Below are 144,179 nucleotides of genomic sequence, written 5' to 3' on the forward strand. Positions count from 1 at the left end.
CATATTGGGATGGCCCCTCATGAACTGACCTATTCCTCCAGGTGAGGTGCCACTGAATCCTCCAAACTTTCGGGGCTGCTTATCCCTTGGTGGAAACTCTCCATTGAGGTTGCGAATAAACTCGATCCTCCAAGCTATATCCACAACCTGAGAAAATAAGTCCACATCTCTGCCTCACGGGCCATAGGTACCTGAATCTCAAGGTGCATACCTACAATGAACCTCTGCACCCTCTCTGCATCTGTGAAGAGTATAATAGCTGCATGGCGAGACATGTTAGTGAATCTCGCCTCATAGTCGGTGATAGACATGTGACCCTGAGGGAGTTGCTGAAATTAACCTCGAAGCTCCTCTCTCTCGGAAGGTGGTATATACTTCTCCAAGAAAAGATGTGTGAACTGATCCCAAGTCAAGGGAAGTGAACCGGTTGGCCTGCTAAGAAGGTAAGCCTATCATCATCTATGGGCCTTGCCCTTAAGCGGAAAAGTAGCGAAGTCCACCCCGTTGGACTCCAATATCCCCATATTTCGGACCCTATCCTTGCACCGGTCAATGAAATCTTGGGGGTCCTCTGACCGCTCACCCCCAAAGGTAGGGGGAGAAGCCTAGTCCATCTGTCCAGCCATTTCTACGGATCATCGATCGCGACTGGTATAGCCTCTGGCATAGCCGCAGCAACAGGTTGGGCTCCGCCCGCATGTAGTGTACGTGGGGTCTCATAAATGGCAGCGGTGTGCCCTGGAGCCTGAGCGGTAGGGGTCTGTGCTCCCCCTCCAGCCTGAGATGTGGCAAGGTCCGTTGGAAATAAACCAGCCTGCGTCATAGAGCCTATGAACCGTAGCATACGGCCCATGACCTCCTGGAATCCCGGCGTAGGCATGAAATATGTTGGGCCTGGCAAAGCTGCAGGCACCTCATCCTGCTCCTAAACAACAGGATCCTCCACTAGATCCACTGGTGGTGCAACATAAGGAACCCTAGGGCACCATCATCCTCTGACTGGAGCTAGAGCCCTCCCCGGCCTCTGCCTCGGCCTCTAGAAATGGGGGCAGCAGCCCCTCGACCGCCTGGTACATCCGTCACGCACGCTCTCACCATTTGTGAGAGATCAATAGAAAGACACTTATTAGAATATCAACTGCACGATAGGAGATGAAGAAAGAGAAGTTTCCTAACACCCTATAGCCTCTCAAAGATAAGCACGGACGTCTCCGCACCGATCCGCAAGACTCAACTAGGCTTGCTCATGACTCGTGAGACCTATATGAACCTAAAGCTCTGATACCAAGCTGTCATAACCCAATTCCTTACTAGGTCGAGACTGCACCTAACACCGCCGTTAGACAAACCGACAAGAGAAACTACTATTTATTTATCCCTTTTCAACATATTGTTTTTATTTTTTTTATTTACACTAAATTTCATGCAACTGTGATACGTCTTTTTAAACAAAATATCAACATCATAAGTACATACTATGCGGTGGTACAAATAACAAGTACAGCAGTACTTAAGTGCTACAAATCCCCAAAACCCGGCGTCACAAGTACATGAGCAATCTAGAGAATATACAAAACTACTAAAATTATAGACCGAAAGTAATAGACAGAAATAGTAAATAAGATGGAAGGAGACTCCAGTGCTGTTGATCGTAGCAAGGAAAGCAGCTCGCCCCTAAGTCTCCGTAGATGATCAGCTACGCACTCGCATGACCACTGGTTGAACCTGTCTCAGTACCTGCACACCAGTGTAGAAGTGTAGCATGAGTACGAAGAACAATACGTACCCAGTAAGTATCTAGTCTAACCTCAAAGAAATAGTGACGAGAGGTCGACTTGACACTTACTAGAGGTCAATAATAATAATGAAAGTGCATAAAGTAGACATGGTGAACAAACAACAGGCATCAATGAGGTAAATAAAAGCAACTACAATAAATATAAAAGGAGTCTGTAACACATTACCAACATCTCAAAACTAGCCGTGAAGACCCTAACTCAATTATATCCAAACTGGAACCCATTTCGATTATTAAACACGAAGTTTCCGAGGCGAATGACCTAATCCCATAATAATAGTGGTACTTAGTACAGTTGAGGCGAACGGCCCCATTCCATAATAATAGTGTTACCATCATACTACCGAGGCAAATGGCCCGATCGCATAAAAGTAGTGTTACCATACTACCAAGGCGAACGGCTTGATCCCATAAGAATAGTGTTACTATACTGCCGAGGCGAAAGTCCTGATCCCATTAGAGTAGAGAAGTTTACCTCGCTCGCAGAAGTACTTGCGACGTGAGAGGACATGGATTTTTCATAGTTATAAAGTATTCCTCAATTTTCCCAAAATAAGAAGGCTAAGTAGATAATTGCAATGCTAAAGTCCTTGGTCTCAGCTTTATTCAATACAGTTAATACGCAAGATAAACACAATAGTACAATTAAAAGCATGATGTAGAACTAAGTCTACCCGGGCATATCATGGAATATAGCTACACACAAACGCTCGTCACCTCGTGCATACGTAGCTCCCCACACAAGTAATACACAACAAGATACATCTAAGGGGATGAGTTCCCTCTTACAAGGTTAGGCAAGAGACATACCTCATTTCCAATCTCACTTCCGGTCCACTAATCCACTCTAAAATCCCCAAGTTGATGTTGAACAATCCGAAATTAGTCAAATATTATATAATTTAATCATTATATACTCAAAAGTTCATAATTTAGCTATTAGAGTGATTACCCAACCCAAATTAGAAAATTCTTAAAAATTTCCCTCGGGCTCACGTCCTCAAATTCCAAAATATTTTCGAAGATAAATATTACCCATAGCCTCACGAACCCAAATATATAATTTTTACTAAATTCCATAACCAATTTTGTGGTCAAATCTCATTTGTACGAAAACCCTAGGTTCTTCTCAAAATCCCATTAATTTCACCATTTTTTCATGTTAAATCTACGTATGATTCGCGTATTTAGCTAAAGATTTGATAGGAATCACTTACCTCTTGATATTGATGAAATCCCTCCACAAAACGCTCTCAAAATCGCCTAAGACCAAGTGGGAATGAGGGAAATAAAGCTAAGTCCCATAATGAAAAGCTCTTGCACCAATCGCAGATGTCGCATTTACGACATCTTGATCGCAAATGCGAAGAAACCATTGCAAATGCGAAGGCTTTCCATATCTGTCATGGTCTCAAATGCGACCAAAAACTTCGCAAATGCGAAAGGGGTGTTGAACGCAAAAGAGAAGGAAATGCTCGCAAATATGAGTCCTTCCTTGCCCAGGCCTTATCGCAATTGCGAAGCCCACCTTGTATTTGCGATACCTAATGCACCAGAAAAAAGACCAAGAAAAACTAAAGTCCTTCCACCCCTTCGAACGCGTCCGAAACTCACCCGAGCCCTCTGTGCTCCAAATCAAATGTCCACACAAATCTAAAAATATTACACAAACTTGCTCGCATAATCGAAACACCGAAATAACATATAAAATCATGAATAGGATGCCAAAATGCATGAATTAAATCATGAAACTCAGAAACTTCTAAAAACGCTTCCGCACGTCCGATTCTTATCAAATCAATTCGTAATGATGCCAAATTTTTCGTGCAAATCATAAATCACCATATGAAACTATTCCTAGGCTCAGAATCCCAAACGGACCTCGATAACATCAAAGTATACTCCAAACAAAACTTAAAGAACTTGGAAAACCTCCAATGCGTCAACTTTTGATATTAAGCGCCGAAACACTCCTGGGACATTTGAACACACGTTCTAGTCCAAAATTACTATACGAACCTATTAGGACCGTCAATCTCGGTTCCGAGGTCATTTACTCAAAACATTGACTCAAGTCAAATTTAACAATTATACGCTACTGTTAAGGAACTAAGTGTTTCGATTTTAATCCGAACCTTTCCAAACCCGAATTAACAATCCCCATGAGTCATAAAATAGTAAAAGTATATACGGAGGGTCGTAATTAAGGTACGGGATCTAGAAAGTAAAATGACTTCGAATCGTTACAAACCATCTCTGCACAATGTCACCTAAATTCCCCACGGTTAGTCTCACTATCATTCCAGATGATGAAATCCATTAGTAACTTTGGGTTGGTTTATGTCTTCCTTTTTAGGCATTTGGATTTCCCCTTCACTATTTGGCTCTCTAGGTTCTCCATCCCTGATAGAGTCCAAAAAGTTGACTGGCCATTACTGGTTTTAGGTTCACAGCTGAGTCTCCTGAGTTTGGCTCTAAGGCTGATCTTAGGCTTACTCCACACATTACCATGCTTCTTGGTCATAGTACGATAAGCATTTCTCCCCCAAGCCCTCTGAACTCTATTGTTTTCTCCTGTTGTAGAAGCATAACTTTGGTCTTTGGCACTCCCAGCCTTGCTATCATTTCCTCTTATTCTATGTTGGTGGCCTCTAGGTGCTCATAGACATTTTCTTACTCTATCCTTGGAGATAGGGTCATTGTCCTCACTGGTGTGGAGACAAGGGGGCTAGGGATCCCCTCCCCTAGGGAGAATAGTAGATAGAAGGGGAGGGTGTGGCTTATCTGCTGCATAAGAAGGCTCAGCTGGTCAGTTGTGATTGTTTGCTGGCTCAGTGAATACTGAGCTTGCATGAGGGTTGCCAACCATAGTTGGTGACCATAGTTCAGCAGGGCATGGTTAAGGCTGATTGTGACCAGTTTGGCCAAGTAGTGTAGATTTTGAATGACCACTGAGATGGGTATTGTCCCTATCGAGAAATTCAAGGGAAAGGCAATATCTTGTAGTGCCATCTCTAACCATGAACTTGGAGTGTGGTCCATGGGGAGTGGGGTAGATGATATCATTATTTGATTTGGATCCTCCCTCTAGTTCTGCATGTTTTTGTTGTTTGTTGGGTTGTTTTGTTTCCCCTCCATTGTTAGTGTCTAGTATGTTAGTGGAGTTTACCTCAATAGTTATGCCTTTTTCCCTTTAAGCAAGGGCCTTCTCCGTTGGGTTTCTGTGCATGAAGATTTCTCATCATTAAAAATCTTTGAGAGGCGACGGCGTCAGTCAAATCAGTAGAAGGGGAGTGACGATGGGACACAGGGTTGGATATAATGTGAGAGGGAGAGTGAGAAAGAGTAATTAAATCCTTATCCCCTTGCACAGTGTTAGTAATATTATTAGACATATCTGGCTTAGCCCCAAAGGTGGACCCCAGAAATTGACTCGTGTCATAGCAGGGGGTATCAGATTTGGGTATTTTTCATACCCGATATGGGTGCGAGTTTCCTCCCTTGTGCCGCGTGAGGGGCGTTAGGTGCGTGAGTGGGGGAACGTGCCCAGTGTGTGTTCTAAACTAGGCACGGGCTGTAAATTGTGCAGTTGGTTTGGGTTGTGCGCTAGAGGCCCAGACAGTTGTATCTTGGGTCCATACCCCTTGCATAGGATGCCCTTCCCTTCATACTCGATTGGTTGTTTATGTTCACCAATTAGTACCATCGTTTGGAGTGGTACCTCGATGGGTACCTGGATCCAGATCCGTGCATACCTGCCTCTTAAGGTAGTAGAGGTGCACGTATCTATTTTCAACAGCCTAACAACCCTTCTCCCCACCCTTTCCAGGATTTCTCTATCATAGAACTTTGTGGGTAATTGGGGAAGTTGGATCGAGATGGCGGTGGCATGTATTTTTGATTCCGCCGAAACAAAGTTTTTTCTCAATTTCTGACGGAGAGGAAGTGTCCCATGACAAATCATGAGCCTCTGTGCAATGCAATCATCAAGTTCTTTTCTTTTTCAAATTTCACCACAAAGAAATCCTAGCCTAGATCTATTAGTGTTAGATGTTCACTGGGATTCCATAAATGTTGTAATTTTAATTTCAATAGGTGATGGGGAATTATTTTCCCAATGATCTTGATGATTAATGAGAAACGTCATGAGTGGTAGAGTCTGTTCTTTTGTTTATGGCTGAGAATGATGGGCCTAGTTGTGTCGTCTGAGATGGATTTGAATGTTGCCTCCGGTTGGTGATACTGGGTATTGTATGTGCTTGACTCTGTCAAGTTCTTGTCAACTATTATCTCCTTAAAGGTGTTAACCTTTTCTTTTGGAGTTGATTTAACTTCCATCGGTGTTGAATTGGTGTCCGGTGGGTCGGGTGTTTTAGTTGGTCCTGTGCGAGGTGTGGGAGTGAGGCCATATAAGGGGAAGGAAATAATTGTAGAGTGAGAATCTCTCTTTAGACAAATCTAACTTGACTACCATGTACAACTAATATCATCATTGTACGATATATACTAATATACTAGAATATTATTGTGCTTCATATGCTATTAAATATTGTCGTTTTATATATATATATATATATATATATATATATATATATATATATATATATATATATATATATATATATATAAAAAATATTGTCGACATATGTATTCCACGTATATATTTATTATCCACTATTATTAACATTAATATACAATCAATATATACATATGGCTGAAAAATTTGTGTTAAAATATAACATTAATATGTGTGTGGTTTTTACTTGATATATTATCTGGTGTAATTATACATGATTTACATTGTGTATGATTATCTATTATAATTTGTGCAAAATTTATTATAATGTATACATGATTTATAAAACATATACTATTGTAATTATGTAGTTATATTTCAGAATTCCGTAGGTATATTATTATATATGTTAAATTCCAGATTTATTAGTTTCATTTATTATTTTTTTGAAAATGGGAACAAGAAGATTATGAAATTTGAGCAATAAGTGCAAGTAATCTTTCGACAGTTGATTAATATTTAATTTTTTTTAAGTATAAAAATGATACATAGTCGGTCTCTTGAAAATATTACCTAGCAAAGAAATAGGAAGCAAACGTTTAAGATTGTTTGTTCCGTGAATCTCGTCAGCTTGATTGTTTTTAGGAATTGAATCGATTGGATTTCCTTGAACATGATTCTCGATCCAGATTTATAGGTTTTTATTAAGAAATATAATTATTTAGTTACCATGTTATGTTAATTACCTACTCTGCTAGGTTTATGTAAAAGTGTTTTAATTATTGCCTAATTATGTTTCTTGTCACTTTTGATTAATAGCCCCTCTAAATAACGTATTTACCAGAATTTCATTGATAACTAAAAAAGTAATTAAAAAATAGAAAAGGAAAGAAAAAATCATATAAAGAAATAGTTTAAGCAGATTGAGCAAAGAATTTTACACAATTTACGTTGTTTAATCAGTTATTATTTTATTTTTTAAGTTATCATATCAAATTCAACAGAAAATTATATGTTATTGTATGCCATCATTCAACTTAATATAATACATTATTTAATTAAAAGAATTACAATGTTAGTATACTAGTCATCACTTGAACGGTCCTTCAAAGTATGCATTCTTAACCAGAGGCACCTATGTATTATATTGAGGGGTCATCGGACCCGTAAATTTCGGCAAAAGTCTTGTATATTTATATGTATATACCTTAAAAATAGTTAAATTAAATTACTTGGCACCCTGAACGCTAAAAGCCTTTAGGAGCAATGATTGAACAAAATATTATGCCCCCGTCGTGTTAAAATCCTAGATCCGCCTCTGCTCTTAGCCGCTATCATCACTAAATTAGAGAGAAGTTATCAAAAATTTGCTTTTAGGACCCAAATGTACTTTTAACTGTTTTCTCTATGATCCGATTATTACCAAAATATTGTACAAGTTTATTAAATATGCTAATTAAGTTCCCATTGAGTAAAATATTGCTGACTTGATCTTTAATAACAACCAATAGAACTGGTAATTCATGGAAAAGTAATTTACCACTGCATCTTCTAGTTTGAGGTAAGTCCTTATGGATAAACAAGTTGCATGAACCTAAATTATGACTTATTAAACAGAGTCAAAGTATATTCCCTGACCTTTTATTAGAAAAGAAAATATTAAATATGAAGAATGAAGGGTATTATAGACCTCTGCATCTTCTAGTTTGAGATCACTCCTTGAAATTAATTTACCACTGCATCTTCTAGTTTGAGGTAAGTCCTTCAAATTGTTATAAAAGTCGATATAAGGTAACTTGGAATTATATAAACCTCCGGACCACCCCCCGACACCAAAACAAAAACAAAAATTAAATAAAAATAAAATAAGATCGTGCTAAATAATGCATGTAATATTACATAATGCATGTTATAACATGATCTATATAAATCTCACATTGACAAGATACGTGAGAAATGTTGGTTATATAAGAAAGTAAATTTAAGACACTAATAACGAGTTTTAAACTCGTAGGAAATTATTGGTCCAAAACAAAGAATATCAATAGCTACCGAATTAGACGGGTACTTATAGAGTCGTTCTATGTTTAACTTGGATGATGGTGTGACAAATAATATATATATATATATATCTGTATGTTAAATCTCGCATTAGGTGGTGCGCAAACTTTGATTGAGTTTAGGCGAATTTCATATCTTTTAAAATAATAGTGAAACAAATCTCAGCGAATACACTAAGTCATCATGGGGATTGTATGTAATATGCTGGGCAAATTTCACATAGAAAAGACACATGCCAGATATTAGCTAGGTACATAATGAAACAAGCTTTTAAACACTAATAATGCATTTTAAATTCGTGTGAGCTCTAAACCAAAACAGAGAATATTGCTATTGGGTTGTTCCATTTCCGTATTTGTGTAATGTATTCTTAGTTTTCGACGTCAGGATTTACTCATTCAATAATATTGGGAGTCGTCGCTATCAAAATAATAGTCATATATATTGTATATATATACATTTCTGTATGTTATATACAAAAATATATAAATTTTATACTTTTGCGGCTATCGAATATAAATAGTTGCGGCTGCGGGCTAAAAGTGATATTTGCCCAATAATATTCTTAGTCAGTAACATTTAACTAAATCTACTTTTCAGAAATAAAGTGGCAAAATCTCTTACTTAATCCAGCCAAAAGAAGACATTACTTCATACTTCATCTTCATCAATCATCTCAAGAATAAAAAACATAACAAAATAGGAAAATACAAATGAAGAAAACAATGGAGAAAATGGGGGATAAAAATTATATACGTAGTAGATATCCCTGAAGTTTGCTTAATTGTGTCTAAACCGAAGCATATCAGTGGTCTATATTTTTTTTTTTAAAAGGTAGAACTTCAAAATACATTTGCGTGCACTAAAATTACCAACTCAATGTCATGCCTTTCGTAGGACCAAAAATGCTGTCACAATATAATCATTATTTTTCCAATATATTACTTTTAGAGGACAGACAATCCTTTCTAACATCCCATATTATTAGAAAAATGAAAATGATATTTACATTTTCCTAGAGCAAGTAGTGAATGACTATAAAAAGATTATTATTAAGTGTGATGACCCGATAGGTTATTTAAATTTTAGTCCTCATTTCAGTGTTTCGAAACCTCGATTATCTCTGTTTATCCTTCCTCGATTTGCATGCGCAATTTGTGCCTTTTTCCGGAGGTTTTTATGTGAAAAATTGATGAAAATGTGAAATTATGCCTTAAAACTCATTTGAGTTGACTTCGGTCAACATTTTGAGCAAACGGACTCGGATCAGTATTTTGACGGTTCCGGTGGGTCCGTATAGTGATTTGGAATGTGGGCGTGTCACGGCCCAATTTTTCCTCCGTTGGGTATCGTGATGGTACCTAGTCTTAGGGACTAGGTAAGCCTAACATTTACTAAATAACAACAATAATTAAATAACATCTAACAATATTTTTTGAAATAAAAATCTCTATAAAATTTACAATTCCCAAAACCGGTAGTACAAGTCATAAGCTCTACGAAGTTTGCTACAATTTACTAAATACAACTGTTTGAAATAAAGTAAACAGTGTGAATACAAATCAGAAGGTGGCTCTGAAGCCTGCGAACGCAGCAGCAGGTTTACCTTGAGTCTCCACAGCAACAATCCGCACAGCTAGCTAATGATCAACTGACTTTGAAAATACCTGGATCTACACAAAAATATACAAAAGTGCAGTATAAGTACACCACGGCAGTATCCAGCAAGTATCAAAACTAACCTCAATGGAGTAGTGACAAGATACAGTCAAGACACCTACTGGACTAAATAACCTGAACAAGTATAAGTATAGGAACAACAGAGTATGATATCTATATAAGGACTACGCGAAATGGCAAATAATACGGTAATTTCAGTAAGAAAGGAAAACAACAACTATCAGCGGAATACCATAATAATGACATAGTAGATGTACGGAAACACGATCCAAATCCGGTGATCACAAATAAATGAAAGGTAAATAACAACTCAACAAAACGACTGCTTTCACACCGGGTTTTAGCCAATAACCTCCACGAGGTACCGAACCTAAGAATATTCACAACTCACGGGTCCCAATTCCTGTAACACTTAGCATCCTGTGCTCTCATTACAACTTATAACCACACTGACGACTCATGTGCCAAATCGAGTCATTCTAACATAGAAGGCAAGTAAACAAGGGTGTACATCTATACTCAACAATATCAAGAAAATCTCTTATCCGATAAGAGTGTTTAACTAGGTGTATGCTTGTGCAAGTGTCCTAACATAGTTCATACCAACTAGTGAGCATAAGGAAAAGAACAGACAGCACGTAGAATGTTTTCTCACAACTTTCACAAGATAAAGCTCACACAGGTAAGTGTACCACTACACAAATATCAACAACAAGAATGCCCCCAGGCCATCATAAATCAATCCCCAGGCCATCACAAATCATCACAAATCAATTCCTCACATAGCCCATCTTGTCTCGCCACGTGTGCAATAGTAAAATAAATGCCCGAATTTTTTCGCCACACGTGCATAATAATGTTCCCACTTTATCTCGCCACATGCGCAACCCACATATATATATCCTGCCTTATCATGCTGCATCTGCAAATATCAATAGTAACAATAGCACGGCAGAAACCTCATGCAACCTGATAACACTGCACGGCAGAAACCCCGTACATCACAATAATAAGCGCACGGCAGAAACCTCGTGCATCACAACAACAACTGGACGGCAGAAACCTCGTGCATCACAACAACAAGTACAACAACAACAATGACAATAAAATAAGGTACGGCAAGTAAATCAACTCAAGAACCTTCGATCGCAAGAAATGATAAAACTAGTTCGCAAGGATTAGCCATAATAAAGAATACTAGGCATAATAAGAACAACTCAACAAGGAATAAAATAATATGTAACATCGATCCCACAATATACGATTCAACAACCAAAAATTAACACGAGTCAAATAATTCCAAATAAGGGCAAGTCCACTAAGGCATAGGATATCTAAGCTTCTTTAAAGTTTGGATAATTACGAAAGAGATACAACCAATTCAAATAAAAGTGGGCAGCGAAAAAATCACCATAACCTCAATTAAGGGTGAACATTTACAAAAAGGGACAACTACAACTTCTAATAAAGATACGCAGTTAGGGATAACATGGCAATGGAAGAGATAACAATTTCAATTAAGGCACATATGAATCAAGTAAACAGTAAAAGTGGATCATGAAGCAATTGATTCTAATTAAGCAGGTAAATATGAAACTAGTAATTAAGGAACGTAATCATAATAAGTACAACTCATATTCAATGAATACAAGGGCCTAAGGACCCTAAAAGGCCAATTTTCCACAAATACGTCTGACCACGTACTCGTCACCTCGCGTACACGGACTACAATTAGCATAGAAGACTCAAATCCTAGGGGTAGTTCCCCCACACGAAGTTAGGCGAGATACTTACCTCAAAGAAGACATATCGATACTCAAGAATGAACTTCTCTGTGAAATGGCCTCCGGACGGCTCAAATCTAATCAAAATAACTTCAAAGCACAAATAAAACTCATAAGAAAATATTATGGATCATAAAGCTTCAATCTTAATCAAAATCTAAAAATCAACCCAATAGTCGACTCCCGGGCCCGTACCTCGGTACCCAACAAATTTCATAAAACTCGAACACTCATTCCAATACGAGTTCGACCATACTAAAATTATCAAATTCTGATACCATTTCGTCCATCAAATCATGATTTTTTTCATTTTAAAAACTTTCTTCAAAAACCACCATTTTCCTCAACTCAAAATACAAATTAAATGATAAAAATAAAAATAAAATCATGGAATATATTAAATTCTAGGTGAAGAATACTTATCCAATCGTTTTGTTTGAAAAACACACAAGGAATCGCTCAAAACCGAGCTCTACAAGTCAAGATATGATAAAAATAGCCTAACACTCTATTTGAAAAATATATTCTGCTGCCCAAGAGTTAAAGCATCGCGAACGCGGAAGATTACTCGCGTTCGCGAAGAAAGAAAAATAAAGGCTGCCCTGATATGCTTCGCGAACGCGGAGAGGAAAATTTGATGGTCCAATGACTGGGCTACGCAAATGCGTGAAGGGGTGCACGAGCACGGAGGAGGGGGTGGCATACCTTCGCGAACGCGGGAAGAGAGACGCGAATGCGAAGAGGAAAAATTCTCCAGTGCCCAGCTCCTATTTTCTATTACGCGGACGTGAGGGAAAAGCTGTGAAGGCGAAGAAGGGGGACACAGAACTCCGCGAACGCGAGAGGAAGGATGCGAATGTGAAGAAGAAACATTTCATCCTCCAAAATAACACTATGCGAATGCAAGGACACGGACACGATCGCGATGAAGGAAACCAGATGACAGATTCAGCAGTTCGAAAATAGAAGAAAATGGCATGTAGCCCATCCAAAACACACCCGAGGCCCCCGGGACCCCGTTTAAACATACCGACAAGTTCTATAACCTAACACGGACTCGCTCGAGGTCTCAAATCACATCAAACAACGTCGAAACTACGAATTGCACCAAGAATCGAACTTATGAACTTTCAAATCTGTCAACTTCTAAAACTCACGCCGAAACCTATTAATCAACCCGGAATGACGTCAAATTTAGCAGGAAAGTCCCAAATAACATAACGGATCTGTTCCAACTCTCGAAATCGCATTCCGACCCCGATATCAAAAAGTCCACTTCCGGTCAAAATCTCAAAAAATTTGACTTTCGCCATTTCAAGCTTAAATCAGCTACAGACCTCAAATTCACCGTCCGAACATGCTCCAAAGTCCAAAATCACCCAACAGAGCTAACGGGACCGCCGGAATTCCATTCCGGAGTCGTTTACTCAAAAGTCAAATTCTTGTCAACTTTTACCGCTTAAGCTTCCAAACTTGAATGCTTCTTCCGATTTGACTCTGAATCATCCGGTAACTGAATTCGACCATGCATGCAAGTCAATACTTATAATACGGAGCTGCTCGGGGCCTTATGCCGCCGAACGGGACTTAAATTCTCAAAATGACTAGTTGGGTCGTTACATCCTTCCCCTCTTAAACAATCGTTCCTCCTCGAACGTGCTAAGAATCACCTCGAAGTCTTCCAATCACTGAAAGCACATATCCAACATACACCCGCGGGTGACCCCATGTCACCACAATCCACATAAGCCTGACGAAAACATCTCAACTATAATTTATGCTTACTACCAACACCGATAAGCCTTAGAGTCAAAATTCTCATCTTTCGTTCATCTCCAAAGGACCTGATTCTAAATCCATACCCGGTATCAATCTCAACCAGCTGTAACAACTCATGCCTACACCTACAAGGTACGACCACCTAATATGACACACCACACATAGGCCCATAATAACATTTTTGATCACAATAGCTGCCCGTAATCAAAACTAGCAGTGGCGATTAGCCTCATATCCGTTAGAGACCCGTTTCAAACCTCCACAACGCTGACAATGATGCAAGAAGCATGAGGACCTCATAACTATACACCGGGATCAACAAGTCACAACTAACACCACCGGGCACACACCCCGCAAGCTAAAACTCAAGAAGCACAGAACAAAAATGACTGAATATGTAAAGAGAAACACATAAGAGAAATATCAAACAAGCCCGACAGGCACAACTCTCTATGAATACCATCCTACAAATCAATTAAAAAGGAAAATTTAAAGTATATGAATAAATCACAAGGATTTCATCCAGATATAGCTTCCACCATGGCACGCAACCCGGCTCAGACATATCAAATCACATGAAATCGCGAGGGTCTCACCCTCAACTCTGAATCACAAGCCGAATACGCATCATACCAATTAAAATCTTCCACTAACTCAATTCTGCCAATAAAATCACAACACTTACTGAACTCTCACCCCGGTAGAGTATCAAATCACAGATCGTAATCAAATTACTCAGGAATCACATCAAACCTTCCATAATAGACAACATGAATTCAATTCTAGTCTCATAAGTTTCAATAATAAATTAAAACAACGATAGACACGGCTATCACTCATAGAATCTCCCAACAGGGGAAAACACATGTACAGAATACTAAGTCATGAACTCAGCCATATGTGAAGCAACAAATAGGGGACTCACCCCGATAAGCAGAACTGAAACAAAATACGAATGGTGTCGCTCTATAACAAATCAAAAGCATACTTGTATAGCATCATCTGGCATACAAGCCTACTATATGAAACACATCAATGGGTCGGGCCTTCCCCTCTTGGGCACCCTCTACTCGCCTGAATACTCCGCTGTGACACACCTGTCCAGAGTCTAGGACAATCTCTCACCTTGTGGCTGGTATCTCCACACTCGAAGCAACCTCTCTGCTGAAGTGGTTGTGGGAACTATGCGGTACGAGTACTCTGAGACCCATGAGCACCTGAAAAACTGTAAGAAGCCTGAAGTGCAAACTAAATTGGCTGACCCACAAAACCTCTACCATGTCGTACCCTGCCTCTAAATTAAGGACCAGTAGATCTCTCTAGTCTACGGGGCCTCCTCGCCTCCCTATCCTCTCTCTCCTGACCTCGCATGTCCTCTCTCTCATGGCCCCTCCTGTCCTCTCTCTCCTGATCCCATATTCCCTCCACTCGGCGAGCGATCCCTACCACCTGCTGAAATGAAACATCCGACTCCAACTCCCTAGCCATGCTAAATCGAATATCATGCCTGAGCCCCTCAATGAATCTACGGACATGCTCTCTAACTGTAGCGACCAAAGCAGGTGCATGTCTAGCCAAATCACTGAATCTAACAGCATACTCTGACACTGACATAGTGCCCTGGCGCAGCTGCTCAAACTCCGCGCGCCATGCATCTCGAAGGGACTGAGGTACAAACTCTCTCAGGAACATCTCTGAGAACAAAACCCATGTAAGTGAAACTGACTCGGCCGGGCTACCCAACTTATATGTCTGCCACCACTGATAAGTCGCTCCCCTGAGCTGGAACGTAGTAAAAGCAACCCTGCTCATCTCCACAATACCCATAGTACGGAGGATGCGGTGACACTCCTCCAGAAAACCCTAGCATCATCTGTAGCCAATCCACTGAAGGTAGGAGGGAGGTACTTCTTGTACCTCTCAAGTCTAAGTTGTTCTTCCTCAGATGTTGCTGCCCTAACCACGGGCTGAACTGGGACCACAAGTTGTGTCACCATGACACCTGGAACCTGACCAACATGAACTCGCTGCTCTGGAGTGTGAGCAGCGGGAGTCTGAGCTCCCCCATCCCCGGTCTGTGAAATAGCTGGTGCAACCAGAATTAACCCCGCCTGAGCCAATGTACCAAACATGCTTAGGAACTATGCTATGGTCTCCTGAAGTCCAGGGGTAATAGCAGGCGCCTCTGTTACCTATCCCCCAACCGGAGCTACTGACGGCTCCTCAACTGCTGCACTGGTAGATGCTCTAGCTGTTGCGCGTGCTCCTCTTCGGCCTCTGCCTCTGCCCCTAGCGACATCTGCTCTGTGGGCAGCGTCATCAGTAACTGCAGCTCACGTCCTCACCACATATGAAAGAGCGGAATGATAACAGCTTCAAACTTTGAGACCAATGAAGTCGCACGATAGGAATGAAAAAAGTGAAACTATCTTAATAGTTTTGTAGCCTCTCGAAGATAAGTACAGATGTCTCTGTACCGATTCGCAAGACTCTACTAAACTCGCTTATGACTCGTAGCACCTATGAACCTAGAGATCTGATACCAACTTGTCACGACCCAATTTTCCCTCCGTTGGGTATTATGATGGCAAACATTAACAATAATTAAATAACATCTAACAATTTTTTTTTAAATGGAAATCTCTATAAAATTTACAATTTGGCATAACAATGAATTCATAATTTCCCTCGTGTGCGCGAAAGGTTGTTTTCTCAATATCATGGGGGTGAACTCTAATTTGATGATACCCAGCCAGTAAGTCCAATTTGGAAAAGAAACAAGCATCGTGTAACTCGTCAAATAGTTCATCAATGATAGGAATTGAAAATCGATCCTTGATAGTGATGGAGTTCAATGCCTGGTAATCAACACAAAAACACCAAGTATTATCCTTCTTGCGAACGAGCAAAACAGGGGATGAGTACGGACTTGAACTTGGCCGAATGATACCTGATTGTAACATTTCAGCAATGAGACGTTCTATTTCTATTTTCTAGAAAAGAGGGTAACGGTATGGCCTCACATTAATGAGTGTCGACCCTGGTAAGATAGGTATTCAGTGGTCTAGAGGGAGGTAGGGATGCGACTTGAGCAAAGATATCAGAATATGAATCAAGAAGGTTATGAAGGTCGGGTGGTAGGTCAGTGGTAGAAGAAGATGTATGCGACACTAGTTGTAATTGGAAGAAACAAGAAATAGAGTTTGTGGATTGGAGCCGGCGAAGTGCCTGCAATTGGACTTGTTTAACAACTGGGCCAGCATTGTCGGTCCAAGTGACTTGTTGACCTTGGGCCTGGAACTCAAAGACCCGAATGACATAGTCAGTAACTGTGCCGCCCAAATTTGCCAGCCAAATTACACCCAAAACAACATCATCACCTGTGAACTTAATGACGAAGAAGTCCTCTGTAAGAGTGTAGTCTTGAATTGTTAAAGACAAGGCCTTGACGTCTCCCAAACATCTCAAGCGACTTCCATTTCCAACCATAACTGAAGATTTGAATGGATCTTCAATTGGGAGCTTAAGAAATTTGGCTATTCTGGGGTGTATGAAATTGTGAGTGCTACCCCCATCCAAAAGGACTTGAACGGTGTTCCCATGTACAGCACCCGTGAAATGCAATGTGGTCGGAATTTGGCCCCTAAATAAAGCCATGTAGCTAATAGATGCGATAGGGTCATCCTCAAGTGGTTGTGATTCTTCTGTTGGGTCAGCAAAAGGATTATCAAGAGGGTCTACTGCAGGGTCAGAATGTCTGATTCGTAGTTCTAGTGTTATTTTGGTATTTTGTTCGTGCGAGCAAGTTCATATGATATTATTATACTTGTGTGAATCTTGGTTTGGATCCACGAGGGTTCGGGTGAGTTTCGGATAGGCTTCATAGTGGTTTTGAATTTAGAAGAATAGATGATGCATTTATGTTTCTAGTGTTATCTGCAGATCTCGCAATTGCGAGGTCTAGCTCGCAAATGCAAGCCTCGCTTTTGTGAACAATGTGTCGCATTTGCGAGCCTGGGATGGGTTGGGGAAAGTTCGCATTCGCGAGACACACTTCGTATTTGCGGACTCAACATATTCGTAATTGCGAAGGTTTTGGTCGCAATTGTGACCATTGTCTACTTGGTGCTTCTTCGCATTTGTGAAGTATAGTTCGCATTTGCGGACTGCTTTGATTCGCATTTGCGATGACAACAGGCTCAGGGACTTCTTTTCATTTGCAAGGGGTTGATCTCTTTTGCGATTACCGCAATTACGAACTATGTATCGCAATTGCGATAACTGCATCTGGGTAAAAGAGGGGGAAAACGGAAATTAGCTCATTTCTTTCAAACCCTCAACTCTAAATACCATAGAGGAGATTTTTCCAAGAGATTTTCTTCCTAAATCCATTGGTAAGTGACTTTAATCTACTTCTTCTCAATTACCCATTACATTTCATAAGATTTCAACATCAAATCTAAAATTTTTATGATAGAAATTAGGGATTTTGGTAGAATTAGGGATTTTTAGAAGTTTCAGATTTAGACCTCGAATTGAGGTCGGATTTCAAAATTAATTACATAATTTGGATCGAGGGTGAATAGATGATTGGGTTTTGGTCTGAAACTCGCATTTTGACAAAACGGGTCTTGGGTTGACTTTTTCAATAATGACCTAAATTAAACCTTTTTCATTTTTAAAAAGTTTCTAAAGCTTATTTTGAAATGTTTGGTCAATAAATTGCTAGATTTGGTTGGTTTGGAGGCTTGTTTGAAAGGCAAGGCCGTGGTTGAACCTTGAGTTGATTACGGAGTAAGGTAAGTGTTGGGTCTAACCTTGATTTGAGGGAATAGGAACCCTTGAGCTATGTTCTATGTGAATTTTTATGAGTAGCGGCATATATGCGAGGTGCGAGTGTGATGACCCGATAGGTTATTTAAATTTTAGTCCTCATTTTAGTGTTTCGAAACCTCGATTATCTCTGTTTATTCTTCCTCGATTTGCATGCGAAATTTGTGTCTTTTTCCGGAGGTTTTTATGTGAAAAATTGACGAAAATGTGAAATTGTGCCTTAAAACTCATTTGAGTTGACTTCGGTCAACATTTTGAGCAAACGGACTCGGATCAGTATTTTGACGGTTCCGGTGGGTCCGTATCGTGATTTGGAACGTGGGCGTGTCACGGCCCAATTTTTCCTCCGTTGGGTATCGTGATGGTACCTAGTCTTAGGGACTAGGTAAGCCTAACATTTACTAAATAACAACAATAATTAAATAACATCTAACAATATTTTTTGAAATGAAAATCTCTATAAAATTTACAATTCCCAAAACCGGTAGTACAAGTCATAAGCTCTACGAAGTTTGCTACAGTTTACTAAATACAACTGTTTGAAATAAAGTAAACAGTGTGAATACAAATCAGAAGGTGGCTCTGAAGCCTGCGAACGCAGCAGCAGGTTTACCTTGAGTCTCCACAGCAACAATCCGCACAGCTAGCTAATGATCAACTGACTTTGAAAATACCTGGATCTACACAAAAATATGCAAAAGTGCAGTATAAGTACACCACGGCAGTACCCAGCAAGTATCAAAACTAATCTCAATGGAGTAGTGACAAGATACAGTCAAGACACCTACTGGACTAAATAACCTGAACAAGTATAAGTATAGGAACAACAGAGTATGATATCTATATAAGGACTACGCGAAATGGCAAATAATACGGTAATTTCAGTAAGAAAGGAAAACAACAACTATCAGCGGAATACCATAATAATGACATAGTAGATGTACGGAAACACGATCTAAATCCGGTGATCACAAATAAATGAAAGGTAAATAACAACTCAACAAAACGACTGCTTTCACACCGGGTTTTAGCCAATAACCTCCACGAGGTACCGAACCTAAGAATATTCACAACTCACGGGTCCCAATTCCTGAACTTTAACACTTAGCATCATGTGCTCTCATTACAACTTATAACAACACTGACGACTCATGTGCCAAATAGAGTCATTCTAACATAGAAGGCAAGTAAACAAGGGTGTACATCTATACTCAACAATATCAAGAAAACCTCTTATCCGATAAGAGTGCTTAACTAGGTGTATGCTTGTGCAAGTGTCCTAACATAGTTCATACCAACTAGTGAGCATAAGGGAAAAGAACAGACAGCACGTAGAATGTTTTCTCACAACTTTCACAAGATAAAGCTCACACAGGTAAGTGTACCACTACACAAATATCAACAACAAGAATGCCCCCAGGCCATCACAAATCAATCCCCAGGCCATCACAAATCATCACAAATCAATTCCTCACATAGCCCATCTTGTCTCGCCACGTGTGCAATAGTAAAATAAATGCCTGAATTGTTTCGCCACACGTGCATAATAATGTTCCCACTTTATCTCGCCACATGCGCAACCCACATATATATATCCTGCCTTATCACGCCGCATCTGCAAATATCAATAGTAACAATAGCACGGCAGAAACCTCATGCAACCTGATAACACTGCACGGCAGAAACCCCGTACATCACAATAATAAGCGCACGGCAGAAACCTCGTGCATCACAACAACAACTGCACGGCAGAAACCTCGTGCATCACAACAACAAGTACAACAACAACAATGACAATAAAATAAGGTACGGCAAGTAAATCAACTCAAGAACCTTCGATCGCAAGAAATGGTAAAACTAGTTCGCAAGGATTAGCCATAATAAAGAATACTAGGCATAATAAGAACAGCTCAACAAGGAAGAAAATAATATGTAACATCGATCCCACAATATACGATTCAACAACCAAAAATTAACACGAGTCAAATAATTCCAAATAAGGGCAAGTCCATTAAGGCATAGGATATCTAAGCTTCTTTAAAGTTTGGATAATTACGAAAGAGACACAACCAATTCAAATAAAAGTGGGCAGCGAAAAAATCACCATAACCTCAATTAAGGGTGAACATTTACAAAAAGGGACAACTACAACTTCTAATAAAGATACGCAGTTAGGGATAACATGGCAATGGAAGAGATAACAATTTCAATTAAGGCACATATGAATCAAGTAAACAGTAAAAGTGGATCATGAAGCAATTGATTCTAATTAAGCAAGTAAATATGAAACTAGTAATTAAGGAACGTAATCATAATAAGTACAACTCATATTCAATGAATACAAGGGCCTAAGGACCCTAAAAGGCCAATTTTCCACAAATACGTCCGACCACGTACTCGTCACCTCGCGTACACGGACTACAATTAGCATAGAAGACTCAAATCCTAGGGGTAGTTCCCCCACACGAAGTTAGGCGAGATACTTACCTCAAAGAAGACATATCGATACTCAAGAATGAACTTCTCTGTGAAATGGCCTCCGGACGGCTCAAATCTAATCAAAATAACTTCAAAGCACAAATAAAACTCATAAGAAAATATTATGGATCATAAAGCTTCAATCTTAATCAAAATCTAAAAATCAACCCAATAGTCGACTCCCGGGCCCGTACCTCGGAACCCAACAAATTTCATAAAACCCGAACACTCATTCCAATACGAGTTCGACCATACTAAAATTATCAAATTCTGATACCATTTCGTCCATCAAATCATGATTTTTTTCATTTTGAAAACTTTCTTCAAAAACCACCATTTTCCTCAACTCAAAATACAAATTAAATGATAAAAATAAAAATAAAATCATGGAATATATTAAATTCTAGGTGAAGAATACTTATCCAATCGTTTTGTTTGAAAAACACACAAGGAATCGCTCAAAACCGAGCTCCACAAGTCAAGATATGATAAAAATAGCCTAACACTCTATTTGAAAAATATATTCTGCTGCCCAAGAGTTAAAGCATCGCGAACGCGGAAGATTACTCGCGTTCGCGAAGAAAGAAAAATAAAGGCTGCCCTGATATGCTTCGCGAACGCGGAGAGGAAAATTTGATGGTCCAATGACTGGGCTACGCAAATGCGTGAAGGGGTGCACGAGCGCGGAGGAGGGGGTGGCATACCTTCGCGAACGCGGGAAGAGAGACGCGAATGCGAAGAGGAAAAATTCTCCAGTGCCCAGCTCCTATTTTCTATTACGCGGACGTGAGGGAAAAGCTGTGAAGGCGAAGAAGGGGGACACAGAACTCCGCGAACGCGAGAGGAAGGATGCGAACGTGAAGAAGAAACATTTCATCCTCCAAAATAACACTACGCGAATGCAAGGACACGGACACGATCGCGATGAAGGAAACCAGATGACAGATTCAGCAGTTCGAAAATAGAAAAAAATGGCATGTAGCCCATCCAAAACACACCCGAGGCCCCCGGGACCCCGTTTAAACATACCGACAAGTTCTATAACCTAACACGGACTCGCTTGAGGTCTCAAATCACATCAAACAACGTTGAAACTACGAATTGCACCAAGAATCGAACTTATGAACTTTCAAATCTGTCAACTTCTAAAACTCACGCCGAAACCTATTAATCAACCCGGAATGACGTCAAATTTAGCAGGAAAGTCCCAAATAACATAACGGATCTGTTCCAACTCTCGGAATCGCATTCCGACCCCGATATCAAAAAGTCCACTTCCGGTCAAAATCTCCAAAAATTTGACTTTCGCCATTTCAAGCTTAAATCAGCTACAGACCTCAAATTCACCGTCCGAACATGCTCCAAAGTCCAAAATCACCCAACAGAGCTAACGGGACCGCCGGAATTCCATTCCGGAGTCGTTTACTCAAAAGTCAAATTTTTGTCAACTTTTACCGCTTAAGCTTCCAAACTTGAATGCTTCTTCCGATTTGACTCTGAATCATCCGGTAACTGAATTCGACCATGCATGCAAGTCAATACTTATAATACGGAGCTGCTCGGGGCCTTATGCCGCCGAACGGGACTTAAATTCTCAAAATGACTAGTTGGGTCGTTACATCCTTCCCCTCTTAAACAATCGTTCCTCCTCGAACGTGCTAAGAATCGCCTCGAAGTCTTCCAATCACTGAAAGCACATATCCAACATACACCCGCGGGTGACCCCATGTAACCACAATCCACATAAGCCTGACGAAAACATCTCAACTATAATTTATGCTTTCTACCAACACCGATAAGCCTTAGAGTCAAAATTCTCATCTTTCGTTCATCTCCAAAGGACCTGATTCTAAATCCATACCCGGTATCAATCTCAACCAGCTGTAACAACTCATGCCTACACCTACAAGGTACGACCACCCAATATGACACACCACACATAGGCCCATAATAACATTTTTGATCACAATAGCTGCCCGTAATCAAAACTAGCACTGGCGATTAGCCTCATATCCGTTAGAGACCCGTTTCAAACCTCCACAACGCTGACAATGATGCAAGAAGCATGAGGACCTCATAACTATACACCCGGATCAACAAGTCACAACTAACACCACCGGGCACACACCCCGCAAGCTAAAACTCAAGAAGCACAGAACAAAAATGACTGAATATGTAAAGAGAAACATATAAGAGAAATATCAAACAAGCCCGACAGGCACAACTCTCTATGAATACCATCCTACAAATCAATTAAAAAGGAAAATTTAAAGTATATGAATAAATCACAAGGATTTCATCCAGATATAGCTTCCACCACGGCACGCAACCCGGCTCAGACATATCAAATCACATGAAATCGCGAGGGTCTCACCCTCAACTCTGAATCACAAGCCGAATATGCATCATACCAATTAAAATCTTCCACTAACTCAATTCTGCCAATAAAATCACAACACTTACTAAACTCTCACCCCGGTAGAGTATCAAATCACAGATCGTAATCAAATTACTCAGGAATCACATCAAACCTTCCATAATAGACAACATGAATTCAATTCTAGTCTCATAAGTTTCAATAATAAATTAAAACAACGATAGACACGGCTATCACTCATAGAATCTCCCAACAGGGGAAAACACATGTACAGAATACTAAGTCATGAACTCAGCCATATGTGGAGCAACAAATAGGGGACTCACCCCGATAAGCAGAACTGAAACAAAATACGAATGGTGTCGCTCTATAACAAATCAAAAGCATACTTGTATAGCATCATCTGGCATACAAGCCTACTATATGAAACACATCAATGGGTCGGGCCTTCCCCTCTTGGGCACCCTCTACTCGCCTGAATACTCCGCTGTGACACACCTGTCCAGAGTCTAGGACAATCTCTCACCTTGTGGCTGGTATCTCCACACTCGAAGCAACCTCTCTACTGAAGTGGTTGTGGGAACTATGCGGTACGAGTACTCTGAGACCCATGAGCACCTGAAAAACTGTAAGAAGCCTGAAGTGCAAACTAAATTGGCTGACCCACAAAACCTCTACCATGTCGTACCCTGCCTCTAAATTAAGGACCAGTAGATCTCTCCAGTCTACGGGGCCTCCTCGCCTCCCTGTCCTCTCTCTCCTGACCTCGCATGTCCTCTCTCTCATGGCCCCTCCTGTCCTCTCTCTCCTGATCCCATATTCCCTCCACTCGGCGAGCGATCCCTACCACCTGCTGAAATGAAACATCCGACTCCAGCTCCCTAGCCATGCTAAATCGAATATCATGCCTGAGCCCCTCAATGAATCTACGGACACGCTCTCTAACTGTAGCGACCAAAGCAGGTGCATGTCTAGCCAAATCACTGAATCTAACAGCATACTCTGACACCGACATAGTGCCCTGGCGCAGCTGCTCAAACTCCGCGCGCCATGCATCTCAAAGGGACTGAGGTACAAACTCTCTCAGGAACATCTCTGAGAACAAAACCCATGTAAGTGAAACTGACTCGGCCGGGCTACCCAACTTATATGTCTGCCACCACTGATAAGTCGCTCCCCTGAGCTGGAACATAGTAAAAGCAACCCTGCTCATCTCCACAATACCCATAGTATGGAGGATGCGGTGACACTCCTCTAGAAAACCCTAGCATCATCTGTAGCCAATCCACTGAAGGTAGGAGGGAGGTACTTCTGGTACCTCTCAAGTCTAAGTTGTTCTTCCTCAGATGTTGCTGCCCTAACCACGGGCTGAACTGGGACCACAAGTTGTTTCACCATGACACCTGGAACCTGACCAGCATGAACTCGCTGCTCTGGAGTGTGAGCAGCGGGAGTCTGAGCTCCCCCCTCCCCGGTCTGTGAAATAGCTGGTGCAACCAGAATCAACCCCGCCTGAGCTAATGTACCAAACATGCTTAGGAACTATGCTATGGTCTCCTGAAGTCCAGGGGTAATAGCAGGCACCTCTGTTACCTATCCCCCAACCGGAGCTACTGACGGCTCCTCAACTGCTGCACTGGTAGATGCTCTAGTTGTTGCGCGTGCTCCTCTTCGGCCTCTGCCTCTGCCCCTAGCGACATCTGCTCTGTGGGCAGCATCATCAGTAACTGCAGCTCGCGTCCTCACCACCTATGAAAGAGCGGAATGATAACAGCTTCAAACTTTGAGACCAATGAAGTCGCACGATAGGAATGAAAAAAGTGAAACTATCTTAATAGTTTTGTAGCCTCTCGAAGATAAGTACAGATGTCTCTGTGCCGATTCGCAAGACTCTACTAAACTCGCTTATGACTCGTAGCACCTATGAACCTAGAGATCTGATACCAACTTGTCACAACCCAATTTTCCCTCTGTTGGGTATTATGATGGAAAACATTAACAATAATTAAATAACATCTAACAATTTTTTTTTAAATAGAAATCTCTATAAAATTTATAATTTCCAAAACCGGTAGTATAAGTCATAAGCTCTACGGAGTTTGCTACAATTTACTAAATACAACTGTTTGAAATAAAGTAAACAGTGTGAATACAAATCAGAAGGTGACTCTGAAGCCTACGAACGCAGCACCAGGTTTACCTTGAGTGTCCACAGCAACAATCCGCACAGCTAGCTAATGATCAACTAACTTTAAAAATACCTGGATCTGGACAAAAATGTGCAGAAGTGCAGTATGAGTATACCACGGCGGTACCCAGAAAGTATCAAGACTAACCTCAATGGAGTAGTGACGAGGTACAATCAAGATACCTACTGGACTAAATAACCTAAACAAGTATAAAAATAGGAACAACAGAGTATGATATCTACATAAGGACTACGCGAAATGGCAAATAATACGGTAATTTCAGTAAGAAAGGAAAACAACAACTATTAGCGGAATACCATAATAATGACACAGTAGATGTATGGAAACACGATCTAAATCCGATGATCACAAATAAATGAAAGGCAAATAACAATTCAACAAAACGACCGCTTTCACATCAGGTTTTAGCCAATAACCTCCACGAGGTACCGAACCTCAGAATATTCACAACTTACATGTCCTAATTCCTAAACCCTAACACTTAGCATCATGTGCTCTCATTACAACTTATAACCGCACTGACGACTCACGTGCCAAATAGAGCCATTCTTACATAGAAGGCAAGTAAACAAGGGTGTACATCTATACTCAACAATATCAAGAAAACCTCTTATCCGATAAGAGTGCTTGTGCAAGTGTCCTAACATAGTTCATACTAACTAGGGAGCATAAGGGAAAAGAATAGACATCACGTTGAATGTTTTCTCACAACTTTCACAAGATAAAGCTCACACAAGTAAGTGTACCACTACACAAATATCAACAACAAGAATGCCCCCAGGCCATCACAAATCATCACAAATCAATTCCTGACATAGCCCACCTTGTCTCGCCACGTGTCTAATAGTAAAATAATTGCCCGACTTATCTCGCCACACGTGCATAATAATGTTCTCACCTTGTCTCGCCACATGCGCAACCCACATATATATATCCCACCTTATCACGCTACATCTGCAAATATCAATAGTAATAATAGCATGACAGAAACCTCGTGCAACCCGATAACACCACACGGCAGAAACCTCATGCATCACAACAACAGCCGCACAGCAGAAACCTCGTGCATCAAACAACAAGTACAACAGCAACAATGACAATAAAACAAAGTATGGCAAGTAAATCAACTCAAGAACCTTCGATCGCAAGAAACGGTAAAACTAGTTCGCAAGGATTAGCCATAATAAAGAATACAAGGCATAATAAGAACAACTCAACACGGAAGAAAATAATATGTTACATCGATCCCACAATATACGGTTCAACAACTAGAAACTAACACGAGTCAAATAATTCCAAATAAGGGGAAGTCCACTAAGGCATAGGATATCTAAGCTTCTTTTAAGTTTGACAATTATGGAAGAGATACAACCAATTCAAATAACAGAAGCGAGAGAATCACCATAACTTCAATTAAGGGTGAACATTTACAAAAAGGGACAACTACAACTTCCAATAAAGATACGCAGTTAGGGAAATGATAAAATGGCAATGGAAGGGATAACAATTTCAATTAAGGCACATATGAATCAAGTAAACAGTAAAAGTGGATCATGAAGCAATTGATTCTAATTAAGCATGTAAAGGTGAAACTAGTAATTAAGGAACATAATCATAACAAGTACAACTCATATTCAATGAATACAAGGGCCTAAGGACCCTAAAAGGCCAATTTCCACAAATAAGTCTGAGAACGTACTCGTCTCCTTGCATACACGGACTACAATTAGCATAGAAGATTCAAATCCTAAGGGGTAGTTCTCCCACACGAAGTTAGGCAAGATACTTACCTCAAAGAAGACAGACTGATACTCAAGAATGAACTTCTCGGGAAATGGCCTCCGGATGGCTCAAATCTAATCAAAATAACTTCAAAGCACAAATAAAACTCATGAGAAACTATTCCGGATCATCAAGCTTCAATCTTTATCAAAATCAAAAAATCAACCCAAAAGTCGACTCCCGGGACAGCCCCTCGGAACCCGACAAATTTTATAAAACCCGAACACCCATTCCAATACGAGTTCGACTATACTAAAATTATCAAATTCCGATACCATTTCGTCCCTCAAATCATGATTTTTTTCGTTTTGAAAACTTTCTTCAAAAACCACCATTTTCCTCAACTCAAAACACAAATTAAATGATAAAAATGAAGATAAAATCATGGAATATATTAAATTCTAGGTGAAGAACACCTACCCAATCGTTTTGCTTGAAAACACCACAATGAATCGGTCAAAACCGAGCTCCACAAGTCAAGATATGATAAAAGTGGCCTAACCCTCGATTTGGAAAATATATTCTGCTGCCCAGGTGTTAAAGCATCGCGAATGCGGAAGACTACTCACGTTCGTAAAGAAGGAAAAATGAAGGCTGCCTGGATATGCTTTGTGTACGCGAAAGATGGCTCGCAAACATGGAAAGGAAAATTTGGTGGTCCAATGACTGGTCTACGCGAACGCGTGAAGGGGTGCGCGAACGCGGAGGAGGGGGTGGCATACCTTCACGAACGTGGGAAGAGATATGCGAACGCGAAGAGGAAAACGTCTCCAGTGCCGAGCTCCTATTTTCAACTACGCGGACGCGAGGGAACAGCTGTGAAGGCGAAGAAGGGGAACGCAGAACTCCGTGAACGCGAGAGGAAGGATGCAAATGCGAATAAGAAACATTTCATCCTCCAAAATAACACTATGCGAACGTGAGGACACAGACGCGATCGCGATGAAGGAAACGAGATAACAGATTCTGCAGTTCGAAAATAGAAGAAAATGACTCGTAGCTCATCCGAAACACACTCGAGACTCTCGGGACCCCGTATAAACATACCAACAAGTTCCATAACCTAACAAGGACTCGCTCGAGGTCTCAAATCATATTAGACAACGTCAAAACTACGAATCGCATAAAGAATCGAACTTATAAACTTTCAAATCTTCCAACTTCTAAAACTCGTGCTGAAACCTATCAAATCAACCTGGAATGATGTCAAATTTTGGAGGCAAGTCCCAAATAACATAACGGAGCTGTTCCAACTCTCTGAATCGTATTCCGACCCCAATATCAAAAAGTCCACTTCCGGTCAAAATCCTCGAAAATTTGACTTTCGCCATTTCAAGCCTAAATCAGCTACAGACCTCAAATTCACTGTCCGGACACACTCCTAAGTCCAAAATCATCCAACAGAGCTAACGGAACTGCCGGAGTTCCCTTTTGAAGTCGTTTACTTAAAAGGTAAATTCCGGTCAACTCTTACCGCTTAAACTTCCAAAACTTAAATCCTTCTTCTGATTTGACTTCGAATCATCGGGTAACTGAATTTGACCATACACGCAAGTTAATACTCATAATACGGAGCTTCTCAGGGCCTTATTCCGCCGAACGGGACTTAAATTCTCAAAATGACCGGCCGGGTCGTTACTGAGCGTATACACGGAATCGAATTCGAAAGTCCCTAACTTGATTTATCATATTTTGTTGAAAAAAAAGTTTAAAGGTTTAAAACAATTCTAAGTTTGACCGTAGTTTGACTTTATTTCTACCGGATCTGGATTTTAGTTTCGGAACTTGGTATAAGTTCATTACAGTATTTATTGACTTGTCTGCAAAATTTGGTACAAAATAGAGTTCATTTGACGTGATTCGGATGTCCGATTGAGAAGTTGCATGTTCTTAAGTTTCATTGAAAATTTTATTCGTTTTTGTGTCTGATTCGTAGTTCTAGTGTTATTTTGGTATTTTGTTTGTGCGAGCAAGTTCGTATGATATTATTATACTTGTGTGAATTTTGGTTTGGATCCACGAGGGTTCGGGTGAGTTTCGGATAGGCTTCATAGTAGTTTTGAATTTAGAAGAATAGATGATGCATTTATGTTTCTAGTGTTATCTGCAGATCTCGCAATTGCGAGGTCTAGCTTGCAAATGCAAGCCTCGCTTTTGTGAACAATGTGTCGCATTTGCGAGCCTGGGATGGGTTGGGGAAAGTTCGCATTCGCGAGACACACTTCGCATTTGCGGACTCAACATATTCGTAATTGCGAAGGTTTTGGTCGCAATTGTGACCATTGTCTACTTGGTGCTTCTTCGCATTTGTGAAGTATAGTTCGCATTTGCGGACTGCTTTGATTCGCATTTGCGATGACAACAGGCTCAGGGACTTCTTTGCATTTGCAAGGGGTTTATCTCTTTTGCGATTACCACAATTACGAACTATGTATCGCAATTGCGATAACTGCATCTGGGTAAAAGAGGGGGAAAACGGAAATTAGCTCATTTCTTTCAAACCCTCAACTCTAAATACCATAGAGGAGATTTTTCCAAGAGATTTTCTTCCTAAATCCATTGGTAAGTGACTTTAATCTACTTCTTCTCAATTACCCATTACATTTCATAAGATTTCAACATCAAATCTAAAATTTTTATGATAGAAATTAGGGATTTTGGTAGAATTAGGGATTTTTAGAAGTTTCAGATTTAGACCTCGAATTGAGGTCGGATTTCAAAATTAATTACATAATCTGAATTGAGGGTGAATAGATGATTGGGTTTTGGTCTGAAACTCGCATTTTGACAAAACGGGTCTTGGGTTGACTTTTTCAATAATGACCTAAATTAAACCTTTTTCATTTTTGAAAAGTTTCTAAAGCTTATTTTGAAATGTTTGGTCAATAAATTGCTAGATTTGGTTGGTTTGGAGGCTTGTTTGAAAGGCAAGGCCGTGGTTGAACCTTGAGTTGATTACGGAGTAAGGTAAGTGTTGGGTCTAACCTTGATTTGAGGGAATAGGAACCCTTGAGCTATGTTCTATGTGAATTTTTATGAGTAGCGGCATATATGCGAGGTGCGAGTGTCTATACGCTGTTAATTACTTGTTGCCATTTTTACCCGTATTTTATTAATTATAGCATTCCATGTCTTGATTGTTACTTGCCTTAACTGTTTTCTATGCCTTAACTTGCTACTTGTCATTTATTATTCTCGCATTATAAATGTTAATTCCTTCCATGATTCTATGCTTAATTAATGCTTGCCTTAATTGTCTTTCTTGTACCCTTTAACTATCAGATATTTGACTTGCCTTGTTGCTCAGTATTAATCGTAGCCTTTCATGATTTGGTATGAGATTCCTTCTTGATTTGTAGCTTTCATATTCATTAATCGTAGAGATTTTTGTGATTCGCGTTGTTAAATTGATTACACTTATTGATTTATTTATGGATCGAGTTGCATGCTGCAACAGGTGGAATAAGGAAAGATTTATATTTATACAGTGGGATCAGGTTGCGCGCCGCAATAGGTGAAATGAGGGTGGATTGATATGGTGAAATAAGGAAGAATTGTGATATTGACTCTGATTATATGGTGGGATCGGGTTGCGCGCCGTAATATATATCTACTTATTATTATTGATATTTATATGGTAGAATAAGGGAGAATCGAGTTGTACGATGGGATCGGGTTGTGCGCCATAACAGTTTATGTATTTTACATTCCTTGTTGTATTGTGTTGGCTTTGGTGCTTTGGTACGTATGATGACCCGAAAGGTCATTTTGAATTTAATATTCATTTTTGTGTTTTGAGACCTCGAATAGTATTATTTAGCATTTCTCGACTTACGTGCGCAGTCCGTATATTTTTCCTAAAAGTTTTTATGTGAAAAATTGAAAAACAAAAAATGAGAAATGGTGCCTTAAAACACACTTAAGTTGACTTCGGTTAATATTTTAAGCAAATTGACCTGGATCAATATTTTGACTGTCCCGGTGGGTCCGTATCGTAATTTGGGACTTGGGCGTATGCCCGAAAATTAATTTGGAGGTCGCTAGCTTGAGTTATAACCATTTATTGAAAATTAGAAGTTTAAAAGCTTAAAGATTTCAAAGTTTGACCACAAATTCACTTTTATTGATATCGGGCTCGGATTTCAATTTCGGAAGTTGGAATAGCTCTGTTATGTCATTTAGGACTTCCAAGCAAAAATTCAGGCCATTCCGAACTGTTTTGATGTGTTTTGGCGCGAGTTTTAGAATTAAAATTTTCATAAATTCATTAAGTTCGAATCGAGGTGTGAATTGTAGTTTTGAGGTTGTTTGGTGTGATTTGAGGCCTCGACTAAGTTCGTATGATGTTTTAGGACTTGTTGGGGTATTTGGTTGAGGTCCCGGGGGCCTCGGGTGAGTTTCGGATGGTTAACGGACCAAAATTTGGACTTAAGGAAAATCTGGAATTTTGGCCTTTTGGTGCAATCGCATCTGCAGATTTTTGACCGCAGGTGCGAGCTCGCAAAAGCGAGATGAGCATCACAGAAGCATCCTGGCGAGGGGCTGGGCAGTATGCACAGGTGCGGAGCTTTTGCCGCATCTGCGAAGCCGCAGAAGAGGCTTGTTGATCGCAGAAGCGGAAGGGCGAGAGGGAAGGCTTCTTCGCAGAAGCGGATAGCTCCTCCGCAGAAGCGAGTCCGCAGAATCGTACTCTTGCCTACATAAGCGAGCCATCCCGGAGAAGCAACAACCACCCTCGCATCTGCGAGATCGCAGATGCGGAAACACTGGCAGTGTTAAAAACAGGGGGTTCCGACATTTTTGTCATTTTAGACATGTCAAGCACGATTTGGGGCGATTGTTCAAAGGGAATTCACGGAAAAACTTAAGGTAAGTCATTTGTGATCATTATTAGTGAATAATATTGAATTATAATCAGTATTTCGACTAGATTACGTGTTTTTGAGGTGAAATTCGAGGATTTGGGCCTAAGAATTTGAAAATACGATTTGGGGATTTGAAGGCCGAGTTGATGTCAGAATTTGATAAAATTTATATATTTGTACTCGTGGTTGAATGAGCATTCATATTTTGTAACTTTTGTAGAGTTTCGAGATGTGGGCCCCACTGTTAATTTTTGAATTGAATTTCGGATTTTAATTGAAAATTTTAGTATTTTCATATAGAATTAGTTTCTATAATTCGTGTTGAGTATATTGAATTGTTTGTGACTAGATTCGAGGTATTCGGACACCAATTCGCGAGGCAAAGGTTTATTGGAATCTTGAGTATGTTGCAACGCGAGGTAAGTGTCGTGGTTAACCTTGACTTGAGGGAGTAGGACTTGTTTGTCTATTTGCTACGTGATTTAATGTGCGAGTACAACGTATATATGAGGTGACGAGTACTTATGCGTTGTGGTTGAGTCAAAGCATGCGCGTGGAATTTGTTCATTGTGAATAATTTCCTATTTAACTAAGAATTTCCTATTTAAGTTTATTATTTGCTTATTTTATTATTTTTCATGAAATTATTGCTAATTTAATTATTGATGAATAGTTTGGAAGGTGAGGTCGATATTCTGGTATTGAATTGATTGATAAGTATAGATCCCCGCATTTAAATACTCTTTCGAATTTATATTATCATTTCATGGTAAGGAAGAGTGTAAAAGCACAAAGGATGATGCCGTGCCATTTATACTATTTATATTATTATCTTCATGGTGAGGAAGAGTGTAAAAGCACGAAGGGTGATGCCGTGCCATTTTCACATTTATTATTTATTGATTTATAAAGTGAGGAAGAGAGTCAAAGCACGAAGGGTGATGTTGTGTCATTCATATTATTTATTTATCATTTCATGGTAAGGAAGAATGAGAGTAAAAGCACAAAGGGTGGTGCCGTGCCATTTTATTATTTCAGCTACCTATTCAGTTTTGGTACATTATTTGGCTGCTACATGACACTTCCCTGGTTGAAATTTTTATACCATTTCCCTTCACATGTTCCCTCCCAAATTTGTTAATTATTGTGTTCAATATTGCTTCGTATATGTATATACTTGCACATGTTGTTTACGTATGTGTTTTGTCATAGCCTCGTCACTACTTCGTCGAGATTAGGCTCGGCACTTACAAAGTACGTGGGGTCGATTGTACTCATACTACACTCTGCACTTCTTGTGTAGATTTTGGAGTTGGTCCCAGCGGCATACCATAGACTTGCTTGGATTCATCTACCTAGAGCACACTTGAGGTATAACTACACAACGTCCGCAGTTCTGAAGTCCCCTTTTACTTTGTCTTAGTTGTGTATTATCTTTCAAACGACTTGAATTTTATTCAGACCTTTATTTGTATTATTGTAGTAGCTCGTGCACTTGTGACACCATATTCGGGGATGTATTTGGATGATTCGGTTGTTATGGTCTTCCGCATTTTATTTCAGTAATTGACTTCCGTTTAATTTGATTTATTTACAAATGGCTAAGATTATTTTAGTGTTGGCTTGCCTAACAAGTGAAATGTTAGGCTCTATCACGATCCCAAAGGTGATATTTCGGGTTGTGACAGTACGTGACTCTGAGGATTTGGTATTTCTGTATTTAATGGTTTTCAAGGACTGAGTTATTTTCATGAGTTAACTACCTTATTTTTCCGTATTTTCCTTTCCTTTCATTATTTTTATACTGCGTACAGGTTATTGTAAGTGACTTGCCTTAGCCTCGTCACTACTTCGTCAAGGTTAGGCTCGGCACTTACAGAGTACATGGGGTCGGTTGTACTCATACTACACTCTGTACTTCTTGTGCAGATTTTGGAGTCGGTCCCAGCGGCAGTCAGTAGATTGCTCGGGTTGACTATTGGATGGAGACTTGAGGTACAGATGCTCGGCGTTCGCAGCCCTGAAGTCCCCTTCTACTTTAGCTTAGTTGTGTACTTTCATTCAAATAGCTTTACTTTCATCCAGACCTTTATATGTATTAATCTAGTAGCTTGTGCACTTGTGACACCAGATCCGGGGTTGTATGTAGATATTTTGGGTGTTATGTCTTTTCGCACTTTATTTTAGTTCTAGCACAGTTATTTCAGTTTAATCAGCATCATTTTATTTGAATTGTTAAAATTTGGCTTAAAACTAATATAACATTGGCTTTCCTGGCAAGTGAAATGTTAGGAGCCATCAAGGTCCCGAGGGTGGGAATTCAGGATCGTGACAAGTTGGTATCAGAGCACTAGGTTGCCTAGGTCTCACAAGTCATGAGAAAGCTTAGTAGAGTCTGGAAGATCGGTACGGAAACGTATGTACTTATCTTACAGAGGCTATGGAGTTTAGGGAAAATGTCACTTCTTTCTTACTTTGTCATACGAATTTATTCCATCATTAATGATTGAACCCTTCTATTCTTGTTCTCTCGCAGATGACGAGAACACGCACTGCATCTACTGCCGGATAGGAGCCGGAGCCCCCTGTGGCAGCCATGACTGGGGGCAGAGGTTGAGGCCGAGGTCGCGCCAGATGCCGAGGCAAAGGCAGAGGCAGAGGTAGAGCTCGAGCAGCAGCACCTGCAGTGGAGCCTCAGGTGAATTTTGAGGAGGAGGTTCCAGCTCAAACTATTCTCGTCGGACTAGCTCAAGTTCTGGAGGGGTTCATAGCCACTCCAGTGCTTTAGGACGCTCTAGTCTGTTTGGTGGGCCTTATGGAAAGTGTGGCCCAGACCAGTACCTTTCCGGTGGCACCAGTCGTATCTCGGGCTGGGGGAGGAGCACAGACTATCGCTACTCACACCCCGGAGCAGGTGGCTCACGAGTATCAGACTCCAACAGCCCTGCCGGTTGGGGTAATTCAGCCGGTCGTTGTGGCACAGGTTGGTGATAGGCACACTTTATCTTCTGAGGCTATATTAAGGTTGGATAAGTTTACCAAACTCTTTTCTGTTCATTTCAGTGGTGCATCTTCTGAGGACCCACAGAACTTTCTGGACTATTGCCACGAGGTGCTGCGCAACATGGGTATAGTTGACACCAATGGGGTCGATTTTGCAAACTTTCAGATGACTGGTTCCGCCCAGAAATAGTGGAGAGATTATATGTTAACTAAACCAGTTGGGTCGCCTGCACTTACCTGGGATCAGTTCTCATAGCTATTTCTAGAGAATTTTATTCCTATCACCCTGAGAGAGGAGTACCACAGGCAGTTTGAGCGTCTTCAGCAGGGTAGTATGATTGTTACCCAGTACGAGACTCGTTTTGTGGACCAGCTCGCCATGCCAATTTCTTGCTCCCTACTGAGAAGGAGAAAGTGAGGAGATTTATTGATGGACTTACTTACACTATCAGGCTTCAGATGGCCAAGGAGACGGAGTGATATTTTCTTCCAAATGGCCATAAATATTACTAGACGGATCAAGTTAGTTCGTATTCAGGAGAGAGGGTCGGTGTCAGATAAGAGGCCTCGTCATTCCAGTAGTTTCAGTGGCGCCTCATCTGGAGGCAAGGGTACTTATGGTAGGGGCCATCCTCCCATGCCATTTCATTCAGTGCTTCAGGCATCTCACAGTGCTTTAGGGAGTCGTGGTCCTTATGTGCCTTACTCTGGGCAGCCAGTCTACAGTTCACCGTCAGCTCCTATCAATGCGCCTCTGATTTAGAGCTATCACCGTGGTTATCCGGCCCGTTCGAGTTAGTTTCAGCTTCAGCAGCCACAACAGCAGGATGGGTGTTTTGAGTGTGGTGGTATCAGGCACATCAGGAGGTCTTATCCGAGATTATGGGAGGCATGCCACAACAGAGTTCTTGTGCCATGGTTCCAGCATCGGTTGCTCCACCGCCCGCTCAGCCAGCTGGAGGAAGGGGTCAGGCCATTAGAGGTGGAGGTCAAGCCGTTAGAGGTGGAGGTCAGCCAGCTAGAGGTCATCCCAGAGATGTAGTTCATAGTGGTAGGGCCCAGCACCGATGCTATGCTTTCCTACCTAGGCAGGAGGCTGAGTCATCTAACGCCGTTATTACAGGTATTGTTCCAGTTTGTCATAGAGATGCTTCAGTTTTATTTGATCCGAGATCTACTTATTCCTAGGTGTCATCCTATTTTGCTTCATATCTGGTTGTGCCTTGTGATTCTTTGACTGCTCTTGTGTATGTGTCTATGCCGGTTGGAGATTCTATTATTGTATATCGCGTCTATCGCTCGTGTGTGATTACTATTGGAAGTCTTAAGACTAGCGTAGATCCTCTACTTCTTGATATGATAGATTTTGATATCATCATGGGTATGGATTGGCTGTCACCTTATCATGCTATATTGGAGTGTCACTCCAAGACGGTGACCTTATCCATGATGGGGTTGCCTCGATTTGAGTGGAGAGGGACTCCAGGCCACTCTACCAGCAGAGTTATTTCTTATATGAAGACTCGACGTATAGTCAAGAAGGGATGTCTAGCTTATTTGGCCTATGTCTGTGATTCTAGTGCGGAGGTTCCATCCATGGATTCAGTACCCGTTGTTCGCGAGTTTCCCAAGGTGTAACCTCCAAAACTGTTGGGGATGCCACCCGACAGCGATATTGATTTTTATATTAATTTGGGTCCGTACACTCAGTCCATTTCTATTCCTCCATACCGTATGGCCCTGCCAGGGTTGAAGGAGTAGTTGCAAGACTTGCTTGATAAGGGCTTCATTAGACTAAGTTTTTCGCCCTGAGGTGCGTCCATGTTGTTCGTGAAGAAGAAGGATTGGTCGATGAGGATGTCAAAATTTGATCACATCTAACTATACCTTATAAAAAAAAAGGACTAAGCGGTCGTTGCAAATATAATCTGGTTTACAAGTCCGGAGTCGAATCCCACAGAGAACTAAGACTTAGTTACAGCTGTTCAATATTGCTAAGAAACACAAGTCCAAATAATTTCCTAATTATAGAGATTATAATATTTATTTCTAACTAATTAACTAACAACTATTATAAAGCAGTAAAATTATCAACTAACAAGGATAAAATTTGAGACAAGACTAAGGAGGTCTAGAGTTATAATTTTTTCAATTATCGGAATCCTTCCCGCTATGCCTTCTATAATTTTGCCTAAGTTTTCTCTACCGATCATGAGTGTTCTGAGTGTCGTAACTCTCTCCCAAGTAATTACCACAATTTACTAGACATATTCTCTCGAATTACGCTAGGTGGCATTAAGTACAGCTCACTCGGATCGCACCAACGTTTCGTTATCCCTAATCCTACCTTTAAACCCTCCGTATTGATACCTCATATACGTTAGGAGTGATGTTATTCAACAACTACCTAAATATGCACTTTCTCCCGAGTAATACACAATAAATAGGCACAGTCGATTGAGAGCTCTTCAACCAACCACAATATAAACGTAGTTGAACAAATAGAGAAATTCAACGGCTCAATTATATAAAACCATAACAAGAATTTATCCTACAAAAGGTTCTATCAAAACTCTAGATAACAAATTAGATATTCATAATAGTATGCATAACTACAATACTAGAAATCATAACCAATAATGAAAATAGGAAGAAAGAAGTGAAAAACTCGTAGAAGAATTCTCCGCCTTGCTCCTAATGTGTTCTTGCCTCCTTAGGTCGAATCTCCGGTCTAATGTTGGTCTCTCAGTCTAAATCTCTAATGTCGGTCTCCTCTTCAAAAAATGGTGTATAATGACTATTTATATATGTATGAAAAGATCTAGACGAAATAACCAAATCCAAAATTAAATAAGAGACAAAATAGATTTTAAAACCCGGAACACACGAACACCTCGCTGTAGACCTCGCCTCGCGAGCTCTGTCGTGAACTCTGTCGCGCGCTCCATCCTCGTTGTAAGCCTCGCGACGCCAACTTTGTAGCGAGAAATAAAGCTCGCGTTTTCAATTCCATAGAATCTGCTTCGTTTTCAATTTCTGTTTTCTGCCTAACTTTTGCAATTCTTTGCATTAGCTTCTCTTCTTTTATCAATTCTTCTTTTGTCTTTTTTTTTTTGGGGTCTTATTTTGTTTTATCTTCTAATATTGCACAATTATACATCATAATATTTTCCATCATCAAATAATCATGAACCGTTCTTATAGTATATAAAATACACATAAAATCTCTACTTTGCTCCAATTTCATCTCCAACATACCTACACATAAAATAGACTTAAATAAGTACAAATATAGTATAGTTTAGCATTAAAGTCCCAAAATGCAACGTAAGTAATGCACTAAAAATATATAATTATAGCCAAACATCACTACCCCATACTTAAATGTTTCTCATCCTCGAGTCAATTAACAATTCACACTATCCTTGAGCACTTTATTTTTACACAATTGAGGCATATGCAATCACATATACTTCATTTTTCTTATGCCAAACTTCAAAAATATTCAACAAAGACAACATGCTCATAACAATCTTAGCTTCAAAAACCGACTCAAAAGTCACAATGCACTCATGGCTTGAACACCCAACATCATAGAGAGAAGTCTAATAACGTCACCTATCCCTCGCGAAATCATGTGCCCTTACAACAAGAATAAATGAGTAAGTTGAATCCACACATTCGAATCAAATGCTCAAATATATTTTAAGGACTCAGATAAATCAAAGAAATTCCCCACTCTCACAACAGAAGTCACATGCATGTAATTGGCACCATATGCTTGCCCTTAATGTAAATCTCTACGAATGTAGGCTTACTCGATCTAAAATCAATTAAGACTTTTTCAAGGTTGTAATGTGAGCTAAGGGATGGGTAAGATATATTTAGGAATAGTGGTTCACCCTCCTAAGCACTTTAACACATCACATAATAACTTTAAGCGCAAATTCCTCAATCCACTTCAATTTCACAAATAAAATCATCCTTAACAACGTTCCCTCTTTCTTTAGGTACTATTTTAATTCATACCCACTATCAAGAACAAGATATCAATTTATTCATCTAAAAAAAATTTCTTTCTTTTGCAATTTCCACTAGTGGTGCATTCTTTTACCAAACAAGTGCACCTTTCTTTTTTTCATTGGTTCCACACAAAAGTCACCCCACACTTAATCTTTACTTCTTCTAGCGCTCATTTCACAATTAAAGTGATTTAAGAGGTAAAAGGATCAAAACAATGTCAATTAAGAACAAAAAGGGTATAGGCTTGTAATGTGAGTGCCAAATAAAAGTCTATTTATTGAAAAGGGTTAAACTAGGGACAAATTTTATTTATGGTAAACAATAAGCTCAACAAGATCAAAGAAAGCCTAAAATCATTTTTTTCAAATCGAGCATCACCTAAAATTTCGCTTCAACTCACATACGGGACAAGTTCTAGACTCAATCACAATGACATGGACTACACAAAAACTCACTTCACACGCGGCACATGACTCACTAAGGATGGTCTCATTCTAACTCTCAAGCAATGCAAGTATTCACGAAGCCACGAGATATTAAGCATTAAGCACAAAGTGAACATAAGTCAAGAAAATGAGACATAGGCGTCAATAGACCTGCTATCTGACTCAATAAGGCATCATAAGCAATTTCAACCTATAGGGAAGGTAATACACATGCTAGCGCCTAAATATGCTACTATCAAACAAGTCAAAAAGCGCCTAGGAATTTCATCTTCCTTCTTTTATTCCCTAAATCCTTTTCTACTCTAAAAATAAAAACTATGACCCGGTTCAAACTACATCCCATGAAAAAGAACCGAGGCACAAAGAAAAAATACGGAGGATTATTACACTACCTTGAATGAAATTTTTTTTTTCTTTAGACTTTAATCCCTCAAGAAAGCTGTTTAGGAGATCCATCGTCGGAAAAAGTCCAATCTTTTTTATTTTTGCAAAAAAATTAAAAAAATTAATGAATTAAACTAACACAATTAAAATAGCATAGAAAGTCACCAAGACAATCTCCTCACCCCACACTTAAAATTGTGAATTGTCCCCAATGCACACCCATAAATATAAGAGGGTAAAAGGAACTTCGTGGTAGGCCAAAGACCGAAGTACTAGCAGCTCATAGGGTACTCAGACTTCTCCCAGGCCTGGTCCTTCGTGAGGGTACCTCACACTTAGTTCCAACCATCTGGTTTGTTGTTGCATCCTTCAAATGGCTTTGCTTTTCATGCTCCTAGAAAATCAAAAAACGAGACTACAAACATAATAAAATTTAAAAAAATAAAATAAAAATAAAAAAATAAAAAAATAATAAAAAAAGAAAGCAGTAAAGCTGTGTTGCCTCCCAACAAGCGCTTGATTTAACGTCGCGGCACGATGCGAATCACTTTCTGCCTCCACTTTGAACTTATGTATTGGACCCCAAGTTTTGATTCTACTCTATGATCATGCTCCTGGGATGGTAGAACGAATCTGACTGGCCTAATAAAATAATGTAGTATTCTGCACTTCTTGGCCTTTAGACGAGATGTGTAATTCTGACTTTCTGGCAAGAAGAATTCCAGAATGTAGGCACCTTGTTCCTCATTCCTTGACTCCTCAAGTGGCTCGGATGACTCTACTTCTATATCATCATCCAAACACAATGTAGAAAAATACTTGGAGTGTGGACCAATGCGCTCAACTGTATGAACATTGGGACTGCCAACATCCTCAACACCAATGATACTAGAGTCAACTAAATATGTATCATCAATATCCTTGGTTGACTCTAGTATCTCTTTTATAACATCGGCACCCTCAAATTCGAGTTTGATTGATTGTTGGTGTTCTACTATGGACCCCTCTATTGGTACCTCAATTTCTGCATCTAATGCATGCTCCTTTTGGCTACTATCCACAATATCAGCTTATTGAGCATTAAATGCTTCAACTAATTGACTCACTTGTGCCTCCAGGTTATGAATAGTTGCCTCTTGCTTTTGGATAGTATCGCATAGCCTTTGTATTTGCAGTTGTTTCTTATTACTTTGTTCCATGAAATACTTTAACATATCTTTGATCTCATTCAGGTCAGCTTCCCTAGGTTCTTTGTTCCTATTAACTTCACCAAAAAAAATAGAACCATCATAGTAAGGGGTTGGGGGAGGATAAGAAATATAAGCACAATCATGAAAGTGACCATCTTGACCACCACACATATCACACACATTCCACACATAAGATTGAGTTGGTGCACATAAGTCGCTCTCGAAAATATTTTGATAATTTTTTCATGGGTAGTTTCCTCCACAATATGCATAAGGATGATCAAAAGTAGAATTACCAACATCAAAACTCTCATAATTTCAAGATGCCATATTTCTAAAATCAAAAAGTAAAACAAAAATATAAAAAATCAAATACAAGAAAACAAAAATAAAAGTTCAAACTTGCAATCTAGCAATATGTACACCTACAACTACACCATTGGTTCCCCGGCAGCGGCACCAAAATTGATCACGCCCAACTATGCCTTATAAAAAGGACTAAGCGGTCGTTGCAAATATAATCCGATTTATAAGTCCGGAGTCGAATCCCACAGAGAACTAAAGCTTAGCTACAACTGTTCAATATTGCTAAGAAATACAAGTCCAAATAATTTTTTAATTATAGAGATTATAATATTTATTTCTAATTAATTAACTAACTCTATTATAAAGCAGCAAAATTATCAACTAACAAGGATGAAATTTGATACAAGACTAAGGAGGTCTAGAGTTATGATTTTCCCAATTGTCGGAATCCATCCCACTATGCCTTCTATAATTTCGCCTAAGTTTTCTCTACCGATCATGAGCGCTCTGAGTGTCATAACTCTCTCCCGAGTAATTACCATAATTTATTAGACATATTCTCCCGAATTACGCTAGCTGGCATTAAGTACGGCTCACTCGGGTCGCACCAAGGTTTCGTTATCCCTAATCCCACCTTTAAACCCTCCGTATTGATTCTTCATATACGTTAGGAATGATATTGTTCAACAATTATCTAAATATGCACTCTCTCCCGAGTAATACATCCTAAATAGGTATAATTGATTGAAAGCTCTTCAACCAACCACAATATAAACGTAGTTGAACAAATAGAGAAATCCAACGGCTCAATTATATAAAACCATAACAAGAATTTATCATACAAAAGGTTCTATCAAAATTCTAGATAACAAATTAGCTATTCATAATAGTATGCATAACTACAATACTAGAATTCATAACCAATAATGAAAATAGGAAGAAGAAAGTGAAAAACTCGTAGAAGAATTCTTCGCCTTGCTCCTAATGTGTTCTTCCCTCCTTAGGTCGAATCTTCGGTCTAATGTCGGTCTCTCGGTCTAAATCTCTAATGTCGGTCTCCTATTCAAAAAATAATATTTAATGACTATTTATATGTGTAGGGAAAAGATCTAAACGAAATAATCAAATCCAAAATCAAATAGGAGACAAAATAGGCTTTAAAACCCAAAACACACGAACACCTCGTTGTAGACCTCGCCTCGCGAGCTCTGTCGCGCGCTCCGTCCTCGCTATAAGCCTCGCGACGCCAGCTTTATAGCGAGAAATAAAGCTCGCGTTTTCAATTCCATAGAATCTGCTTTGTTTTCAATTTCTGTTTTCTGCCTAACTTTTGCAATTCTTTGCATTAGCTTCTCTTCTTTTATCAATTCTTCTTCTTTTTTTTTGTCCTCTTTTGTTTTATCTTCAAATATTGCACAATTATACATCATAATATTTTCCGTCATCAAATAATCAAGGTAAGTACAAATATAATATAGTTTAGTATTAAAGCCCCAAAATGCAAGGTAAGTAATGCACTAAAAATATATAATTAATAGATGTGAATGGCATTTAAAAACTTATGGATTGTTTCTTAATATTCAAGGCAAACAAGTTTTCCAGTTTTCCTGGACCTCTTAGAATTAATTACTATGGAGTTTGAATTATTACTCAATTGATTCTTGTTAAGGAAAGAACGTGTTTAATAGCCTGTTTGGTCAAGCTTTTAAAATCTGCTTATTTTAAAAAGTAGTTTTCTCAATTCAAAAAAGTACTTTTAGTGAGAAATAGTTTGTACATAACTAATTAATTTAAAAAATATTTTTGAGTAGCAATTTGTGCTTGCCCAAACTTTTAAATATATTTTTTTCAAAAAGTGTTTTTCAAAAAAGTACTTTTGGAGAGAATTCACTTTTTTGTATCTCAAAAACTGCTTATGCTTCTACTCAAAAATATATTTTTTTCCTTCTAAAAATTTGATCAAACACCTTAACTTTGAAGGAAAAAATGAATTATTATAAGTTGACTAATTTTCCAATTAGTTGACTAGATGTAATAGCGAGTTAATAAGAAGTGTAGAATTAAAATGTAGAAGTAAAGTGCAGGAATTAAAGGCACCAGAGTTTTTATATTGGTTCGGATTCAATGTGAATCCTAGTCCAGTCCCCTTGGGTTGCAAGGGAGTTCTCTTTCAGTGATTGAGTTTCTTGAGTACAAAGTGAATGGTGTAGTTTACACCAACAGCTCAGTTTCTATGTCACTCGTCTTTTCTTGATACAATGCCTCACCAGTATTTTTCTGTCCTTCTTCTCTTACTTGTTACACATCAGATCTAGTAGAGCAACAATGTTTGTTTTAAGTAGAACAAAGAGAGGGTAATTGGTTTGATCAAAGTATGTCTCTCTAAGACTTAAGGTTGCGTATAAATATTTTGTAGGAGACCGTTACTGAGGAGATTTTCCAACCCAAGAGATTTGATCCTTGGAAAGAAATTGATTCTTTCCAAAATAAGGTTAATTCTTGTTACTCTTCCTTGATGTGTGGACTTTGATAGCTTTTCATTTTTAAGTCTTGATAGCGCCGGATTTGCTCCTTAATTCTGGGTCCTTCCAGTAATAGCTATTGATTGATTATCTTGCCGGATCTTCAATGCTTCTTTTCCTTTTTAACTCTTTAATCAATCTCGGATTGATTATCTCGCCGGATCTTCAGTGCTTTTTTTCCTTTTGAATGCTTCAATCAATCTTTGATTGATTTCTTCCTTCAGCTTGGATTGTTTCTCTTTGTGCACTTCGATCTTGGTTGATTTCCTTGAGTCCCTACACCAAAAGTAATTATATTATTTTTCATCATTAAAACTAATACCTAACAATCTTCCCCTTTTTGATGATGATAAAAAAATAATATATGTAAACATCAGTTAACTTTCCTGTATTTTACTCCCCCTCAATGAGTGCAGTTGACTCCCCCTCAATAGGTGCCGTTGGGACTACTTCTTTTAGTCGACTTCTCCTGTAGTATCTATAGTCGACTCCCCCTGCAATGGATGTACCTGCACAAATATATGTATAGCCCTCTCCCCCTCTTTGATATCAGCAAAGAGGGGATAAAAACAACAATTCACCGGATACTAAAGCAGAATTTGTAGCATGATATGCATGCAGAGTTATATAAAAAAATCATCCAACGACTGGTTATCCAGTCCAAAACACGCAAGAAATAAGTAAGAGTGTTGCAAATCGCCTCCTTCAGTTGATCAAAGCTAGAATTAGTTGAGACAGTCACTCCATCAAGCCTTTCGTGTACTTCCTTGAATGGCTTGACTACGTTTTCCCTAACTCTGAGAATTGCAATCCCTATCTTTGAAATATCAGACCATGTCTCTTTGGAGATTGAATGAATGTCCCCAACAGTGGACTGAGTGGCATCAAGAAGATCTTTGATGGTGGTCAGCTGGTTGTCAATGGCAGTCAGTTTCTCAGCAAAGTCAGGATTACTAAGACTGTGATGGAAAACAGAGGCTTTGGTCTTGAGATCAGGTTGAACATGCTTGATCTCACCTTCTTGTTTCTTAACCCAGGAGCCCTTCACACACACACATATCCCATAGTAGCAAACGCACTAGAATTGTACGATTTTGAAACAGAAACGAATGGATATTCAGAGATAGAGATATTATGAGCTTCCAGAATGTGAGTGATGGCCATGCCATAGGGCAGACTGGTGGGATTATCAGCACTTACAATCATAAAATTTGAGGATAGTTTGATCTTGAGTTTGGTCACAAGGCAATAGACAAGAAAGGTATCTCTTTGAGAGAAGGTGGAGAAGGAGCCAGTATGAGGGAGCAGAGTAGTTGCAACAATGTGGGCTAGAACACGAGTTTCAAAGCTAACATCACTTGGACCTAACTGGTTCGGGATGTATTCAGATGAACACTCAGCAATACAATATTTTTCTTGATCAAAGGTGATTTCAAAATCATCAGGCCAAGAATTTTTGAAAAGCATGGGAAAACCAGAACACTTACACTGGAAAATTGAGTCAAACACGGCACAATCAAGAACGATGCGCTTTCCTAACACTAAGGATTCCAAATTGGAAGACTTACTAGAGTGAAGATTGGCATAAAACATTCTCACTAGGGGTTCATAGACTTTAGGAGGGGGAACGGAAAAGAATTTTGACCAGCCTTGATAAACAAACCGATCTTTTACCTTACAGTTTAGGGCTTTCATGTTATCAAGGTCGAGTATTCTGCCATGAGCGATTGGCTTGTCTTTCAGAGCAATAAAAAATTCCCTGCTTGGAGAATCCTAGAAATTTAGGTCAGACTCTAAATAACTTGAGAGATCGATTTTTGATTTCTTTGGAGTAAAAGATTCAGGAGGTTCTTCCAAAGGTCTTTTTCCTAGGGCTTTTTCTCCTACATGATGAGAATGATCTGAGAGTTCTTCCTGAGATGAGGCAAAGCCTTCTGAGTAGTTGGACCCTAGGTATACTTGTTTTGGAGGCTGGGAAGAAGGTTTTTCTCTGGAGCGAGTACTTTTCCTGGTGGAGGCTGAGGGATTTTTAGAGTGTTTAGCCATGAAAGAAACTGGATGAAGAGAGTTTCTGAGAAGGTTTCTAGGCAATGGGAACGATGGAGATTGGAAGAGGATTTCAGAGATTTAAAGAAGGATTTTCTAACGGTTGGCTACAGGAAAGGAAAGGGTGTCAGTTGAACAGGCGTGATGAATGGTTTTCCTTTCTTGAACGCTGCAACTGATGTGAAAAGAGAGGAAAAGAGAGGGAATTCGGAGGCGCTATTAATGACTATGAAAAGACAAATTTTAAACATTAGGCATACTAAACATAAAAATATCACATAGGTCCTAATATTAATGATCAATGGAAACAATACCAAGTAATTCTCTTAAAAAGAAAAATTTGTCTTCAAGTAAAGGTTTAGTGAAAATATCTGCTAATTGATTAGTAGTTCCAACAAAAGATAATTCTATATTTCCCTTAAGAACATGATCTCTAATGAAATGATTATTGATGTCTATATGTTTTGCCCTAGAGTGATGCACAGGATTTTTTAAGAGACATATAGTGCTAGAGTTATCATAGAAAATTGGAATGGGTTTAAAGAATAGTTCATAGTCACCCAATTGATGAGATATCCATACTAATTGTGCATAACATTGTCCAATGGGGATATACTCAGCCTCATTTGTGGACAGTACAACTGATCCTTGCTTTTTACTGTTCCAAGATACCAGTGCTTTTCTAAGTAATTGGCATGTTCTGCTGGTGCTTTTTCTGTCTTCCTTATCATCTGCAAGATCAACATCCGAAAAACCTTCTAGTTTAAAATTGTTAGAGCGTGGATACCATAATCCGTGAGAAATAGTTCTAATGAGATATCGAATAATTCTCTTTACTGCAGTTAGATGTGATTCTTTAGGAGCTGACTGAAACCTGGCATATTTACAAACACTAAACATAATATCTGGTCGACTGGCAGTTAGATAAAGAAGGGAGCCAATCATTCCACGATATTTAGTTTCATCAACAGGATTTCCCTGTTCATCTTTGTCAAGACTTGTTGAAGGACTCATTGGTGTGCCAATAGCTTTAGTCTTACTCATACCGAACTTCTGAATCAACTCCTTTATGTATGTTTTCTGACATAAAAACATTCCTTCTTCAGATTGTTGAATTTGAAGTCCAAGGAAGAACGTTAGCTCTCCCATCATACTCATTTTAAACTCACTTTGCATAAGATTTGAAAATTCCTTACATAGAAGAGGATTTAGCACTACCAAAAATAATATCATCAACATAAACTTGAATAATGAGATTACCTTCCAATGATCTTTTAATAAAAAGGGTAGTGTCTACTTTACCTCTTGTAAATCCGTGATCAATAAGAAATGAGTTGAGTCTTTCGTACCATGCTCGTGGAGCTTGTTTAAGTCCATATAATGCTTTGGTCAATTTGTACACATCGTAAGGAAACTTTGAATCTTCAAATCCAGGGGGTTGTTTTGCATAAACCTCCTCCTCAATAAAACCATTTAAAAAGGCACTTTTGACATCCATTTGGAAGAGCCTAAATATTTTAAAGTATTATTTAGCTTATTTCTATTGACCTCGTAGTTGACTCCTTGTATGCTCATCCATTTGGAGGATAGTTTGATCTTTATTTTGGTCACAAGGCAATAGACAAGTAAGGTATCTCTTTGAGAGAAGGTAGAGAAGGAGCCAGTACGAGGGAGCAGAGTAGTTGCAACAATGTGGTCTAGAACATGAGTTTCAAAGCTAACATCACTTGGACCTAACTGGTTCGAGAGGGATTCAGATGAACACTTAACAATACAACGTTTTGCTTGATCAAAGGTTATTTCAAAATCATCAGGCCAAGAATTTTTTAAAAGCATGGGAAAACCAGAACACTTACACTGAAAAATTGAGTCAAATATGGCACAATCAAGAACGATGCGCTTTCCTAACACTAAGGATTCCAACTTGGCAGACTTACTTGAGCGAAGATTGGCATAAAACACTCTCACTAGGGGTTCATAGACTTTAGGAAAGAAAACAGAAAAGAATTTTGACCAGCCTTGATAACCAAACAGATCTTTTACCTTACAGTTTAGGGCTTCTATGTCATCAAGGTCGACTACTCTGCCATGAGCGATTGGCTTGTCTTTTAGAGCAATAAAAAATTCCCTGTTTGGAGAATCTCAGAAATTTAGGTCAGACTCTAAAAAACTTGAGAGATCTATTTTCGATTTCTTTGGAGTAAAGGATTCAGGTGGTTCTTCCAAAGGTCTTTTTCCTAGGGCTTTTTCTCCTAGAGGATGAGAATGATCTGAGAGTTCTGCCTGAGATGAGGCAAAGCCTTCTTAGTGGTTGGACCCTAGGTCTACTTATTTTAGAGGCTGAGAAGAAGGTTTTGCTCTGGAACGAGTACTTTTCCTGGTGGAGGCTGAGGGATTGTTAGAGTGTTTAGCCATGGAAGACACTGGTTGAAGAGAGTTTCAGAGAGGGTTTCTAGACGATGGGAACTATGGAGATTGGAAAAGGGTTTCAGAGATTAACAGAAAGGGTTTCTGACGGTTGGGTACAGGAAAGAAAAGGGTGTCAGTTGAACAGGCGTGATGACTGGTTTTCCTTTCTTGAACGCTGCAACTGATGTGAAAAGAGAGGAAAAGAGAGGAAATTTGGAGGCGCTATTAATGACTATGAAAAGACAAAGTTTAAACACCAGGCATACAAAACATAAAAATATCACATATGTCCTAATATTAATGATCAATAGAAACAATACCAAGTAATTCTCTTAAAAAGTAAAATTTGTCTTCAAGTAAAGGTTTAATGAAAATATCTGCTAATTGATTAGTAGTTCCAACAAAATATAATTCTATATTTCCCTTAAGAACATGATCTCTAATTAAATGATGCTTGATGTCTATATGTTTTGCCCTAGAGTGATGCACAGGATTTTTCGAGAGGCATATATTGCTAGAGTTATCACAGAAAATTGGAATGGGTTTAAAGAATAGTTCATAGTCACCCAATTGATGAGACATTCATAGTAATTGTGCACAACTTTGTCCAATGGGGATATACTCAGCCTCAGTTGTGGATAGTACAACTGAACCTTGCTTTTTACTGTTCCAAGATATCAGTGTTTTTCCAAGTAATTGACATGTTCCGTTGGTGCTTTTTCTGTCTTTCTTATCACCTGCAAGATCAGTATCTGAAAAACCTTCTAGTTTAAAATTGTTAGAGCATGGATACCATAATCCGTAAGAAATAGTTCCAATGAGATATCGAATAATTCTCTTTACTGCAGTCAGATGTAATTCTTTAGGAGCTGACTGAAACCTGGCACATTTACAAACACTGAATATAATATCTGGTCGACTAGCAGCTAGATAAAGAAGGGAGCCAATCATTCCACGATATTTAGTTTCATCAACAGGATTTCCCTATTCATCTTTGTCAAGACTTGTTGAAGGACTCATTGGTGTGCCAATAGCTTTAGCCTTACTCATACCAAACTTCTGAATCAACTCCTTTGTGTATTTTGTCTGACATATAAACGTTTCTTCTTCAGATTGTTGAATTTGAAGTCCAAGAAAGAACGTTAGCTCTCCCATCATACTCATTTCAAACTCACTTTGCATAAGATTTGAAAATTCCTTGCATAGAAGAGGATTAGCCCTACCAAAAATAACATCATCAACGTAAACTTGAATAATGAGATTACCTTCCAATGATCTTTTAATAAAAAGATAGTGTCTACTTTACCTCTTGTAAATCCGTGATCAATAAGAAATGAGCTGAGTCTTTCGTACCATGCTCGTGGAGCTTGTTTAAGTCCATACAATGCTTTGGTCTATTTGTACACATCGTAAGAAAACTTTGAATCTTCAAATCCAGGGGGTTGTTTTACATAAACCTCCTCCTCAATGAAACCATTTAAAAGGGCACTTTTGACATCCATTTGGAAGAGCCTAAATCTTTTAAAGGATGCATATGCAAGAAGAATTCGTATTGATTCCAGTCGAGCTACCGGAGCAAAGGTTTTGTCATAGTCGACTCCTTCTTGTTGTGAGTATCCTTGAGCTACTAATCTGAATTTGTTTCTCAGAACCTTTCCATCCTTATTTAGCTTATTTCTGAAAACCCATTTTGTTCTAATTATAGGAGCGTTTTCAGGCTTAGGTAGTAGTTTTTGCACTTGATTTTTGTCAAATTGTTCTAGCTCTTCCTGCATTGCTTGTAACCAGCTTGAGTCTTTCAGAGCTTCCTCTATTTTCTTTGGTTCAATCTGGGAAATCAGTGCTATGTTTTCTTTCTTCTTGAGAGCTCCCCTGGTTTTCATTCCTTCGCCTGGGTCTCCTATGATAAACTTTTGAGGATATTCCGGTTCACTTCTCCATTCATTTGGACGAATTGTACTTGTATGAGTAGTTGAATCCTTCGGAGATTCTGATTGACTGTTGCTAATCTCATTAGTTGACTCCATTACACCATCAGGTTTATTAGTCGACTCTTGAGATTTGCTTGTCTCCTGAATTGTTTGAATTTGATCTTCATCACCTGCAATAATTCCTTTCTCGGCCGAATTTTTATTTTCATCAAAGATAACATGTACTGATTCTTCTACACACATTGTGCATTTATTATAGACTCTAAAGGATCTATTATTTAATGAATAACCCATAAAATACCTTCATCACTTCTTGGATCAAATTTTCCAAGATTGACCTTACCATTATTGTGAATGAAGCACTTGCTTCCAAACGGATGAAAGTAACTTATATTGGGTCGTTTACCTTTCCACAATTCATAAGGAGTCTTCTTCAGGATGGGTCTTATGAGGCATCGATTGAGAATGTGACATGGTGTACTTACTCCTTCTGCCCAGAAGTGATTTGGCAATGAATATTCTAATATCATAGTTCTTGCCATATCCTGTAAAGTCCTATTTTTTCGCTCAACAAATCCATTCTGTTGGGGTGACCTTGGAGCAGAGAAATTGTGGGTGTATCCTTGAGCATTGAAGAAATCTTCAAATGCTCTGCTTTCAAATTCTCCTCCATGATCACTTTGAATTGTTGTAATAAGATACCCCTTTTCTCTTTCGACCTTTTTACAGAAGATCTCAAAATTTTTCAAAGCTTCATCTTTGTGAGATAGAAAAATCACCCCAAGTAAAGCGTGAGTAATCATCAACAATAACAAAGGCATATCGGTTTCCTCCTATGCTAGCAGTTCTAGTGGGTTCAAATAAGTCCATATGAAGCAATTGCAAGGGCTTTGAAGTATATACAATATCTTTATTTTTGAAAAAGTTTCTAGTTTGTTTACCAATCTGACATGCATCACATACATGATTTCTAGAGAAATTGAGTTTAGGTAAACCAATAAATAAACTATGCTTGGGAAGTTTCTCTATCATATGCATGCTTGCATGACCAAGTTTCTTATGCCATAACCAAGGATCATCAGATATGGATCTTAAGCAAATATGACCATCTATATTTTCAAAACCATCAAGAATATAGACATTTCCATACCTTTTACTTGGGATGATTATTTTACCTGTCTCATCTTCAATAGCACAACCTGTTTTCTTGAACTTTACTTCATACCCTGAGTCGCATAGCTGACTTATACTCAGAAGATTGTAGTTAAGTCCGTCAACAAGATAAACCTTAGTTATATCACAGTTATTATTGAAAGGAACTGTTCTGGTACCGACTATATTTCCTTTTGAGTCATCGCCAAATTTGACACTTCCTCCGTCTAATTTTTGTAACCTCTTTAAACAGGTTTTTGTCACCTGTCATGTGACTGGAACACGCACTATCTAAGTACAATTTTCCTTTGCGACTCCTTCTGTGGTGTTCCTGCAAAACATAATTATCACTTCCTTTTAGGTACCCAATCTTGCTTGGGTCCTTGTTGGTTAGTATTAGTGGACTCAGGATTGTTTTTGGGTTTCCAAATCCATCCTGAGATATTTGATTTACGAAATTGACAAAAAGAATATTTATGTCCACTTTTGTTACAGTAGTGACACGTAAGTCCTAATCCATTTTTGGATCTTTCATTTGTGTTAGTACTAGTGGACTTTATTCTAGCTCTCCAGTTGACTTGTAAGTTGCCTGTTTCGACTTGACAGAACTATGACTGGTGGATTTGCTCATGCCATTGAGTTGCATTTGCAATTCTTGAAACTTATCTTGAAGTACTTCTTTTTCAATTTCGCATACTTCAAGCTTGAGTTTCCAGTCTTTTACTTCTTTGTTAAATCTCTTTAGTTCATTCATCTTTTTTTAGACTCTTTCAAAGTAAGGTCAAGAATATCCTGCAATTCATTACATCTTTCACCGTTATAAGATCTTACCTCGCTTGTTTTACCTCGCGCCATGAAATAGTTCTCATTGTCATCCTTACATTTGTCATCTGAAATGTCCTCATCTGTCCAGCACCCTGAGAGTTTGTTCATGTCATTTTCGAGAATTGTCATCAAATATAGATTTGCTATCTCTTCGTGTTCTGAACTGTCTTCATCACTCCAGCTTCCAAATGATTTGTTCTTATTAAAACCTCTGGAAACCTTTGTTTTAAGATCAGGACACTCAGCTTGAACATGCCCAAATCTTTCACACTCATAGCATTTTCCATCATTTTGTCTTGTTCATTCTATTTCCTAGTTCGCATGGGTGGTATCCTGCCTCTTCTTGTATCCATGTATCTCCTCATTAAACCATCCATGTTCCTTGATACCATGGCAATTTCTTCTTGAAGAGCTTCAGGGTCGTCATCACTATCATTGTATGCTCTTTCATTTGTAGCCTTGAAAGTAATTGTTTTCTTCTTTTCTTCTTGGTTTGTTTTCTTGAGATGAGTTTTTTCGAAGGCTATAAGTTCTCCTCGAAGTTCATCGTATGATAATTTGTTCAAATCTTGTGATTCAAGTGTAACCACTTTTGTCTGCCAAGTAGTGGGTAGACTTCTCAGAATTTTCCTAACTTGATCACCACTTGAGTATGGTTTGTTAAAAGCTTTTAGATAACTAATAATTTTGCTATATCTGGCAAACATCTCTTCAATGGATTCGCCTTCTTTTATCTAGAAGAGTTCGTAGTCATGAACCAATATGTTGATATGGGTTTCTTTCACTTTACTGGTTCCTTCATAAGTAACTTCAAGTTTATCCCACATCTCTTTGGTTGTATCGCAATTGGAGATTTTCTCATATTCCTCACCACTTATATCATTATAAAGCAGATTCATTGCTTTAGCATTAACTTGCACAACTGTCATTTGTTCATCAGTATATTCATCTATATCCTCAGGATCAGAAGGTAGTTGAGAAGCAGCCGGCAGAGGATAGTTTCCCTTTTTGATAACTCGCCAGACCTTGACATCATAAGACTTTGCGTATATTTCCATACGCACTTTCCAGTGAGAGAAATGTTTTTCATTGAAATATGGTGGCCTCACTTGCGATGTTCCTTCTTGGAAGAGTGCTCCGACAATAACTTGATTAGCCATGATCTTTTCTCACAAGCTGTTAAGCAAAAGAAAAATATGAGCCTTGCTCTGATACCAATTGAAAGTACAAGAGGGGGGGGGGAGGGAGAGGGGGGTGAATTGCTTATTTTAAAATTAATTATTATAAGTTGACTAGTTTTTCAATTAGTTAACTAGATGTAATAGCGAGATAATAAGAAGTGGAGAATTAAAATGCAGAAGAAAAGTGCAGTAATTAAAGACACCAGTATTTTTATATTGGTTTGGATTCAATGTGAATCCTAGTCCAGTCCCCTTGGGTTGCAAGGGAGTTCTCTTTTAGTGATTGAGTTTCTTGAGTACAAAGTGAATGGTGTAGTTTACACCAACAGCTCAGTTTCTATGTCACTCATCTTTTCTTGATACAATGCCTCACCAGTATTTTTCTCTCTTTCTTCTCTAACTTGTTACACATCAGATCTAGTAGAGCTACAATGTTTGTTTTAAGTAGAACAAAGAGAGAGTAATTGGTTTGATCAAAGTATGTCTCTCTAAGACTTAAGGTTGCATATAAATACTTTGTAGGAGACTGTTACTAAAGAGATTTGCCAACCCAAGAGATTTGATCCTTGAAAAGAAATTGATTCTTTCCAAGAATAAGGTTAATTCCCATTACTCTTCCTTGATGTGTGGACTTTGACAGCTTTCCATTTTTAAGTCTTGATAGCGCCGAATTTGCTCCTTAATTCTAGGTCCTTCCAGTAATAGCTACTGATTGATTATCTTGCCGGATCTTCAATGCTTCTTTTCCTTTTTAACTCTTTAATCAATCTCGGATTCGAGATTGATTATCTCGCCGGATCTTTAGTGCTTCTTTTCCTTTTGAATGCTTCAATCAATCTTTGATTGATTTCTTCCTTCAACTTGGATTGTTTCTCTTTGTGCACTTCGATCTTGGTTGATTTTCCTGAGTCCCTACACCAAAAGCAATTATATTATTTTTCATCATTAAAAGTAAAACCTAACACAAATGTCTTAAATATATGGAGAATTAACACAAATAGCCGTACACCTAACCGTTTAAACTAAAAATAGCCGATGGAGGTGTAATATATGCACAATTTATATATTATGTGTATAATTATATATAATCAATGTATAAACTATGTATATGGCTAGAAAAGATAAACAATAAATATGACTGACTATTTGTGTAAAGAAATTATATAATTAAGTTCCCATTTAGTAAAATACAGCTGACTTTATCTTCAACATTAACAAATAGATCTGATAATTCATGGAGATGTAACTTAGCAGCTTCTTGTTTGAGGTAAATCCTTAGGCTAACTAACTTGAGCATACAATTTCCATGAACCTAAATTGTGACTTTAGGCAAAAAAAAATTATTCTCGTATTTTTTATTAAATAGAAAAATTGAAAGTACGAAAAATGCTAGTATTAAATTTCTTGAAAAATTAGGGGGAGATAATTATAATTTTGAAAAAAAAAAATACGCCGTAGTTAATTATTAAGAAGAATGGGGAGGACAGGAGGTGAAAATAATGAAAATCTTGAAAGGTTTACTCCATTATTACTTTGCCATAATAGTTGAGAATGCAGTCATCCTAATCTTTTTCATAATTGGAAATTTAAGGGAGCATAATTATATTTACATATTAGCAAGAAAATGCTAGATTTTATTCCCCTGTGTTTTATACTATATAAATGCTGATATTGCTTCACTCATAGGCAAAATTAAACAAGAAACATGAATAACTCTTTCAAGTTCCAATTCTCTATAGTTTTAATATTCTTTTTAGTAAACCCCACTTTCTCAAGATTGACCAATTCAGTGGATCCATCAATTCCATTTTTTGTATCAATCAACAATGAATTAAAGACTATTATAAATATGCATTGTGTGGTTGATGATTTGGACATTGGATTTGCTCCTGTTCTAATTGGTAAACACTTTAGTTGGACACAATATGTGAATCCTGAGAAGAAAAAGAAAGTGATTTCAGTTTGTGATGTGATTTCTGGTTCATTATTTGGTGAATTTAAGTTCTTTGATTTTGATAGAGATTCTAAAAGGTGTGATAATAGAAGGTGTATTTGGTATGTTAAATCTGATGGTGTCTATCTTGACATCAAAGGTAAACAAGTTTTGCAATTTCATTGGTCCTCTTAATCTATGTTGAGCGGATTTTTGAAAATGTTGTCGCACTCGTATTGATTCTTTAAAAAATGTATTACTTTTGGAGGATCCGACACATATTCGAAGATATTTTCGGAGACTCCGAGCAACGAGCTTATAATAGTTGTTTTTTTTTAATTAACATAATTGATATATTAGATTACTTGGATTATGAGTTCTATTGAATAGTTTGGAGTTTGTTCCTGTTTATGTTTTTGTCATAATTAAAGGGAACATCTTTTTCTTTTACTTGGATAAGCAAACTAAAGTGACTGCTCTTGTTCTTGTGATTTACTTAGCCAATGTAACAAAAAAATGCTCCCACGCAGAGGTGGAGGCAGAATTTAAAATTTATGAATTTGGGATTTTATTTCTTTTAAATTATTGAATTTTAAATTAATAATTTGTACGTATTTAATGAAATTTTAAAGATAAATACTAAATTTGGACCAAAACTATTTGATTTGACTACTCTGCCCTTGCTCGCATGCAGCGAGGTTAAATTCTTTTGGGAAAAAATAATTGTCTGGTATTTAAATAAAAAATAGTAGAAATTAGAAGCATTTTAAAGACGCAAAGCGTAGCTCAAAGCGAACAGTCACTAATTGATTAGACTGTTATAAATATTCCATTTCCTGTGTGGAGAATTTCCTATTTATATTACGATTATCTATCACGAACAATTGAAATTAGAGATAACAACGAGATAGGGAACAAAATTTGAAATGAGAAAACGTTTACGGGTATATAATTTCACAAATCCCTGAAGTAAGAATTTTTTTTTATAGTTACTTGATAAAACACAAGTAATTCTTTAAGCGGCAAAGGGCCAAATATACTCTTTTACTTTCGAAAATAGTCTAAGAAAACTCTTCGTTATATTATTGGGTTATCTATACCTATACAGTCATACTTTTGGTTCATATATACCCTTCATTTAAACGGAGGGACACGTGTCATCGTCTTGTTGGTCAATTCTAAATATCTTCTAATTAATTAAAAAAACCTATTAATCATACCCGAAAAGTAATTTTTTAAAGCAATTTATTTTTTTGTAAAAACTGGAAAAAACTGAAATTATTTTTTCTAAAAACTGGAAAAAAACCAAAATATTTATTTTTTCAGTTTTTACAAAAAAACTGCTTTAGAAAAATCTGAAAAATATTTTCTAAAACAATGTTTTTGAAAAAACTGAAAAACAAAAAGTTGAAAATCAATTTTCTAAAATAATATTTTTGTAAAAACTGGAAAAAAAAATCTAAAAAGCAAATTTCTAAACCAGTGTTTTTGTAAAAACTGAAAAAGCAAATTTTTTTTTTCAGTTTTTAGTTAAAAATATTTCAATTTTTTTCAGTTTTTAATTGCTTTAGAAAATTGCTTTTCAGTTTTTTTTTCAGTTTTTACAAAAATATTGTTTTAGAAAATATTTTTCAGTTTTTTTAAAGCAGTTTTTTGTAAAACTGGAAAAAAATATTTTCATTTTTTTCAGTTATTAGTAAAAATATTTTTTTAGTTTTTTCAGTTTTTACAAAAAAAAAATTATTTTTTGAGTATGGATAATGGGTCTTTTTAATTAATTAGGAGATATTTAGAATTGACCAACAGGACGATGACACGTGTCCCTCCGTTTAAATAATGAGTATATTTGAACACAAAGTATGACTGTAGGGGTATAAATAACTCAATAGTATAACGAGGGGTATTCTTAGACCATTTTCTTTAAATCATGAACCAAATTTTCTCACATTTTCCTTTTAAGAAATTTTGTTTCAATGGATCCTTCAATTCTATTTTTTATAGAAATCAAGAATGAATTAAAGGGTACAATAATTTTGCATTGTGTGGTGGATGGTTTGGACATTGGATTTTCTCCTATTTTTGCTGGAAAAGATTTTAGTTGGACACAAAATGTAAATCCTGGGGGGGGGGAAAAGAAAGTGATTTCAACTTGTGGTGTGATATCAGGTATATTAGTAAAGGGTATATTAGTAAAGGGGAAATTTGATTTCTTTGATGCTGAAAGGGATTCTAAAAGATGTGATAATAGAAAGTGTATTTGGTATATTAAGACTGATGGTGTTTATATTGACATCAAAGGTAAACAAGTTTTGCAATTTCATTGGTCCTCCTAATGGTTAGTTTTTGGAATTAACTTATTGGGGATATAAGATTGCTTATATAATGTGTTTTATAATAAATAGCTTGGCGCTTATTCCTGGTTAATTTTTCGTCAGAATCAAGACAACTTTTTTTCATTTTGATAAGCAAAAGAAATAAATGTCGTCGTCTTTTTTTTTTCCCTTGGATTTACGTAACTTCATTATATATATGATCCAGTTTATGACGGGAAAGCTAACTTATAGTTCGTGGCAGAAACTATATATATATATATATATATATATATATATATATATATATATATATATATTTATTATTTTGAAAGTGGTTATATGTCATTTTCCCGTTTATGAAATGAAATTTTACCTCCTATAGCAAAGGTTTACACCCTATTTATTATAAACCAAAATTATTTTAAAAAATATTATTTTCTATAGCTACCTTTTATATTTCATAACAATATAGGTATTTATGGTATATACTCCAATTGAGGCATGAAATACGCTATTTATGATTTTCCTTTCTTTTTCTTTCAATTAACACAAGATTCACTCTCAAATTTTTTCTTCTTTCTCTCTCTCTTCCTTCTCTCTCTCTTCGAGCAACTCAAGCCCTAGTATTGATGGCCAACGAGAAAGAAGAATTTCTCTCTCTTCGAGCATCTCAAGATACACGCCCTAGTATTGATGGCCGACGAGACATTAGAATTGAGTAGAAGGCAGCCAGAAAACAGAAAATAGTGAATTTTTCGAACGGAAAGAAGCAATGTGATGAACTCTTATCATAAATTTGTCGTACGGATCCGATGAACTTTTTTCTCTTCTTGGCCGGAAAACGCCATCGCCGGCGAACTTTCTTCTCTTCTTTGCTATTTAGTCACATACAATGATACAAATATATTGTATTCTATATAAATTCACTAAAATACATTGTATTTTTATATAAATATTTTTTTTTGTATTTATGTATTTCGAAGATCTGTATTTTTTTAATACAACTGAATACACATGTATTCATGCATATTGTACATACAGTATGCATGAATACATGATATAAATATTGAAATACACTGAATACAAATATTAAAATAGAACAGAATATAAAAAGGGAATGCATTTAATTTTAAAATACAGTGAAATACAATAAAATATACTGAATAAAAATAAAAATACAATGAATACAACCAATGAAATATACTGAATACAGTAGTAATAACATGTATTAAAAATAACTAAAATATTATTAATACAAATATATTTGAATACACTGCATATAAAATAGCGAATACAGTAAATACAAATATTAAATCTAATGAATGCAACAGTAAAAAAAAAAAATTAAAACACACTAAATACAACAGTTATATACAACTAAACAATTATTATAATTAATTGGGTTGATAATAAGGCATGTTAGAATTGATTTTGTTGAGTTATATTAGGAGTGTATCACGCTAATTGATATTATTTCCGTTATTAAATGGCGGGACGTGCCTATTTTTAAGGTGATTGTTGTTATTGTATGTGAGCATCTAATTTATGACTATATTTGAATTTTTATCATCTTCTACTTTGTAAATATTTTTAGAAATTTAATATATATTTTTTTTAGCTTTGTGACATTTTTTTATATATAGGGTAAAAATTAAAAATAATTTAAAAGGTCAATTATTACTATTAATATTATTTTTATTTTTATTTTTATCTTTATTTTAAAATAAAATAAATTAAAAAACCCGAAAAAATTAAATATTTTTTTTTAATTTTCGGATTTGAATAAAGGAATAGGAAAAGTAGAAATATGGAATTAAAAAGTAAAAGTAAAAGTAGGTGAAAATTATTTAATAAAAAGTAAAAGAAAGTGGAAAATTAAAAAAAATAAAAGTAAAAGAATGTGAAAATTTAAAAAATGAAAAGTGAAAGAAAGTTGGAATTAAAAAATAAAAGTAAAGGTAGCTGAATTTGTTTAAAAAACAAAAGTAAAAGAGAGTGAAAATTAAAAAAAAAAAAAAGAAAAATAAAATAAGTGGAAAAAAAAAAAAAAGAAACGTAAAAAAAGTGGGGATTTAAAAATAATAAAAGTAAAAAAGTGAGAAATTAAAAAATAAAAGTAAAGGAAAGTGGAGAATTATTTTTATTTTTTTAAAAAAGAAAAAGGGGACTGGAAATTCTTTTTAATTAAAAAAAAATAAAATAATAAAATAAAATAAAAAATCTGAAAAATTCCGAAAATATTTCTATAAATAGAAGAGAAATGTGAGGGGGAAAAAAGATAGAGAGAGAAGGAGAAAAAAAGAGGAATGAGGGAATTGAGAGAAATTTATTTTCTTCTTCTAGGATAAGGGAATTTCTACTCGTGTCATTCTTTTTTCGTCTTTCTTTTAAAAAAAAACAGCAGCTTCACCACCCAAAAATCACCCTGAAACCCAGAAAAGTCGAGCCAAGTCCCAACCTCGTTCTCTCGTTTGCGTGAGGTTTAAGAGGTCTTGTTCGAGGTCCATTTTCAGCGAGGTGCTCAGTCATTCGAATTTGGTTCCGTCGAGGCTGTTCGAACTCCGTTCTACGCCATGTTCTCCTTCGAGTTGTAGCCGACATTTTTCTTCTGTAATTCAAACATGGATATTTATTTATTTTTGTATATGGTGAAGAAAGTTTTTCTCCTCAAAGGTCCGTTTCTTTTTCATTTCAGTAATGTTTATTGTCATGCTCCAGTCATATCTCTTTGAATTGTAGTTCTTTGTTGACTTTATTTGACATGAATTTTTATCATAATATTCCGTGTTTAGTAATTTTCCATGATTATTTAGTGTTTTAATTTTCATTATCAGCTAGTCTAATTGTTGAGCATTTTAGGAATAAAGGTATATTTATTTTTGATTTATATGAATCTAAAGTCATGTGTAGTAGTAGGAAGGCACGTATTCTCTGTTTAAAATTGAGATAGAATAATTTGTACATGTTAAAGTAAAGATGTCTTGGTGAGCACATTTTGTATAGTTGGGTCATGAGTGTTAATTAGATTTAAAGGGAGTTGGGTTTGCTTAATGAAGTATGTACTACTGAAAATGGCTAATGGACAATGGACTAATGGAGTAGCTTGGTGAACTAGTAATTCGGCCTACTTTTTAGTTGGTTTTAAAGGCCAATTGTACTATGATCAATTTTAATTTATCTGGTCCAAAATAGTTTCTGTCGGCCCAATTTAGTAAGAGCAAAAGCTGACCCATTTTCCACAACTGATTTTCATAGCTCTTGACCTTAGAAAGATCTCAAACTTGTAACAAAAAATAAATCATGAACACGTGCTAGTTGCTTTAGGCGCGATTAATAAATCATTATGACTATGGGTACGGTTCCCGTGGCATAGTCATGATACGTAAATCCCAATTCAAGTGCGTGTTTCACGCAACTTGACCACAACTTCAAATAAATAAAATAAACATATTGTAAATCGCGAGTGCGTTTCACGTGGCGCAATTTGCAATATGTACAAAAATAACGAGTGCGCGACATCGCGACTTGCTCAAATAAATTCCATAAATATTAAAAGCGGTAAAAGACAAAATGCACAATAGGTTTAAAACATATAATGAATGAGATAATTACGCCAAGTATTAATTGTTAAGCGACCGTTCTAAAACCACGAAACTCGGGAGTGCCTCACACCTTCTCCTAGGTTAACAGAATTCCTTACCCGATCTTCTGTGTTCGCGGATCATAAATAGAGTCAATCTCCTCGATTTGGGATTTTAAAATAAACCGGTGACTTGGGATACCATAATAATTATCCCAAGTGGCGACTTTAAATAAATAAATAATCCCATATCGATTAATGTCACTTTAATTGGAAAAACTCCCCTATCCCTCGGAAAAAAGGAGGTGTGACAGCTCTGACGACTCTGCTGGGGACAATAACCTAGAACTTCTGGTTCAAGGTTCAGAATTCGAGCTTAGATGACTGTTATACTTGGCTTTTGTTTATTATCTGATTTTACATGTTTGGGCCTAATGTGATTGAATGCCACTATTTACCGCTTTGATATTACCGTGCACTATATATAAAATTATTACAACATCCTTCTTCTCTCTGAGTCTTCTAAATCATCTGGGAAGCGCTCGCTGGCGTGGCTTCTTTTTTATTAGAGTGTCATATCCCTAATTTAGAACAAGGATCGGATCAGTTACAAAGTCGGATGACCATTTGGTTTCCGATACGTTGCCCCCTTCCCCTCCCCCTCCCCCCGACTCGAGTTGTCCGCTCGGGTAAGACAGGCCTAGAACAATATACCCCAAGGTTCAAACCTAGAATAACATTACCTCATGTCGGATCCCTAGTAGGTACGTTTGTTTGCATCACATCCATTTGACTTTGGGGACTCAACACAGGGGTTGGGTTCATCTAGGACGAGTGTTCCCAATATAAAATACCATCATGATACATTTTACGTGCTACTTGTGCATTTATTTATTTCGGCTTGTATGTTGACCGGCTTCTAGAATAGGGAAAGAAAATCAAGAAAAAACAAGAGTGAGGTAGGAGAGAAAATCACCCGATTCTGAAAATCCTGGTCTCAAAGTATCCCGAAACTCAGCCGAAATTTTTGAAAAGAAGAAAAGAAAAAGTCATTTCAAAATAAGTCATATTTTTCTGTTGTGTCAAAACTGACCGAACTACCCGGGTCTGATTCTCACCGAATGTGAGATACGTAGGCAAACCTCATCGGTTACGGCCCCAATTTTCAAAAACAAAATCCAAAAATATTTTTCTTTTCCTTAATTCTCTCTTTAGAATTCTTTTCTTAGAAAATTAAAAAAAAAAACTAAAACCAAAAATATTTTCTTTCTTTTTAGAAGTTTTTAATTCAAAAAAGAAAATCAAATCAAAATTCAAAAATATATTTTTTTTCCTTCTTTAGAAGTCTTTTTTCGAAAAAAATAAAATAAAAATCGAAATTCAAAAAACAAAAAAAAAATTTCTTTCTTCTTTAGAAGTCTTTCTTTTAAAAAATTCTCAAAAACAAAAACAAATAAAAAACAAAATCCAAAAAAAAAATATTTTCTTTCTTTCGAAAATTACCAAAAAATCAAATTCCAAAAATATTTTCTTTATTCTTAAAGAAGTTGTCCTTTCAAAATATTTCCCAAAAAAAAATCAAAATTCAAAAATATTTTCCTTGTTAGAAGCTTTCGTGGTCTGTTTTGTATATGAGTAAAAAAAAGAGTTAGTTTATTTACTATTCTTGATCTTCTCTTGAACTACGTAATGATCTGATTCATGCGACGACATGATACGTAGGCAATCCCTATCGGATTCGATCATAGCGATAAACAAATTGAGTGAAAAAATAAACTGAAAAAAAAAGAAAAAAAATTAAGTGAAAAAGAAAGAAAAGAGTGACAAAAAATAACAGAGAAAAACAAAGAGCGAAAAACAACAAAAAGAGAAAGAAAAAGAAATCAAGATATGAAAAAAAAAAAAAAGCCTCCCCAAAAAGAATCAGTTCACCCCTCTTGGTGAATCATATTCGAGCTTGTTCCAAAAGCTAGTCAGGCTAAGTCTACTGCAGCCAGTAGCCCCGAACCGACGCACCGGGCTAATGCTAGATGTAAATACCACTCTAGAGCAGTGGGACATGATACAGAGGACTGTTGGACCCTCAAAAGGGCAATTGAAGACTTGATGATCCAGCATTCAAAGCCACAGTAGCCATTGCCGCGGCAAAAAAGAAACCTAAAAACGGGCACCAAACCTGAAAGTTCTCTGTCAGATGGGAGTCTCGGTAGCCGGTCTTGCTATCTTTTCTGCGTCCGAATTATTTCAGGGTGTAATCCGGATGTTTTACTTCACTGCTTTGCTTTCTGATGTAAACCCTTCTATCTTTAAAAACAAAGTTTCAAATAAGTGAAATTAATATTTCATCGTTAACAAATGTCTCTTTTCTTAATCTTGTCACCATTTTTTATTCTCTTTTCAGTTCTGTTAATGCAGATTTTAATAACATAACATGCCTGCGGACTTCATGCACAGATCGTAAAATGCTGTCAGACCTCGAAATAATGAATCAAGAAGCAGAATGTGTTGAAGATAAAGCTTGTGAGAAAATAAATAAAGAATTGGAACAGTAGGCCTAAGCCAAGTCCGAATGAAATTGGAACGAAGTTGAGATTCCCTCTCTTCGGATCATTGTTGAAGCCAAGATTGAGGATGATGAATGGGTCAAAACCAGGTTGGAACAGTTAACTATGATTGATGAAAAGCGGATGGCCGCAGTTTGCCACGGGCAGTTGTATCAACAAAGAATGGCACGTACCTACAACAAGAAAGTGCAGCCTAGAAAATTTGAAGTGGGGCAACTCGTTCTGAGACGTATTCTCCCGCATCATGAAGAAGCCAAAAGAAAATTTGCTCATAATTAGAAAGGTCCATACATTATAAGAAGAGTATTGCCGAAGGGAGCGCTGTATTTGGGAGACATCGAAGGAAATGATCCTGATATAGCTGTCAATGCAGATGCGGTCAAAAGGTATTACGTTTGACTACTTTCACACCTTTAACATGCTCTGATTAGGATGACGAATGATTTCTTTCTCACTATCCAAACACTACCAATCATTTGCAAACACTTTTGAGCCGATTACCTTTCTTTTATTACCCTCTTTGGAACCTGAAGATGTTATTTCAAAAAAAAAGAAACAGGAAGAAAAAAAAAAAAAAAGAAAACAAAGAAGGAAAAAAGAAGAAAAACAAAACAAAGAAAAAAAAGAAAAGCAAAAGAGTTCATATTCTTGAACTCCGTTCGACTTGATTCCGAAAGGATACGTAGGCAGCCTCTCTCCAGGGTTCAGTCACACCAAAATAAAAATTCACATTTCCCCAAAAGTTGAAACTGAGGCAAATGATTCGGCGATAGTTTTGCTTGAAAGGTTCCAAAGTTGTATTTCAATCCGATTTCTTTTCACCCAAATCCTTTCCAAGTCCTTCCGATCAATTGCCAGGAATGTTCAAGAATTGGAGGATATAGTCACTCAGATCTCATACAACCAAATGAGAAATGAAATGAGAGAGTCTTATTGGTGAAAACTCTCACGGGCATCGTATGGCGATAGTAAGCAGAGAAATTAAAAATGAGAGAGTCTTGTTAGTGAAATCTCGCAAAGAACACCATAAGGCGAAGGTGAGAAGAAAAATGAGAGAGGTCAGCTGGTGAAAACCTGCAAAGGATGCCACTGATCGAAAAGAGGATCCTCAAAACCATCGGCATCGACACAGTCCTAGGCAAGGTTTCTCGGTTGCGAGGCAAAAGTTGTGATGAATTTCTGAGAGTCAGATGGTTTACACGGATCAGACATCCAGTCCAAAAGGCATGTCATGTTCATTGAAGTCTGCATGTACTCCAGATAAGTCCTTCTTTCCTTTTCCGAAAGGGACGCCTCTTGTTTAAACTCATTCTCCGTTCCATTGTTCGTTTTCTTTTAATCCCTTTCGGTCTAACTTTGTTCCAAAGACTAAGGCAAAGAAGAGATAGCAAGATTGATATACAAGGCTCTCATTTGATACAAGCTAATATGCAAAAAATGCACCCAGCCTCGACAGAGGCAGCAAGTCGACCCCGACTAGCCATGGCGGTCGATGCTTCAAAATCAAAAACTCTTGGAATAAGGGAATCAAATTGAACTGCATACAAAGGCAAAATGAAGTGTAAAAGGTTAAGCCCCAAGTGGCTAACCGTCTAGGCAAAGTTTGAAGAGCCAAAGGTTCCCCAATGCTCTGAAGTTAAAAAATTGGAAGAAAGAAGTCAAATGCCCACAAAGACAAAATAAAGTTGAAAAAGGTTAAGTCTCGCGCGACCAACCGTCATGGTAAAATTTTAGAAAAGCCAAAAGTTCTCTGGGGCCAGAAATGCAATCGGTATCCAGGAAACAACCAGTCACAGTTGAAATTATCGTCAAAGAAGCCGGCCAAGATAAAATGACTGAAACACTCAAGGCTGCAAAACCAACCACCGTTTCAAACTGACAAATTATTCTTTGTTTGAACCATATGAAATGGGTGCAATCCAAAGCAACCTTGCAAGAAGCAGGTGTAACCAAAAGAAATCGTACGGAGACTAAAATAGCTCTATATCAACAATAATACAAAAGGGAAGTTTTCTCCAAATTCTTTCCCGCATTTTACTCATTCTCTAAAAAAATAATTTAAAAAAAAAATTAAAAAGAAAGAAAAGAAAAAAAAAAGTTCCAAATCATGGTAGTATAGGATCTCCAATCACTAGCTGCATTTTCCAACATAGGGTCTCCACTCCCTAGTTGAAATTATTTTAGACATAGGGACTCCACTCCCTAGTCTCTTTTCCAACATAGAGTCTCTACTCCCTAGTTGATTTTATTTTAGACATAAGGTCTCCACTCCCTAGTCTTTTTTCCAACATAGGGTCCCCACTCCCTAGTTAATTTTATTTAGACATAGGGTATCCACTCCCTAGTCGCTTTTCCAACATAGGGTCTCCACTCCCTAGTTGAAATTATTTTAGACATAGGGTCTCCACTCCCTAGTCAATTTTCTAACATAGGGTCTCCACTCCCTAGTTGATTTTATTTTAGATATAGTGTCTCCACTCCCTAGTCGTTTTTCCCAACATAGGGTCTCCACTCTCAAGTTGATTTTATTTAGACATAGGGTGTCCACTCCCTAGTCGTTTTTCCAACATAGGGTCTCCACTCCCTATTTAAAATTATTTGACATAGGGTCTCCACTCCCTAGTCTCTTTTCTAACATAGGATATCCACTCCCTAGTTGATTTTATTTTAGACATAGGGTATCCACTCCGTAGTCTCTTTTCCAACATAGGGTCTCCACTTCCTAGTTGATGTTATTTTGGACATAGAGTCTCCACTTCCTAGTCTCTTTTCCAACATAGGGTCTTCACTCCCTAGTTGATATTATTTTAGACATAGGTTTTCCACTCCCTAGTTGATGTTATTTTAGACATAGGGTCTCCACTCCCTAGTCTCTTTTCCAACATAGGGTCTACACTCCCTAGTCTCTTTTCCAACATAGGGTCTCCACTCACTAGTTGATGTTATTTTAGACATAGGGTCTCCACTACATAGTTTTTTTTCCAATATAGGGTCTTCACTCCCTAGTTGATGTTATTTTAGATATAGGTCTCCACTCCCTAGTCGCCTTTTCTAACATAAGGTCTTCACTCCCTAGTTGATTTTTATTATTTAGACATAGGGTCTCCACTCCCTAGTCTCCTTTTCCAATATAGGGTCTCCTCTCCCTAGTTAATTTTTATTTTTTTAGATATAGGGTCTCCACTCCCTAATCGCTTTTCCAACATAGGGTCTCTACTCCCTAGTTAATTTTATTTTATACATAAGATCTCCGCTCCCTAGTCGCCTTTTCGAACATAGGGTCTTCACTCCCTAGTTGATTTTATTTTAGACATAGGGTCTCCACTCCCTAGTCGCCCTTTCCAACATAGGGTCTTCACTCCCTAGTTAATTTTATTTTAGACATAGGGTATCCACTCCCTAGTCTCTTTTCCAACATTGGATCTCCACTCCCTAGTTGATTTTATTTTAGACATAGGGTCTCCACTCCCTAGTCTCTTTTCTAACATAGGGTCTCCACTCTCTAGTTGATTTTATTTTAGGCATAGGGTCTCCACTCCCTAGTCTCTTTTCCAACATAGGGTCTCTACTCCCTAGTTGATTTTTTATTTTTTAGATATAGGGTCTCCACTCCCTAGTCGCCTTTTCCAATATAGGATCTCCATTCCCTAGTTGACTTTTATTTTTTTAGACATAGGGTCTCCACTCCCTAGTCGCTTTTCCAATATAGGGTCTCCACTCCATAGTTGATTTTATTTTAGACATAGGTTCTTTACTCCCTAGTCGCCTTTTCGAACATAGGGTCACCATTTCCTAGTTGATTTTATTTTAGATATATGGTCTCCACTCCCTAGTCGCCCTTTCCAACATAGGGTCTTCACTCCCTAGTTGATTTTATTTTAGACATAGGGTCTCCACTCCCTAGTCTCTTTTCCAGCATAGGGTCTCAACTCCCTAGTTGATTTGATCTTAGACATAGGGTCTCCACTCCCTAGTCTCTTTTCCAACATAGGGTCTCCACTCCCTAGTTAATTTTATTTTAGACATAGGGTCTTCACTCCCTAGTCTCTTTTCCAACATAGGGTCTCCACTACCTAGTTGATTTGATCTTAAATGCACGGTACACCACTCCCTGATATCATTGCCAATATAGGGTATACCATTTCCTGGCCACATTTTCCTAACATAAAGTACACCAATCCTTAGTTGAGACATCCTTTTGACAATAAAGGAACACCATCCAAAATAAATCAGCATGAGCTTTTCGGGGTACACCACCCCCGACCTTTTATTGCTTTAAATAAAGAAGTAGTTTAGAATTTTGTTACAATAACTCACGAAACTTTTCTAGTGCAAATTGGGGCAGAAAAATTGTGTTCGTTTGTTTGTTTTGGTGTCTGAGTAGGTTTTACCTCGAGGCACTGGGTTCAAGATGACCAAAAGAAGAAGTCTCAATTCATAATAAAAGAAAAGAAAAAAAATAAGTGAATCCAAAATGCAAAAGCAGTTGAAAAGATGTGGAATGCTAAAGACATAACTGAAACCACGAGCATTGGAGTCCCGTTTTGATTAGAAGAGGGATAAAGGAGAAGTACCCGGCCCGGCAAAGAAGAAGCTATAGAACAATGAACTAGCACCTACAGCTAGCGAACATCAAGGTTTAGATAAGAGTCTGCATGAAGAACCAGTCAAGACTCAAGATCAAGTTTCAGAAGACTCATAGATAGGAATCTTGTAACTCATAACTGATAGGCTTGTTTAGCTTCTTTTTTATTTTGATATAATAGCAGGACCGCGGACTAGAACCTCAACGGAACCTCACTCGACTCCTCAAATCATCATTCTACCATTCCCCTTAAACTACACGCGACTTGATTCCCCTATAACTCAGGATAGGTATCATGCCCAAAACCAGGACTCGGTTGCACCCTATCTTTTATTTCTTTTCTTTTTGAATAACGATTTGGTAAAAAAATTAGTCACATGGCTCACCTAATCTTTGCCTGAAAACTTTTCATGTTTTCAAGCAAAGAGGGGCAGCTATGAGCACCTAATTTATGACTATATTTGAATTTTTATCACCTTCTACTGTGTAAATATTTTTAAAAATTTAATATATATTTTTTTTAGCTTTGTGATATTTTTTTATAAATAGGGTAAAAGTTAAAAATAATTTAAAAGGTCAATTATTACTAGTAATAGTATTTTTATTTTTATCTTTATCTTTATTTTAAAATAAAATAAATTAAAAACCCGAAAAAAATTAAATATTTTTTTAAAATTTTCGGGTTTGAATAAAAAAAATAGGAAAAGTAGAAGTATGGAATTAAAAAGTAAAAGTAAAAGTAGGTGGAAATTATTTAATAAAAAGTAAAAGAAAGTGAAAAATTAAAAAACATAAAAGTTAAAGAATGTGGATATTTAAAAAATAAAAAGTAAAAGAAAGTTTGAATTAAAAAATAAAAGTAAAGGTAGCTGAAAATTTTTAAGAAAAAAGTAAAAGAGAGTGGAAATTTTAAAAAAAAGATAGTAAAATAAGTGGAAAATAAAAAAAGAAAAGTAAAAAAAGTGAGAATTTAAATATAATAAAAGTAAAAAAGTAAGAAATTAAAAAAATAAAAGTAAAAAAAAGTGGAAAATTATTTTGTTTTTAAAAGAAGAAAAATGGGAAGTGAAAATTTTTTTTAATTAAAAAATAATAAAATAATAATCAAAAAATCTGAAAATATTCCGAAATTTTTTCTATAAATAGAAGAGAAATGAGAGGGAAAAAAAGAGAGAGAAGGAGAAAAAAAGAGGGAGGAGGGAATTGAGAGAAATTTATTTTCTTCTTCTAGGATATTGGAATTTCTACTCGTGTTATTTTTTTTCGTCTTTCTTTCGAAAAACCAGCAGTTTCACCACCCAAAAACCACCCTGAAACTCATAAAAGTCTAGCCAAGTCCCAACCCCGCTCTCCCGTTTGCGTGAGGTTTAAGAGGTCTTGTTCGAGGTCCATTTTCAGCGAGGTGTTCAGTCATTCGAATCATATTCTGTCGAGGTTGTTCGAACTCCGTTCGACGTCCTGTTTTCCTTCGAGTTGTAGCCAGCACTTTCCTTCTGTAATTCAAACTTGGAGATTTATTTTTTTTAATATAGTGAAGAAAGTTTTTCTCTTCAAAGTTCCGTTTCTTTTTCATTTCAATAATGTTTATTGCCATGCTCTAATCATATCTCTTTGAATTGTAGTTCTTTGTTGACTTTATTTGGCATAAATTTTTATCATAATATTCCATATTTAGTTATTTTGCATGATTAGTTGGTGTTTTAATTTTCATTATCAGTTGATTTGATTGTTGAGCATTTTGGGAATAAAGGTATATTTATTTTTTATTTATATGAATCTAAAGTCATGTGTAGTAGTAGGAAGACACGTATTCTCGGTTTAAATTTGAGATAGAATAATGTGTACATGTTAAAGCAAAGATGTCTTGATGAGCACATTTTGTATAGTTGGGTCATGAGTGTTAATTAGATTTAAAGGGAGTTGGGTTTGCTTAATGAAGTATGTACTACTGAAAATGGCTAATGGACAATAGACTAATAGAGTAGCTTGGTGAACTAGTAGCTGAGCCTACTTTTTAGTTAGTTTTAAAGGGTCAGTCGTACTACGATCAATTTTAATTTATCTGGTCCAAAATTATTTCTGTCAGCCCAATTTAGTAAGAGCAAAAGCTGACCCATTTTCTACAATTGATTTCCATAGCTCTTGACCTTACAAAGATCTCAAACTCGTAAGGAAAAATAAATTATGAACACGTACTAGTTGCTTTAGGCACGATTAATAAATCATCGTGACTATGGGTACGGTTCCCGTGGCATAGTCATGATACGTAAATCCCAACTCAAGTGCGTGTTTCACGCAACTAGACCACAACTTCAAATAATTAAAATAAATATGTTGTAAATCGAGGGTGCATTTCACGTGGCGAGATTTGCAATATGTACAAAAATAACGAGTGCGCGACATCGTGACTTGTTCAAATAAATTCCATAAATATTAAAAGCGGTAAAAGACAAAATGCACAATAGGTTTAAAACATGTAATAAATCAGATAATTACGCCAAGTATTAATTGTTAAGCGATCGTGCTAAAACCACGAAACTTGGGAGTGCCTCACACCTTCTCCCAGGTTAACAGAATTCCTTACCCGGTCTTCTATGTTCGCGGACCATAAATAGAGTCAATCTCCTTGATTTGAGATTTTAAAATAAATCGGTGACTTGGAACACTATAATAATTATCCCAAGTAGCGACTTTAAATAAATAAATAATCTCATATCGATTAATGTCACTTTAATTGAAAAAACTCCCTTATCCCTCGGGAAAAAAGAGGTGTGACACTGTATTCATGAATACATGGCACGAATACATATGAATATATGCGTGTACAGTTGGACTGCCCTGATTTTAGGCGTTTTTTGCTGCTGTATTCTCATGAATACAGCAGCGCGAATACAGCGAATACACTATCGTAACAAATAAATAGTAATTATAGGAAGTAATTATGTATATGATAGCTATAGAAAATTAATAGCCACTAAACACTAATGGTTTCTGAAAATTCCTTTTATGAAACCACATGACCATAAGCAGATTTATATCATTGAGGGCCTACTCTTTACCATTTGCAATATGGGCTTAGCTTGACGAGGATTCATGGCTCCAAATTTAAATTGAAGAGACCAAGAACATTTTTTTATTTTAATTTTTTATTATACGGGAGGGGAAACGGGAAATGGGAAGAAGATTAAAAGGTGAAAAATATATCCTCATCAACAAAGTGATCAACAAAGTGAAAATTTAGATAGTCAACCAACTGGACTATTAAAATTTCTCACTCAAGAATATATCTATTGTTGGGAGAAAAATGACAGTTTGGTGCATAAAGCATCTGTATTCATGTAAGATCCAGGAAAGTGTCGCACTCATAGGGGTTTAATGCAGACAACTTACCCTAATGCAAGTATTATTGGCTACTTCTACGGCTCCAACCCGTGATCTATAAATTATACGGAAATAACTTTACCATTGCTCCAAGGCTTCCTTCGAAAAGCTAGGTCTTTTTTTTCTTTTTCCAGCAAATCAGACTGAGGTCTCTCTTTAAAAATATGAGAGCAAAAAAGAGTTATTTTCATTGGCATTAACAGGAAGATGCCATGGTTGAAGTATCCCTTCCTTGTGTATAAACTTCATTAGATATTTATCAGAAGAAAAATATAATAAATAAATAACTAAACAAAGAAGAAAAAGAACTTTGTTAGATTCCTTATTGTGAGATGCAAAGGCATAAGCGTGACTGAGCTTTGAGATTATTAGGAAAAAGAAAAATGTGGGAGTAAATTGGAATATTTTGTATTTGTTCTTCCACTTTGTTTATAATTTAGAATATCAGTATTACCGACCCTTCTCTATCTCTATTTTTGGTTTTGATACATGTATATTATAAACAAACAAAAAGATTCTATTTAGGTGCTAACTAGTAGTAAATAATACTTATAATACTACTACCGATCATTATGGAATGTAGAATCAGTAAGCACTTAACATATACTATAAAATAACGAAGTGGAACAATTTGATATGTAATTTCTGTATATTTCTAATAAATAAATAATTTTAAATGTTATCTAAGGAAATTATTAGATGCAAGGAATAATTGAGAAACCTTTAAGAATTTTTGACTGCGTGATTTTTTTCTTTCGGTTGATAAGAAGAATGTCAAAATTGAAGTGATGATGATAAGCTTAGATAAGGGTATAATATTCCAAATTAAAATGATAATGTTTTTGTATTCCATAAACAAAGAAAGTTGAAAGGTATATTTACCCTTTTTCGCATCTCTCTTCATATAGTATGATTTACCTAGTGGAATGTCTACTCCATTTCCATGTATACTCGTTCTTAAAAAGTGTGCAAGGGATTTGAATTATTTCATTCTCCCCCCACCCCCACCCCCTCCCCCAAAACCCCCCACAAATGTACATAAGTAAATAAATAAATAATAACTCAAAATAAAACTTAGTATGACTTTCAAGTTGATGTAATCTTTTTTTAATTCAGATATAAGTTAGAAACTTTTTCTTACGTTATTGCAAGAAATATATTTTTTTCTATAGTTTTGAACGAAGAATGAATGTGCTATGTTTAAACAAACATCCCATCCAAAGTTATGGTGGGATATATAGATAGGGTCCTGCCACCTTTAATTAGAAAACTCAAATTTAAGCTTTGGAAAAAAAAAATCCTCCTTTAGTGACACTTATTCAGCGTGAATTTGGATTAGTCGGGACTCTGAAGTGAGAATGCATCGCATTGGTTGGAAATGAAAAAAAGAAAAGCATCACTTATGGTTTTTAAGGGCAAAATTTTCAGTAGCAGATAAATAAAATAAAGCAAACTGGAGCAGTATATAAGGTTCTATGGTGTAGTGGTTAGCACTCTGGACTTTGAATCCAGCGACCTGGGTTCGACTCCCGGTAGGACCTTTATATTTCTCATTTTTTTCGTTCTTTCTCTCCCTCCCTATTTTGGGTCTTTGAAAAGACAAAAATTGGTTTTCCTTATTCGTTAAACTGAAAAGACTAATCAAGTTAATGAAATGACTAATTAAGCAGCAAATGAATGGTCTAAAACACTAGACAAACTCAATGGTTGAGCTTACTCACTACTCATATCCCATAAACATAAATCTTAAATAATCTAGTAATGGTGCACAATGAGAGCTAAAGAAAGATGTTTTAATTGAGCTGCTCAACAACACAATATCCACTGTGTACCCACAAGTGAGATACGGTGAGGTGTACGCAGAACTTATTCCTGCTTTCATGGGCGTAGCTATATTGTCTTAAGGGTGGATAATCGACCACCCTTCGTCTAAAAATTACACTGTGTATATAAGTAATTTTAGAGGTATATAATATATATTGAACACCCTTTGTCAGTGAATTTTTTTCACTTCTTTTAATTTTGAATACCCTTAGAAAAATTTTTGATTTCGTCATTGTCTACCTTGTATTAGATAGAAAGGTTGTTTCTAATGCTTTTAATTGAACTCTCAATTTGCACAAAAAGGTGTTTCACCTGCTCATCAATTTGCACTGTCCTTTCACAATAAACTAAGAAAATTGGAATACAATATTCCACATGGATGGGATGGAACATAAGAATCCTTTGCATATAAAAACCAATAGTATGCCCTAAGAATTTTGCTCTCTTTGAAGGTTCTTCCTTTTTTCCTCACTAACAAATGCTATCATCATTGTACTTTTATGGTTACAATATTCCATTTGCAAATGTGAAGTTTGCTCCTTTAAAATCCAAGATTAGGGCCTCTAGTCTCTTTGTAGGCAACAAATCTCACATTTACTTAGCTATGGAACAAGAAAGAAAAGAGGGACTACTTCAAGAGAGATCAATAGATATTAGTCTCAAAGACCTCTCTAAGCAGCTTGAAGAATTTGCCAAGGTTAGAAATTGGGAAAAGTTTCACAGCCCTAGGAATTTGCTCCTTGCCATGGTAATTCTTTTATCATTTTTTTTTCCCTTTCTGCCTTTAATATGATCTTGTCATCTTTGACTCAAAAGAGTATCTTTATTAAAAAACGAATTTAAGATTTAAACTTGATGAGTTTAATTTTTCAGATTGAACATATTATACTTATGAAATTATAGGTTCAAAATTTTATCAATTAGTTGGTATTTTAGTGGGGTTTTTTTATGTGTATGTTTATTTTTATGTTTGCAAAATACTAGGTTCGGTTAAATCCATTAATATAGGTTGTATCCTCCTGTCTCTAGCTAGGTTTATCAATGGCCAATAGGTACTTGAAATGATACATTAGTCTAAGATGTAGGACATGAAATTGCAATAATGCTTGCTTGAAGTAAGAAAGAACACATTTCTTGTTACTGGTAAAACTTTTCTACCATATATATAACTATTTTACCATAAAAAACTGCTTTAACTTAAATCATACTCCTAAGTCCTAACACCTATTAATTTTGATTAATGGACTAATCCAATTCTCAAGAGCTCCCTAATTCTTTAAAGGAGCTATAAGATTGATTTTTATATCCTTTTCTAATTAGTCGCTTGAAGTTAAAGTTTATTTCATGACCAATTATATATAGAATGTTCTTATACAAGTTGACGATAGTCATATAATATTGTGTATGAAAGTTGGTACCATCCCATTATCGTGTTTCCAACTTGGTGGCATAAATAAGAGCTAAGAATCAAAAAAAGGTTATTCGGTGCACGAAGTATTCCGTATTCACGCAAGGTCTGAGAATGAATGTAAGCAGCTTACCTTAATGAAGCCTTAGTGGTTGATTCCACGGCTCAAACCCGTAACTTATATGTCACACGGAAATAACTTTACCGTTTCTCCGAGGCTCCCTTCGAATAAGGAGTAAGAATCATAACTAACTAATAGACTTTCTGTTGCATCTAATTGGCATATAACTACTTGGCACAATTTTGTACACAAGAAAAGAAAAAAAGCATCTGTCCATTATTCATGAAAAAGGAAAATTGGTTATGCTAATTAGTGATGGTGAGAATAGAGAATAATATTAGAATATGATTCAATTATGTTATGTCCAACTGAAAATTTCAGGTAGGTGAAGTAGGAGAGCTATCAGAGATATTCCAATGGAGAGGAGAGGTAGACAAAGGATTACCAAATTGGAAGGAATCAGATAAAGAGCATCTTGGTGAAGAATTATCTGATGTATTGCTTTATCTTATCAGATTGGCTGATATTTGTGGCATTGATCTTGGTGATGCTGCTACTAAGAAGATTGTCAAGAATTCTATCAAATATCCTGAGCCAAATGCCTTTTGATAAAAGACATGTTTTACTAATTGTTTGTGTGTTTTTTGTGTTTGGTGATTAAGGAAACAAAATACTATCATTTTGCTGAGACTAAAAATAAAATAGTTTTGCCTTTATGGATTTGACTCTCTTTTTTTGAGCTCCTTTTGTGCATTAATTACAATGTTGTGAAAAACTTGAGTTTGCACTTAATTCCAAATTTCCATATTTTTTTTAATAACCGTGGTGTCCTTACCGGCGCATGCGCGCACATCAACTAATTTCAATCACCTAGTATTTTTGTCTTTACTTTGATTTGAACATGAAACCGCATAGTTTTCAACTCACTTCATTGATCACTAGGCCACACCCTTGGATGCCAAACTTCTTTCAACATTATTATAACCCTTATGCTTCGATATCAAGCAAGTTGGATTCGACTAGATCATAATGCATTAACTACAATGTTGTAAAAGCTCGAGTTGCACTTAATTTCTAATTTCCTTCGACATAATTACAGCAACAAATACTATGTATCAAGTAAGTTGAGAAGCGCTAAGAATTTTCATTGACCAGTGATGTACGCAATAATTTTTGTGAACGGCGTCAACGTTTGAAGAGTTAAACAAATAAATAAATCATTGTAACCACAAGTTGTTTCATTTTGTATATTTATAGAAATATGAGACCATTCATCAGTAGGAATGGCAGGCGGTGCGGTTGCGGAGCTAGTGGTTGCTGTCTTAATCCGCAAATTTTCAATATGCCCCGCCCCAAGTAACAGTTAAAACCGCACCCACCCGCCCCACCCGCACCTGCCCCGCCCGCCCCACAGTTTCTTTTTTAAAAAAAAAAATTGTTATAATAGTGATTCGACTGGATGGTTATAATAGTCTATACCATTTTACTTAAAACACATTGGATAGTTTTTGAACCTTTGTTAACTAATTTAAAATACTACAACTTCATTTCTTATAATAGTGATTCGAGTATTCGACTGTTTGCTCATTCGACTGGTTGCCCATCATTTGGATGTTGAAAAATTCGACTGGTATCTTATAGTATGCCATTGAGAAAACGTTTTCAAGAACAAACACTTAAAATTCATTTGCTCAGGAATAGTAAGAATTCTTTTTAATTTCTTCATAGTAACAAATATTCATTCAGAACTCAACTTTCTGCTATTTTTTAAAATCTCTGAATAGTTATCAACCAAATAAAATTGGATAATTCATTTGTTCTCTATATATACTCACTAGTCACTACTTTAAATCTACCAAAAGCAAATGAATTTTAAGTGTTTGTCCTTAAACCTCTCGTAAACAACACCACCCCAAAAAACCGATTCAAGAACTAAAGAAAGTTCAGTATTTTCTATAACCAAGTGAGCTCTAGCTATAGCAATACATGAGGAAGAACATATGTTCTAGAGCTTCAAAGGAAATTATGACACATAAAAGTGGTACTAGAAAATCAGAGGTAAGAAGAGTAAATCACAGACAATACTCTAATTTAGCTAGCCTGAAATTTCACTTCCAAACAGAAAAGTGAAGTGACTCAAATTACACAACCACAAAAAATGTGATATTCAAAATATCATATTCTCTTCCTCTTCAAAGAGGCTACAGACTAGTAAGCCCACTTGAATCTGGTTCTTCCTCTTCTTCAAGTAAAGTTGGACACGAAACTTTGTCGACACTTGAAGTCAAACCTGAAAAAAAGTATAAAATGTTAAAATTGAAAACTATTAATACCATAATAAGTCATTAAGGAAAATACTTACCATTTATTTCATTCCACAACCATGTACGAGCACACATCAAAGCCTCCAAAGTAGTAGGATAAAGTCTACTACGATGCGGACTAATCAACCTCCCACTAGTGCTAAATGCTGATTCTGAAGTGACAGTAGAGACAGGAATGGCTAAGAGGTCACGAGCCATCTTTTGCAAAGTAGAAAATTTTAATCCGTTTGTTTTCCACCAACTTAAACTGTCAAATGATGGTGTACGAGGTAGCAAACTTTCTTCTAAATACACATCCAATTCCGATCTTGTGTCCACATTCGCCCTACTCGACGCGACAAATTGATCAAAACTAGAGAGCCGATCACCATCAACAATACCAACAACTTCATTAGATGCTTGAGATGACTCATGTGAAGTAAGTGCTCTACTCTGATACTCTTTTCGAACTTCTTGAATTTTATCCAAAGAAGCTTTTTCACCATAAATTTGTGCAAGATAGAATTTCACCACCTTCATCTTATACCTCGGATCAAAAATAGTAGCTACACCCAACAATATATGTATATCGTCCCAATATTTTTTGAATTTCAACAACATTGACGTTGTCATAGAGCTAATCAAAGGATTTAAACTTTTTACCCAAGCTTCTAATTCTAGCTTAATGTCACAAACTTTTGAAAAGTATTGAGTTTAAGTTGGATATTGACTCCCCGAAAATTATTCGGTGACATGGTAAAAGAGCTTCAACTTTACACAAACTTCTTCTGCTTCACTCCATTACCCTTCGGTTGGAAAATAACGGTAATTGGTATCATTCATGCTCTAACTTCGAAAACACCTCTTTGTAATCTAAGGATGTTCTCAACATTAAATATGTTGATTTTCAACGAGTAGGGCAATCATACTCTAACTTTTTTGTGCAAGAAATATGTAGCAACCGTGCAGCTTCTTCAAACCTTTCAATTCTGCCTGAAGACCCTATCCAATATAAGACATTGTTACGCACGTTACTGATACCATCTTCTATCACCTTTAACCCTTCTTGCACAATTAAATTTAAGATGTATGCGGCACAACGCACATGCAATACTCGACCCATCAACAACAAATCTCTTTTACAAAGTTTCTCATCTAACAAGGTTTTCATCATAGCATTGTTTGTGCTAGAATTATCAACAGTAATTGTTGATATTCTTCTCTCAAGATTCCACTCTAACAAGCAATTGAGCAACGCACCACATAGAGTATCCTTATCATGTGGAGCGGGAACATAAATAAATCTCACGATATGACTCTGAAGCCTCCATGAATCATCAATAAAATGTGTCGTAATAGCCATAAACCCTTTTTTGGTATTGTCTGAGGTCTACATATCAGTTGTTATTGCAATTTTACTTGTGATTTTTTCCAACAACTTAGAAGTTTTTGATTTCAGATTGTCAAAAATCTTTAAAATATCATTCTTGATTATGTTCCTAGATACTATTTTAAACAATGGCCGGAGACTAGCAACAAACTTCCTAAATCCAACATGATCGACAATGGACAAAGGGTACTCATGTAAAATGATGGCATGAGCAAGTTCCCTACGTGAAATATCTTGATCAAAATAATATTGTTTGATACCATCCATCGTTCCCCCTAAACCACCCTTATCTTCTAAGTTACTTGGCTTCTTACGACATCTACGAATATGATCCCACAAAGATGATGTCCCACATTTTCTTGTTGATTTGATACGAGTATTGCAATACTTACAAACACCAAAGCGAACACCATCAAGCTTCACCGCTTTGAAATGTTTCCATGCTTCAGAAATAAGTTTTCTTTTACCTGCTTCATCAATAACTTCCATGGTAACTTCATCAGACTGCATAAGCCTTTGACTCTCAGTCTCAATAGGAAAAGCATTTGAAGATGAACACATTGGATTTTGTTTGTCTTGAGACTCTATAATTTTCTATAAAAAATCAATAAAAGAAATATTAAGTAGAGATACGGGACTTAAATTACTAGTACTAATAAAAAATGTGACCCCATCATATTCTGCAGGATTAATACCTAAAAGAAGAATCAGTTACAACAATGAACAATCCGATGCTTAAATGGCTTAAATTTTAGTATTTCACCATAAAAGGAACTAAAATCTTTGGACTAACTGAAAATAAATATTAGTATAATCTGCCTCTTAGAAGTAGCATCCTGCACCTGCAGCAATATTGGAGACTCCTAATTATTTCTCTTCAACTATTCTCCCTGCTCCCTAATTTCATTGTTCATGCACATTTTGTAGATTGAAAAACAAAGGTATCCAACGAGCTTATGTAGCCAACACACAAATTTGCCGAAAGTTTATAGAAAATATAGGAACTTTTTGTTTTTGAGAAAGAAAAAAAAGATGGAAACTTGCAGGTTGCAATTGTGGTAGTTGTAAAATCAAGAAAAGCAAACCTTATTCAAACAAGAAACAACAAATTATGGTATATGATTTCAAACATAAATCATAGACCATTTGTCGGCAAACCAAAAAGGAGATAACAAAAGTAATCTTGATGGAGAGCCAAAGAAAAATTCAATAATATGAATATTGAATTCGAACTGGGTCATTAGAGTTTGAATAGAGAAAACTTACCAGAGAATGAGATTATGAGAGACAGAGAGAGTGGAGAAAGCTTTGAGATTGTGCGTGACTTTGTGGAGTAATCCTCTGAGAAATTAGGGCGTTTGTGATTGTGAATTGGGTTTAGACTTTTAGGTCTTAGTTTTGAGGAGAGAGTAGCGTTTTAGGTTTACTTCAAATAATTAAATCCTGACCCGCGACCCGCCCCGCAATAGTTTTTTTTTAAATTTAAAAAGAACCCGCCCCGCCCCCGCAAATGTTGTAACCCGCCCTGCCCCCGCAAATGTTGTAACCCGCCCCGCACCATGACCACTGAAACCCGCCCCGCACCGCCCCATTGCCACACTTATTCACCATACAGTACCTGAGAGACGCTTACTGGTACAAGGCATTTTCCATTTTCGTATTAATGAAATTTGGCTTATATAAAAGACAAGAACTTTTGAACTCAATCTGAATTTGATATGTATTGTCTTGAGAAAGAACTATATGTACAGTGTAGCTAATTTATTTAATTTACTCTATGTACTACTCTCATACCTGTCCCATACCTGTCCATGTGTAATTTGTCCTAATGTGAATAAACAATATATACAAGAAAATATAAAATATAACTAAGAATCTCTGCAGTCAAAATATTCCTTTGTTATTATGGACAGCTGGATTGTAAAGCACTTGACATAATCTCCTTCAAGGATAGAGTTGTCATTTCACACTCCCTTTATATTTGGAAACAAAATACTACTCCACTTCAAATATTTCAAAGAATGCTTTTGTACTTTGTGAGTACTAAATCATTATCTTCTCTTTTATGTTTTCCGTTGTCGACAGTGATGAATGTCGATTGAATTCACTAATTAACTTCATACTTTGAAATCAAGTCTTAGTCTTTTATCCTTTCTTCAACACCCTCCCTCAAGTTGGAGGGGTTTGAGAAAACACCCAACTTGCCCAGTAAGGTGTGATGCTTTGGTCCAGTGAGTGATTTCGTAAATAAATCAGCTAGCTGAGAGTCAGTTCTGACGAAAGAGAGGGAAATAAGATCGGAGATGAACTGTTGTCGCACAAAATGACAGTCAATTTCAACACGTTTCGTCCTTTCATGAAAGACGGGATTTTTAGCTATATGAATAGTTGCCTGACTGTTAGAGTGGAGTGGAACTGGAAGTGTGATTGGTGCTGAAAGATCATCGAAGAGGCGGACTAACCAGTTAAGCTCCGCCACAACTCTCCGCATAGATCGATACTCTATTTCGGCGGAACTAAGAGAAATTGAGGCTTGTTTCTTCGATTTTCAGGAAATTGGTGAAAATCCTAATGAGATGTAGAAATCACTCACTGATCTCCGAGAATTTGGACATGAACCCCAATCTGAATCACAAAAAGCTTGGAGTTTAAAAGATGGTGATGCAGTCATGAAAAGATCAAGTCCTGGGTCTTTAAGAAGATAACGAAGTACTCGGAGAGCAGCTTCGAGATGTGGTTGTCGCAGATCCTGCATATATTAACTGAGATATTGTATTGTAAAGGAAAGGTCTGGTCTTGTATGAGTAAGATAATTCAACTTCCCAATCAAGTGATGATATAAGGTTGGATCTTGAATGACTTCTCCAGTGTGGGCAAGAAGTTTTTGTGTCGGATCCAAAGGTGAAGAAGCTGGTTGCTTATCCATGCAGTCAAACTCTTTTAGCAAATCTAAGGTGAATTTGCGTTGAGATAGAATCAAACCAGTTGATTCTCGAAGAACTTCCATTCCTAAGAAATAATGTAAGTTTCTGAGGTCCTTAATCTTGAATTCTTGATCAAGAAAACTTTTCAAGGCATTCAATTCCTCAATGTCATTTCCAGTTAGCACGATGTTGTCAACATAAATTGCTACAATAGAGACTGAAGTTCCTTTCTTCTTAAAGAACAAAGAGTAGTCATTTAGGAAATGTGAATAGCCTTTGAAACTAAGAGCACCTGTAAGCTTTGAATACCAATGTCTTGATACTTGACGAAGTCCATAAAATGACTTCTTTAACTTGCACACATTCTGGGTGTTGGAGAGTTCATACATGCTGAAAATTTCATGTATACCTCTTCGTTTAAATCTCCATATAAGAAAGCGTTGTTAATATCCAATTGATATAAGCCCCAACCCTTTTTGACTGCAGTATCTAAAAGGCATATGATTGTGGCCATTTTAACCATTGGAGAAAATGTTTCATTAAAATCTATACCCTCACGTTGCACATCACCTCTGATTACTAATCTTGCTTTCAGTAGTTCAATACTTCCATTTGAATGATGTTTAACTTTGTATACCCATTTGCATGGGAGGGCCTTTTTATCACCAGGAAGTTCAACAACTTCCCAAGTCTCATTCTGGACTAGTGCCTCAATCTCCTTCTGCATTGCTTCTTGCCATCCTGGGTGATTAGCTGCCTGGTTCAAGGTTAGTGGTTCTTGAACATTTGAAAGTGAATTTAAAAATAACTTATTTGAAGTTGAGAGGGCAGAAAAGGAGTAAGAAGCAGGTGTTATAGGAGAAAGAAAACATGGTGTGCCAACATCAGTTACTTGTACTACATTTGTAATGTAGTCACTTAGGTAAAAGGGAGTTTTGTGAATCCGAATGGATTTTCTGAGTCCAACTGGCGAGTTCCTACGATTTCCATCTGTAGGTTGTGGACTGAAAAGTGGTGTAGGAAATTCTGTAACATCTTGATTTGGAGACTCGGATGATCAGAATGTTCAACTGAATTGGTAGTCTGCAAATCAGGCACTTCAAGATTTACTTCAGGTGTATTTGAAGTAGGAAAAATTGATTTATGAGGCTTTGAAGTGTTCATTGAAGCAAATGGATAGATGTCCTCATGAAATATCACATCCCTAGAAATAAAAGTTTTCTTTGTGTCAAGATTAAGGACTTTATACCCTTTCTTACCATGTGGATATCCTAAGAAAATACAAGGTAAAGCTCTTGGATCAAATTTTGCCCTGTGAGATGAAAGAGTAGAAACAAAACATAAACATCCAAAATATTTAAGTCTGGAGTAGTTAGGCTTAGTTTTAAATAAGATCTCATAAGGTGTCTTAAGCTTTAAAACCTTTGAAGGGAACTTATTAATTAAATGTGTTGCAGTCAACACACAGTCTCCCCAAAAATTAATAGGTAGATGTGATTGATAGAGCAAAGCCCTAGAAGTCTCTAGAAGATGCTTATGTTTGCGCTCCACAATTTTATTTTGTTGAGGAGTCCCAACACAAGTTGTCTGATGCAAAATTTCTTGTTTTAAAAAAAAATCTACATGTGCATTCCCTGTTCCAAGCTCAAAAGCATTATCTGAACGTATGATTTTGACTTTGTTGTGAAACTGTCTCTCTATCATAGCTAAGAAAGATTGCAATACTGGAAACGCATTTGATTTTGTGCTAAGAAGATATGTCCAAGTACCCCTACTATAGTCATCAACTATAGTTAGGAAGTACTTATATCCATCAGAAGTGGTTGTATTGTAAGGACCCCATGTATCTATGTGAATTAAATCAAACATAGCTTTAGAAGTAGTTAAACTAGTGGAAAATGGTAATTTCGACTATCTAGCCATATGACATATCACACAAGGCACAGGAAAATTATCGCATGAAGAATTAGGAATATATGAAATATTCTTCATATTACTCAAAGGCATATGACCTAAACGATAGTGCTACAACTTGTTCCTTACATCAGAATTACTAGAGAAGGAAAATAAAGCTGAAGGAACTTTCTGATTACATAGATTTTTTTCTAACACAAATGAACTTCTAGATGAAGATGACTTCTTGGAAATGCGTTCCAAATGCCTTGATTCTAGAACATAAAGACCACAACTCTCCCTACCAATCACCAGAGGCCTCTTCATTGAAGGGGCCTGCAAAAAACAGAAAAGAGAAGTGAATAATATGAGATAGTTATTTTATTTGCACAATTTATGAACTGACAACAAATTGAATCTAAAAGCAGGGACATACAACATATTGTGAAGAATCAGATTTGAAAAAAGTAAAACTGAACCTAAATGTATGACTCTAACCTTATGAGAGTTGGGTAAATTTACATTCAAAGGTTTAGGTAAAGGAGCTATATTATAAAGAGCAGTTTCATCAAAAGTTATATGTTCAGATGCACCACTATCTAATATCCATGTCTTATTGTTGTTATGTGCAAAACAAGTAGCGCAATTATGTGAGAAAGATATACCAACACAGTTTACATCTGCATTGTTTTCAGAGCTACTGGTTCCCTATTTTCCCATCTGCACTTGCTGAAGGAGTTGTAGGATCTGGCTAATATTTTCTTGAGTAAGTGACTTGATCCCCGCCGTCTGTACTGCATTTTCTTCAGTGCTGAAAGCATTGTTACCTTGAACTGACTCTTGGTATTTTCTTTGATTTGTGAACTTGAAATCTGAGGGAAATCTAACAAGCCTGTAGATTTGTTCCACAACATGACCTGGCTTCTTGCAGTATGAACAGGTATAGTTGTTTTTCTTTCCCTCATACACAGGTTTTTTTCCTTTAAAATCCCTCACATTGTTTCTCTTACCAACTGCCCCATGTTGTGCAGCAATAAATGAAGCTGATTCTCCAGGATAAACAGGAGAAGCATGTATTTTTCTTTGCTTTTCATCCTGGATAACCATAGAGTAAGCTTGGCCAAGAGAAGGTAAAGGCGAAGTCAACAGTATGTTGCTTCTCACACCTATGTAGCTGTCATTCAGGCCCATTAAAAATTACAGCAGTCTCTGGTCTTGGTGCGTTTTTAGATTTTTTTCTTTTAGCTCCACATACACATTCACATGAACAATTAGAAAAATTGATCAAGGTATCTAGTTCATCCCACAAACTTTTTATTTTTGTGAAATAACTTGAAACGCTAGAGTTACCTTGAACCACGCCACTTAGTTCTTTCTGTAGTTGAAAAAGTTTAGCCCCATTTGTCTGACCAAATCTGTCTTCTAAATTATTCCACAGATCTTCTGCACTATGTGAGTAAAGAACACTTTCTGCAATTTCTTTTGACAAAGAGTTAAGGAGCCAAGACAATACCATGTCATTTCCTCTAGCTCAAGCACTTTGAAGACCAGAGTTTTCATCTGGAATGGAAAGAGTTTCATCTATGAAACCTAGTTTATTCTTGGCAGAAAGAGCTATGACTACTGCTCTACGCCAAGCTCCATAGCTTTTGCCATCAAAAGCTGAGGAAACAAAGTTCATGCATGGGTAGTCTGGAGGATGAAGAAAGAAAGGGTGTGTTGAATCAATCACACCTTTCTTGGTTGAATCAGTTGTTGCAGCTACAACTTTTGTTGTTTCTCCCATTGTAAGGATTAGAGCAAAGTTGAAAAGTGAATAAGGGTTTCAAATATTAGGTTGGTCGACCTGCTCTTAATACCATGTAAAAGACAGGAACTTTTGAACTCAATCTGAATTTGATATGTATTGTCTTGAGAAATATGTATATGTACAGTGTAGCTAATTTATTAAATTTACTCTATGTACTACTCTCATACATGTCCCATACCTGTCCATGTGTAATTTGTCCTAATGTGAATAAATAATATATACAAGAAAATATAAAATATAACTAAGAATCCCTGCAGTCAAAATATTCTTTTGCTATTATGGACAGCTGGATTGTAAAGCACTTGACATAATCTCCTTCAAGGATAGAGTTGTCATTTCACACTCCCATTATATTTGGAAACAAAATACTACTCCACTTTAAATATTTCAAAGAATACTTTTGTACTTTGTGAGTACTAAATCATTATCTTCTCTTTTATGTTTCCCGACAGTGATGAATGTCGATTGAATTCACTAATTAACTTCATACTTTGAAATCAAGTCTTAGTCTTTTATCCTTTCTTCAACAGCTTATTCCTCGAAAGAAAAAAAAGATTCTAATTATATTATGAGTTTCCTACTACTTTATTTTAGTGTTTTATACTTTATTCCAATTGTTGAAAATAACAGAGAAAAATGTAATAGCACCTTAATTGTGCCTAAATAATAAGAAGAGAAAAATAAAATAAATTCCACTAACCTACATGGCTCTTTCCGCACATATCGTAGAAGCAGCGGCTAATTTGAAAAACAGTTATTAAACGTGACAACCAATCCCTTCTCTCTTCTCTTAATTTCCATCTTTGACCACTCTACTAACAATTAATTCTAATTAAAAAAATTAGTATATCTCATTCCTCATAAATAAGATATGTAACTGAAAAAATACACACAACATCATCTGACCTGCAATCTTATTGTTCCACATCTAAACATTAAAATCCCAGGTTCTTGTTTTTTTTTTAATCATTCCTGTTATACTTATGTTTTTTGACATGTTATCAAATTTGTCTTTTTTCAGTTTTTCCCTTGTTCTCTTGATCTGATTTTTCAGCTATCAGTATTTACATACAAAACCATTCGGCTATTGGGAAAACGTCAATATACTTCTAATGCCGAATCAAGACTAACTAGGATAGGAATTAAAAGATGAAATTGTTCGTTTGGAAATTTTCCAAAAATGTAATCATAGGTTCTTCTCTCTATCGGAACAACAGGGCTGTTATGTTTATCAATAAACTTGTCCAAGAAATAAAATATTACCAAGGTATATCTTTTTTTATCAGAGGTTGAATGGAAAGAAGAATTAGGACAAGAATTGGGATATATTCGGGGAAACAAAAAATTAGATGTGGATTGCAGGGAAGGGGAGCGTTGGAGCAACGATCAAGTTGTCTCCGTGTAGGTCACGGGTTCGAGCCGTGAAATAAGCTTCTAATACTTGCATCAGAGTAAGCGGCCAACATCACACACTCTTGGGGTACGGCCATTTCCTGGACCCTGCATGAACGCGGGTGCTTTGTGCACCGGGATGCCCTTTTATTACAGGGATTTTGATGAAACAATATTTTTAGGAGTTGTTTATTTACATCCTTTGTGTTGTATATGAAACATCACTTCTCTATAGAAACTGGCAATCCAATTTGCTTGATTCAAAAAAAAAAAATCTGTATAATCATTTTCATTCATAGGTTTACTGGCATATTCTGCAGTCTAATTTTGCTACTCTTTTTTTTTTTTTTTTGGTTATCTGTATTCTCAATGGTAAATGATAGGAACCTTTGTGTTTTTATGTGCAGAAAAATAGGTAAATATGGAGGGAACATTGTTTTCCCCAGCTTTGGAAGGAATGAAGCATGTCAAGTCTGAACATGGGGAGCTGATGACTAAGCCTTTCTTGGAAGTTTGCAAACTCGTATTGCCAATTCTAGGTTCAAAACTTTTCTCTAAAATTGTCATGATTATTACTCTGTGATTTTGATTTCATTGAGCCGAGGGTCTTTCAGGAATAACATATCTGCCTTCACAAGGGAGGGGTTAGGTCTGCGTACAGATTACCCTCCCCAAACTCCACTTATGGGATTACACTGAGTATGTTATTGTTGTTGTTGTTGTTACACTTTTAGTATTGAAGCCAATTTCTTTTACTAGAAAATATTACATGATAAAGTTGTTGTCATGTGACTAGGAGGTTACGGGTTCGAGTCGTGTAAACAGCCTCTTGCAGAAATGCTGGGTAAGGCGGCGTACAATAGACCCTTGTGGTCCGGCCTTTCCCCGGACCCCGCGTATAGCGTGAGCTCAGTGCACCGAGCTGCCCTTTACAAAATATTGCATGATGTTCGTATCTTCACCACCTTAACAACCTTTTGTGCTCAACTGATGCATATTTGGATTCTCATACATAGATGTATTGTGTTATCTAAAGTTTTTTAACAAATTGAATTCATTTGACACCCTATGATGCCAGATAAATTTGGAGCTGCTATGACTGTGGTTAAATCTGACATCAATGGAAATATATCGGTGAGTTAGTCATTTCTTTATTTCTTCTGCTTAAATATTACAAATATCGCAACTTGTGTTGCAGATTTCATGTGTAATAGTATCATTCAGAATTTTTCTATTAGAAAATCTCTTATGTAACCTTATACTTATGCAAAATTTGAGATATCTGACATTGTTCCTAATTGCGAATACTCAACGCTTGTTTCCTTACAGAGGTTAGAATCCAAGTATAACGATAACACGTCGAGATTCAACTACTTGTACAGTTTCGTACAGGCAGAAGTCGAGATAAAGACTGCTAAATCTTCATCTAGCTGTACCAATGGTTTGCTATGGTTAACAAGGTACGCGATTGCTTTTCCATCCTCGTTATGTAATCCTTTATCTTTGGTGCATAACAAGTTTGCATTTTGGTTATTTGATGAACAAACTCTGCTTACATAATGTGTTAAGATAAGTCAGACTAATCGATCATTCTGCTAACGCTGCAGAGCCATGGACTTCATAGTGGTGCTATTTCACAATTTAGTTCAGCATCAAGATTGGTCAATGTCCCAAGCTTGCAACGATTCTTACGCCAAGACATTGAAGAAATGGCACGGATGGCTTGCTAGTTCAAGCTTTACGGTATTTACTTCACTGTCTTTTCAGTCTAAAATTGATCTAACAACAGGATTTCAAAAGAAAATGGCATGAAAGATTAATTCAACTAGCCAAAGACTTCATCTGATAAATATGTTAATCTCTTATATGAGAAACTGTACTGTAAATTTGGTCTTCTGAACCTGTAAAAAGTGCTAACGTGTTTCTAAATGTGAACCAAAGGTTGCGATAAAGCTTGCTCCAGATAGGAAAAAGTTCATGGAGGTTATAGGTGGCAACGGTGACATCTATGGTGATATGGAAAAGTTTTGTACGACGTTTTCACCTATACTTCAGCAAATCCACAAATTTCTGGTATGATATTAATATTCTTTGCAAGTTTTCAAACAAAATTACGGTTGTCTTAAATTTGTGAATGATGCATTGGTCTTTTGTGCAGGCTAGTGTTGGCTTGGACGGTATGAAAGCTTCATGATCAACTTCTCCAGTTTCAGCATTCTGAAGTTCTAAAGTGTAGATCTTCACTATATTTGTTGATTCTATTTTCATTTTGTCCCAATTTTTCAACAGCATTGTTACTTCTCCCAAATTTTCACTACATCTGTTGCTTTTATATTCATTTTTCGTCCCGCTAAAGTTTTATGATATTTTCTGGCCAGCGTCTTACTCCTCTACTGCTGCTTCTTTTTGACATATCATGCATCACCAGACTCATTTTGCTCTCTTGTTTTCTCAATCTTTTTACCTATAGTTTGTGTGTGTGTGTGTGTGTGTGTGTGTGTGTGCAAGCGCAATCATATGAGAGTTCAGTTATGATAAATACAAGCTATCGATTAAGTTTGGAAGTGTTTAATGATTCACTTTATTGGAATACTTGCACAAATCTCATGTGCCTTCAATCAGCTACCTCAATATCTCTAAGTAGAGTACATGAATCTCATGTCACTATTTGTTTGGATTTTAGCCATCCAAGTCTTCTATGGTTCTTCCTTTCTCTATTTTCCCTTCCTCTTGGGGTGCGACCAATAAGATATTAAAAGGAAGTAGGAATTAAAGCATGAAAAGCCCATACATTTGAAAACATACAGTACCATGAACAATTTGAGTTTTACACAGACAAAAAAAAAAAAAAAAAAGCCTGTTGCACAAGGCATCCGCGTTCACGCAGGGTTCAAGGAACTTCCGCACCCAAAGGGGTATGATGTAGACAGTATATGCTAGTACCAGCATTAATAGCTGCTTCCACGGCTCGAACCCAAGACCTATAGGTCACACGAAGACAACTTTACAGAAAAAATAGTATTAAAATATCGGAGGGCCACACAACAAGGGAAGAGTTACAGTAAAAAAACTGGACATTATTTGCTCAAACTAAAAGTGTAAGGTCAACATTGTTTGTTGCACCATACTGGCGGCTGAGAATAGGGGAAGACTGAGCAGACTTTTAACTGTAAAGATGATCAAGAAGGGAGGGGAGGGTTTAACTATGTAGACTCAACAATCAATTTTCTGTTGTGTTAATCAAACTCAAGTCTGAATTACTAAGTAAATCCCATACAAGTACATATGCAATGTACTCGAGCAAAATATCAGAATGTCGCGTGAGATTACATACACGATTCACACAAAATCAGACGAGAATATCAACTAACAGTTATTAATATATCTTTTGACAGTAACAAAAGGTGTTCGACTGAGATGTTCTCCTACTTTGGGAGAAAGTCCAGTAGCTACTTCTTTGATAACTGACTGTGGAGTTAATGGACCAGTAGGGTTGAAGTTCTCCTTTGAATCATAAGAGCTCTTAAACATTCTTGTCTGATTTACTGATGCCTTTTTTATAGTCTCGGGATAAACTGATGGCGAAAGATCCTTAGAGAAACCTACTGATGGAGTATGAAAATCTTTTGCAGCTCCGATTGTCTTAACTGTAGGTGATGAGAAATCAGCATCTTTAACATTCTTCTCTGCAGGTTTCACTGGACTTACACTATGCTGAGTAAGCTCTCTATAATTTCCACATAGTGTGAAAATGTTCTCAATAAGCACTTTTCTAGAAGGTGCTGCACCTATACAAACATCACTGTCCTTTGATAAATCACTGAAATGATGATCAGGAGCTGGAATCAAACAACTCATGTCATGATTGAGCAGACCCGAACATATTCTTTTTTCCTCAATGACCTCCTTCTGCACCTCCCCTTCACCATCACCTTCTTCGTCCTCCTCAAATACAGTGCTCAGGCTCGCTTTATTGGCGAAATGTGGCAAGCCAAGATTGACAGCAGGATCTTCAACTTCTCCTGAATTGCTTATGTTGGGATAAGCCAAGATTGTTTGGAAAGTGCTACCACCTTCAGGTTTATATACTAGTACATCACGCTTTCCAGTATCCATATCAATTGATCTGTCCAAATCCATAGATTTTACCATTCCTGCAGCATCTTCAGAGTAAATATCCTGTAACCTTTTCGCGAAAGTATTTACCTCCACTTGTACTGATGATCCACTTTCAGCCCTAGAGCGGCAAAGCTCAGCTTCCATCTCCTCCAAGCGCCTCCGTAGCATTTCAAATTCTTGTTGCTGCTGGAACATTCTTTCTTCCATCTTCCTCCTTTCCATTTCAACAATTTCATTTGCCATTTTCTGACATTCTTGTATCCTCTTTTCCAACTCACTCTTCAACATCTGAGTTCGCTCGTTCACTTTAACATTGATCTCCTCCTCAGTTATCTCCGTCCCCTTTCCTTGTACTAACTCAAGTTTGGTCCTTAATGTAGCAATTTCCTCTTCTTTCCTCATAAGCTCTTTCTGAGCTTCATTACGCTCTTTCTCTTTCAGGTTGTTCTCCATCTGAAGCTTGTAGATAAACTGGTCCATAACGGCAATCCTTGATCCCAAAATAACTGCCGATGAGGAAGAATCTTCTGCACCTTTCTCTTTCAATGGCGTATGAGGGCCACGGACAATACATTTAGCTTTGGCGCCATACTCTAGAGTAGAGATTGTCTTGTGGAGTTCTTTAGGATCCGGGCTCGCACACAATATCATGAGAATTTTGGACTTGTCATCCTCAAAAGAATCCTACATCAAATTTAGTTGAATCAACTTCAGCAAGTCTATGAACAAATTCTAAAAAGCAATCTGCCCATACTATATATATGGTATATACACAAAATTTACCTGTAGGAGCATGGTTAACTTGCTATCTCTAAACGGAACATGAGAATCACCATTAGCAATCGATTCAACAACCCTCTTCAATGCAATGTTTCCCTGGTTTATTTTCGCAGTCTGCAAGATTTAATACCAGTAAGATAACAATTATATCTAAAAGATGATCATATATATTTTGAGGTACTTTAAAAGGAAATCAGATATGAACTCTTTTACCTGCATTTTTGCCTCCAAACCAGTTTGACCAGCTTGTTCAATATTCTCAGAACCAGCCATGTCCACAAGCATTAGTCGCCCTCCAACTGTTGGAACGTCGAGGATTATCTGTACAATGACATTTAGCCGCGTTTAGTGAAATTGAAGACGAATAACTAGAAATAAAACGAACTTATTTCAATGAAAATGTGATTAAACATAAACTACCATGCAGTGGCTCCGAGAGCTCCTCTCGTTACACAGGGTGCTCTTTACGATTCTTCTCTTCTCCACTTTCTGGATCTCTTTCGATATCTTTATAGCTTCAGTTCCCGAGATAAAAGTTGCATTTTTTGCTTTTTTACAAATAACTTCCAGCTTCACCTGCAAAGGTAAAAGACAGGACCAACATTGTATAGACATAAAAATCAGTAAGCAAAGTCATACCTACTTTCTCATTTTTTAAGTTTCACATGATAACCCTACATCATCTCCTAACGGACTGAAGTTACTAACTTCTGACTATAAACGTCTGTTAGTTATAGATCAACGATGAAAACGAGACCTCATTCTCATTGACATTTTCTGTGTAGGTCTTTTCCTTCCATAGTCATGATGTTATGGATTGGGGCAATGTATATCGAGCGAGTTTAGGTGAAGCACTAGAAAGTCACTGACATTTTGGTATTTAACAAGACCATTACTATCTCAAGTCAGGTGGAGGTTATACTAAGGAGGAGACATAAAGTGGATTTATGTGAGATAAAAATACTAAACTACATTGAGCAAATATCACTTAAATAACAACAAGCACATCTGTATATCACAAATTATAGAAAGTCAACCGGAATTCCTGTTGACGTGAAAACTTAACAATAAAAACCCTTAATAATGGCTGCTACAAATTCAAGTACATCAACTAGCACATTTAGAATACAAATAAACAACAGCTATAATGTTAAGATTCTCACACAACAATTATAATGTTAAGGTTCAGTCAGTTCAATAGCAGAATCAATGATACAGAACTAAACATGTTATACTACAATCTCAGAAACACATGAATAAAAGAAAAAACTACATTCAAAAATATCAGATAAGATACTACTAGTCTATGTCTCCATATATCCACAGCAGTACATCTACTATCAAAAATTTACCAGAAGAATAATCTGTTTTTACCTTAGAAGAACTGGCCTTGGACCAACCAAAACCAAATCCTCCACCACTATTAGTCGACGATAACAAATTATAAGTTTCCTTAGCATTTCGGAGTTTAACAAGACCACTACTATCCCAAGTCAGGTGGGGGATATACTTAAATAACAACAAGCACATCTATATAGCACAAATTGTAGAAAGTCAATCGGAATTGCTATTACAATCAAACCTCTCTATAACAGCCTCGTTTGTTCCAATATTTTTTGGCTGCTATAGTTAAATGTTGTTATAGAGGACGTATATTATAACATAACATAAAAATTGGTTCCGAGCAAACTTAGCTTTTATAGTGAATGCATATTATAGAGAGATGTTGTTACAGAGAGGTTTGACTGTAACATGAAAACTTAAACTATAAATACCTTAATAATGGCTGCTATAAATCTAAGTACATCAGCTAGCACATTTAGAATACAAATAAACACAGCTATCATGTGAAGAAATGAGCAAAACTCTTCTCAAACCACAGCTATTATACAGAACTAAACATGTTATACTAAAATTTCAGAAACATATCAAATACAAAAACAAGCTATTAATTTATCCACAGCAGAGCATCAACTATCAAAAATTGCCAGAAGAAAAATCTATTTTTACCTTAGAAGCACTGGCCTTGGACCAACCAAAACCAAATCCACCACCAGTATTATTCGTCGATAACAAATCATAAATTTCCTCATTATATATCTCCAAAACAGTAACCTGAACAAATGTGCCAACACCAACTTTCTCACTATTTTCATCACCCAATATATCCTTCAATGACCTATACACAATACCAGGCTGCTTAACACTTCCAAACATTGTATGACTTTTACCAGCACCAGTTGGTCCATACATCATAATTGTGCATTTATCACCTAATTTCACACCATCAATTCTTGACTCCACAAATTTCTTATAAAACTCATCAAGATCCTCTTCTTCAGACAACGACACGCCATCAAGTGTAAAATCTCTATACCCTATGTCAGTCCTAACGCGTAAGGACCGATAATCAAAATTTACTTGTAATGCTGATAAAGATTTGTCCTTTTTATTATCAGGGTAATCGCGAATACGGCCTATAACCTCAACCGGGTGCTCTGGAGGTGGCCCTTCTTTTGCTGTTGTAGTGAAGTTTAAACGATGTTTTGATTGTGGGGTTCTTGAATTAACAACATGGGGTTGATTCAATTTTGATAATGGAGATGGGGTTATTTGATTCTTTGGTGTAGGAGCCATTGAAGAAGTAAAAGAGGAGAAAGAACCCCAGAATTCAAGAAAAGATTCAAACCTTGAAATGGGGTTTCTTTTGATTGAAGTTTTCTTAAAATGTAAAGATTTTACTGACCAAGATTGAGGGATTTTTTTCAGTCACTGATTGGATTCAAATTTAGATATTTTTGGGAGAGATAGGAGAGCTAAAAATGGAAAAATGGTTTGAAAGTTCAAATTTAAGAGGCTAGCTTATGCTCTAAATCTGCAACCGGGTAGAGTAACGGCTAGTTTCAATTTTTACTGGGCTTGGATCGGTATTTACCTAATTGGCCCAGCCCGAGTCGAGTACTACCATTTACCTCTCTTTAAGGGATTTGTAGTCGTACCATATATTTGTGTCACCTTTTAACATGTACCATATTTTTAAAAATTATTAATTTGGTAGCCAGTTGACAAAAAATCCGTAATAATATGACAATTATACCCCTAATAGTATTAGCATTAGCATGCTACTTTGGAGATGACCTCATTCGCATTAGCATACTGTAAAACAAGCCCTGATAAACGTAGCAGCATGCTAACGTTTGGAGATGACGTTGTTTTACAGTACCAGAGGTTATTCATTAGCATGCGAGATGGTGTAAAACTTCAGTCAATTACAGTAGCAGCTGAAGTTGTTTTACATTGAAGCTAAAACTTCATGCTAATGCATGCTGGAGTTATTTATCCTGCAGTCAACAGTTTTGTCATGAGTTTTATCCAAAACTTCAGTCTAAACATGCTGAAGTTATTTAGTTCATTTGCTAAAATTTCAGACTAAACATGCTAAAGTTATTTAGTTCATTTGCTAAAACTTCAGTTTAAACATGCTGAAGTTATTTAGTTCATTTGTGAAAACTTCACACTAAACATGCTTAAGTTTTTGTCTTGCAATATGTAATTTTCTAATGAGTTTTTGCTAATGCATGCTGAAATTATTTAGTTCATTTGTTAAAACTTCAGACTAAACATGCTTAAGTTATTTAGTTCATTTGCTAAAATTTCAAACTAAGCATGCTTAAGTTATTTAGTTTATTTGCTAAAATTTCAGACTAAACATGCTTAAGTTATTTAGTTCATTTGCTAAAATTTCAGACTAAATATGCTTAAGTTATTTAGTTCATTTGCTAAAATTTCAGACTAAACATGCTAAAGTTATTTAGTTCATTTGCGAAAACTTCAGACTAAACATGCTTAAGTTTTTGTCTTGCAATATGTAATTTTCTAATGAGTTTTTGCTAATGCATGCTGAAGTTATTTAGTTCATTTGCTAAAACTTCAAACTAAACATGCTTAAATTATTTAGTTCATTTGCTAAAATTTCAGACTTATCATGCTTAAGTTATTTAGTTTATTTGCTAAAATTTCAGACTAAACATGCTTAAGTTATTTAGTTCATTTGCTAAAATTTCATGCCAAAACATGTTGAAGTATTGTCCTGCAGTCTACAGTTTTGTCAATAGTCCTGAAGGGCAAAATCGTCTTTTTAAAACAGTTTTAACAAAAAAAAAATGGGTACGGATACAAACGGAAAAACAAAATGAATATAAGTCAAAAGGGGGCGACCAAATAGGACGCCTCATGCAATTTCTATCCTCTCTTTTCCCTTCTAACCTTTTTTTCTTTGCAGCTTGATAAATATAGTAATTAAACATTAAACAGCATGATTCTAATATTCTAAATCTTTTATTCTTCTCTTTTGTGTTTTTCGTTTTTAAGTTTTACACGAAGATGAAGAGGAGAAGGAGAAGAGACGGTAGAGACAAAAAGGGCAAAGGAGAAAGAAGGTTGTATTTATACATGCATTTAAATTAATGAGGAATAGTTTAGTAAATAATAAAGTTGAACAAATACATAAGATCTATATAGTCAATTTGACCTAACTTAATTGAGGTGTAGATCAAATATTTCTTTTAATTTTAAAAAAAGATGCTTTGTGCACAAGAGTCTTCTAAACTAGAGAGCTAGAAGCGGATTCAGAATTTGAGTTTTATAGGTTTGTATCGCGAACTCGAGTTAAATATACAATAATAACTGATTTTACTATCAAATATTTATAAATATTTAATGAATTTCTTAATACTCCTTCCGTTCACGTTTAGTTATCCACTTTCGACTGTTCACACCCCTAAAGAAATAATAATTATAGTATGTATTTTACCTTATAACCCCTCGTAATGATAGTATTTCAATGAGTCTCGAAAAATAATTTTGGAAATGAGTAATTAATGATAAGGGTAAGACGAGAAAAAAAGTTTGCCTTTCTCTTGATTTGCTAAAATGGACAAATAAAAATAAAAATATATTTTTAATATAATAGACAAGTAAAAGTGAACGAAAAAAGTATATACTAGTATATAAGGTCTAAGCAAAAGTTATTCAATTCCCGAGAACTCTGTAGCTTATGCTACACCGCAATCGGGTAGAGTTCTGATTTGAAATTGATTTTTGACAAATGGGTGGGGGAGGATTTGGGTCACTTAAAGTCTTAAAATGCATTTGAAAGTGAAAGCTTGAAGAGGCTACAAGCGTGTTCAATAACAACAACAACAACCCAGTATAATCTCACAAGTGGGGTTTAGGAAGGATAGTGTGTACGCAGACTTTACCCCTACCCTTGGGTAGAAAGACTATTTCCGATAGACCCTCGGTACAAAAAGATGAAAAGCAACAATAGAATAATAACAACATAACCAGGAAGATAGTGCCAACGAGCTAAGAATCAGAAAATATACATGGAAAAGCAATATCAATAATCAGTGCAGTGACAAGGTCCTAGAAAATAGTACGAGCACAACATGTACCACTAGCATACTAAAACACGACATTGACCGACTAGACTTACACACAGCACGGAGCAGAAAAACGCTCACTACCTACCAACCTACAACTCTAATGCTCTCCCTCCATACCTTCCTATCGAGGGTCATATCCTCGGTGAGCTGGAGTCACGCCATGTCCTGCCTGATCACCTCTCCCCAATACTTCTTTGGCCGCCCTTTACCTCTCCTCATACCTGTCAGAGCCAACCGCTCTCACCTCCTAACCGGGGCATCTAGACTTCTCCTTTGCACGTGCCCGAACCATCTAAGTTTCACTTCCCGCATTTTATCTTCCATGGGAGCCACACCCACCCTTGCTCGAATATCTTCATTCTTAATCTTATCCAAACTCGTGTGCCCGCACATCCACTTCAACATCCTCATTTATGCTACTTTCATCTTCTGGATATGGGTCATCATGACTGGTCAATATTCTACCACATACAACATGGCCAGTCTTACCACCGCTCTATAGAACTTGCTTTTAAGTTCCGAGGGCACCTTCTTGTCACACAAAACGCCAGATGCTAACCTCCATTTCATCCAACCTGTCCCTATACGGTGCGTGATATCCTCGTCGATCTCCCCGTTCCCCTGGATAATCGGCCCAAGGTACTTAAAACTTCCTTTCTTAGAAATGACTTGTGAATCAAGCCTCACGTCGTTGTCCACTGCCCCCGTGACTTCGTTGAACTTGCACTCCAAGTACTCAGTTTTAGTCCTACTCAACTTGAAACCTTTAAACTCAAGGGTTTGTCTCCAAACCTCCAGCCTCTCGTCAACACCTGCTCGCGTCTCATCAATCAAAACTATATCATTCGCAAAGAACATACACCGTATTTTCCTGTAGGTCGTTGCTCATATATGTGCTTTAAAATATTTTCAGAATCTTTTAACATAGACAGTAGGTGAAACATAAATGAAAAAATTTAATTTCACCTGACATAAAGAGAGCGTAAAGCAATAAACAACCAAAATGTTGAAATATTTATCCTCCCACAAAGAAAGGTACACTGGGAAATTAATAAATTAGGAGATAGGAGTACTTTTTTTTCTTTCAAATAACTTACATTTTATGCCTTCTTTAGTTAAGGTTTAGTATTCTTTTAGACAATATTTAGTTGAAGTTATTAAATAAAGTATTTGAAAGTTAGATATTTTTGCATTACATAAGAGTAACACCGGCAAAGAGAAAGTTATGGTCCTCTAATGAAGTTTTTTTATAAGAACTTCAAAATATTGCTAAACGATCCACACAACAGATAGAAAGAAAAAAAAGTTAAGATAATTACATGCTTCTCTTTCTCTTATGTAGAACTTCCAAAGATTTTGAGATGTCATATCACAGAAATCTATTTTCTTTTAACCAAAACGACAAAATTAGAAACGTGTAGTGACACATATAAATAATGGGCAAGTCACACTTTGATTCATAATTCACTACACATATTTTCTAATTGCTACAGAATTAAGACGATATATGTGGCAAATGACACTCTAAGGGAAAAGGCTCAAGTACTTTCTTAGATTTAAGCCGGATTTTCAGTTGTAGATTCGATATTAACGAAAGTTTTAGACATATGCGGGTGAGGGGCAGGTCAAAATAATTTTTTAAAATTTTTTTGTGGGTGCGGTGCGGGTTTGGATTTTAACTTTTTGCAAAATTATAACGTTTCAGTTATCTTTAATATTATTACAACCGATAAATATTTGCCTTTTAGTTTTGAACTTGTGATTCCTTTATGCTATGCATTGATTATTTTAGTCTCAACCTGGTTTGGTTTTTACGAGGAATACATTTCATATTGGACATTTATTTTGTTGACTGTAAATACATGTTTCTGTTATTTGCATCTCTGGGAAGAAAATATTATATTATATAATTTTTTAAGTGTTTTAAAGTCCCATATTAACTCTATATAGTTATTTTATTGAGTCAAGCAGATAATTAGTTGACTCATTTTCATGCATCTGATCTCATTACCTTGTACGATATATCTGAATCATTAGAAATGACATAATGATGTTTCAAACTAAATTCCAATATTGATGCATGTAATCGAACACTATTAAAATTTAAAACTGACAACATTCGTTAGGATTAATAGTTATTTGCTAGTTATGGCTATTCAAAATTAGACTTCCTTGGTTTGGAATTGGATTCTAATGGGAACTTTTAGATTGACAATGCGTATATGAATCCAATTGAAAAATAAAATTAAATAAGATAAAAATATGACAAATTGAAAGAAATAATAAAGGAAAACTTTTGTGGGGCGGAAGATGCAGGTAAAAATGCTATGTGGGGCGGGGCGGAGCCTGTTGAAATAAAACCCGCCCCGCACCCGTCCTGCCCCTCCCCATTGCCATCCCTACATAGACTCTTTCGCTGCTTTTGACTCTAACCATGTATGTGATGAATGGATTCCATTATGGACCGGGATGAAATCCTTGGTCTCCTTATAAGGCTTGGACAGTCCTCTTCCCTTCGAGCTAGCTTTTAGGGTGTGAGTTAGGCCCAAGGCTTATTTTGAAGGGGGTGAAAATACCCCTGGTTCATGATTGTACACGCTCCAGACTGGAGAGTGGAACCCCGAAAAAAGAATATCTGAATCTGGGCGTGGTATGATCCTTTCTGTTTGGTCTAATAACTACACATTGATTCTTTTACCTCCTTTCTAGAAATGTAGTCCGGCTGCCTTTTTTTAATCTTGTGTATCCTAGAGATAACACTGCTTAATTTCTTGCACCATCTAATAGTCGCAAAATCGAGTTTACTGTATACAGATTCAAACTTGCAGTAACATTACAACTTTGCTAGATATGGACCAGCAGAATAATGTTGAGCATATCTATACATTTGATATATTGTACATGAAATTGTAGCAACAAAATATTGTAGGAAAACTATACCTATTGCCTCCCATCTTATGAGATAACGAAAACTCTAAGCTCTCCTCTGTCTCCCCTTGTTACGCGTGTATCAGAATCAATATAGGTAACTTCAAACTCACCACTTCCTGTATTAGATGGCGGCCTGAATTGATCTGGTATCCGAGGCACCTCAAATGGTGGGAGCTGTGAAAAGTTTCCGGTTGTCTTCACTGTAGTTTTCTCGAATGTAATCTTAATCGTGGATGATCCTATTGTGGAAATATATAAACATGACATGAATCAGGAAACTGCAATAAGAGAAGCAATAATACCAAAGAAATGTTGTTGGTCCAAAAGACTATGTGAATACACAGAACCAACCTATCAGTTCAAATTTGTGGGCTAAAGTGGCAGTCAACTCAGCAGGTGGTAAAGGCCAAGGAGCACCTAATTCAAGCTCTACTATGTTGTCAAAATCCTTGCTTAGTACATCAATTCTTTGAAATACCTGATCAAACCAAATCAGTCTGTTATGCGATGGTGTATCAATAAATGAAGCTTGACATATGCAGTAATTAGAACACTCTACATTGCTCTGCAGTAAGCTAAAATTAATGGATATTGTGATCCTTATAACTGCAACAGAAAAACTAGCGAGAAATGTTCGAAAGCAAATCTTGGATATGAGGACTCCAAGAATGCAACTTCTATTCCAGAATATAATCAAGGGCTGATCTTGTCAAGGTTCTTGGTTCGTGCCACACACGCGCGCGCGCATGTGGAGGGAGAGTTGAAAATTCTTTTAAGGAATATATTTACACCAAGTCTGAACTCATTATAATGACATAGTGGGTGCACTTGTACTCCGAAATCACTAACTTTATCCACCTCAGAATATAATGCCAGTCTCTGTTCTCTCTTCATAACATGCCTATGGTAATTATAATAAATGTCGCACAACCTATTTTTGTTCTCTTTAATTCATGGTTAACCACTGTATGCATGTTTGTAACTGAGGACAGACAGATACGTGGAAACGACAGAATGAAAGGGATCCTTCTTTTATAGTTTACCTGACCAAGAGTAATGGGAAGAAGTCTTCCGGTGGGGGGTCCAGGACGACTTCCACCAAGAGTGCGACCTGAGAATGCACTGCTGTATATCAATTTCCACCTCCCTTGAAGTTTATCGAGATCAGCTGAGAGATCTACAGCTCCTGCACAGGATTCTAGCTCCTTGGCAGCAGCATCCGCCTTCTTTAGGTCTTCTTCGCTCGCAGCAAGACCTCTGTTTAGCCCAGAAACAGCACTCTGCAAGTGACCACCACATTTGTCAAGAGGAACCTGACTTGCTGTAATTAAAAAGATTAACTTCCATGGAAAAGAGAAAAAAACTTCAAACAGTATGGAGAGATGGAAAATAATCGCAATTCCTCGCAGGGACAGTTATACTTTCACGATTACGGTTCAGCCAAATATTGGACCTAGCTAAGAAAGTGCTACGTCATGGAGATAAGCATAAGCTCATAGTGACGGCAACATCAGGTGCATACATCTTTGACACCAAATCAACAACCATTCCGTTGTACTTAGATGTGCTAAACCATGACATTCTTAGCATGTAAAGCTAGTTGATTGGCAATTGAAGCGGGATAATAGGATTTTCTAGCAAAATCCACATCTTTTATTTGTCCTTAGACATTGCCATTCCAGTAGTGATTGCTGTAATCATACCAATCCAAGATCCAAATAAAGTAGAACAAAATACGTTCTAATATTCAAAATCATATCAGCTCTCCATTCATCTCAGTCTCTTGCCCTCAAAGTCTAAACAGATCCTTCAATGGTACAATGGTCGTACAATAGGCAGTAACTTCTATAATTATTACTTTTAGTTTTATTGCGAGGATGGTGCTGGATAATTTAAATGGAGAAACATGGTCAATGAGGATTAATATAGTAGTTGTTTGGGTTTGAGGCGTAGTAGTAGATGTTATTGTTGTTGCACGGGTGGTCCAAGGGACCTAGTTACTAACAGTAATCCCACCTGAATGATCATTCCTAATTGATTCATTAGCCTCCTCTGGGACTTGATTGAGCAGCATTAGTTCCTCCCCGTTTGCATGTTCCATATTTGCCAGCAAGTCAACTACTTTGTTAGCACTCGACGTGCTGCACCTTGCATTCCCATACTCTTTCTACACGGTTACAACTTACGATCCTCAACTAAGGCTAAACCTTCAGCATTTCATAGAGTGACTAATACTCATGTACATTAGTAAAAATATTTTGATAAGAATTTTTCATTTAGGAAACACATACTGATATATCATGAATTAGGGTAGAAGGTTAGTAGGTAGTCGAGCGTTCCCCTTTGTCTTTCTTAGTTCAATAGTATTATTGTTAGTATGGTATCCCTTTTATCCTTAATTTTGTTATTACCACATATCTTGTATTGTTATTACTTGCCATCAATACTCCCTTAGTTTGTTATCACGACATATCTTGTATTGTTATTACTTGCTACCAGTACTCCTGTCATCTTCTCTTTTGCATTCTTGGATTTAGTTTTCTAAATATCTTGTATGGTTATTAGTAGGTATCAGTGCTTCTTCCATCTTTTCTTAGCCGATGGTCTATCGGAAACAGTCTCTCTGCCCTTCCAGGGTAGGGGTAAGGCTGCGTACATCCTACCATCCCCGGCCCCACTTGTGGGATTACAGTGGGCTGCTGTTGTTGTATACTGATATATCATGTCTCAACACCATCAATTATTAAAACATATGCATGCATTTCCTCTTTATGTTGGAGAAAAAATTGTCGGTTTGGAGTTTCTTCTTCATTTATACTCTTCCTTTAAATTTTGTGCTAAAAGAATTTACTGGCACGATGTATTCTCTGATTCTCAAACTCAAGCATCAGCAATCACTTGGATCCTCATTCAGTTGCAAAAAGACACTAAGTTATGTTTCTTTTTTCCCTAAACATGTCCAAACCTTCGCCTAAAAGTTATCCACTTCTCCTGTCTACAGCAATTTACCAACATGGGATGTATGATCATCAGCATTGTTGACAGATATCTCTTTCGATAAGGAGAGATATCTGTCATAATAGTGCTGAGGATCATACCATGTTGTCACTGTTACGACAGATATCTCTGCAACCATAATACTCTCCAGTCTCCTAATTCATCCAGATCTAGAAGAAAAGTCAAAGCCTAGTAAGAAATTGTTGTCAAATAGACAAACAGATATGGATGCAGGTTACTACAAACCCAATTTCTACATGTCTTTTATATGACCTCATCTCAATTCTCAGGTATTAAGCATGTCTCTTCAGGGAAATTCAATTAAAGGGTAATGTTTGTGTAAAAGCATTTAACCCATCCTTAGTGTCTTTGAAGGAAAAGTGATTTTGGTGCGAGTCTGATTCCTGGTACTAGCACGCAAAGTCTGCCCTGTACTCAAATTCCAAATCCTGAATCCCAAACTAAAGTTTCAACATTTATGTATCAATTTAGGCAGCAGCAGTAGAGGTAGCTTTAGCCTTAATCTATCATTTACCTCAATCAAATTTAATTCCTCAGTGATTCGAGTTACATATGTGGTAACAATTAAGTCGAGTACCTCTTGTATAATAATGTGCTCACATTACAGACAGTCCAAAAGAGAAAACAGAAATTAAGCCAAGAAAATCAACTCAAGCCAACTACTGAACTCATTCCCCTCGAATTAAGTTTTACAACTGATTATTCCAATATTGACTGTCAATCTACCACGACGTTACCTTCACAAGATAGGGGTAAAGTACGCTTATACATTACCCTCCCATACCCTCCCATACCCCACTTGTGGGATTACTTAGCTTTGTTTTGGGATCGTCTATGGTTTAACAAGCTCACACTGGCGGAGTTCAAGCAAGTAATTAATGTTTACATGAGTTTAACTTATATGCACCATCCTATCACTTAAAAGACAACTTTATTTAATAACCATTAATTGATACCTACAGAGGCGGACTATGCAATAGGTAGAGGGGTCACCGTCACCCGTAAAGTTCGGCAAAAATTTCATACAAAGTAGTGATATATTAATAGTGGATACTCTATATACAAAGTATATTTTGGTTGAATCAAAAGTTACACCCGCGACCTTCAAATCCTGGGTCCGCCTCTGGATACCTAGCAACAATAACAACCCAGTATAATCCACTAATGGGGTCTGGGGAGGGTAGTGTGTACGCAGACCTTACCCCTCCCCTGAGGTAGAGACTTTGTTTTCGATAGACCCTCGGCTCCCTCCTTCCAAGAACTAATCACCTTGCTCTTGGGGTGTAAATAACCTGCTAGAAGGTTAAATTACATTGATGGTACAAAATTTGTTAGCCTATGTACCACAAGAGAAAATGAAATTGACTAAAATGGGACCAATAGAGCAAAGCCTATGTACCACAAAAGAGTAAGACAATAACCAACAATCAAGAAAAAGAATGAATCAAAGACAAACCCATCAAATTCAATATAAGAAAATCCATAGGGAAGTAAAAATAAAAAGATTAATTCAAAAAAAAAGGAGGGGTCCAAAAAGATTAGAGTTTTGAATTACCAATAACTTGAGTTTGAGAGATCCAATAAGTTCAGCTTTAGCTTCTTTACTACCAGGTGGCTCAATGAATGTGACCTCATCAATACCCGACTGGCAAATTACGCTTTTCTTGATATGATACTTCTTTTTCTCTAATAATCTTTGAGTATTTCTATTGCTTATTTTTGAGAAATGACAAGTTAAAGATGGTAAAGAAGATGAAGAATGATTGTGGGAAAGAGGAAGTGTAGAGTGCTGAAGTAGAGAAGCCATGGTCGAGCTTTAATTTCAGCCAATTTGGAAAGGAAATGTTTTGTGAAAAAGAAAAGGAGCGATCTTTGATTGGTGGTTGGTAACAAGTTTACAATTTGTGTAGTTTTCTGTAGAATAGAGAATCTGTGGGACCCAGCTTCCATAGCATTGGTGGTCTAATATGTACCTTGTGACACGACTACGTCTCGTTTGGTACAAAATATAAGAAATAATTAATTTCGTAATTAAATTTGAGATTAATTTATTTTAAATTTGATCGTGCTAGTTGTGATATTTTTTTAATTATAAGAAGGTGGAATGATAATCTTGAAATAACTAATTACAAAATAATTAATCCTAGTAATTTATTTCCCAGCCAAACGACCCCTCATAATATATAGCATCAATGTGGGCACCATGAAATGTGGAGAGGCTTGTAATATCCGGTGGCGGACTCACGTGGTAGCAAGCGGGTTCAACTGAACTCATTTCATCAAAAAATAATACTGTGTATATGTATAAATTAGAATTAAAGTTGCGTAAATTTTGTATAAATATTTTATTTGAACCCACTTGACAACTACTGTTTTACGATTAAAGTTATGTACTTCTAAGATTGAACTCACTTGCACAAAATCCTGTGTCCGTCACTGGTAATATCTCATTTATATTTTCTTTTTCTCTTTCTTTGGGGTTTTAATTGATTTTGTTGGATTTTTCTTTTCTTTGGATGAAAAAAAAACTTTGGGACAAAAAGTTGCATGAAAAGAAATGGTTAAATACCTAGATAGCTCCTTAAACTTGACACGTTTTGTAAAATAGTCATTCAAACTTAGTTAGTGACCATGAAAATAGAGGCAAATCCATTGCATATAAGGAGAATTAATGCAAGCATTAGCTTTGTTCATTAATACTTTTGTTTAGTATATTATTTAACTTATGTATAACCAATACTTGTTTTAGTTATATATTCTATTTGGTATTGTCCTATGTATAATTAATACATAGAAAACTATTTTATTTGCAATGCAAGAGTTTTTAATACTTGCATAAATATGGTTAAAGACATAATTATCCCTCAAATCCCTCAAAACGTATTCCAAATACATTTTGTCATATTTTATATATTTTTATATTGTGATATTTTAATTAATTTTTTCCCTCTAGAATTTTACAATATCAGAATAATATCATAATTAATACTAAATTTGATTTTGAATTCGTACAAAGTATAAACTAATTTTTTCTTTATTTCTTAAAAATCTATCAGGTTTTTAAATATTTGACAATTTGTATTATATGTAAATTAATTTATTTTTTTTAACTTTAATATTTCAATTAGATTTCCCTTTTAATTTTGCTCCCCTGTAAAAAAAAGTTGGCTTTAGAGAGGGTAAAGAATTTGAAGAGTAATAAAATTGTTGCAATAAAAATAGTGTATAAAGTTAAAGAATGTGGTGGGTATTTTTGTAAAAAAAAAATAAAAATTATGCAATGTTTTAATACACCAAACCAAACAGTTGATAAGAAACAATCTAGCACAACTAATGTCAACATAACTAATCCCAACATTATTAATATCAGCATTACTAATACAACATATTCGGCACTATTCTTATACCTCCTATCAAATAACCCCTAGATTTGAAGGAAAACAATGTAAAGAACATTTGAGGAGATTTACTAGTTTCTTCTTACGGAAGTGAGTCTTGCAACCAAGATTTGAATTACTCGTCAAAGAATCGTCATAAAGCAAATGAAATCTTTTGCTTTCCACAACTTAAAAATCCTGTGAAAGTAATATTTTTGTATAACTAACTCTAGTTGTCATTTAATTTGCTTTTCAGAATAAACGTGAGGAAATACCTTATTTTTCTTTGCCAATAATGATATATTTATGGCTCACAAGATAAGATTTTAAGAAGAGTACTAGCTAATGAATTTAATAGCTAATTAGCACCCTTATGGATTGATACAATAAAGTAGCAATTTTACAACAACACCTATCCTTGCTTTACAATAAAACTATGAAAAAGGCAATGTGACGATGCTATCACCTCCTCTTAGAACTTTTATGATACTTTAAGGTAGACATATGACTCTATTTATAATTGTGAGAGAGAGACAATCATAATGTACACGAACTTTTTCCTTGATTTGAATGATTATCTTTAATCTATAAACTGATCAAATTTAATTTGTAACAATATGTATTTGATTGGTCGGAATATGAATATTTAAAAGACTTCAAGTGGTCTTCAATTTTTTATTTTTTATTTTTGGTAAGAGGGGAAATCCGCAGCCGCTACAACCTCTGCCCTTCGGGTGAGCACTTTGTGCGCACTGGATAAACCTCCCCCTGTGTAATTTGATTACTACCACATCAAACACCTAGCATGATCTAATAGCTCTTAATTAAATTTGACTTAGCACGCCAATATATATTTTTTTTAATCAAAGTCCATCATCTCGATGGTGGAGTTAGGCCGGACTCCAACCTGTATATTTCAAAAACTTTGATTGTACGGAGGAGGACATACACCTTAGCCTGAGTTACATATTGTAGATTGGTAACCACTAATCTAATGTGCACTTGTATATAAGAAATTGACAAAAGTCTGTTGGACTCCTCTCTACTACTTGATACGTCTATATTCTCCATAGATGACAATACATACAGATATGTCCCAAACACTTTATGTCTAATCATAGTGTCAAGTGATGATATCATTAACTACACACAAATTCCTTTTCACTCTGAACCTGAAATTAGGTATTCCCTCTTGATCAAACTTCAAAGAAGCTCTAACCTCTCCAGGAAGGGAAACAGCTTGATTGAAGATACCATGAGCTTTTGTGTCTTCTCCCAGGTTTTCTAATTGATCTCCAATCTTGTTACCTTCCCTGAAAATATGCCTAAACTGAAAGTCTCTGGTTCGAGCCAATTCTCAAATCTGTTCAAGTACATGTCTGATCTGCCAATTTGTCTTTGTTTCCCAGTTAATCATATTCATAATTAACAGTGAGTCTGACTCTACAACAATATTTTTCAAACCATGATGGCAACACATCTGGATGCCTTATAAAACTGGCTTTACCTCGGCAAAATTATTACTGTAAATGCCATAGAAATCAGAAAATGCCTTCACTAATTCACCATGATGGTCTCTGATAATTCTACCTCCTCCAGCTGAGCATGGATTGCCTTTACTATAGCCATCCACATTTAATTTGACATATCCATTCACATGTTTCTTCCAGCAAACCATTTGAGAATGAATTACTGGTGACATCTTCTCTACAACTATACATTTGTCTATCCAAGACTGAGGGAGTTGAAGATTAGGGATTGACAGTTAAATATCACTGTTATTGTATTAGACACTTGATGAATGATATGCCTGACTGACATTCGAATATTTTCAAAGTTTGTTGCACATCTGCTCTTCATATTTCCAGCATATTAAAGATGGTAAACATTGAAGCAATATAGAATGGACACCATTGTTGCTCTTAGTCATCCACCATTTCATGAGGTTTTGCCTTAACTGTAGAGGGACAAAACTAATGCTACATGAACTACATAAAAAAGACCAAACACTTTTGGCTACTTGGTTGTTACTAAACAAATGTTCAATGGTCTCCTCCTCATGATTATAATAGCAATTGCACCTAGATACGGTCACAATACCAAACCTCCTCACAACTTCATTAGTAGGGATCTTATTTTGAAGTAACCTTAGTATAAAAAATGAGATTTTGAAAGGCATTTTTATGCCAAATATTCTTACAAGTGAAAGTACCCCTTTTTTTCTTCCTCACAAGGTCCCAAGCTGATTTGCAAGTGAAAGCTTATGTACCTTCTGGTAACCAGTATGGGCAGTCTTTTCTCCTTTCATCAAACTACACCTTTTGAATTGTATTGACCACATTCACAAGTAGAAGACCTATCAGTTTTTTATGACTCCAAGTCCCATTGTATATGAATTCTTTGACCTTTGTATTCTTAGAAGCTCTGGTTGCCTGAGTCAATGTAGTTAATGCTCCCAAACCTGTCCAGTTATCCCACCAAAAAGACACATCGTCATTCCCTAACCTTCAGAAAATAGATGGATCAACATCCTTCTTGATGTCCATTAATCTTCTCCATGTATGAGACTGACCATAAGCCCATTTCTTTGCCACATGGTAAGACCTCTTGCAATATTTAGCCTCCAGGAATTCTTTCAACATTGTCTTTTGAGTCTTAAAATTCCACCATAGTTTAGCAGAGAAAGCATTACAAATATCTTGTAGTGATCTAAATCCAGCCTCTACCTCATTCATTGAAAAACACAGATCAGTCCAAGCAATCCAATGCCTCTTATTTCTGTTAACTTCCTTCCCCCAGAAAAAGTTGGCAACTATTCTGTTGATTTGCTTTAGGATAATTTTTTTTTTTTTTGGGGGGGGGAGGGGGGGAGGGGTGAACTACTGATATCAAGTGCATAATTTGCCTTGCCACCGTGTTGTTGAATAAATTATTTTTTTCCTACCAACATAAATAGGGCATCCCAAATACTGTATAGGAAATGGACAATTAGGGAAGCCAGTGATCCTTTGTATTTTAGGTATTCTAGGATCATCATCCTGAGCAGAAGTGTAGAATCCAGATTTTCTTTTATTCACCAACTGTCTTGAAACTTGTTCATAGAGCCTCAACTTGTCCATCATCATATTTAATGATAATGAGTCGCAGGATGAGAAGAGTATGATGTCATCTGCATAGCATAAATGATTGATGGTGGGACCCTTATTTTCTATAAAGTATAGAATGAATCCTAAACCAATTAAGTTATCCATAAGTTTCGACAATAATTCTGCACCAATCACAAAGAGGGATGGAGAAAGAGGACCCCCTTGCTTGATTCCTCTACTAGATTTGAAGAAGCCATGCTTAACTCCATTGATGTTTATAGAGTACCACACATTAGTCAGGAGCCTCCACACCATGTCTATCCAACATTCTAAAAATCTCATTTGCCTAAGCACTTAACAGAGATATTCCCAAGAGACCCTATCATATGCTTTGGCCATATCCAATTTCAAAACTACATTCCCAGCAAGTGATGATTTATTTATATTGTGAATCATATCTTGTGTCAACATAATATTTTTTATGATAGACCTTCCTTTGATAAACCATGTCTGATTAGGAGATACCAGTTTCTGCATCAGAGGACTCAATCTCTAATTCATCAGTTTAGAAATGATCTTGCATGAGAAGTTACTAAGACTTATTGGTCTTAGTTCAGTAAAAGATTGTCGGCTATCCACCTTAGGTAGAAGTACCAGACAAGTGTGAGTGAGCGACTTTGGTATATCAGTACATGCAAAAAAGTCAAGAATCATTAGTAGTAGGTCTTTCTTTATGATTTTCCAGCATGAATGATAGAATTTTTCTAAGACTCCATCAGGGCCTGGATCACTCTATGAACTCATAGAGAACACCACATCTTTCAGTTCCTCCAAAGTAGGTTGTGATGTTAATCTATCATTATCTGCTTCCTCAGTGGTTTTAGGGATACAACTCAAAATCGAAAAGTCATTATGGCAACTTTCCTTTTTGAATTGTCTCTGAAAGAAAGAAATAGCTTCTCTGGCAACATCCTCCTCCCCATCAACCCAACATCCATCTTCCTTCCTCATCTTCTTCAAAGTAAGCCTCTTCTTTCTACCCTTGACCACTGAATGAAAAAACTTTGAGTTTACTTCCCCTTCCACAAACTATTTCACTCCAAATTTCTTCTTCCAAAATGATTCCTCCTTCTTATAGGCTCTATTCAACAATGCATTAGCTTTATTTAAGGCAGTTCTGTTCAACTCATTATTATCGATAGGGGTATACAGATAAAACCGACAAACCGCACCAACCCGATAATCCAAGTCAAACCGAGAAAAAAAAACTGACTATGGTTTGGTGTTGAAAAAAAAACCCGACCATATTTGATTTGGTTTGGTTTTAATTAAAAAAAGTCAAACCGAAACCAAACCAACCCGACATTATATGTATAAAAATTTTAAATATATTTAATACATAACAATATTTATTGTAGTGTAGTTTATAAATATTTCTTAAGCTTTTATAGTTTTATCTTTTAACGTATTATTTCAAGTTTGGGCTTATAATTTTTGGATGCTCCAATAAGTTTTATAGTCCATAAATATTAGTAACTCAAATAAATTCTAAACCAAGATCAAATCAATACTAATGCTAATAAAACATTCAATTCAAATATATTATGAATGAGAATAGTATTGTATATCTATTTTATTTTTATTTTTTTCATGGTTTAGATAAAATGTATAACTTATTTTTCTTTTAGTGGTTAGTCATGTAAATAATAGTACTTATTAGTCGTAATTTTAAATTATGTTTGTTTTCGTTATGGCTTATTAATAATATTTATTTTATGCAATTTTATTATCTTTATTGTTGAATGTTTTAGTACAATGTCATCACTCATATCATATTTATGTTATTTTTTTGAAAAACACCTTATATATTCATGTCTTACTAGGATTAAATAAATATTTGGAGAACAAAATTTACGTTTTGTGCTATGAAGAATTTATGAACCCCCCTCCCCCCCTCTCCCCCCCAAAAAAAATCCGAAAATCCGAGAAAAACTGAGATTAAAAAATCCGACTTTTATTGGTTTGGTTTGGTATTTAGATTTAATAACCCGATACAATTTGTTTGGTTTGGTAATTAGAAAATTCGAATCAACCCGACCTATGTACAACCCTAATTAGCAGCAACTAAATTGGCCTCTAAATTAGCTACTCTGCCTTCTAGATCTTTAACCTTATCAAAAATATTGCTAATAGTAGTCTTAGACCATTCAGACAACTTGTTACAAGTATTCTTCAGTTTTAAATGAAATCTCCACATTGGTGATCCTTGTACATCAATATACCACCTTTCTTCTCACAAGGATCCAAAATATATTTGAAATCTCCAGCAATTAACCAAGGAATGTTGTACTTATCTGCAATGTCCTTCAAGTTATTCCCGAGTTCTTCCTCTAATCTGAATCACACTTAGCATATATAGAAGAAATCAGCACTACAACTCCATCCCAACTAACAGAACATGTGACTTGTCACGACCCAATTTCACATATAGGTCGTGATAACGCCCATCACTATAGCTAGGCAAGCCAACTAATAAATTAAACATATAACGATAAAATTTAAATTCAAAAAAAATAATAAGACAACAAATTCTACCAATGTGTGTGCCAAGACCTGGTGTCACAAGTGTATGAGCATTTAGTAGATTATACAAAACTCCAAATATTGTCTGGAATGAAAATAGACAGAATTAAAAATACAAGAAGAGGCACTGGTAGCTGCAGGACGGCTCAGAAAGGCAGCTCGCCACTACGCCCCTAGATAACGAGGATGTGCGATGATAGATCCTCCACTAGTATCTGTCTCAGATCATTCACAAAAAGTACAGCAAGTGTAGCATGAGTACGTAAACAACGTGTACCCAGTAAGTATCAAGCCTAATCTCGAAGTGGTAGAGACGGGATGGCCGATTTTGATACTCACTAAGGGTCAACAATAATAAATAGAATAAATTATAATTATTCAAATCAGCATGATTCACAGAGTTAGCAATAATTTTATTCAATTAGCAGAAATAATAAAAATCCTTCAAATGCAACAATCTTCAATCTATTAATTAATCCTTCAATTTCAATAACATTTCTAATTTATCAAATAGCTTTACAAGTTGCAATTCAATTTCAATAAATTTTCAATTTATCAAATAGCTTTATAAGCTGCAATAAACTGTCCAAGTATCATGTAATTATTATTATCATCAAGCCTCTGAGGGCAACCCATCATATCATCTCGGCCACTGTGGGCAAAATCATCAACGTATACCAGCTGATGAGGTGGTGGTGCGTATATAACGTCATAATCTTTTTCCATATCCCATATACATATAATATACGCGTATATAACACCATCTGGTCATGGGTTAATGTACATGTATAAATTCATGAAATGCATAAGGAATACGCTAATAAGATTTTCTCGGAATGTCATAAAAATAATATGCATGTCGGATAAATTTTATCAAATACGTATTTTTCTGAGACCCATGAATAGAAGATATAATAATAATTCACATGAGGAATCAAGAATATAGACACCCCTAATATTTCTATGAATAGACTCATTTATGAAAATTGTGCATTTGCTCATTTCGTTTGTATCGTATTGATCATGCCAAAAAGAAAAAAAGGGATAGCCTTAACATACCTGGAGTAGGAAAAAAATCCGTATGATGTTCTTGAAAAAGTTTGCACTGTACTCCTTTAGAATCGCAAAACTTACGTTGCTAGCAATTCTCGTTGGATTTCTTTTGGTTGCAAGAATTCACGTCTTTGTTGAAAACTTGAAGAATGGTTAACGTTCTATAGTGCTTATTCATGGCTATTGTTTCTAATTGTAAGAATGGCATATATTCAGATTGTAGGAATAGCTAATGTCTAAATGAACCAAACTTGTATAAGATAAAACCAAACTTGAATGTCTTTACTTTACACGTTAAAGTCTTGTTACCCTAGGTAGCCACCTAAGCCAATTTGACCCTTAGTCATTTTGTTTGGTTAGCCCCGTGCTTCCACATTTTTTTCTTTGTGGGGGTTAGTCTTATCTCATAATTTATTAATTAACTAGGTAATGTTCCGTTACCCGATAATTAACCAATTACCCGCATAATTAAGAATTATCTCAAATTACTTAAAATACTACTTATTTTTAATATACTTCATACATCATACTATTATGGTCATATGGTACCGTGTATGGTACTATTCCATAAATATCGGGTATTATAGCTCGGATCATATTTTATTCCAAATCGACAACCTTCAACGAAACTCGTTTTCTTTAATCCGTGTATCCTTTATCCTTCATGGCACTTACATATCGCTTATTTTAAATAGCATAAATACGTTAACCTCAAGATAATCTCATCCCCGAGTCTACGTCGATTAACTGAAGACGAAACTTTAACGTACGAAAATGTGAGATATAATATATGGCATCGAGCATGGCCCTTCGATCATGGCCTCGATCCTAGCATCAAGCCTGAGTCTTCGATCATGGCATCGATCGTGGCATCGAGCATGGGCCTTCAATCATGGCATCGAGCATGGCATCAAGCCTGGGCCTTCGATCGTGGCTTCGATCACAAGCTCGAGCCTGAGCCTCGTCAACCCTGGGCTCGATACCCGGGCTTGATATCTGGGCTCGATGTCTGGGCTCGCTCACAACCCAGAATATCCAACAGAAGAGGAAAAATTGCAGCAGCTTTTTAAGTCTAATTTTTGATCTGTTAATCATCTGAAACTCACCCGAGGCCCTCGGGACCTCAATCAAATATACCAACAAGTCCTAAAACATCATACGAACTTATTTAAAATCTCAAATCACATAAAACGATGCTAAAATCACAAATCATGCTCCAATTCAAGCTTAATGAAACTTAGAATTTCCAACTTCTACATTCGATATCGAAACCTATCAAATCAAGTTCGATTGACCTCAAATTTTGCACACAAGTCATAAATGATATAACAGAGCTATAAAAATTTTCAGAACTGGATTTCGACTCCAATATCAAAAAGTCAACTCCCCGGTCAAACTTCCAAACTTAAATTCTTATTTTAGCCATTTCAAGCCTAATTTAACTACGGACTTCTAAATAAAATTTCGAATGCGCTCCTAAGTCCAAAATCACCATACGGAGCTGTTGGAATCGTCAAAATTCTATTTCGGGGTCGTTTTCTCAAAATGTTGATCAAAGTCAAACTTGGCCTTTTAAAGCCAACTTAATGAACCAAGTGTTCCGATTTCAACCCAAATACTTTCAAATACCGAATCAACCATCCCCGCAAGTCATAAATCATTAAAAGCACATACTGAAAGTTTTATTTTAGGGAGCGGGGTTCTAAAAGTCAGAATGACCGGTTGGGTCATTACATGACTTGTTGTTCATTCTCCTCTTCCACACTACAATTGACTAAATCATTCCAAAATATCCATATTTGACTATTCATATTTGAATGCGAATTTTGAAAACCTAGAATTCTCCTTAATTATTCCAATTTATCAGCTTTCTGGAGTGGCTCACATATAGCTACAAAGGGGATGTTTTATGATCTGACTAATTGATTTAATCTCTCCAGGGCACCATTAGAGTTAATGCCTCTAATATTCCAAAAGAGAGACTTAATCACTGGATACATTTGACAAGTGTTTTGCCTATGAAGATCCCGCAAACTATTATTTAAGGTGCTTACCGCCCCTTCCTCATGTTGTTTGTCTGCCCCCTCTGCTATTTCCTCTACCTCTGCCACTGCCCCTACCTCTGATGGCATTGTCAACCTCTGAGGTCACATTAACATCCACCAGTGATTGTGAGCAAAACGTCTCCACCAATATGTTTGCTTGAACATCAGTTGTTGCACCATTAGATTCCTCTATTTGATATGTAGACTCTTCACTTGCTTTTCCATCACTATCCACACTTGCATATTCATCACTTGCTTCTGAACTTATTTCATCTGAATAGTCCACTTCCTCTGAGCCTTCCTCTTCTTCATAAGATGAATCTGATTGTTGTCCATTCTCCATATTATATTCAAAACCTGAGAACATGAGAGAATCGATCGGGATTTGAGAAATCGTGTTAGGGTTCATGTGAGAGAGAAGAGAGAAGAAAATAGATCTTTCTAGATCTGAATCAGAGAAAATATCCCCGATGGGATGATTTGGGTCCACTCCTCCTCTTATATATGGCCCAAGTACAAGTGACTTATACAAAATGGGCTAGTTCCGTAATTACAATGAGACCAATTACAAGCACAAGTAAAATAAATAGAAGGCTACACTATGATAAAGCTACATTCTGGGCAGTCTTTCCTTTTGGGCCCAGATGCCATATAGTCCATAAGTCCAACACCCCCTTTCAAGTTGGAGGGGGAAAACACCTGCAACTTGCATAGAAATTGATGATGAAGCAATCCAGTTAAAGGTTTTGTGAGAACATCAGCTAGCTGCTTCGAAGTGGGAACATGAGAAAGTTGAATGAAACCATCAGAAAGCTTCCCTCGAACAAAGTGGCAATCGACCTCAATATGCTTGGTCCGCTCATGGAAAACAGGATTTTTAGCAATATGAACAGTTGCTTGGTTGTCACAGAATACAGAAAGAGGGAAAGAGACATGAACACCAAAATCAGTGAGAAATCGTGCAAGCCAAGTTAATTCAGCCACCACCTTGCCGATGGCTCTATATTCAACCTCAGCAGAAGATAGAGACACCACAAGCTGCTTTTTAAACTTCCAAGAGATTAAGCTGTCACCCAAAAATACACAAAAGCCAGTAACAGGCCTTCTGGTGTCCGGGCAGGCTGCCCAATCATTGTCTGAATATGCCGAGACAGTGAAATCAGAAGAGTTAGAGTAGTATAGGCCAAGATCAGATGTGCCCTTAAGGTACCTCAGCATATGTATAGCAGCAGCCATGTGAGGGACTCTTGGATATTAAAGAAACTGACTAAGATGTTGCACCCCAAAACAAATATCAGGCCTAGTGTGAGTTAGGAACAATAACTTCCCAACTAGACTCTTATACCTCTCAGGTTGAGCCAATAGGTCACCACAATCAACTTTCAGCTTGGAGTTTAAGTCCAGAGGACAAACAACAGAAGTAACTTCTAGGCAATCAAATTCCCTCAAAATGTCAGAGACAAATTTCTTCTGATTGAGAAGCACACCACCAAGCAAAATAGAAACCTCAATACCCAAAAAATAATGAAGAGTGCCCAGATCTTTGATTTTGAACTGGCATCCAAAATGACAAAGTAGTAATTTCAGCAAGATCATCTCTAGTTAATATTATATCATCAACATAGACAGTAATGATAACCATATTACCAGGAGAACCTTTGATGAACAAGGAGTAATCATTAAGAGAATGAGCATAACCTCTAGAGTAGAGGGCTTGAGAAAGCTTGCCATACCACTGCCTAGAAGCTTGTCTCAATCCATAGAGGGACTTTGGTAAATGACAGACTAAGGGATGAGAGGAAGATGATGAGGCAGTAGTGACAGAAAGACCAGGAGGAAGCTTCATATAGACTTCTTCATCCAAATCACCATGCAAAAAAATATTGTTAACATCTAATTGGAACAAAGACCATTCTCTCTTAACTGCAACAACAATCAGACACTTAACAGTGGACATCTTTACAACAGGGGAAAAAGTTTCATTGAAATCCACCCCCTCAACCTGGGTGTCACCCCTAATAAAAAGCCTAGCTTTATACCTTTCAACAGTACCATCAGCCTTATACTTAATCTTATAGACCCACTCACATCCAATAGGTTTCTTTCCACTAGGCAATGCTACAATATCCCAAGTGTGATTGGCCTCGATGGCCTCAAACTCTTTCCCCATAGCATCCTGCAAGCTGGTATAGGTGCAGCTTGGGAATAAGTAGTGGGTTCAAAAGTAGCAGGAGGAGTCAAAGTACTGATGTAAGAGAATGAGGGTGACAATTGGCAGACATAATCAGTCAAGTGGGATGGAAGGGTATGAGTTCTGTCAGACCTTCTAAGAGGACCTACATCAGGAGAAGGAGCTGCTGGAGTAGAAACAAGGGAAGAAATAACACATGAAGGAGCTGAATTAGAAACATGAGAAGGAATAGGAGCAGAAGGAAGAGATGGTGAATCAGAAATATGAGAAAGATGTGAATAAGGCACATGAGAAGTATGAGCAGAAGTGGAAGGAACATGATCAGGAGTAGGAGAAGTAAGGGAGAAAGAATCAAAAGGAGGAGAAGGTGGTGGAAAAGCAACAGAAGTTTGGGGAACGGGGGAGGAAGAAGAAAAGGGGAAGACATCTTCATAAAACACAACATCCCTGGACACAATGAATTGCTTGGTTTCTAGGTTATATAGTTTGAAACCTTTCTTGGCATAGGGATAACCAAGGAAGACACAAGGCATCACTCTTGTTTTTAATTTATCCTTGTGAGGAATTAGTACAATAGCATAAGCCAGACATCCAAATATTTTTAAGTGAGAATAAGAATGGGGTTTTATTGTAAAGGACTTCAAAAGGTGACTTATTGTGAAAGATCCTAGATGGGAGTCTGTTGATGATATAAGTTGTTGTGAGTAAACAATCCCCCAAAACCTAATAGGAGCCTTGGATTGAAAAAGCAAAGCTCTACAGGCCTCAAGTAATGTTCTATGATTTCTTTCAACCACATCATTTTGTTGTGGTGTATGGGGACAAATAGTTTGAAGGATAATACCATTATTAGAGAAGTAAGAAATGGCAGAATGGCTACCCCCAAGTTCTAGGGCATTGTCACTCCTGATTGTTTGGATAGTAATGTGAAACTGAGTTTTGACCATGGCCACAAAAGCTTTAATCAAGGAAAATGCATTACTTTTGGAACCCATTAGATGAGTCCAAGTAGATCTGGAAAAGTCATCAACAATGGTTAGGAAATATCTAGAACCAGAATGTGTAGGAGTGTGGTAGGGTCCCTAAGAATCCACATATATGATTTGAAAATGATGAGTACTATAAATGAAGCTATCGGGAAAAGAGAGTCTGGTTTGTCTAGCCATAGGACATATTTCACAAGGAAATTGTTGCTTAGAATATAAAGAGGAAGATATAGCAGAGATGCCCTTTATTATAACAAAGGGAACATGTGCAAGTCTTTGATGCCAAATAATGTCTATTTTATTCAATGTAGCTTCATTAAAAGATGAAACAGGTGGAGATAAAGCATTTTGAAAAGAACTAGAGTTACACAATGAAGAACTAGAATGAGGATCAACAATACTAGAAGGTAAAGATGGAAAACTACATGCAGTAGGCACAGTAAAAACATTTTGAGCTGAAGAAGAGTAGGCAGTAGTGCAGACAAATTTGTAAAGCCCATCCTCTTGTTTACCAAGTTCCAGAGGCATCTTCAGAGAAGGACCCTGTAACAATCAAGAGTTAGAACTAAACTGTGCTATGCATCTCAATAACAAAATAAGTTTGTGCACAGAAATCAGATTATGTTTGAAAGATAGAATATAGAGAACATCTGAAAAAATGATGGAAGGATATAAAGAAAAATACCTAGTGCAAGTAACTTTAACTTTATATCCATTAGGAAGTGTGACAAGGTAAGAAATAGGCAAATGTGTAATATTGGTTAGAAGATCCTTGTTATAAGTCATGTGGTGAGATGCTCCTGAATCAATGATCTATTTATTAGGTGAGGACTGACTCAACATGCAAGCTAGAGAATAAGTCATTACTTTGGGAATGAGCACATTACCAGCAAAATTGACAGAAACCATGAGGTCAGATTGATGAGCAGAATCAGACTCATGAGAATGTTGTAAAATAGCCATTAACCGAGAATATTTCTGCTTGGTTAAACCAGGTACCAATGAACCTTGTGTATCATTGTTAGTAGTCCCAATAACAGAAGTAGAAGAAGAGTCAGAAGAAAACTCTGTTCCAATAGTTGCATTTGCTGCAATTTTCTTTCCTTTGGTGAATTTGAAATCAGGAGGGAAACCATGAAGCTTGAAGCACTTATCAATTAAGTGCCCACTCTTCTTACAATATCTGCAGAATAGATTCCCCTTTGCTTGATCAAAATTCACTCTTTGGACATATTATCTCTGAGTCTTGGAACCAGGAGACTTATAATTTGTGTTGGGACTAGAATGATGATTGAGGTTGATTTTGGCAGTGAAGGCAGCTGAATCAGGACCAAATTGAGAATTGGAATTGATCTGCCTTTGCCTTTCATCTTGAAGAAGAATGTTATATGCACTGTCTAGTCCCAACACTGACATATACCTCATTAAGTCCCATGAGAAACTGATGAAGTCTATCATTTTCCTCCTCTTTGAGAATACCTTCCTTTGCACTACAAGTGCAGTGATTTCCATGATTTTTACGAACAACTCTCAATGCATCCCATAATTTCTTTAACTTGTTAAAGTACTAAGCAATATCTAGGGAACCTTGACAGGTAGAGGCAAGTTTTTTCTTAATTTCAAAGGCTTTAGTTCCACTTATAGTTCCATATCTTTTATTTAATTGTCTCCATATTTCTTCAGCTATTTCAGAATATTGGACACTATCCGCAATATCAGGAGATAGAGAACTTGTTAACCATGAAATTACCATGTTATTACACCTATCCCATTATTTAGACTCTAATGAATTATCTGGAGTTTTAGGTAAACTACCATCGACAAACACAATTTTGTTCCTAGCAGATAGAGAAACAATGATACTTCTTTTCCAACCCCCCAAAGTTCGTCCCAAAAAAGGGAACTGGTACAAGAGAAACACCAGGGACATCTGAAAACTGAACAAATAAGGGACTAGAGGGTTTGGGAATAAACTCATGTGTGCCAGATGCACTACTCACATCAAAATCAGTAGATCCCATAGTTACTATAACATTCAATAATGAATAGTTATCCGATGAATATCATGAAAAAGGAACAAATATACAGAGTTACCGATTTCTTCGCGACCGGAAGTACGGCCTTCAAAATGACACTTCTCAGCAACACAACAACGATGATGAAATAAGATGGAGTCATGAAACCCTATAATCCTCGAGTTTAACGACAACCACGCAAACTTGTAGATAAGCTTTCACAATCAGTCGAGTGACAAATATAGGTCAGAAGACGCCGAGATGAGTCAAAATCGACCATAAATCCAACAAACCGATATGTAGAACACCAAATCGATACGCACACAAAATTGAAATCCTCAACAAAACTCGATGAGGGTAACATCGGAAGATAGCGGAGGACGAGATCGACCAGAATCTAGCTCTGATACCATGAGAACATGAGAGAATCGATCAGGATTTGAGAAATCGTGTTAGGGTTCATGTGAGAGAGAAGATAGAAGAAAATCGATCTTTCTATATCTGATTCAGAGAAAATATTCCCGATGGTCTGATTCGGGTCCACTCCTCCTCTTAAATATGGCCCAAGTACAAGTGACTTATACAAAAGACTAAACTAGCTACTGAAATATAAAATGGGCTAGTTCTGTAATTACAATGAGTCCAATTACAAGCACATGTAAAATAAATAGAAGGCTACACTATGATAAAGCTACATTCTGACCGGTATTTTCTTTTGGGCCCAGATGCCATATAGTATATGAGTCCAACAAAACCACTACTTGTTCATCTACCAAACTTGTGCCACTAATGAGTTTAAGATAGTTGTTCTTGATTTCTCCGTGATCAACTCCAATAGTGGTCTCACTAGTTTGCATATTCAAGTTGGTTTCATTATTTCACGACCCAAAACTAATCTCCTGTCGTGATGGCGCCTATCGTGGAACTAGGCAAGCCGACTCATTTCCAAAACAAAATGATATTTTTATTTCAAAGATAATTTCAAGATAAAAACCTCCATTTCAAGAGTTCAAATCAAAGAAAAACAGAAGTGCGGAAAAGAAAAGCCCGACATCGGGGTGTCACTAGTCATGAGCACATACTACAATTTGTCTAACAATATCAAGGCTAACTTATTCCGGAAAATGGCTAAATACAACTAGAGGAAGATAAGAGGGAGAAGAGCAGGGGCTGCGATCGCCAAACAGCTACCTTACTATCTCCAAGAAAATCTGTAACCAGAACACTCAATAACCGCTACCATGTCCAACTACACCTGAATATGCACACAAGGTGCAGGGAGTAACGTGAGTACGCCAACTCAGTAAGTAACAACAATAAATAAAGATTGAGCAGTAGTGACGAGCAATAAAGCATATAACGTTCATATCAGAAAATCTCAGTAAAATACCACATGCTCTTAAAAAATTAGGATTTAAATCAAATATCTCATTTAAACCCAGTTTCAATAAAAATCATTTTAAAGACATTTTTCCAATAGCTTTTCAAACAAAGGCTCAATGCAAAGGTGAGCAAAAATGATGAAATCATAAACAGCCCCTCGGGCAAACCTCACAGTCATTGGTGCCACTCGTGCATACCTCACAATCACTCTTGCCACTCGGGCATACCTCACAATCACTCTTGCCACTCGGGCATACCTCACAATCATTCTTGCCTTCCCAGTCACTCAATACTCGGCACTCGCACTCAGTAGGTACCTGTGCTTACTGGGGGTGTGTACAGACTCTGGATGGGTTCCTTCAGCCCAAGCGCTATAATCTGCACGGACAACTCACGTGCGATAATAATAAAGTATGCTGCAGGCGGGCAGCCCCGATCCACACTCATCCTCACAAATCAAGCCCTCGGCCTCACTCAGTCACAAGTATGCTGCAGGCGGGCAACCCCGATCCACACTCATCCTCACAAATAAGGCCTTCGGCCTCACTCAGTCACAAGTATGCTGAAGGCGGGCAGCCCCGATCCACACTCATCCTCACAAATCAGGCCCTCGGCCTCACTTAATCACAAATATCTCAAGCCACTCGGGCATTTCAGTAAAACATGGCATTCGGCCCAAAACATTTATATGCATCAAAATAGAGTCATAAAACTGAGTTATGCGGTAAACAAGTATAAACATGACTGAGTATAGATTTTCAATCGAAAACAATGAGAGGAAGGTAAGAAACAGCCCCTGAGGGTCCAAACAGCATTGACGCAAGGCCCAAACATGGCATTCAGCCCAATTTACAGAAATTCTTTCTAAAACATATAAGTATCAAATGGTTTTAACAAAGTATGCAACTTTACAGTTGCCATGGGACGGACCAAGTCACAAATCCCCAACAGTGCATGCCCACACGCCCGTCACCTAGCATGTGCGTCACCTCAAAATAATAGAATGATACAAAATCTGGGGTTTCATACCCTTAGGACTAGATTTACAATCGTTACTTACCTCAACAAGATGAACCCAACGTCGAGCAAGCTAATCAATACTCAGAAAATTTCCACTCCGTGCGTATCCACCTTTGAATGCCCTCTTGTCTCCTCAATTCAATGCCAACGATCCGAAACTGAAATTCACCCCTTAATGATAATACAACGATCTACTATACTAAGCAACTTCAATCTACAATATCAACATCCATTGGGACCAATATTAGTAACAAATCCCATAGGTTCATTGTATTCATAAATTTCATCGCCAAGATTACCATTCACCTTCTCTCTTATTTTCTCAAAAGTACTATTCATGCCATGAACTAGAGTTTTATAATCCAATCTTTCAACCATTAAAACTTGTAACAAATGCTTCAAATACTTCTAACTACTCATAATAAACGAGTTTGAAGCATTGAAATTACTTCTAGTAGATCAATCTTGAAAAATTACAACTTTGGTGATTTTTGTGTTCTTGAGGATTTGATGATAAAATCTTGTATTTGGATGTAAAAATGATGTTAGAACTCATGTATATTGAGTGATAATCAACCCAAAACATTATTAACAACTTACCTTGGTTGATTGGACTTGACTTGAGCTCAAAATCTCCCCTTCACTTCAAAAACCCTAACCCCCAAATACACAAAATACCCTCTTTACCCGACCTTGTATTTATAGGCCTAGATTTCTGGGTTTCGGATGCGGCCCTGGATGCTTCGCATCCCCACTTCACTCCTCTTTGAAGGTCGGATGCGGACCTGGACGCTATGGCAGCACTTCACTGCCAGCCTCTCTTTCGGACGCGGCCTCGGATGCTTCGCATCCGCAGGCTTCTCCGCCAGCCTTTGGTAATTTGGTCATAACTTCTCGTAGGAATGTCCAAATGACGAACGGTTTGAAGCATTAGAAACTAGACTCAAAGATCTTTCATTTAATAGGTAATAAACCATATAACACTTCGTATAATGAGAGTTATTCTCAATGGAATTTAAGTCTTATGCGAACTCACTTGAAACTTTAGTCTTATAAAATTTCCAACTTCCAAACTTCTCATTAACCATCCGAAATCATCCCGAGCCCCTCGGGACCTTAACCAAATATACCAACAAGTCCTAAAATATCATACAAACTTAGTCGCATCCTCAAATCACCTCAAACAACGCTAAAACCATGAAATACATCCCAATTCAAGCCTAATTCCTCTACGAACTCCCAAATAATATTTCGGACACGCTACTAAGCCCAAAATCACCATACAGAGCTATTGAAATCATAAAAATTCAAATCCGAGGTGATTTACATATAGGTCCATATCCGGTCCACTTTTCTAACTTAAAATTTTTAATTATGAGACTAAGTGTCTCGTTTTACTCCGAGTTCCTTCCGGACTCGAACCAACTAACCCGATATAACATAATATAGTTGAATAACACAAAAAGAAGTAGGAATGGGAAAAATAGGGTTACAACTCTCGAAACGACCGGACGGGTCGTTACACATTAATATCACTTTGCGGGTACGATACATTTGGTTGTGCCGCCTGTTTCATTGTATGCCCATTCTCTTGAGATATCCATATTGTCAACCCTTTCTTTCTTATCTTGGCGTATTGCATGCTTGACGTATTGCATGCTTGAGTCTTGCGATAAACGTGAATTTTAAATGGACCCGAGCTTAAGTCATTAAATAAATGGACTTATTTTGTGAAACCTAAGTAAAAGGCTCAATCTAAATGGAGTGGGATTTTACTTAGGTCATTAAACTAGACTTGAAGAATAAATCTAACTTTGTCGACCCATAAATTTTATTTGGACCAGTATATTTTGAATGTAAGATGTATTCCAAATTTTGTATGAATTTAGTCTAATAAATTTTTAGTGTGTACAATGATGAATAATGTTAGCATGTCTAGAATCTCGAAAATGCTAAGTACTACTTAATATAGGCCTTTTAACTTTTGTTTGCATCAAACATGAAATTGAGGAGTGTACTTCAACTTTTAAAAATTATTTTTCAACACAATTTTAAAAATTATTTTTCAAATTTCAACTAAATCTATGTTCAAACGCTAAAATTATTTTTTAGAAATTGAAGTTGTGTTTGGACATGCATTTTATTTGACAAAAAATTTGAAGTTTTGTGAGTGGAAGAAAAAAGTTTTAATTTTTGGGAATTTAGAAAAAAATAAATATATTTTTTAAAAAACTGATCATATTCTATGAACAAACACTATTTTAAAAAAAAAATTGAAAAAAATGGCCAAAATATATGATCAAACGGGAGCTAATGTCGGAGGTTCTTTTTGCAAGGAAAAAAGTAAACATAAGGAAAGTAGAAATCTACGTATACTAACAGATCTTTGCACTAATTCGCCGTTGAACATAATTGGATTATGTTTAACCTAACTAATCGTCAATTATTTTACAATCCCTCAGTAACAATATTTGCTTGAAGTAAAAATTAATCTCCTGATTATCCTCAAGTAATTTTGGCTTCAAATAGAAAATATTCCTAGATTTTCGTATTTTTCAATCACTCATAAGTCCTTGATTGTTCATTATTTAATTCTATCCCAAATTTTATTTCAAAACATTTGACGTTTTTGAAATTAATACCGTCAGACCTCTTTATAACAATATCCTTATATAACAACACTTCACTATAAAAACCACGCTTTTTCGGAACCAATTTTTATGTTATGTTATAATATATGTTCTCTATAAGAACATTTTGCTATAACATCCTAAAATATTCTGAACAAATGAGGTTGTTGTAGAGAGATTTTGCTGTATTACATATTTTTGTCTAAATTTTCTCATATTGTATAATTAATAAATTATTAATTAAGTGAAGCATTTAAAGAAAAGATGAATGATAGTTTTAACAAATACTTTTACAATTAAAACTATTCAATATTTTTTAAAGGGACGTATAAAAAATATTAAAACACATATTAGTGACCAAATGAAATACGTATTATAATTAAGAGGAGAATATCTATCCAGTGTCCAATTGAATAGCAGCTTGATGCATAAAGCATCTCTTCAATGTCCGAAAATGACCGTATTTCAAAAGGTGCGATATAGATAACTTACTATAATGCAAAATTAATGAATGTTTTCACATCTTGAACTCGTGACCTATAGATCGAACATAATTTTGCCAGGTATCGAACATCCATCAAAATTGTTTCTCCAACTTATTTGGCTTCTACTGTAAATGACAAAAGTTACCCAAACGCGCAAATTTAAATTTGGGATCTCAAAAATTTGAAAAATTTGATAACAACTCAAATTCCCGCTCATTCTTCAGCCATCTCATCTCTAACCTTTTCCTTAAACAATACCTCAAAATCTTTTCCTTTTTTCCTTCTCCAACAACCTTTTAATAAACACACTCACAAACCTTTAAAAAGCATTTCACAAACCCATTTCCCTATTAAAAAAACCAAAAAAAGAAAAATAAAATTAAAATGTCGACGACAACATCAGTTCGCCGGTTAAAAGACCGCGGCGGCGCCGGAGTGAAGATTACCGCGCCTCCGTCCACCAAAACCCTAACCCCACTTTCCAGCAAATCTGGTTCCGTCAAGTCTACCGGCGGGGAGAGTCTCCGGCGTTCTGCCGGTAAAGAAAACCCCAGACCCACATCTCGGGTTCGGGCCGCGACGGCGTCGGCGTCGGCCCATCAAAAACCGATGCTTCGTGCCATGCCGAGAATGGACAAGGCAGCATCGTCATCGGCGACGGCGAACGCAGTTGAAGGTGGCGACTCACGTGCCGAGCCACGTGCGAGGTGGTCAACGTCGTCTGTGCCGAGAGGTAGGAGTTCTAGTCCATCGGAGTTTTCTAAGACTTTGTTGAAATCATCTAGGGTTCAAGTGAATTCTAGGGTTTTGAATGACAAAGTGAGTGAAAATGGGAATAGGGTTTTGAAAGAAGTGGAGAAAAGTGGTGAACTTTATGGAAAATTTGATGTAAAGTCTGACAAAATCAAGAAATCTGAAAAAGTTTCTAAATTTTGTGAGACAAAAGAGCTTAGCTCAAGCTCAGTTTCAATAAAATCAAGTGTGGTTAATCCTAATGTGAAATATCCTGTTTTAGATGAAGTAAAGTTGAAATCTTTGGTCGAAAAGTGTGGGAATGTTGTTGAGTCTAATGTGCAAATTCCTGCTTCAGAGGAGGTAAAGGTGAAATCTTTGGTTGAAAAGAGTGGTAGTATTGTTGAGTCTATTGTGAAAGATTCAAGATTGATGACCAGATCGAATAGTTATACTGGAGTTTTGAAAGAGAAATGTGAAAATGAACAAGGGAAGGTTGGCATGAGTGTGAATAAGTACCCTAGTAAGCTGCACGAGAAGCTCGCGTTCCTGGAAGGGAAAGTGAAGAGGATTGCAACGGATATTAAGAGGACTAAGGAGATGTTGGATATGAATAATCCTGATTCTTCAAAGTTGATCATTTCAGATATCCAAGAGAAGATATCCGGGATTGAGAAGGCAATGGGTAATGTAGTTGACGGTGATGGAAAAATAGGTTTGCTGAGCTGCAGTAAAACTGAGAATGTGGATGCTGGTGAGAATATATCCGGAATTGAGAAGGCTATGGGTAATGTAGTTGATGGTGATGAAAAAATAGGTTCGCTAAGTCTCAGTAAAACTGAGAGTGTGAATGCTGATGAGAAGATATCCGGGATTGATAAGGCGATGTGCAATGTAGCTGATGGCGACAGAAAAATAGATTTGCAGAGTGAGAAAAGGGAAGAAAAACTTGAGGATGATGGGAAAAGCTTTGTGAAAGGATTGAATGTACAGCAATTAGAGGCGAGGTTGTTCCCTCACCATAAATTGCTAAGAGAGAGGACATCATTGAAGACATTAATGGGCTGTACCAAAAGTGAGGAACTTGAATCTGTTGAATCAACTAGTGAAGTGAAGCTTGAGAAGAAATTTACCAGCCCTATTGATGAGAACCCTATTGCTGTGGAGTTCTTGGCTTCTCTTAGTAAGGAGCTATCTAAAGTTACTACTAGGTGTGAGGATGCTGGTTTGCAGATTACCAATGTTCAAGATGTGGATGATACAGTAAGTTTGGAAAAACAAAACTCTTCTTTGAAACTGCTCAAAGGAAAAGATAGTGTCGATCATCTTTTGGCAAGTGATGAGAGACTTGAAAGTTTTGATGATCAAGAGAATAAACCAGATATGATCATGGAGGAAGAGCCGGAAGATAGTTGTACATATGAGCTCAATGAGATTGGCCGTAAGACTTCTACCGGAGGGTGGTTTGTCTCTGAGGGAGAATCGGTTCTCCTCACACACGATGACAGTTCTTGCTCCTTCCATGATATTGTGCATTGTGAGGTATTATCTGCCTAGCTTCTCATCTCTCTAAATATCAAGATGTCAAATGAACCCACGCATTACTTTTCATAATAATGTCTCCTGTTAACACGTTTTTTAATATGTGATTTTAATAATGTTCTGGTCTGTTAAGTTTTAGATGAATTTTGGAAGGGATATAGCATCCAATTTTTAGTTAATTCCCTCAGCTCCTAAGAAATTTGTAACCATTTGTTACTATTTCAGGAGAAAGCCGATTACAAACCTCCTGTTGGGGTCTCATCAAATATGTGGAGAGATTGTTGGATAATTCGTGCTCCTGGCGTAGATGGTTCCTCAGGGAGATATGTTGTGGCAGCATCTGCTGGAAATTCCATGGACTCAGGTTTTTGTTCCTGGGACTTCTACACTAGAGATGTGCGAGCCTTTCATGTCGATGATGGATTTAGTACTACAAGAGCACCCCTTGCTTCATTACCCAATAACCCAATGTATAGGAGAAATACTCTGTCATCAATTATGGCACCACAAAATCAGCAATGGTGGTACAAACCTTGTGGACCACTCATCGTATCAGGTGCTAGTTGCCAAAGGATGGTCAGAACTTATGATATTCGTGATGGAGAGCAGATCCTGAAATGGGATTTACAGAGACCAATGTTGGCTATGGATTACTCAAGTCCTTTGCAATGGAGAAGCAGAGGAAAAGTAGTGATAGCTGAGACAGAGGGTCTTTCTTTATGGGATGTCAATTCTATGAGTCCTCAACCACTGCTTTCTGTATCATCCTCTGGTCGCCAAATTTCTGCACTACATGTAAATAATACAGATGCTGAGCTAGGTGGAGGAGTTCGACAAAGGTAAAACTGATTTAGTTCTCCTAATTTTTGCTGGTTATATCCCGACAATCAAATTGGAACTCGAAAAAATTGCTTTCTCCTCTTATGCTTTTCTTTCATGAGTTACTTACATGCCTTGGAGTGTCTAAAGCCTTGTCTACACTGAACCTATCGTAATCAAATTTCTCTTGATACAAGTAAAAATGTCCACCTGTAATATATCTTCACTAGCCATGCAAATTAGGTGCTACCCAAAACTCTTTGCACTCTTACATAAGAACTTGAGCGGATTGAAAAGGTTTTTTTGTATTGCTTATTGGTAATTGAATAGGGGATGTGAGCTGCCTTGTTGTGTCTGTTTAAAAGAATGTAACTCACAAAAAGATCCAAGATATGTATGTATGATGTTGCTAGCACTTGATATTTTCCAAAACTAAGTTAAATTGTTTCCAAATATGGAAATGTGTCATTCTTTTTGGAATGGACTAAAAAGGAAAGTGTCATATAAAATGAAATTGCGGGAGTAGTAAAACAGGTTTATATCCCAGGACTAGTATAAAGCTATCAACTGTCTACCATGTCATATCACCCTTAATTGCATCCAAGAAGTATAATTCGAGCCTTCAAACTTGAAGGAGCAGTAGTAATGTGGAGATTCTTTTATACCTAGCACGGGGCTGTAGTCACTAGTCTACATGATTGGTTCAAAGAAGTTTCTGTATGATGTTTTCTCAAAGTCAAGTACCATTATGTATTCTAAAGAACAGTAACAAAGTTCTCATTTTTAGTTCAATTAATGGGAAATTCTTTTCATCTGTATCAAAAGTTTAATGCTACATAATTGAATGCAGGGTTAGTTCCTCTGAAGTGGAAGGAAATGATGGCGTGTTTTGCACTACTGATTCCATCAATGTATTAGATTTCCGTCACCCTTCTGGTATAGGTCTAAAAATACCAAAGGTTGGTGCAAATGTACAATCACTTTTCTCCCATGGAGACTCTCTATATCTTGGCTGCACGACTGTGAAATCTGCTGTGAAAAGACAAGTTTCCTCACAGATCCAGCAGTTCTCGTTGCGCAAGCAGAGGCTTTGCAGCAACTATGTATTGCCAGAATCAAATGCTCACTCCCATTACATGGCTTTAACACAAGTTTGGGGAAACTCAAACTTTGTTATGGGAGTTTGTGGACTCGGGCTATTTGTTTTCGACTCATATAAGGATGATGCGTTGCAATCTTCCATTTTGGATCAAAACAATGGGCAGAATTTGAGAGAAACAATTGGACCTGATGATTTGTATTCTCCTTCTTTTGATTACTTGTCATCTAGAGTTCTTCTCATATCAAGAGATCGCCCAGCTATGTGGAAGTATATGTTTTAAGTCTTTATATCTTTAGGTAGCGAGCTGTGTAAACAGCCTCCCGCATAAATGCAGGCCAAGATTGCGCACAATAAAAACCGGACCCCGCGCATAGCGGGAGTTTAATGCACCGAGCTGCCCTTTTATATTTTAGGTATAGTTGCTAAGTTATTTTGTAACTTATTATGCTTGACGCCCTTCTGGTTTGAGGCCTTTTGTGTGCTATTTACCGTAATCCATTTTCAGTGTGGAGAAACTGCAGAAGATTTGCCCTTATAGCAATGAGGACATTGCTAATTTATAACTAGCCTTTTATTTTGTTTTCTTTTGTTTTTGTCTTTTGGATGGAACATGTATATATTATACACTTTATATATTTCAATCATTCCAAATTAAAATTTCAACATGTTTAAACGGTCATAGCTGAGATTTTAGGAAAATATATTAGTAGTTTGGTGTAGAAATAACAAACTCTCACACATGCGTGCGCACACTCTTTCTCTCTTGGTAATCTAGAGTTTTAACATATTTAATCAAATGGGTGATCATGAGTCAAAGCTATCTAAAGATTTACCGTTTATTGTTCAAAGTTGACTCAAGTTTCTTTGCTTAAAGTCTTAACTAATAGGCTCATTTATTAATACTTACATAAATCAGTACATAGATATATTTAGAATGCTCGATTTTATTGTGTGTATAACAAACGGAAAGAAAATACCTATAGTTTTGTAAGTGAGGAATGCACTGAACAATACATGAAGTAAATGGGCACATTTAATCCACTCGAGCCTATTTTAACAGAAGCCTATTGTCACGACCCGAAATTCCCACCTTCGGATCGTGATGAGGCCTAACATTTCACTTGCTAGGCAAGCCAACGTTAGAATAATATTAACTAATTTTTAAATAATTTTTAATAATAAAAAAAACAAGTGCAGAAGCAAAGTTTGAAATATAGTGAATAATCCATAAAAAAACAACGGTATCTAAATACCATCCCAGAATTGGTGTCACAAGTGCACGAGCTTCTAGAATAATACAAATAAAGGTCTGAATAAAATGAAGCTGTCTGGAAATGAACACACAGCTAAAGTAAAATAGACAGGGACTTCAGAACTGCGAACGCCGTGCAGTTATACCTCAAGTCTCCTCTGAGTAGCTGAAATCCGAGCAAGTCTATGGTACGCCGCTGGGACCAACTCCGAAATCTGCACAAGAAGTGCAGAGTGTAGTAACAGTACAACCGACCCCATGTACTGGTAAGTGCTGAGCCTAACCTCGACGAAGTAGTGACGGGGCTAAGGGGGTTCACTTACATTAATCTGTACGCAATATTAGTAACAACACCAATAATAGAAATAAATCAGGTAACTCATTTATAATGGTTGAAGCCAACTCAACAGTTATAACCAATTATCATTTCCATCAATTCTGTTGAAGCGTGCAACCCGCTCTCACAATATAATCACATTCAATTCTGTTGCAACATGCAACCCGCTCTCACAATATATTCACATTCAATTCTGTTACAGCGTGCAACCCACTCTCCCAATATTTTCCTTTTAATCAAGTATGTCATATATTTATTTCAATCAAGTATATATATAGACTTTTAAATAAGTCTGTTGTGGCGTGCAATTCGATCTCCCAATATTGACTTTTCAATAAGTCTATTGCGGCGTGCAACTCGATCCTCCAATATTAACTTTTTAACAAGTCTGTTGCGGCGTGCAACCCGATTCTCCAATATTAACTTTTAATAAGTCTATTGCGGCGTGCAATCCGATCCCCCAATATTGCCTTTTAATAAGTCTGTTGCGGCGTGCAACCCGATCCTCCAATATTAACTTTTAAACAAGTCTGTTGCGGCGTGCAACCCGATCCTCCAATATGGACTTTTAAACAAGTCTGTTGCGGCGTGCAACCCGATCCTCCAATATGGACTTTTAAACAAGTCTGTTGCGGCGTGCAACCCGATCCTCCAATATATTCATTTCAATCAACTCTGTTGCGGCGCGCAACCCGCTCTTCCAATATATTCATTTACCAATTCTTATAGAATAAATTGCCCCAATAAATGCAATAATTAATATAAAATTTTAAAACAACAAACATTCAATAGTTATGATTTAATTATGAAACAAGCAATGATAATTAGCAATTTATTATAAAAATCGGGGAGAAAATAGACAGTTTAATATTTAATATGCTAAATGTCAAGTAGCAATTAATACACATAAATCAAATAGCATGTAACAATTATTGCAAGAATTCAAGAATTAATATTTGTCAAGGAATAGGAAAGAAATAATTATTATAACAATTAATTCGTGTCTTAGAATAATTTATGATTTTCAAATAATTATGCAAATAATTAATTTGACGACGTATAGACACTCGTCACCTCGCCTATACGTCGTTCACATGCATTTCACATAACAAATAATTTAAGGGTTCTATTCCCTCAAGTCAAGATTAATCACGACACTTACCTCGCTTTGCAAATTCCAATAAATTACTTGACCACAGCTTTTCCTTTTAAATTTATCTCCAAAAGCTTCAAATCTATTCACAAATAATTCGATATACTCAATACAAATCGTAGGAATTAATTTCATATGAATTTACTAAATTTTCGGATAAAAATCCGAAATTCACTTTAAAAATTGACAGTGGAGCCCATATCTCAAATCTCGAAAAAACTTACGAAATTCGAACACCCATTCCGCTACGAGTCCAACCATATAAAAATTATCAAATTTCAACATCGGATTGACCTTCAAATCTTCGTTTTACATTTTTGGACGGTTTTGTAAAAATCTGATTTTTCTTCCATAAATTCATGGATTTATGATGTAAATGAGTATGGAATCATGAAATATAATCAATATAGGATAAGGAACACTTACCCCAATATTTTCCCATGAAAATCGCCCAAAAATCGCCTAAACCGAGCTCCCAAACTCAAAAATGATTAAAATGGCTAAACTCCCCGTTTTATGGGGTTTCTAGCATTTTCGAGCGCCATAGGTAGCGTGGGGTGCTTCCTGTGGCGCACTTTCCAGAACACCAATAATTTCCAGCGCCAGGGCTAGCGCCCCACGCTACCCTGGGCGCTGGCGGCTACGAAAAATCTTTTCCGACACGAAAATGGGCATAACTCTCTCATACGATGTCCGAATTCGACGATTCTTTTTGCTATGGTTCCAAAATTTCAATACCGATCTAATACTTCCATCAAAACTGAATTTGAAATTCATTTGCTTAATGGGATACCACTTATTCTTGAAGAAACGACGTCAAACATTCTTGAAATGCCAAAATTAAATTCCGTTGACCACCCGAAATCCACCCGAGACCCTCGGGATCTCAACCAAATATACCAACAAATCCTAAAATATTATATGGACTTACTCGGGGTCTCATATCATGTCAAACGACGCTGAAATTATAATTCACACCTCGATTCGATCTTTTGAGTTTCCAAACTTTTCAATTTACAAATCTTGTGCCAAAACATGTTAAATGAATCCGGAATGACTTTAAATTTGGCACACAATTCAAAAATGACATAACAGAGCTATTCTAATTTTTCGAATCGGATTCCGACCCCGATATCAAAAAGTCAACCCCGTGGTCAAACTTAGAAATCTTTAGCCTTTAAATTGCTAGTTCCGTTAAATGGTCATAACTTAAGCTAGGGACCTCCAAATTAAATTTCAGGAATACGCCCAAGTCCCAAATCACAATACGGAGCTACCAAAACTGTCAAAATACTGATCCGGGTCTGTTTGCTAAAAATATTGACCAAAGTCAACTCACTTGAATTTTAAAGCCCTATTTTACATTTTAATCCATTTTTTTCACATGAAAACTTTTCGGAAAATTTTACGGACTGCGCACGCAAGTCGAGGAATGATAAATGGTGCTTGAGGTCTTAGAACACATAATTACTTATTAAATTTAGAGATGACATTTTTGGGTCATCACATTCTCCACCTCTAAAACAAACGTTCGTCCTCGAACGGAGTTAGACAAAAAATACCTAAGCTAGAAAAAAGGTGTGGATATTTACTCCACATGTCCGACTCGGACTCCCAGGTAGATTCCTCTACCGGCTGACCTCTCTATTGCACCCGAATTGAAGGATAACTCTTAGACCTCAACTGTCGGACTTGCCGGGCTAGAAAAGCCATCGGCTCCTTCTCATAAGTCAAATCTTTGTCCAATTGGACCGAGTTGAAATCTAACACATGGGACGGATCACCATGATATTTTCGGAGCATAGACACATGGAACACCGGATGAACTGCTGATAAACTAGGTAGTAATGCAAGCCTGTAGGCTACTTCACCCACCCTTTCAAGAATTTCAAAGGGTCCGATATACCTAGGGCTCAACTTGCCCTTCTTTCCGAACTTCATTACACCTTTCATAGGTGAAACCCGAAGCAATATTCGTTCTCCAACCATGAATGTAATATCACGAACTTTACGGTCGGCATAACTCTTTTGCATAGACTAAGCTGTATGAAGTCGATCCTGAATAATCTTGACCTTATCCAAGGCATCTTGTACCAAATCGGTACCCAACAACCGAGCCTCTCCCGGTTCAAACCAACCAACTGACGATCGTCATCGCCTTCCATATAATGCCTCATATGGAGCCATCTGAATGCTTGACTGGTAGCTATTATTATAAGCAAACTCCGCAAGAGGCAAGAAATGATCCCAAGAACCTCCAAAGTCTATAACACAAGCGCGGAGCATATCTTCCAATATCTGAATAGTGCGCTCTGACTGTCCGTCAGTATGTGGATGAAATGTTGTACTCAACTCCACCTGCGTGCCTAACTCACGATGTACAACCCTCCAGAAATGTGAGGTAAACTGCGTACCTCAATCTGAAATAATAGACACGGGCACACCGTGAAGGTGGACAATCTCACCAATGTAAATTTCAGCTAACCTTTCTGAAGAATAGGTAACTGCTACTGGAATGAAATGGGCTGACTTGGTCAACCTGTCCACAATGACCCAACTGTGTCAAATTTCCTCTAAGTTCGTGGGAGTCCAACAACAAAATCCATAGTGATACGCTCCCATTTCCCTCAGGAATTTCTAACTTCTGAAGCAAACCACCAGGTCTCTGATGCTCGTACTTAACTTGCTGACAATTCAGACACCGAGCCTATATCCTTTTTTATTCTCCTCCACTAATAATGTTGCCGCAAATCTTGATACATTTTGGCGGTACCTGGATGAATAGAATACCTGGAACTGTGTGCCTCTTCAAGAATTAATTCATGAAGCCCATCCACATTAGGCACATAAATACGACCCTGCATTCGCAGAACTCTATCTTTCCCTACAACAACATGTTTGGCATCACTGTACCACATCGTGTCCTTAAGAACAAGTAAGTGAGGATCGTCATACCGCCTCTCTATGATGCGCTCATATAAAGAAGACCGAGCAATTGTACAAGCTAGAACCTGACTGGGTTCTGAAACATCTAACCTCACGAACTGATTAGTCAAAGTCTGAACATCTGTAGCTAATGGCCTCTCACCAACCGGAATATACGCAAGACTGCCCATACTCACAGCCTTTCTACTCAAAGGATCAGCCACCACATTGGCCTTTCCGGGGTGATACAAAATGGTGATATCATAGTCTTTCAACAACTCCAACCATCTCCTCTGCCTCAAATTAAGATCTTTTTGTTTGAACAGATACTGAAGGCTGCGATGATCAGTAAATACCTCACATGAGACACCGTAGAGGTAATGCCTCCAAATCTTCAGCGCATAAACAATGGCTGCCAATTCTAAGTCATGGACATGATAATTCTTCTCATGAACTTTCAACTGCCGCGTCGTATATGCAATTACCTTGCCATATTGCATTAATACTGTACCAAGCCCAATGTGAGATGCGTCACAATATACCGTATACGATCTTGAACCTGTGGGTAATACCGACACTAGCGCCGTAGTCAAAGCGGTCTTGAGCTTCTGAAAGCTCAACCCACACTCGTCTGACCATCTGAATGGGACACCTTTCTGGGTCAATCTGGTCTTAATAGTTGTTCATAATCAATTATAGAATCATCAATTTATCTTTATGTTAACAAAAATCTCGTTTCAAACCTTTACAATACTAATAACGAGATGCGAGGCATGAAGACCTCATAATTATTTACCCGAATTAACGAGTCACATTTAACGCCACCTGGGCGGGCACCTACCTCGTATGTTACAACTCAATATTACGACACGAATTTGGCAAGTATGCATAGAGTATTTCATACAAATATTTTAAAATAAGCCTAGCATGCATGACTCCCTATTAGTACTATAGTACAAATTTAATTTCACAAGGGAGGATTTAAACACAAGGATTTTTATCACAAGGATCTCGTCCTTATATAACTTCCACCGCAGCTCGTAGCCCGGTTTAAACATATCATTTTATATTAAAATGCGAGGATCTCATTCTCAGTTTTGAATCACAAGTAATATGCACATCGTTCCAATCAAAAATTTCCATTTTCTCCTTTTAAATAACTTTCGTTAAACAAAATCACAACACATAATGAACCCCACACTGGTAGGGCATATAATTCACAAATTGTAATTAATTATTCCGAAATACATCAAAACATACCGAAATAAGTACCAGAAAGGCACCTTTAGCCTCACAGATCTTATTAGAGTCCATCATGGAATGATAGGTGTAGTTATCTCCATAAAACCTCCCAACAGAAGTAAACACATAAGTAGATTATAGAATTACAAAGCTCACTCATAAGTGGAGCACAATAGGAGGACTCGTCTTTATACTCAAAACCGAATCAAGTTAAGGAAATTATTCCTTTATATTAAATCGAGGTCGCGCCTGTAACGACACCATCTGATGTATCGACCTCCGCCATACCATAAAACAATTTTAACAATGGCTGGGTCTCCACCTCTAGGATGCCTTCTACCCGCCTGTCCTCCACCCCTAACTGGTTGTGTGGGTGGTGTAGTAACTACAATGGGGCACGTAGCCTGAGTTCTTTGATGAAATATGTCTCTCCCAAGTCTGGGACAATTTTCTCATGATGTGCCTAGTATCACCGCATTCATAACAACCCATTTGCGAGTTTGGCTGCTCATACTGAGTCTGTACCAAATAAATGGAATAACCATTGTAGGACACTTATGTCAGTGGTGCATTAAAAGAACTTACTAGAGCACCTCGATTAATCCTATGTGCGAACTGGGCTAGCCAACTGCCCGAGCCCCCGCCATAATGATTTATACTCACAGAGTAGAATCCACTGAATCTCCTAGAACCTCGAGACGTCTGGGTCTCCTTAGTTTCCTTTTTTCTCATCCCGAACACGTTCTAATATCTTGGCAATTTGTACCACTAGTGGAAATGAAATATCAGCATGTAGCTCCCGATTCATACAAAATTTTACGATCATAATTGAGTCCTTTAATGATTATGTGGACGCGCTCTTTGGCTGTAGGAAGCAAAGTAGGAATATGACAGGCTAACTTATTGAACCTGATGGCATATTATGACACCGTCATGGTGACCTGACACAATCGTTCAAACCCTATGCGCCATGCATTACGGAGAGTCCGGGAAACAAACTCTTTCAAAAGTATTCCTAAGAACCGAGCCAAGTGGGCGGTGTTGTATTGGCTGGTCTGCCCTCTTCATAGGCTTGCCACAGACACCTGTGGAGAATTATCTCTCCCAAGGCCAATGTCTTCTTTTGTTATGCTGACTCAACACAGTTGAGCTGACCCATTTCTTAACATACTCTTCGATTCTTCTTTGGGGTAAACTTTACCCCTATTTATATACAATGATCACAAAAGTAGAACTCCATACAGACAATTCTTAGTTCAGAATCTCGCCAACCACTGTACTTCCTCCGAAGCACCCCAAAATTCGTAACCGTGACGTCCACGCTGAGTAGACCTTCAGTAAATTTAATGTTGTTTCTCTAACTCCTTTGGTACTGAAGTATAAGATTATTATGGAGGCGGACATACCGTAAGTCCCAACCTTATTCTCTACAAGATCTCAGGCCTTAAACACATGTAAATTTTGGGAGAACCTTTTAGTACCACATATATACATTTCAGTCCAAAACTGATATAACACATGACTCGCAATCCAATCATTGATAGTGGACTCCCCTACTCGGCGCGAAGTCATAGTTTACCACGTCCGATGGTCCACAATATTAACCTTCACAACTTGTATAAATCAACCAGATGCCAAGGTACGTTGTACCCCCCACATTATTCACTAGGTGATCTCTTTATATGTTGGCATCTTCAGTCTAAATCACACGTTGAGGCAATGTTTGAGAATATCTGGCTCCCTCGTAGTTCATATGAGGTATCATGAACCGTCGACGCACAACTGATATCGAGTGCGCAATGTCATACATGAGTAGATATAAAGGAACGTGAGATATAGGTTTCAAGCAAAATCAATGCCGCACGATAAGGAATGAAAGAGGTGATATTGTTCCTAAACTTCATAGTCTCTGAGAGATAAGTACAGACGTCTCCGTACCGATCCTACAGACTCTACTAAGCTTGCTCGTGACTCGTGAGACCTATGTAACCTAGTGCTCTGATAACAATTGTCACGACCCGAAATTCCCACATTCGGACCGTGATGGCGCCTAACATTTCACTTGCTAGGCAAGCCAATGTTAGAATAATATTAACCAATTTTTAAACAATTTTTAATAATAATAAAAAAACAAATGCGGAAGCAAAGTTTGAAATATAGTGAATAATCTATAAAAAAAACAACGGTGTCTAAATACCATCCCAGAATTGGTGTCACAAGTGCACGAGCTTCTAGAATAATACAAATAAAGGTCTGAATAAAATGAAGTTGTCTGGAAATGAACACACAGCTAAAGTAAAATAGACAGGGACTTCAGAACTGCGAACGCCGTGCAGTTATACCTCAAGTCTCCTCTGAGTAGCTAAAATCCGAGCAAGTCTATGGTACGCCGCTGGGACCAACTCCGAAATCTGCACAAGAAGTACAGAGTGTAGTATCAGTACAACCGACCCCATGTACTGGTAAGTGCTGAGCCTAACCTCGACGAAGTAGTGACGAGGCTAAGGGGGTTCACTTACATTAACCTGTACGCAATATTAGTAACAACATCAATAATAGAAATAAATCAGGTAACTCATTTATAATGGTTGAAGCCAACTCAGCAGTTATAACTAATTATCATTTTCATCAATTCTGTTGCAGCGTGCAACCCGCTCTCACAATATAATCACATTCAATTCTGTTGCAGCGTACAACCCGCTCTCACAATATATTCACATACAATTCTGTTGCAGCGTGCAACCCGCTCTCCCAATATTTTCCTTTTAATCAAGTATGTCATATATTTATTTCAATCAAGTATATATATAGACTTTTAAATAAGTCTGTTGTGGTGTGCAATCCGATCTCCCAATATTGACTTTTCAATAAGTCTATTGCGACGTGCAACCCAATCCTCCAATATTAACTTTTAATAAGTCTATTGCGGCGTGCAATCCGATCCCCCAATATTGACTTTTAATAAGTCTGTTGCGGCGTGCAACCCGATCCTCCAATATTACTTTTTAAACAAGTCTGTTGCGGCGTACAACCCGATCCTCCAATATGGACTTTTAAACAAGTCTGTTGCGGCGTGTAACCCGATCCTCCAATATGGACTTTTAAACTAGTCTGTTGCGGCGTGCAACCCGATCCTCCAATATATTCATTTCAATCAATTCTGTTGCGGCGCGCAACCCGCTCTTCCAATATATTCATTTACCAATTCTTATAGAATAAATTGCCCCAATAAATGCAATAATTAATATAAAATTTTAAAACAACAAGCATTCAATAGTTATAATTTAATTATGAAACAAGCAATGGTAATTAGCAATTTATTAAAAAAATCGGGGAGAAAATAGATAGTTTAATATTTAATATGCTAAATGTCAAGTAGCAATTAATACACATAAATCAAATAGCATGTAATAATTATTGCAGGAATTCAAGAATTAATATTTGTCAAGGAGTAGGAAAGAAATAATTATTATAATAATTAATTCGTGTCTTAGAACAATTTATGATTTTCAAATAATTATGCAAATAATTAATTTGACGACGTATAGACACTCGCCACCTCGCCTATACGTCGTTCACATGCATTTGTCATAACAAATAATTTAAGGGTTCTATTCCCTCAAGTCAAGGTTAATCACGACACTTACCTCGCTTTGTAAATTCCAATAAATTACTCGACCACAACTTTTCCTTTTAAATTTGTCTCCAAAATCTTCAAATCTATTCACAAACAATTCGATATACTCAATACAAATCGTAGGAATTAATTCCATATGAATTTACTAAATTTCCGGATAAAAATCCGAAATTCACTTTAAAAATTGACAGTGGGGCCCATATCTCAAATCTCGAAGCTTACGAAATCCGAACACCCATTCCGAGACGAGTCCAACCATACAAAACTTATCAAATTCCAACATCGGATTGACCTTCAAATCTTCGTTTTACTTTTTTGGAAGGTTTTGTAAAAATCTGATTTTTCTTCCATAAATTCATGGATTCATGATGTAAATGAGTATGGAATCATTAAATATAATCAATATAGGATAAGGAACACTTACCCCAATTTTTTCCCGTGAAAATCGCCCAAATATCGCCTAAACCGAGCTCCCCAAACTCAAAAATGAGTAAAATGGCTAAACTCCCCGTTTTATGGGGTTTCTGGCATTTTCGAGCGCCACAGGTAGCGTGGGGCGCTGCCTGTGGTGCACTTTCCAGAACACCAATAATTCCCAGCGCCAGGGCTAGCGCCCCACGCTACCCTGGGCGCTGGCGGCTACGAAAAATCTTTCCCGACACGAAAATGGGCATAACTCTCTCATACGATTTCCGAATTCGACGATTGTTTTTGCTATGGTTCCAAAATTTCAATACAGATCTAATGCTTTCATCAAAACTGAATTTGAAATTCATTTGCTTAATGGGATACCACTTATTCTTGAAGAAACGACGTCAAACATTCTTGAAATGCCAAAATTAAATTCCGTTGACCACCCGAAATCCACCCGAGACCCTCGGGATCTCAACCAAATATACCAACAAGTCCTAAAATATTATACGGACTTACTCGGGGTCTCATATCACATCAAACGACGCTGAAATTATAATTCACACCTCGATTCGATCTTTTGAGTTTCCAAATTTTTCAATTTACAAATCTTGTGCCAAAACATGTTAAATGAATCCGGAATGACTTTAAATTTGGCACACAATTCAAAAATGACATAATAGAGCTATTCCAATTTTCCGAATCGGATTTCTACCCCGATATCAAAAAGTCAACCCCGTGGTCAAACTTGAAAATCTTTAGCCTTTAAATTGCTAGTTCCGTTAAATGGTCATAACTTAAGCTAGGGACCTCCAAATTAAATTTTGGGCATACGCCCAAGTCCCAAATCACGATACGGAGCTACCGAAATTGTCAAAATACTGATCCGGGTCCGTTTGCTAAAAATATTGACCAAAGTCAACTCACTTAAATTTTAAAGCTCTATTTTACATTTTAATCAATTTTTTTCACATGAAAACTTTCCGAAAAATTTTACGGACCGCGCACGCAAGTCGAGGAATGATAAATGGTGCTTAAGGTCTTAGAACACATAGTTACTTATTAAATTTAGAGATGACATTTTGGGTCATCACACCTATTTAAGCTTGTGTACAAATAGGTTGGTCCTTAGGAGACTTAAACCCAACTTATCTTTTAAAACCCACCTAACCTATAACCTATCAACTATAACAAACACAATATAATCCTACAAGTAGGGTTCGGGAAGGACAATGTGTATGCAAACCTTACTCCTACTTTGAGGGTAGAGAGACTATTTCTGATAGATGGTAGCAACATGTAGTAATAACAACAAGATAATAAGATAACACACAGAATGATCAACATGTAGTGATAGAGATCTAACAATAATAGAATACAAGACTAAGTACTAATACTACTGGTATGGGGAAGACACACACTTGACTACCTACTAACTTTATGCCCTAATTATCGAGCTCCATACATTCCTATCAAGGGTCATGCCCTCAGCGAGTTGAAGCAATGCCAAATCCTGCCTAATCACTTCTCCCCAGTACCTTTTTGGCCTACCTCTATCGCTCTTTAAACCCACCAATGCCAACCTCTCACACCTCCTCACTGGGCTATCTGTGGTTCTTCTCTTCACATGCCCAAATCATCTAAATCTCTCTTCCCGCATCTTGTCCTCCACTGAGGCTACTCTCACCCTGTCCCGAATATCTTCATTCCTAATCTTATCAATCATGGTATGCCCACACATGCATCTCAACATCCTTATTTTTGCTACTTTCATCTTCTGGACATGAGAGTTCTTGACTGACCAATACTCTGCTCCATATAATATGGTCGGTTTAACAACCACTCCGCAAAACTTATCCTTAGGTTTAAGTAGCACATTCTTATCACACAGAACACCGGATGCAACTCTTCATTTCACCCACCCCGCTTTAATACGATGTGTAACATTCTCATCAATCTCCCAATTTCCATAGATAATAGACCCAAGGTACTTGAAACTATCTCTCTTAGGGATGACTTCTGCATCAAGCCTCAGGTCCACGTTCTTTCCATTGGTCTCAACACTGAACTTGTACTCCAAATACTCAGTCTTGGTCCTACTCAATTTGAAACCTTTAGATTTCAGAGTCTGTTTCCAAACCTCCAGTCTCGCGTTAACATCGCCTCACGTATCGTCAATCAGTACAATATCATCCGCAAATAACATATACCATGACACCTCATTTGGAATGTGGCATGTCAGTGTGTTTAACGTCAAGACAAATAAAAACGATCTAAGAGTCGACCCCTAATACAACCCCATTATAACTGGAATACGTATAGGGAATTTCACTGAAAATTTATATCACAAACTGAAGATCTTGTCCTCGTCATTGTGGTTGTCCCCTCTTCAACAAAAAAATTTGCTACATAAAGTTAGAAGGTTGGGGTATTTTATTTTGATAAAGGTTTCAAATCTACTAACGAAAATGTAACCTGTTTAACGTGTCCAAATTTAGTCTAATTGGACAACCTGTATACTCCTAATAATTAAAGAATAGCTTAAAACAATAACAACAACAATAACATACCCAACATAATTTCATAAGTGAGATCTATAAAGGATCGGGTGTACGCATGACTTAGTACCTTACCGCTACCTTGTGAAGGTAGAGCGACTAATTTCGATAGACCCTCAACTCAAGAAAAGCACAATGACAACAGTTCTTTACAATAATGGAGAAGCCATGGAAAAAGAATGTATTAACAATATCAAGATAATAGGATAACCAAAGCAAAAGAAACTACATGTAGTAATAGAAATCTAAGAATAAGAAAATACTAATGCTACTAGTCTAGAAAGGAAATACACTTGACTATCTACTAGCCTTCTACCCTCTCTCGACCTTAATACCCTCATATTAAGGATTATGTCCCCGGTAAGCTGAAGTGTCCTGC

At 37.0% G+C, this 144,179-nt stretch overlaps 9 protein-coding genes and 1 non-coding gene across 12 annotated transcripts; 5 read left to right on the forward strand and 5 right to left on the reverse strand.

The window, feature by feature from the left end:
• The first annotated feature begins 36,048 nt into the window (after nt 1-36,048).
• Nucleotides 36,049-36,804, forward strand: LOC138898435 (uncharacterized). Its single transcript, XM_070184502.1, has 2 exons — nt 36,049-36,300; nt 36,355-36,804. The coding sequence occupies exons 1-2, from the start codon at nt 36,049-36,051 to the stop codon at nt 36,802-36,804; spliced, it is 702 nt and encodes a 233-aa protein (XP_070040603.1).
• Nucleotides 36,805-53,134: 16,330 nt separating this feature from the next.
• On the reverse strand, nt 53,135-53,560 carry LOC138898436 (uncharacterized). Its single transcript, XM_070184503.1, has one exon. It carries the CDS (start codon nt 53,558-53,560, stop codon nt 53,135-53,137), a length of 426 nt encoding a protein of 141 aa, XP_070040604.1.
• Nucleotides 53,561-73,405: 19,845 nt separating this feature from the next.
• On the forward strand, nt 73,406-73,477 carry TRNAQ-UUG (transfer RNA glutamine (anticodon UUG)). Its single transcript has one exon. It is a non-coding gene; the product is annotated as a tRNA-Gln (tRNA).
• Nucleotides 73,478-74,182: 705 nt separating this feature from the next.
• On the forward strand, nt 74,183-75,945 carry LOC104097054 (uncharacterized). Its single transcript, XM_009603562.4, has 2 exons — nt 74,183-74,508; nt 75,611-75,945. Exons 1-2 carry the CDS (start codon nt 74,239-74,241, stop codon nt 75,836-75,838), a joined length of 498 nt encoding a protein of 165 aa, XP_009601857.1. The 5' UTR covers nt 74,183-74,238; the 3' UTR covers nt 75,839-75,945.
• Nucleotides 75,946-77,164: 1,219 nt separating this feature from the next.
• LOC104097052 (zinc finger BED domain-containing protein RICESLEEPER 2-like) lies at nt 77,165-80,332 on the reverse strand. The gene is made up of 3 exons (XM_070186033.1): nt 80,189-80,332; nt 77,592-79,516; nt 77,165-77,519 (listed from the first exon to the last, which is right to left on the reverse strand). Exons 2-3 carry the CDS (start codon nt 78,163-78,165, stop codon nt 77,431-77,433), a joined length of 663 nt encoding a protein of 220 aa, XP_070042134.1. The 5' UTR covers nt 78,166-79,516; nt 80,189-80,332; the 3' UTR covers nt 77,165-77,430.
• On the reverse strand, nt 78,923-85,525 carry LOC138898437 (uncharacterized). The gene is made up of 9 exons (XM_070184504.1): nt 85,279-85,525; nt 85,090-85,209; nt 84,466-84,905; nt 83,940-84,075; nt 83,470-83,693; nt 82,256-82,603; nt 81,783-82,076; nt 81,516-81,671; nt 78,923-79,516 (listed from the first exon to the last, which is right to left on the reverse strand). The coding sequence occupies exons 1-9, from the start codon at nt 85,523-85,525 to the stop codon at nt 78,923-78,925; spliced, it is 2,559 nt and encodes an 852-aa protein (XP_070040605.1).
• Nucleotides 85,526-86,341: 816 nt separating this feature from the next.
• Nucleotides 86,342-89,353, forward strand: LOC104097051 (glycolipid transfer protein 1-like). 2 transcript variants are annotated; one of them, XM_009603559.4, is made up of 7 exons: nt 86,342-86,496; nt 87,349-87,480; nt 88,020-88,075; nt 88,271-88,401; nt 88,549-88,684; nt 88,883-89,014; nt 89,100-89,353. In XM_009603559.4, exons 2-7 carry the CDS (start codon nt 87,363-87,365, stop codon nt 89,133-89,135), a joined length of 609 nt encoding a protein of 202 aa, XP_009601854.1. In that variant the 5' UTR covers nt 86,342-86,496; nt 87,349-87,362; the 3' UTR covers nt 89,136-89,353. The 2 variants fall into 2 exon arrangements, with proteins under 2 accessions (XP_009601854.1, XP_070042063.1); XM_070185962.1 differs by lacking the exon at nt 86,342-86,496 and adding an exon at nt 86,624-86,646.
• Nucleotides 89,354-90,165: 812 nt separating this feature from the next.
• On the reverse strand, nt 90,166-94,686 carry LOC104097050 (kinesin-like protein KIN-10A). 2 transcript variants are annotated; one of them, XM_033656362.2, is made up of 5 exons: nt 93,851-94,686; nt 92,261-92,416; nt 92,054-92,161; nt 91,844-91,954; nt 90,166-91,744 (listed from the first exon to the last, which is right to left on the reverse strand). In XM_033656362.2, exons 1-5 carry the CDS (start codon nt 94,475-94,477, stop codon nt 90,308-90,310), a joined length of 2,439 nt encoding a protein of 812 aa, XP_033512253.1. In that variant the 5' UTR covers nt 94,478-94,686; the 3' UTR covers nt 90,166-90,307. The 2 variants fall into 2 exon arrangements, with proteins under 2 accessions (XP_033512253.1, XP_070042062.1); XM_070185961.1 differs by lacking the exon at nt 93,851-94,686 and adding an exon at nt 93,215-93,790.
• A 5,385-nt stretch (nt 94,687-100,071) lies between these two features.
• LOC104097049 (plastid-lipid-associated protein 6, chloroplastic) lies at nt 100,072-105,122 on the reverse strand. The gene is made up of 4 exons (XM_009603557.4): nt 104,792-105,122; nt 101,262-101,498; nt 100,570-100,696; nt 100,072-100,457 (listed from the first exon to the last, which is right to left on the reverse strand). Exons 1-4 carry the CDS (start codon nt 105,041-105,043, stop codon nt 100,243-100,245), a joined length of 831 nt encoding a protein of 276 aa, XP_009601852.1. The 5' UTR covers nt 105,044-105,122; the 3' UTR covers nt 100,072-100,242.
• Nucleotides 105,123-126,365: 21,243 nt separating this feature from the next.
• LOC104086651 (KIN14B-interacting protein At4g14310) lies at nt 126,366-130,869 on the forward strand. Its single transcript, XM_009590970.4, has 3 exons — nt 126,366-128,364; nt 128,590-129,203; nt 130,034-130,869. Exons 1-3 carry the CDS (start codon nt 126,475-126,477, stop codon nt 130,563-130,565), a joined length of 3,036 nt encoding a protein of 1,011 aa, XP_009589265.1. The 5' UTR covers nt 126,366-126,474; the 3' UTR covers nt 130,566-130,869.
• The last annotated feature ends 13,310 nt before the right edge of the window (nt 130,870-144,179 follow it).

This window comes from Nicotiana tomentosiformis, chromosome 9 (assembly GCF_000390325.3).
Source record: "Nicotiana tomentosiformis chromosome 9, ASM39032v3, whole genome shotgun sequence".
Lineage (NCBI taxonomy): Eukaryota > Viridiplantae > Streptophyta > Magnoliopsida > Solanales > Solanaceae > Nicotiana > Nicotiana tomentosiformis.

Excerpts from the sequence above, each read along its gene's own strand:
- LOC104097052 (XM_070186033.1), bottom strand. The coding sequence starts at position 78,165 with ATGACAACGTCAATGTTGTTGAAATTCAAAAAATATTGGGACGATATA. Across the intron at positions 77,520-77,591 it reads GTTGTGGAATGAAATAAATG|GTTTGACTTCAAGTGTCGAC; the intron begins GTAAGTATTTTC and ends ACTTTTTTTCAG.
- LOC104097051 (XM_009603559.4), top strand. The coding sequence starts at position 87,363 with ATGGAGGGAACATTGTTTTCCCCAGCTTTGGAAGGAATGAAGCATGTC. Across the intron at positions 88,076-88,270 it reads ACATCAATGGAAATATATCG|AGGTTAGAATCCAAGTATAA; the intron begins GTGAGTTAGTCA and ends GTTTCCTTACAG. Across the intron at positions 88,402-88,548 it reads GGTTTGCTATGGTTAACAAG|AGCCATGGACTTCATAGTGG; the intron begins GTACGCGATTGC and ends CTAACGCTGCAG.
- LOC104097049 (XM_009603557.4), bottom strand. The coding sequence starts at position 105,043 with ATGGCTTCTCTACTTCAGCACTCTACACTTCCTCTTTCCCACAATCAT. Across the intron at positions 100,697-101,261 it reads TTCCCATTACTCTTGGTCAG|GTATTTCAAAGAATTGATGT; the intron begins GTAAACTATAAA and ends TGGTTTGATCAG. Across the intron at positions 100,458-100,569 it reads CCACAAATTTGAACTGATAG|GATCATCCACGATTAAGATT; the intron begins GTTGGTTCTGTG and ends TTTCCACAATAG.
- LOC138898437 (XM_070184504.1), bottom strand. The coding sequence starts at position 85,525 with ATGGGAGAAACAACAAAAGTTGTAGCTGCAACAACTGATTCAACCAAG. Across the intron at positions 82,604-83,469 it reads TTGGAACAGGGAATGCACAT|GCAGCTAATCACCCAGGATG; the intron begins GTAGATTTTTTT and ends ACCTTGAACCAG. Across the intron at positions 81,672-81,782 it reads TTCTTGCCCACACTGGAGAA|GATCTGCGACAACCACATCT; the intron begins GTCATTCAAGAT and ends TAATATATGCAG.
- LOC104086651 (XM_009590970.4), top strand. The coding sequence starts at position 126,475 with ATGTCGACGACAACATCAGTTCGCCGGTTAAAAGACCGCGGCGGCGCC. Across the intron at positions 128,365-128,589 it reads ATGATATTGTGCATTGTGAG|GAGAAAGCCGATTACAAACC; the intron begins GTATTATCTGCC and ends TTACTATTTCAG. Across the intron at positions 129,204-130,033 it reads GGTGGAGGAGTTCGACAAAG|GGTTAGTTCCTCTGAAGTGG; the intron begins GTAAAACTGATT and ends AATTGAATGCAG.
- LOC104097050 (XM_033656362.2), bottom strand. The coding sequence starts at position 94,477 with ATGGCTCCTACACCAAAGAATCAAATAACCCCATCTCCATTATCAAAA. Across the intron at positions 92,417-93,850 it reads CCAAGGCCAGTGCTTCTAAG|GTGAAGCTGGAAGTTATTTG; the intron begins GTAAAAATAGAT and ends TTACCTTTGCAG. Across the intron at positions 91,955-92,053 it reads GTTTGGAGGCAAAAATGCAG|ACTGCGAAAATAAACCAGGG; the intron begins GTAAAAGAGTTC and ends TAAATCTTGCAG.
- LOC104097054 (XM_009603562.4), top strand. The coding sequence starts at position 74,239 with ATGCTATCATCATTGTACTTTTATGGTTACAATATTCCATTTGCAAAT. Across the intron at positions 74,509-75,610 it reads GGAATTTGCTCCTTGCCATG|GTAGGTGAAGTAGGAGAGCT; the intron begins GTAATTCTTTTA and ends TGAAAATTTCAG.
- LOC138898435 (XM_070184502.1), top strand. The coding sequence starts at position 36,049 with ATGGGAGGCATGCCACAACAGAGTTCTTGTGCCATGGTTCCAGCATCG. Across the intron at positions 36,301-36,354 it reads TTATTACAGGTATTGTTCCA|GTGTCATCCTATTTTGCTTC; the intron begins GTTTGTCATAGA and ends ACTTATTCCTAG.
- LOC138898436 (XM_070184503.1), bottom strand. The coding sequence starts at position 53,560 with ATGGCTAATCAAGTTATTGTCGGAGCACTCTTCCAAGAAGGAACATCG.